The sequence below is a fragment of the Hemitrygon akajei genome, chromosome 6 (genome assembly GCF_048418815.1).
Source record: "Hemitrygon akajei chromosome 6, sHemAka1.3, whole genome shotgun sequence".
Classification (NCBI taxonomy): Eukaryota; Metazoa; Chordata; class Chondrichthyes; order Myliobatiformes; family Dasyatidae; genus Hemitrygon; species Hemitrygon akajei.
In genome coordinates this window covers 115,290,398-115,433,478 of record NC_133129.1, presented here as the reverse complement: position 1 = coordinate 115,433,478, position 143,081 = coordinate 115,290,398, and the positions used below count along the sequence as shown (strand labels likewise).

The window sequence follows — 143,081 nt, the reverse complement described above, 5'->3', positions numbered from 1 at the left end:
ACAGGATGTAAGGGAGGAGGGAAATGGGCAGGATGTGAGGGAGGAGGGGAATGGGCAGGATGTGAGGGAGGAGGGGAATTGGCAGGATGTAAGGGAGGAGGGGAATGGGCAGGATGTAAGGGAGTAGGGGAATGGGCAGGATTAAGGAGGAGGGGAATGGGCAGGATGTAAGGGAGGAGGGGAATGGACAGGATGTGAGGGAGGAGGGGAGTGGGCAGATGTGAGGGAGGAGGGGAATGGGCAGGATATAAGGGAGGAGGGGAATGGGCAGGATGTGAGGGAGGAGGGGAATGGACAGGATGTAAGGGAGGAGGGGAATGGACAGGATGTGAGGGAGGAGGGGAATGGACAGGATGTGAGGGAGGAGGGGAATGGGCAGGATGTAAGGGAGGAGGGGAATGGACAGGATGTGAGGGAGGAAGGGAATGGACAGGATGTAAGGGAGGAGCGGAATGGACAGGATGTAAGTGAGGAGGGTAATGGGCAGGATGTGAGGGAGGAGGGGAATGGACAGGATGTGAGGGAGGAGGGGAATGGGCAGGATGTAAGGGAGGAGGGGAATGGGCAGGATGTGAGGGAGGAGGGGAATGGGCAGGATGTAAGGGAGGAGGGGAATGGACAGGATGTGAGGGAGGAGGGGAATGGACAGGATGTAAGGGAGGAGGGGAATGGACAGGACGTAAGTGAGGAGGGTAATGGGCAGGATGTGAGGGAGGAGGGGAATGGACAGGATGTGAGGGAGGAGGGGAATGGGCAGGATGTGAGTGAGGAGGGGAATGGGCAGGATGTAAGGGAGGAGGGTAATGGGCAGGATGTGAGGGAGGAGGGGAATGGGCAGGATGTAAGGGAGGAGGGGAATGGGTAGGATGTGAGGGAGGAGGGGAATGGACAGGATGTAAGTGAGGAGGAGAATGGGCAGGTTGTAAGGGAGGAGGGGAATGGGCAGGATTTGAGGGCGGAGGGGAATGGGCAAGATGTAAGGGAGGAGGGGAATGGACAGGATGTGAGTGAGGAGGGGAATGGGCAGGATGTAAGGGAGGAGGGGAGTGGGCAGGATGTGAGGGAGGAGGGGAATGGGCAGGATGTAAGGGAGGAGGGGAATGGGCAGGATGTGAGGGAGGAGGGGAATGGGCAGGATGTAAGGGAGGAGGGGAATGGACAGGATGTGAGGGAGGAGGGGAATGGACAGGATGTAAGGGAGGAGGGGAATGGACAGGATGTGAGGGAGGAGGGGAATGGGCAGGATGTGAGGGAGGAGGGGAATGGACAGGATGTAAGGGAGGAGGGGAATGGACAGGATGTAAGGGAGGAGGGGAATGGACAGGATGTGAGGGAGGAGGGGAATGGACAGGATGTAAGGGAGGAGGGGAATGAGGATGTGAGGGAGGAGGGGAATGGACAGGATGTAAGGGAGGAGGGGAATGGACAGGATGTGAGGGAGGAGGGGAATGGACAGGATGTAAGGGAGGAGGGGAATGGACAGGATGTGAGGGAGGAGGGGAATGGGCAGGATGTGAGGGAGGAGGGGAATGGACAGGATGTGAGGGAGGAGGGGAATGGACAGGATTTAAGTGAGGAGGGGAATGGGCAGGATGTAAGGGAGGAGGGGAATGGGCAGGATGTAAGGGAGGAGGGGAATGGACAGGATGTAAGGGAGGAGGGGAATGGACAGGATGTAAGGGAGGAGAGGAGTGGGCAGGATGTGAGGGAGGAGCGGAATGGGCAGGATGTAAGGGAGGAGGGGAATGCACAGGATGTAAGGGAGGAGGGGAGTGGGCAGATGTAAGGGAGGAGGGGAATGGGCCGGATGTGAGGGAGGAGGGGAATGGACAAAATGTAAGGGAGGAGGGGAATGGACAGGATGTGAGGGAGGAGGGGAATGGACAGGATGTGAGGGAGGAGGGGAATGGGCAGAATGTAAGTGAGGAGGGGAATGGGACAGGATGTAAGGAAGGAGGGGAATGGACAGGATGTAAGTGAGGAGGGGAGTGGGCAGATGTGAGGGAGGAGGGGAATGGGCAGGATATAAGGGAGGAGGGGAATGGGCAGGATGTGAGGGAGGAGGGGAATGGACAGGATGTAAGGGAGGAGGGGAATGGACAGGATGTGAGGGAGGAGGGGAATGGACAGGATGTGAGGGAGGAGGGGAATGGGCAGGATGTAAGGGAGGAGGGGAATGGACAGGATGTGAGGGAGGAAGGGAATGGACAGGATGTAAGGGAGGAGCGGAATGGACAGGATGTAAGTGAGGAGGGTAATGGGCAGGATGTGAGGGAGGAGGGGAATGGACAGGATGTGAGGGAGGAGGGGAATGGGCAGGATGTAAGGGAGGAGGGGAATGGGCAGGATGTGAGGGAGGAGGGGAATGGGCAGGATGTAAGGGAGGAGGGGAATGGACAGGATGTGAGGGAGGAGGGGAATGGACAGGATGTAAGGGAGGAGGGGAATGGACAGGACGTAAGTGAGGAGGGTAATGGGCAGGATGTGAGGGAGGAGGGGAATGGACAGGATGTGAGGGAGGAGGGGAATGGGCAGGATGTGAGTGAGGAGGGGAATGGGCAGGATGTAAGGGAGGAGGGTAATGGGCAGGATGTGAGGGAGGAGGGGAATGGGCAGGATGTAAGGGAGGAGGGGAATGGGTAGGATGTGAGGGAGGAGGGGAATGGACAGGATGTAAGTGAGGAGGAGAATGGGCAGGATGTAAGGGAGTAGGGGAATGGGCAGGATTTGAGGGCGGAGGGGAATGGGCAAGATGTAAGGGAGGAGGGGAATGGACAGGATGTGAGTGAGGAGGGGAATGGGCAGGATGTAAGGGAGGAGGGGAGTGGGCAGGATGTGAGGGAGGAGGGGAATGGGCAGGATGTAAGGGAGGAGGGGAATGGGCAGGATGTGAGGGAGGAGGGGAATGGGCAGGATGTAAGGGAGGAGGGGAATGGACAGGATGTGAGGGAGGAGGGGAATGGACAGGATGTAAGGGAGGAGGGGAATGGACAGGATGTGAGGGAGGAGGGGAATGGGCAGGATGTGAGGGAGGAGGGGAATGGGCAGGATGTAAGGGAGTAGGGGAATGGGCTGGATTAAGGAGGAGGGGAATGGACAGTATGGAAGTGAGGAGGGGAATGGGCAGGATGTAAGGGAGGAGGGGAATGGACAGGATGTGAGGGAGGAGGGAAATGGGCAGGATGTAAGGGAGGAGGGGAATGGACAGGATGTGAGGGAGGAGAGGAATGGACAGGATTAAGGAGGAGGGGAATGGACAGGATGTGAGGGAGGATGGGAATGGACAGGATGTAAGTGAGGAGGGGAATGGGCAGGATGTAAGGTAGGAGGGGAATGGACAGGATGTGAGGGAGGAGGGGAATGGGCAGGATGTGAGGGAGGAGGGGAATGGGCAGGATGTAAGGGAGGAGGGGAATGGGCAGGATGTAAGGGAGTAGGGGAATGGGCAGGATTAAGGAGGAGGGGAATGGACAGGATGTGAGGGAGGATGGGAATGGACAGGATGTAAGTGAGGAGGGGAATGGGCAGGATGTAAGGTAGGAGGGGAATGGACAGGATGTGAGGGAGGAGGGGAATGGACAGGATGTAAGGGAGGAGGGAAATGGGCAGGATGTGAGGGAGGAGGGGAATGGGCAGGATGTGAGGGAGGAGGGGAATTGGCAGGATGTAAGGGAGGAGGGGAATGGGCAGGATGTAAGGGAGTAGGGGAATGGGCAGGATTAAGGAGGAGGGGAATGGGCAGGATGTAAGGGAGGAGGGGAATGGACAGGATGTGAGGGAGGAGGGGAGTGGGCAGATGTGAGGGAGGAGGGGAATGGGCAGGATATAAGGGAGGAGGGGAATGGGCAGGATGTGAGGGAGGAGGGGAATGGACAGGATGTAAGGGAGGAGGGGAATGGACAGGATGTGAGGGAGGAGGGGAATGGACAGGATGTGAGGGAGGAGGGGAATGGGCAGGATGTAAGGGAGGAGGGGAATGGACAGGATGTGAGGGAGGAAGGGAATGGACAGGATGTAAGGGAGGAGCGGAATGGACAGGATGTAAGTGAGGAGGGTAATGGGCAGGATGTGAGGGAGGAGGGGAATGGACAGGATGTGAGGGAGGAGGGGAATGGGCAGGATGTAAGGGAGGAGGGGAATGGGCAGGATGTGAGGGAGGAGGGGAATGGGCAGGATGTAAGGGAGGAGGGGAATGGACAGGATGTGAGGGAGGAGGGGAATGGACAGGATGTAAGGGAGGAGGGGAATGGACAGGACGTAAGTGAGGAGGGTAATGGGCAGGATGTGAGGGAGGAGGGGAATGGACAGGATGTGAGGGAGGAGGGGAATGGGCAGGATGTGAGTGAGGAGGGGAATGGGCAGGATGTAAGGGAGGAGGGTAATGGGCAGGATGTGAGGGAGGAGGGGAATGGGCAGGATGTAAGGGAGGAGGGGAATGGGTAGGATGTGAGGGAGGAGGGGAATGGACAGGATGTAAGTGAGGAGGAGAATGGGCAGGTTGTAAGGGAGGAGGGGAATGGGCAGGATTTGAGGGCGGAGGGGAATGGGCAAGATGTAAGGGAGGAGGGGAATGGACAGGATGTGAGTGAGGAGGGGAATGGGCAGGATGTAAGGGAGGAGGGGAGTGGGCAGGATGTGAGGGAGGAGGGGAATGGGCAGGATGTAAGGGAGGAGGGGAATGGGCAGGATGTGAGGGAGGAGGGGAATGGGCAGGATGTAAGGGAGGAGGGGAATGGACAGGATGTGAGGGAGGAGGGGAATGGACAGGATGTAAGGGAGGAGGGGAATGGACAGGATGTGAGGGAGGAGGGGAATGGGCAGGATGTGAGGGAGGAGGGGAATGGACAGGATGTAAGGGAGGAGGGGAATGGACAGGATGTAAGGGAGGAGGGGAATGGACAGGATGTGAGGGAGGAGGGGAATGGACAGGATGTAAGGGAGGAGGGGAATGAGGATGTGAGGGAGGAGGGGAATGGACAGGATGTAAGGGAGGAGGGGAATGGACAGGATGTGAGGGAGGAGGGGAATGGACAGGATGTAAGGGAGGAGGGGAATGGACAGGATGTGAGGGAGGAGGGGAATGGGCAGGATGTGAGGGAGGAGGGGAATGGACAGGATGTAAGGGACGAGGGGAATGGACAGGATGTGAGGGAGGAGGGGAATGGGCAGGATGTGAGGGAGCAGGGGAATGGGCAGGATGTAAGGGAGGAGGGGAATGGTCAGGATGTGAGGGAGGAGGGGAATGGGCAGGATGTGAGGGAGGAGGGGAATGGGTAGGATGTGAGGGAGGAGGGGAATGGACAGGATGTAAGTGAGGAGGAGAATGGGCAGGATGTAAGGGAGGAGGGGAATGGACAGGATGTGAGGGAGGAGGGGAATAGGCAGGATGTAAGGGAGGAGGGGAATGGGCAGGATGTGAGGGAGGAGAGGAATGGACAGGATGTAAGGGAGGAGGGGAATGGGCAGGATGTGAGGGAGGAGGGGAATGGACTGGATGTGAGGGAGGAGGGGAATGGACAGGATGTGAGGGAGGAGAGGAATGGACAGGATGTAAGGGAGGAGGGGAATGGGCAGGATGTGAGGGAGGAGGGGAATGGACAGGATGTAAGGGACGAGGGGAATGGACAGGATGTGAGGGAGGAGGGGAATGGGCAGGATGTGAGGGAGGAGGGGAATGGGCAGGATGTAAGGGAGGAGGGGAATGGGCAGGATGTGAGGGAGGAGGGGAATGGGCAGGATGTAAGGGAGGAGGGGAATGGGTAGGATGTGAGGGAGGAGGGGAATGGACAGAATGTAAGTGAGGAGGAGAATGGGCAGGATGTAAGGGAGGAGGGGAATGGGCAGGATTTGAGGGAGGAGGGGAATGGACAGGATGTAAGGGAGGAGGGGAATGGGCAGGATGTAAGGGAGGAGGGGAATGGGCAGGATGTGAGGGAGGAGGGGAATGGGCAGGATGTAAGGGAGGAGGGGAATGGACAGGATGTGAGTGAGGAGGGGAATGGGCAGGATGTAAGGGAGGAGGGGAATGGGCAGGATGTGAGGGAGGAGGGGAATGGGCAGGATGTAAGGGAGGAGGGGAATGGGCAGGATGTGAGGGAGGAGGGGAATGGGCAGGATGTAAGGGAGGAGGGGAATGGACAGGATGTGAGGGAGGAGGGGAATGGACAGGATGTAAGGGAGGAGGGGAATGGACAGGATGTGAGGTAGGAGGGGAATGGGCAGGATGTGAGGGAGGAGGGGAATGGACAGGATGTATGGGAGGAGGGGAATGGGCAGTATGTAAGGGAGGAGGGGAATGGGCAGGATGTGAGGGAGGAGAGGAATGGACAGGATGTAAGGGAGGAGGGGAATGGGCAGGATGTGAGGGAGGAGGGGAATGGACTGGATGTGAGGGAGGAGGGGAATGGACAGGATGTGAGGGAGGAGAGGAATGGACAGGATGTAAGGGAGGAGGGGAATGGGCAGGATGTGAGGGAGGAGGGGAATGGACAGGATGTGAGGGACGAGGGGAATGGACAGAATGTGAGGGAGGAGGGGAATGGGCAGGATGTGAGGGAGGAGGGGAATGGGCAGGATGTATGGGAGTAGGGGAATGGGCAGGAAGTGAGGGAGGAGGGGAATGGACAGGATGTGAGGGAGGAGAGGAATGGACAGGATGTGAGGGAGGAGAGGAATGGACAGGATGTAAGGTAGGAGGGGAATGGGCAGGATGTAAGGGAGGAGGGGAATGGGCAGGATGTAAGGGAAGAGGGGAATGGGCAGGATGTGAGGGAGGAGGGGAATGGGCAGGATGTGAGGGAGGAGGGGAATGGGCAGGATGTGAGGGAGGAGGGGAATGGGCAGGATGTGAGGGAGGAGGGGAATGGACAGGATGTGAGGGAGGAGGGGAATGGGCAGGATGTGAGGGAGGAGGGGAATGGGCAGGATGTGAGGGAGGAGGGGAATGGGCAGGATGTAAGGGAGGAGGGGAATGGACAGGATGTGCGGGAGGAGGGGAATGGACAGGATGTAAGGGAGGAGGGGAATGGACAGGACGTAAGTGAGGAGGGTAATGGGCAGGATGTGAGGGAGGAGGGGAATGGACAGGATGTGAGGGAGGAGGGGAATGGGCAGGATGTGAGTGAGGAGGGGAATGGGCAGGATGTAAGGGAGGAGGGGAATGGGCAGGATGTGAGGGAGGAGGGGAATGGGCAGGATGTAAGGGAGGAGGGGAATGGGTAGGATGTGAGGGAGGAGGGGAATGGACAGGATGTAAGTGAGGAGGAGAATGGGCAGGTTGTAAGGGAGGAGGGGAGTGGGCAGGATGTGAGGGAGGAGGGGAATGGGCAGGATGTAAGGGAGGAGGGGAATGGGCAGGATGTGAGGGAGGAGGGGAATGGGCAGGATGTAAGGGAGGAGGGGAATGGACAGGATGTGAGGGAGGAGGGGAATGGACAGGATGTAAGGGAGGAGGGGAATGGACAGGATGTGAGGGAGGAGGGGAGTGGGCAGGATGTGAGGGAGGAGGGGAATGGGCAGGATGTAAGGGAGGAGGGGAATGGGCAGGATGTGACGGAGGAGGGGAATGGGCAGGATGTAAGGGAGGAGGGGAATGGACAGGATGTGAGGGAGGAGGGGAATGGACAGGATGTAAGGGAGGAGGGGAATGGACAGGATGTGAGGGAGGAGGGGAATGGGCAGGATGTGAGGGAGGAGGGGAATGGACAGGATGTAAGGGAGGAGGGGAATGGACAGGATGTAAGGGAGGAGGGGAATGGACAGGATGTGAGGGAGGAGGGGAATGGACAGGATGTAAGGGAGGAGGGGAATGAGGATGTGAGGGAGGAGGGGAATGGACAGGATGTAAGGGAGGAGGGGAATGGACAGGATGTGAGGGAGGAGGGGAATGGACAGGATGTAAGGGAGGAGGGGAATGGACAGGATGTGAGGGAGGAGGGGAATGGGCAGGATGTGAGGGAGGAGGGGAATGGACAGGATGTAAGGGACGAGGGGAATGGACAGGATGTGAGGGAGGAGGGGAATGGGCAGGATGTGAGGGAGCAGGGGAATGGGCAGGATGTAAGGGAGGAGGGGAATGGGCAGGATGTGAGGGAGGAGGGGAATGGGCAGGATGTGAGGGAGGAGGGGAATGGGTAGGATGTGAGGGAGGAGGGGAATGGACAGGATGTAAGTGAGGAGGAGAATGGGCAGGATGTAAGGGAGGAGGGGAATGGACAGGATGTGAGGGAGGAGGGGAATAGGCAGGATGTAAGGGAGGAGGGGAATGGGCAGGATGTGAGGGAGGAGAGGAATGGACAGGATGTAAGGGAGGAGGGGAATGGGCAGGATGTGAGGGAGGAGGGGAATGGACAGGATGTAAGGGACGAGGGGAATGGACAGGATGTGAGGGAGGAGGGGAATGGGCAGGATGTGAGGGAGGAGGGGAATGGGCAGGATGTAAGGGAGGAGGGGAATGGGCAGGATGTGAGGGAGGAGGGGAATGGGCAGGATGTAAGGGAGGAGGGGAATGGGTAGGATGTGAGGGAGGAGGGGAATGGACAGAATGTAAGTGAGGAGGAGAATGGGCAGGATGTAAGGGAGGAGGGGAATGGGCAGGATTTGAGGGAGGAGGGGAATGGACAGGATGTAAGGGAGGAGGGGAATGGGCAGGATGTAAGGGAGGAGGGGAATGGGCAGGATGTGAGGGAGGAGGGGAATGGGCAGGATGTAAGGGAGGAGGGGAATGGACAGGATGTGAGTGAGGAGGGGAATGGGCAGGATGTAAGGGAGGAGGGGAATGGGCAGGATGTGAGGGAGGAGGGGAATGGGCAGGATGTAAGGGAGGAGGGGAATGGGCAGGATGTGAGGGAGGAGGGGAATGGGCAGGATGTAAGGGAGGAGGGGAATGGACAGGATGTGAGGGAGGAGGGGAATGGACAGGATGTAAGGGAGGAGGGGAATGGACAGGATGTGAGGTAGGAGGGGAATGGGCAGGATGTGAGGGAGGAGGGGAATGGACAGGATGTATGGGAGGAGGGGAATGGGCAGTATGTAAGGGAGGAGGGGAATGGGCAGGATGTGAGGGAGGAGAGGAATGGACAGGATGTAAGGGAGGAGGGGAATGGGCAGGATGTGAGGGAGGAGGGGAATGGACTGGATGTGAGGGAGGAGGGGAATGGACAGGATGTGAGGGAGGAGAGGAATGGACAGGATGTAAGGGAGGAGGGGAATGGGCAGGATGTGAGGGAGGAGGGGAATGGACAGGATGTGAGGGACGAGGGGAATGGACAGAATGTGAGGGAGGAGGGGAATGGGCAGGATGTGAGGGAGGAGGGGAATGGGCAGGATGTATGGGAGTAGGGGAATGGGCAGGAAGTGAGGGAGGAGGGGAATGGACAGGATGTGAGGGAGGAGAGGAATGGACAGGATGTGAGGGAGGAGAGGAATGGACAGGATGTAAGGTAGGAGGGGAATGGGCAGGATGTAAGGGAGGAGGGGAATGGGCAGGATGTAAGGGAAGAGGGGAATGGGCAGGATGTGAGGGAGGAGGGGAATGGGCAGGATGTGAGGGAGGAGGGGAATGGGCAGGATGTGAGGGAGGAGGGGAATGGGCAGGATGTGAGGGAGGAGGGGAATGGACAGGATGTGAGGGAGGAGGGGAATGGGCAGGATGTGAGGGAGGAGGGGAATGGGCAGGATGTGAGGGAGGAGGGGAATGGGCAGGATGTAAGGGAGGAGGGGAATGGACAGGATGTGCGGGAGGAGGGGAATGGACAGGATGTAAGGGAGGAGGGGAATGGACAGGACGTAAGTGAGGAGGGTAATGGGCAGGATGTGAGGGAGGAGGGGAATGGACAGGATGTGAGGGAGGAGGGGAATGGGCAGGATGTGAGTGAGGAGGGGAATGGGCAGGATGTAAGGGAGGAGGGGAATGGGCAGGATGTGAGGGAGGAGTGGAATGGGCAGGATGTAAGGGAGGAGGGGAATGGGTAGGATGTGAGGGAGGAGGGGAATGGACAGGATGTAAGTGAGGAGGAGAATGGGCAGGTTGTAAGGGAGGAGGGGAGTGGGCAGGATGTGAGGGAGGAGGGGAATGGGCAGGATGTAAGGGAGGAGGGGAATGGGCAGGATGTGAGGGAGGAGGGGAATGGGCAGGATGTAAGGGAGGAGGGGAATGGACAGGATGTGAGGGAGGAGGGGAATGGACAGGATGTAAGGGAGGAGGGGAATGGACAGGATGTGAGGGAGGAGGGGAGTGGGCAGGATGTGAGGGAGGAGGGGAATGGGCAGGATGTAAGGGAGGAGGGGAATGGGCAGGATGTGAGGGAGGAGGGGAATGGGCAGGATGTAAGGGAGGAGGGGAATGGACAGGATGTGAGGGAGGAGGGGAATGGACAGGATGTAAGGGAGGAGGGGAATGGACAGGATGTGAGGGAGGAGGGGAATGGGCAGGATGTGAGGGAGGAGGGGAATGGACAGGATGTAAGGGAGGAGGGGAATGGACAGGATGTAAGGGAGGAGGGGAATGGACAGGATGTGAGGGAGGAGGGGAATGGACAGGATGTAAGGGAGGAGGGGAATGAGGATGTGAGGGAGGAGGGGAATGGACAGGATGTAAGGGAGGAGGGGAATGGACAGGATGTGAGGGAGGAGGGGAATGGACAGGATGTAAGGGAGGAGGGGAATGGACAGGATGTGAGGGAGGAGGGGAATGGGCAGGATGTGAGGGAGGAGGGGAATGGACAGGATGTAAGGGACGAGGGGAATGGACAGGATGTGAGGGAGGAGGGGAATGGGCAGGATGTGAGGGAGCAGGGGAATGGGCAGGATGTAAGGGAGGAGGGGAATGGGCAGGATGTGAGGGAGGAGGGGAATGGGCAGGATGTGAGGGAGGAGGGGAATGGGTAGGATGTGAGGGAGGAGGGGAATGGACAGGATGTAAGTGAGGAGGAGAATGGGCAGGATGTAAGGGAGGAGGGGAATGGACAGGATGTGAGGGAGGAGGGGAATAGGCAGGATGTAAGGGAGGAGGGGAATGGGCAGGATGTGAGGGAGGAGAGGAATGGACAGGATGTAAGGGAGGAGGGGAATGGGCAGGATGTGAGGGAGGAGGGGAATGGACAGGATGTAAGGGACGAGGGGAATGGACAGGATGTGAGGGAGGAGGGGAATGGGCAGGATGTGAGGGAGGAGGGGAATGGGCAGGATGTAAGGGAGGAGGGGAATGGGCAGGATGTGAGGGAGGAGGGGAATGGGCAGGATGTAAGGGAGGAGGGGAATGGGTAGGATGTGAGGGAGGAGGGGAATGGACAGAATGTAAGTGAGGAGGAGAATGGGCAGGATGTAAGGGAGGAGGGGAATGGGCAGGATTTGAGGGAGGAGGGGAATGGACAGGATGTAAGGGAGGAGGGGAATGGGCAGGATGTAAGGGAGGAGGGGAATGGGCAGGATGTGAGGGAGGAGGGGAATGGGCAGGATGTAAGGGAGGAGGGGAATGGACAGGATGTGAGTGAGGAGGGGAATGGGCAGGATGTAAGGGAGGAGGGGAATGGGCAGGATGTGAGGGAGGAGGGGAATGGGCAGGATGTAAGGGAGGAGGGGAATGGGCAGGATGTGAGGGAGGAGGGGAATGGGCAGGATGTAAGGGAGGAGGGGAATGGACAGGATGTGAGGGAGGAGGGGAATGGACAGGATGTAAGGGAGGAGGGGAATGGACAGGATGTGAGGTAGGAGGGGAATGGGCAGGATGTGAGGGAGGAGGGGAATGGACAGGATGTATGGGAGGAGGGGAATGGGCAGTATGTAAGGGAGGAGGGGAATGGGCAGGATGTGAGGGAGGAGAGGAATGGACAGGATGTAAGGGAGGAGGGGAATGGGCAGGATGTGAGGGAGGAGGGGAATGGACTGGATGTGAGGGAGGAGGGGAATGGACAGGATGTGAGGGAGGAGAGGAATGGACAGGATGTAAGGGAGGAGGGGAATGGGCAGGATGTGAGGGAGGAGGGGAATGGACAGGATGTGAGGGACGAGGGGAATGGACAGAATGTGAGGGAGGAGGGGAATGGGCAGGATGTGAGGGAGGAGGGGAATGGGCAGGATGTATGGGAGTAGGGGAATGGGCAGGAAGTGAGGGAGGAGGGGAATGGACAGGATGTGAGGGAGGAGGGGAATGGACAGGATGTGAGGGAGGAGGGGAATGGACAGGATGTAAGGGAGGAGGGGAATGGACAGGATGTGAGGGAGGAGGGGAATGGACAGGATATAAGGGAGGAGGGGAATGGACAGGATGTGAGGGAGGAGGGGAATGGACAGGATGTGAGGGAGGAGGGGAATGGGCAGGATGTGAGGGAGGAGGGGAATGGACAGGATGTAAGGGACGAGGGGAATGGACAGGATGTGAGGGAGGAGGGGAATGGGCAGGATGTGAGGGAGCAGGGGAATGGGCAGGATGTGAGGGAGGAGGGGAATGGGCAGGATGTGAGGGAGGAGGGGAATGGGCAGGATGTGAGGGAGGAGGGGAATGGGTAGGATGTGAGGGAGGAGGGGAATGGACAGGATGTAAGTGAGGAGGAGAATGGGCAGGATGTAAGGGAGGAGGGGAATGGACAGGATGTGAGGGAGGAGGGGAATAGGCAGGATGTAAGGGAGGAGGGGAATGGACAGGATGTGAGGGAGGAGAGGAATGGACAGGATGTAAGGGAGGAGGGGAATGGGCAGGATGTGAGGGAGGAGGGGAATGGACTGGATGTGAGGGAGGAGGGGAATGGACAGGATGTGAGGGAGGAGAGGAATGGACAGGATGTAAGGGAGGAGGGGAATGGGCAGGCTGTGAGGGAGGAGGGGAATGGACAGGATGTAAGGGACGAGGGGAATGGACGGGATGTGAGGGAGGAGGGGAATGGGCAGGATGTGAGGGAGGAGGGGAATGGGCAGGATGTAAGGGAGGAGTGGAATGGGCAGGATGTGAGGGAGGAGGGGAATGGGCAGGATGTAAGGGAGGAGGGGAATGGGTAGGATGTGAGGGAGGAGGGGAATGGACAGGATGTAAGTGAGGAGGAGAATGGGCAGGATGTAAGGGAGGAGGGGAATGGGCAGGATTTGAGGGAGGAGGGGAATGGACAGGATGTAAGGGAGGAGGGGAATGGGCAGGATGTAAGGGAGGAGGGGAATGGGCAGGATGTGAGGGAGGAGGGGAATGGGCAGGATGTAAGGGAGGAGGGGAATGGACAGGATGTGAGTGAGGAGGGGAATGGGCAGGATGTAAGGGAGGAGGGGAATGGGCAGGATGTGAGGGAGGAGGGGAATGGGCAGGATGTAAGGGAGGAGGGGAATGGGCAGGATGTGAGGGAGGAGGGGAATGGGCAGGATGTAAGGGAGGAGGGGAATGGACAGGATGTGAGGGAGGAGGGGAATGGACAGGATGTAAGGGAGGAGGGGAATGGACAGGATGTGAGGGAGGAGGGGAATGGGCAGGATGTGAGGGAGGAGGGGAATGGACAGGATGTATGGGAGGAGGGGAATGGGCAGTATGTAAGGGAGGAGGGGAATGGGCAGGATGTGAGGGAGGAGAGGAATGGACAGGATGTAAGGGAGGAGGGGAATCGGCAGGATGTGAGGGAGGAGGGGAATGGACTGGATGTGAGGGAGGAGGGGAATGGACAGTATGTGAGGGAGGAGAGGAATGGACAGGATGTAAGGGAGGAGGGGAATGGGCAGGATGTGAGGGAGGAGGGGAATGGACAGGATGTGAGGGACGAGGGGAATGGACAGGATGTGAGGGAGAGGGGAATGGGCAGGATGTGAGGAGGAGGGGAATGGGCAGGATGTATGGGAGGAGGGGAATGGGCAGGAAGTGAGGGAGGAGGGGAATGGACAGGATGTGAGGGAGGAGAGGAATGGACAGGATGTGTGAGGGAGGAGAGGAATGGACAGGATGTAAGGTAGGAGGGGAATGGGCAGGATGTGAGGGAGGAGGGGAATGGACAGGATGTAAGGGAGGAGGGGAATGGACAGGATGTGAGGGAGGAGGGGAATGGGCAGGATGTGAGGTAGGAGGGGAATGGACAGGATGTGAGGGAGGAGGGGAATGGGCAGGATGTGAGGGAGGAGGGGAATGGACAGGATTTAAGTGAGGAGGGGAATGGGCAGGATGTAAGGGAGGAGGGGAATGGGCAGGATGTGAGGGAGGAGGGGAATGGGCAGGATGTAAGGGAGGAGGGGAATGGACAGGATGTGAGGGAGGAGGGGAATGGTCAGGATGTAAGGGAGGAGGGGAATGGACAGGATGTAAGTGAGGAGGGTAATGGGCAGGATGTGAGGGAGGAGGGGAATGGACAGGATGTGAGGGAGGAGGGGAATGGGCAGGATGTGAGGGAGGAGGGGAATGGGCAGGATGTAAGGGAGGAGGGGAATGGGCAGGATGTGAGGGAGGAGGGGAATGGGCAGGATGTAAGGGAGGAGGGGAATGGGTAGGATGTGAGGGAGGAGGGGAATGGGCAGGATGTAAGGGAGGAGGGGAATGGGCAGGATGTGAGGGAGGAGGGGAATGGGCAGGATGTAAGGGAGGAGGGGAATGGACAGGATGTGAGGGAGGAGGGGAATGGACAGGATGTAAGGGAGGAGGGGAATGGACAGGATGTGAGGTAGGAGGGGAATGGGCAGGATGTGAGGGAGGAGGGGAATGGACAGGATGTATGGGAGGAGGGGAATGGGCAGTATGTAAGGGAGGAGGGGAATGGGCAGGATGTGAGGGAGGAGGGGAATGGACAGGATGTAAGGGACGAGGGGAATGGACAGGATGTGAGGGAGGAGGGGAATGGGCAGGATGTGAGGGAGGAGGGGAATGGGCAGGATGTAAGGGAGGAGGGGAATGGGCAGGATGTGAGGGAGGAGGGGAATGGGCAGGATGTAAGGGAGGAGGGGAATGGGTAGGATGTGAGGGAGGAGGGGAATGGACAGGATGTAAGTGAGGAGGAGAATGGGCAGGATGTAAGGGAGGAGGGGAATGGGCAGGATTTGAGGGAGGAGGGGAATGGACAGGATGTAAGGAGGAGGGGAATGGGCAGGATGTAAGGGAGGAGGGGAATGGGCAGGATGTGAGGGAGGAGGGGAATGGGCAGGATGTAAGGGAGGAGGGGAATGGACAGGATGTGAGTGAGGAGGGGAATGGGCAGGATGTAAGGGAGGAGGGGAATGGGCAGGATGTGAGGGAGGAGGGGAATGGGCAGGATGTAAGGGAGGAGGGGAATGGGCAGGATGTGAGGGAGGAGGGGAATGGGCAGGATGTAAGGGAGGAGGGGAATGGACAGGATGTGAGGGAGGAGGGGAATGGACAGGATGTAAGGGAGGAGGGGAATGGACAGGATGTGAGGTAGGAGGGGAATGGGCAGGATGTGAGGGAGGAGGGGAATGGACAGGATGTATGGGAGGAGGGGAATGGGCAGTATGTAAGGGAGGAGGGGAATGGGCAGGATGTGAGGGAGGAGAGGAATGGACAGGATGTAAGGGAGGAGGGGAATGGGCAGGATGTGAGGGAGGAGGGGAATGGACTGGATGTGAGGGAGGAGGGGAATGGACAGGATGTGAGGGAGGAGAGGAATGGACAGGATGTAAGGGAGGAGGGGAATGGGCAGGATGTGAGGGAGGAGGGGAATGGACAGGATGTGAGGGACGAGGGGAATTGTCAGAATGTGAGGGAGGAGGGGAATGGGCAGGATGTGAGGGAGGAGGGGAATGGGCAGGATGTATGGGAGTAGGGGAATGGGCAGGAAGTGAGGGAGGAGGGGAATGGACAGGATGTGAGGGAGGAGAGGAATGGACAGGATGTGAGGGAGGAGAGGAATGGACAGGATGTAAGGTAGGAGGGGAATGGGCAGGATGTAAGGGAGGAGGGGAATGGGCAGGTGTAAGGGAAGAGGGGAATGGGCAGGATGTGAGGGAGGAGGGGAATGGGCAGGATGTGAGGGAGGAGGGGAATGGGCAGGATGTGAGGGAGGAGGGGAATGGGCAGGATGTGAGGGAGGAGGGGAATGGACAGGATGTGAGGGAGGAGGGGAATGGGCAGGATGTGAGGTAGGAGGGGAATGGGCAGGATGTGAGGGAGGAGGGGAATGGGCAGGATGTAAGGGAGGAGGGGAATGGACAGGATGTGAGGGAGGAGGGGAATGGACAGGATGTAAGGGAGGAGGGGAATGGACAGGATGTAAGGGAGGAGGGGAATGGACAGGATGTGAGGGAGGAGGGGAATGGACAGGATGTAAGGGAGGAGGGGAATGGACAGGATGTGAGGGAGGAGGGGAATGGACAGGATGTAAGGGAGGAGGGGAATGGACAGGATGTGAGGGAGGAGGGGAATGGACAGGATGTAAGGGAGGAGGGGAATGGACAGGATGTGAGGGAGGAGGGGAATGGGCAGGATGTGAGGGAGGAGGGGAATGGACAGGATGTAAGGGACGAGGGGAATGGACAGGATGTGAGGGAGGAGGGGAATGGGCAGGATGTGAGGGAGCAGGGGAATGGGCAGGATGTAAGGGAGGAGGGGAATGGGCAGGATGTGAGGGAGGAGGGGAATGGGCAGGATGTGAGGGAGGAGGGGAATGGGTAGGATGTGAGGGAGGAGGGGAATGGACAGGATGTAAGTGAGGAGGAGAATGGGCAGGATGTAAGGGAGGAGGGGAATGGACAGGATGTGAGGGAGGAGGGGAATAGGCAGGATGTAAGGGAGGAGGGGAATGGACAGGATGTGAGGGAGGAGAGGAATGGACAGGATGTAAGGGAGGAGGGGAATGGGCAGGATGTGAGGGAGGAGGGGAATGGACTGGATGTGAGGGAGGAGGGGAATGGACAGGATGTGAGGGAGGAGAGGAATGGACAGGATGTAAGGGAGGAGGGGAATGGGCAGGCTGTGAGGGAGGAGGGGAATGGACAGGATGTAAGGGACGAGGGGAATGGACGGGATGTGAGGGAGGAGGGGAATGGGCAGGATGTGAGGGAGGAGGGGAATGGGCAGGATGTAAGGGAGGAGTGGAATGGGCAGGATGTGAGGGAGGAGGGGAATGGGCAGGATGTAAGGGAGGAGGGGAATGGGTAGGATGTGAGGGAGGAGGGGAATGGACAGGATGTAAGTGAGGAGGAGAATGGGCAGGATGTAAGGGAGGAGGGGAATGGGCAGGATTTGAGGGAGGAGGGGAATGGACAGGATGTAAGGGAGGAGGGGAATGGGCAGGATGTAAGGGAGGAGGGGAATGGGCAGGATGTGAGGGAGGAGGGGAATGGGCAGGATGTAAGGGAGGAGGGGAATGGACAGGATGTGAGTGAGGAGGGGAATGGACAGGATGTGAGGGACGAGGGGAATGGACAGAATGTGAGGGAGGAGGGGAATGGGCAGGATGTGAGGGAGGAGGGGAATGGGCAGGATGTATGGGAGTAGGGGAATGGGCAGGAAGTGAGGGAGGAGGGGAATGGACAGGATGTGAGGGAGGAGAGGAATGGACAGGATGTGAGGGAGGAGAGGAATGGACAGGATGTAAGGTAGGAGGGGAATGGGCAGGATGTAAGGGAGGAGGGGAATGGGCAGGATGTAAGGGAAGAGGGAATGGGCAGGATGTGAGCGAGGAGGGGAATGGGCAGGATGTGAGGGAGGAGGGGAATGGGCAGGATGTGAGGGAGGAGGGGAATGGGCAGGATGTGAGGGAGGAGGGGAATGGACAGGATGTGAGGGAGGAGGGGAATGGCAGGATGTGAGGTAGGAGGGGAATGGGCAGGATGTGAGGGAGGAGGGGAATGGGCAGGATGTAAGGGAGGAGGGGAATGGACAGGATGTGAGGGAGGAGGGGAATGGACAGGATGTAAGGGAGGAGGGGAATGGACAGGATGTAAGGGAGGAGGGGAATGGACAGGATGTGAGGGAGGAGGGGAATGGACAGGATGTAAATGGACAGGATGTAAGGGAGGAGGGGAATGGACAGGATGTGAGGGAGGAGGGGAATGGACAGGATGTAAGGGAGGAGGGGAATGGACAGGATGTGAGGGAGGAGGGGAATGGGCAGGATGTGAGGGAGGAGGGGAATGGACAGGATGTAAGGGACGAGGGGAATGGACAGGATGTGAGGGAGGAGGGGAATGGGCAGGATGTGAGGGAGCAGGGGAATGGGCAGGATGTAAGGGAGGAGGGGAATGGGCAGGATGTGAGGGAGGAGGGGAATGGGCAGGATGTGAGGGAGGAGGGGAATGGGTAGGATGTGAGGGAGGAGGGGAATGGACAGGATGTAAGTGAGGAGGAGAATGGGCAGGATGTAAGGGAGGAGGGGAATGGACAGGATGTGAGGGAGGAGGGGAATAGGCAGGATGTAAGGGAGGAGGGGAATGGACAGGATGTGAGGGAGGAGAGGAATGGACAGGATGTAAGGGAGGAGGGGAATGGGCAGGATGTGAGGGAGGAGGGGAATGGACTGGATGTGAGGGAGGAGGGGAATGGACAGGATGTGAGGGAGGAGAGGAATGGACAGGATGTAAGGGAGGAGGGGAATGGGCAGGCTGTGAGGGAGGAGGGGAATGGACAGGATGTAAGGGACGAGGGGAATGGACGGGATGTGAGGGAGGAGGGGAATGGGCAGGATGTGAGGGAGGGGAGGGGGAATGGGCAGGATGTAAGGGAGGAGTGGAATGGGCAGGATGTAAGGTAGGAGGGGAATGGGCAGGATGTAAGGGAGGAGGGGAATGGGCAGGATGTAAGGGAAGAGGGGAATGGGCAGGATGTGAGCGAGGAGGGGAATGGGCAGGATGTGAGGGAGGAGGGGAATGGGCAGGATGTGAGGGAGGAGGGGAATGGGCAGGATGTGAGGGAGGAGGGGAATGGACAGGATGTGAGGGAGGAGGGGAATGGGCAGGATGTGAGGTAGGAGGGGAATGGCGGGAGTGGGGGGAAGCAGGATGTGAGGGAGGAGGGGAATGGGCAGGATGTAAGGGAGGAGGGGAATGGACAGGATGTGAGGGAGGAGGGGAATGGACAGGATGTAAGGGAGGAGGGGGAATGGACAGGATGTAAGGGAGGAGGGGAATGGACAGGATGTGAGGGAGGAGGGGAATGGACAGGATGTAAGGGAGGAGGGGAATGGACAGGATGTGAGGGAGGAGGGGAATGGACAGGATGTAAGGGAGGAGGGGAATGGACAGGATGTGAGGGAGGAGGGGAATGGACAGGATGTAAGGGAGGAGGGGAATGGACAGGATGTGAGGGAGGAGGGGAATGGGCAGGATGTGAGGGAGGAGGGGAATGGACAGGATGTAAGGGACGAGGGGAATGGACAGGATGTGAGGGAGGAGGGGAATGGGCAGGATGTGAGGGAGCAGGGGAATGGGCAGGATGTAAGGGAGGAGGGGAATGGGCAGGATGTGAGGGAGGAGGGGAATGGGCAGGATGTGAGGGAGGAGGGGAATGGGTAGGATGTGAGGGAGGAGGGGAATGGACAGGATGTAAGTGAGGAGGAGAATGGGCAGGATGTAAGGGAGGAGGGGAATGGACAGGATGTGAGGGAGGAGGGGAATAGGCAGGATGTAAGGGAGGAGGGGAATGGACAGGATGTGAGGGAGGAGAGGAATGGACAGGATGTAAGGGAGGAGGGGAATGGGCAGGATGTGAGGGAGGAGGGGAATGGACTGGATGTGAGGGAGGAGGGGAATGGACAGGATGTGAGGGAGGAGAGGAATGGACAGGATGTAAGGGAGGAGGGGAATGGGCAGGCTGTGAGGGAGGAGGGGAATGGACAGGATGTAAGGGACGAGGGGAATGGACGGGATGTGAGGGAGGAGGGGAATGGGCAGGATGTGAGGGAGGAGGGGAATGGGCAGGATGTAAGGGAGGAGTGGAATGGGCAGGATGTGAGGGAGGAGGGGAATGGGCAGGATGTAAGGGAGGAGGGGAATGGGTAGGATGTGAGGGAGGAGGGGAATGGACAGGATGTAAGTGAGGAGGAGAATGGGCAGGATGTAAGGGAGGAGGGGAATGGGCAGGATTTGAGGGAGGAGGGGAATGGACAGGATGTAAGGGAGGAGGGGAATGGGCAGGATGTAAGGGAGGAGGGGAATGGGCAGGATGTGAGGGAGGAGGGGAATGGGCAGGATGTAAGGGAGGAGGGGAATGGACAGGATGTGAGTGAGGAGGGGAATGGACAGGATGTGAGGGACGAGGGGAATGGACAGAATGTGAGGGAGGAGGGGAATGGGCAGGATGTGAGGGAGGAGGGGAATGGGCAGGATGTATGGGAGTAGGGGAATGGGCAGGAAGTGAGGGAGGAGGGGAATGGACAGGATGTGAGGGAGGAGAGGAATGGACAGGATGTGAGGGAGGAGAGGAATGGACAGGATGTAAGGTAGGAGGGGAATGGGCAGGATGTAAGGGAGGAGGGGAATGGGCAGGATGTAAGGGAAGAGGGGAATGGGCAGGATGTGAGCGAGGAGGGGAATGGGCAGGATGTGAGGGAGGAGGGGAATGGGCAGGATGTGAGGGAGGAGGGGGAATGGGCAGGATGTGAGGGAGGAGGGGAATGGACAGGATGTGAGGGAGGAGGGGAATGGGCAGGATGTGAGGGAGGAGAGGAATGGACAGGATGTAAGGGAGGAGGGGGAATGGGCAGGATGTGAGGGAGGAGGGGAATGGACAGGATGTGAGGGACGAGGGGAATGGACAGGATGTGAGGGAGGAGGGGAATGGGCAGGATGTGAGGGAGGAGGGGAATGGGCAGGATGGAGGAGGGATGGGCGGAGTGAGGGAGGAGGGGAATGGGCAGGAAGTGAGGGAGGAGGGGAATGGACAGGATGTGAGGGAGGAGAGGAATGGACAGGATGTGAGGGAGGAGAGGAATGGACAGGATGTAAGGTAGGAGGGGAATGGGCAGGATGTGAGGGAGGAGGGGAATGGACAGGATGTAAGGGAGGAGGGGAATGGACAGGATGTGAGGGAGGAGGGGAATGGGCAGGATGTGAGGTAGGAGGGGAATGGACAGGATGTGAGGGAGGAGGGGAATGGGCAGGATGTGAGGGAGGAGGGGAATGGACAGGATTTAAGTGAGGAGGGGAATGGGCAGGATGTAAGGGAGGAGGGGAATGGGCAGGATGTGAGGGAGGAGGGGAATGGGCAGGATGTAAGGGAGGAGGGGAATGGACAGGATGTGAGGGAGGAGGGGAATGGTCAGGATGTAAGGGAGGAGGGGAATGGACAGGATGTAAGTGAGGAGGGTAATGGGCAGGATGTGAGGGAGGAGGGGAATGGACAGGATGTGAGGGAGGAGGGGAATGGGCAGGATGTGAGGGAGGAGGGGAATGGGCAGGATGTAAGGGAGGAGGGGAATGGGCAGGATGTGAGGGAGGAGGGGAATGGGCAGGATGTAAGGGAGGAGGGGAATGGGTAGGATGTGAGGGAGGAGGGGAATGGACAGGATGTAAGTGAGTAGGAGAATGGGCAGGATGTAAGGGAGGAGGGGAATGGGCAGGATTTGAGGGAGGAGGGGAATGGACAGGATGTAAGGGAGGAGGGGAATGGGCAGGATGTAAGGGAGGAGGGGAATGGGCAGGATGTGGGGGAGGAGGGGAATGGGCAGGATGTAAGGGAGGAGCGGAATGGGCAGGATCTGAGGGAGGAGGGGAATGGGCAGGATGTAAGGGAGGAGGGGAATGGACAGGATGTGAGGGAGGAGGGGAATGGACAGGATGTAAGGGAGGAGGTGAATGGACAGTATGTGAGGGAGGAGGGGAATGGGCAGGATGTGAGGGAGGAGGGGAATGGACAGGATGTATGGGAGGAGGGGAATGGGCTGTATGTAAGGGAGGAGGGGAATGGGCAGGATGTGAGGGAGGAGAGGAATGGACAGGATGTAAGGGAGGAGGGGAATGGGCAGGATGTGAGGGAGGAGGGGAATGGACTGGATGTAAGGGACGAGGGGAATGGACAGGATGTGAGGGAGGAGGGGAATGGGCAGGATGTGAGGGAGGAGGGGAATGGGCAGGATGTATGGGAGGAGGGGAATGGGCAGGAAGTGAGGGAGGAGGGGAATGGACAGGATGTGAGGGAGGAGAGGAATGGACAGGATGTGAGGGAGGAGAGGAATGGACAGGATGTAAGGTAGGAGGGGAATGGGCAGGATGTAAGGGAGGAGGGGAATGGGCAGGATGTAAGGGAAGAGGGGAATGGGCAGGATGTGAGGGAGGAGGGGAATGGGCAGGATGTGAGGGAGGAGGGGAATGGGCAGGATGTGAGGGAGGAGGGGAATGGACAGGATGTAAGTGAGGAGGGGAATGGGCAGGATGTAAGGGAGGAGTGGAATGGGCAGGATGTGAGGGAGGAGGGGAATGGACAGGATGTAAGGGAGGAGGGGAATGGACAGGATGTGAGGGAAGAGGGGAATGGGCAGGATGTGAGGTAGGAGGGGAATGGACAGGATTTGAGGGAGGAGGGGAATGGGCAGGATGTGAGGGAGGAGGGGAATGGACAGGATTTAAGTGAGGAGGGGAATGGGCAGGATGTAAGGGAGGAGGGGAATGGGCAGGATGTGAGGGAGGAGGGGAATGGGCAGGATGTAAGGGAGGAGGGGAATGGACAGGATGTGAGGGAGGAGGGGAATGGTCAGGATGTAAGGGAGGAGGGGAATGGACAGGATGTAAGTGAGGAGGGTAATGTGCAGGATGTGAGGGAGGAGGGGAATGGACAGGATGCGAGGGAGGAGGGGAATGGGCAGGATGTGAGGGAGGAGGGGAATGGGCAGGATGTAAGGGAGGAGGGGAATGGGCAGGATGTGAGGGAGCAGGGGAATGGGCAGGATGTAAGGGAGGAGGGGAATGGGTAGGATGTGAGGGAGGAGGGGAATGGACAGGATGTAAGTGAGGAGGAGAATGGGCAGGATGTAAGGGAGGAGGGGAATGGGCAGGATTTGAGGGAGGAGGGGAATGGACAGGATGTAAGGGAGGAGGGGAATGGGCAGGATGTAAGGGAGGAGGGGAATGGGCAGGATGTGGGGGAGGAGGGGAATGGGCAGGATGTAAGGGAGGAGGGGAATGGACAGGATGTGAGTGAGGAGGGGAATGGGCAGGTTGTATGGGAGGAGGGGAATGGGCAGGACGTGAGGGAGGAGGGGAATGGGCAGGATGTAAGGGAGGAGGGGAATGGGCAGGATGTGAGGGAGGAGGGGAATGGGCAGGATGTAAGGGAGGAGGGAAATGGACAGGATGTGAGGGAGGAGGGGAATGGACAGGATGTAAGGGAGGAGGGGAATGGACAAGATGTGAGGGAGGAGGGGAATGGGCAGGATGTGAGGGAGGAGGGGAATGGACAGGATGTATGGGAGGAGGGGAATGGGCAGGATGTAAGGGAGGAGGGGAATGGGCAGGATGTGAGGGAGGAGAGGAATGGACAGGATGTAAGGGAGGAGGGGAATGGGCAGGATGTGAGGGAGGAGGGGAATGGACTGGATGTGAGGGAGGAGGGGAATGGACAGGATGTGAGGGAGGAGAGGAATGGACAGGATGTAAGGGAGGAGGGGAATGGGCAGGATGTGAGGGAGGAGGGGAATGGACAGGATGTAAGGGACGAAGGGAATGGACAGGATGTGAGGGAGGAGGGGAATGGGCAGGATGTGAGGGAGGAGGGGAATGGGCAGGATGTAAGGGAGGAGTGGAATGGGCAGGATGTGAGGGAGGAGGGGAATAGGCAGGATGTAAGGGAGGAGGGGAATGGGTAGGATGTGAAGGAGGAGGGGAATGGACAGGATGTAAGTGAGGAGGAGAATGGGCAGGATGTAAGGGAGGAGGGGAATGGGCAGGATTTGAGGGAGGAGGGGAATGGACAGGATGTAAGGGAGGAGGGGAATGGGCAAGATGTAAGGGAGGAGCGGAATGGGCAGGATGTGAGGGAGGAGGGGAATGGGCAGGATGTGAGGGAGGAGGGGAATGGGCAGGATGTGAGGGAGGAGGGGAATGGGCAGGATGTAAGGGAGGAGGGGAATGGACAGGATGTGAGGGAGGAGGCGAATGGACAGGATGTAAGGGAGGAGGGGAATGGACAGGATGTGAGGGAGGAGGGGAATGGGCAGGATGTGAGGGAGGAGGGGAATGGACAGGATGTATGGGAGGAGGGGAATGGGCAGGATGTGAGGGAGGAGGGGAATGGACTGGATGTGAGGGAGGAGGGGAATGGACAGGATGTGAGGGAGGAGAGGAATGGGCAGGATGTAAGGGAGGAGGGGAATGGGCAGGATGTGAGGGAGGAGGGGAATGGACAGGATGTAAGGGACGAGGGGAATGGACAGGATGTGAGGGAGGAGGGGAATGGGCAGGATGTGAGGGAGGAGGGGAATGGGCAGGATGTATGGGAGGAGGTGAATGGGCAGGAAGTGAGGGAGGAGGGGAATGGACAGGATGTGAGGGAGGAGAGGAATGGACAGGATGTGATGGAGGAGAGAAATGGACAGGATGTAAGGTAGGAGGGGAATGGGCAGGATGTAAGGGAGGAGGGGAATGGGCAGGATGTAAGGGAAGAGGGGAATGGGCAGGATGTGAGGGAGGAGGGGAATGGGCAGGATGTAAGGGAGGAGCGGAATGGGCAGGATGTAAGGGAGGAGGGGAATGGACAGGATGTAAGGGAGGAGGGGAATGGGCAGGATGTAAGGGAGGAGGGGAATGGACAGGATGTAATGGTGGAGAGGAGTGGGCAGGATGTGAGGGAGGAGCGGAATGGGCAGGATGTAAGGGAGGAGGTGAATGGACAGGATGTAAGGGAGGAGGGGGAGTGGGCAGATGTAAGGGAGGAGGGGAATGGGCAGGATGTAAGGGAGGAGAGGAATGGGCAGGATGTGAGGGAGGAGGGGAATGGACAAAATGTAAGGGAGGAGGGGAATGGACAGGATATGAGGGAGGAGGGGAATGGACAGGATGTGAGGGAGGAGGGGAATGGACAGGATGTAAGTGAGGAGGGGAATGGACAGGATGTAAGGAAGGAGGGGAATGGACAGGATGTAAGGGAGGAGGGGAATGGGCAGGATGTGAGGGAGGAGGGGAATGGACAGGATGTAAGTGAGGAGGGGAATGGGCAGGATGTAAGGGAGGAGGGGAATGGGCAGGATGTGAGGGAGGAGGGGAATGGACAGGATGTAAGTGAGGAGGGGAATGGGCAGGATGTAAGGGAGGAGGGGAATGGGCAGGATGTGAGGGAGGAGGGGAATGGGCAGGATGTGAGGGAGGAGGGGAATGGGCAGGATGTGAGGGAGGAGGGGAATGGACAGGATGTATGGGAGGAGGGGAATGGGCAGGATGTAAGGGAGGAGGGGAATGGGCAGGATGTGAGGGAGGAGGGGAATGGGCAGGATGTAAGGGAGGAGGGGAATGGACAGGATGTAAGGGAGGAGGGGAATGGACAGGATGTGAGGGAGGAGGGGAATGGGCAGGATGTGAGGGAGGAGGCGAATGGACAGGATGTATGGGAGGAGGGGAATGGGCAGGATGTAAGGGAGGAGGGGAATGGGCAGGATGTGAGGGAGGAGAGGAATGGACAGGATGTAAGGAAGGAGGGGAATGGACAGGATGTGAGGGAGGAGGGGAATGGGCAGGATGTGAGGGAGGAGGGGAATGGACAGGATGTATGGGAGGAGGGGAATGGGCAGGATGTAAGGGAGGAGGGGAATGGGCAGGATGTGAGGGAGGAGAGGAATGGACAGGATGTAAGGAAGGAGGGGAATGGGCAGGATGTGAGGGACGAGGGGAATGGACAGGATGTGAGGGAGGAGGGGAATGGACAGGATGTGAGGGAGGAGAGGAATGGACAGGATGTAAGGGAGGAGGGGAATGGTCAGGATGTGAGGGAGGAGGGGAATGGGCAGGATGTGAGGGAGGAGGGGAATGGGCAGGATGTATGGGAGGAGCGGAATGGGCAGGATGTGAGGGAGGAGGGGAATGGGCAGGATGTAAGGGAGGAGGGGAATGGACAGGATGTAAGGGAGGAGGGGAATGGACAGGATGTGAGGGAGGAGGGGAATGGACAGGATGTGAGGGAGGAGGGGAATGGGCAGGATGTGAGGGAGGAGGGGAATGGACAGGATGTGAGGGAGGAGGGGAATGGGCAGGATGTAAGTGAGGAGGGGAATGGACAGGATGTAAGGAAGGAGGGGAATGGACAGGATGTAAGTGAGGAGGGGAATGGGCAGGATGTAAGGGAGGAGGGGAATGGGCAGGATGTGAGGGAGGAGGGGAATGGGCAGGATGTGAGGGAGGAGGGGAATGGGCAGGATGTGAGGGAGGAGGGGAATGGACAGGATGTGAGGGAGGAGGGGAATGGGCAGGATGTAAGGGAGGAGGGGAATGGACAGTATGTAAGTGAGGAGGGGTATGGGCAGGATGTAAGGGAGGAGGGAAATGGGCAGGATGTAAGGGAGGAGGGGAATGGACAGGATGTGAGGGAGGAGAGGAATGGACAGGATTAAGGAGGAGGGGAATGCACAGGATGTGAGGGAGGAGGGGAATGGACAGGATGTAAGTGAGGAGGGGAATGGGCAGGATGTAAGGGAGGAGGGGAATGGACAGGATGTGAGGGAGGAGGGGAATGGACAGGATGTAACGGAGGAGGGGAATGGGCAGGATGTGAGGGAGGAGGGGAATGGGCAGGATGTAAGGGAGTAGGGGAATGGGCAGGATTAAGGAGGAGGGGAATGGACAGGATGTGAGGGAGGAGGGGAATGGGCAGGATGTAAGGGAGGAGGGGAATGGACAGGATGTGAGGGAGGAGGGGAGTGGGCAGATCTGAGGGAGGAGGGGAATGGGCAGGATGTAAGGGAGGAGGGGAATTGGCAGGATGTAAGGGAGGAGGGGAGTGGGCAGATGTAAGGGAGGAGGGGGATGGGCAGGATGTGAGGGAGGAGGGGAATGGACAGGATGTGAGGGAGGAGGGGAATGGGCAGGATGTGAGGGAGGTGGGGAATGGACAGGATGTGAGGGAGGAGGGGAATGGACAGGATGTGAGGGAGGAGGGGGATGGGCAGGATGTGAGGGAGGAGGGGAATTGACAGGATGTGAGGGAGGAGGGGAATGGGCAGGATGTGAAGGAGGAGGGGAATGGACAGGATGTGAGGGAGGAGGGGGATGGGCAGGATGTGAGGGAGGAGGGGAATGGACAGGATGTGAGGGAGGCGGGGAATGGGCAGGATGTGAAGGAGGAGGGGAATGGACAGGATGTAAGGGAAGAGGGGAGTGGGCAGGATGTGAGGGAGGAGGGGAATGGACAGGATTTAAGGGAGGAGGGGAATGGACAGGATGTGAGGGAGGAGGGGAATGGACAGGATGTGAGTGAGGAGGGCAATGGGCAGGATGTAAGGGAGGAGGGGAATGGACAGGATGTGAGGGAGGAGGGGAGTGGGCAGATGTGAGGGAGGAGGGGAATGGGCAGGATGTAACGGAGGAGGGGAATGGGCAGGATGTGAGGGAGGAGGGGAATGGACAGGATGTAAGGGAGGAGGGGAATGGACAGGATGTGAGGGAGGAGGGGAATGGACAGGATGTGAGGGAGGAGGGGATTGGGCAGGATGTAAGGGAGGAGGGGAATGGACAGGATGTGAGGGAGGAGGGGAATGGACAGGATGTAAGGGAGGAGGGGAATGGACAGGATGTAAGTGAGGAGGGTAATGGGCAGGATGTGAGGGAGGAGGGGAATGGACAGGATGTGAGGGAGGAGGGGAATGGGCAGGATGTGAGGGAGGAGGGGAATGGGCAGGATGTAAGGGAGGAGGGGAATGGACAGGATTTGAGGGAGGAGGGGAATGGGCAGGATGTGAGGGAGGAGGGGAATGGACAGGATTTAAGTGAGGAGGGGAATGGGCAGGATGTAAGGGAGGAGGGGAATGGGCAGGATGTGAGGGAGGAGGGGAATGGGCAGGATGTAAGGGAGGAGGGGAATGGACAGGATGTGAGGGAGGAGGGGAATGGTCAGGATGTAAGGGAGGAGGGGAATGGACAGGATGTAAGTGAGGAGGGTAATGGGCAGGATGTGAGGGAGGAGGGGAATGGACAGGATGTGAGGGAGGAGGGGAATGGGCAGGATGTGAGGGAGGAGGGGAATGGGCAGGATGTAAGGGAGGAGGGGAATGGGCAGGATGTGAGGGAGCAGGGGAATGGGCAGGATGTAAGGGAGGAGGGGAATGGGTAGGATGTGAGGGAGGAGGGGAATGGACAGGATGTAAGTGAGGAGGAGAATGGGCAGGATGTAAGGGAGGAGGGGAATGGGCAGGATTTGAGGGAGGAGGGGAATGGACAGGATGTAAGGGAGGAGGGGAATGGGCAGGATGTAAGGGAGGAGGGGAATGGGCAGGATGTGGGGGAGGAGGGGAATGGGCAGGATGTAAGGGAGGAGGGGAATGGACAGGATGTGAGTGAGGAGGGGAATGGGCAGGTTGTATGGGAGGAGGGGAATGGGCAGGACGTGAGGGAGGAGGGGAATGGGCAGGATGTAAGGGAGGAGGGGAATGGGCAGGATGTGAGGGAGGAGGGGAATGGGCAGGATGTAAGGGAGGAGGGAAATGGACAGGATGTGAGGGAGGAGGGGAATGGACAGGATGTAAGGGAGGAGGGGAATGGACAAGATGTGAGGGAGGAGGGGAATGGGCAGGATGTGAGGGAGGAGGGGAATGGACAGGATGTATGGGAGGAGGGGAATGGGCAGGATGTAAGGGAGGAGGGGAATGGGCAGGATGTGAGGGAGGAGAGGAATGGACAGGATGTAAGGGAGGAGGGGAATGGGCAGGATGTGAGGGAGGAGGGGAATGGACTGGATGTGAGGGAGGAGGGGAATGGACAGGATGTGAGGGAGGAGAGGAATGGACAGGATGTAAGGGAGGAGGGGAATGGGCAGGATGTGAGGGAGGAGGGGAATGGACAGGATGTAAGGGACGAAGGGAATGGACAGGATGTGAGGGAGGAGGGCAATGGGCAGGATGTGAGGGAGGAGGGGAATGGGCAGGATGTAAGGGAGGAGTGGAATGGGCAGGATGTGAGGGAGGAGGGGAATAGGCAGGATGTAAGGGAGGAGGGGAATGGGTAGGATGTGAAGGAGGAGGGGAATGGACAGGATGTAAGTGAGGAGGAGAATGGGCAGGATGTAAGGGAGGAGGGGAATGGGCAGGATTTGAGGGAGGAGGGGAATGGACAGGATGTAAGGGAGGAGGGGAATGGGCAAGATGTAAGGGAGGAGGGGAATGGGCAGGATGTGAGGGAGGAGGGGAATGGGCAGGATGTGAGGGAGGAGGGGAATGGGCAGGATGTGAGGGAGGAGGGGAATGGGCAGGATGTAAGGGAGGAGGGGAATGGACAGGATGTGAGGGAGGAGGCGAATGGACAGGATGTAAGGGAGGAGGGGAATGGACAGGATGTGAGGGAGGAGGGGAATGGGCAGGATGTGAGGGAGGAGGGGAATGGACAGGATGTATGGGAGGAGGGGAATGGGCAGGATGTGAGGGAGGAGGGGAATGGACTGGATGTGAGGGAGGAGGGGAATGGACAGGATGTGAGGGAGGAGAGGAATGGGCAGGATGTAAGGGAGGAGGGGAATGGGCAGGATGTGAGGGAGGAGGGGAATGGACAGGATGTAAGGGACGAGGGGAATGGACAGGATGTGAGGGAGGAGGGGAATGGGCAGGATGTGAGGGAGGAGGGGAATGGGCAGGATGTATGGGAGGAGGTGAATGGGCAGGAAGTGAGGGAGGAGGGGAATGGACAGGATGTGAGGGAGGAGAGGAATGGACAGGATGTGATGGAGGAGAGAAATGGACAGGATGTAAGGTAGGAGGGGAATGGGCAGGATGTAAGGGAGGAGGGGAATGGGCAGGATGTAAGGGAAGAGGGGAATGGGCAGGATGTGAGGGAGGAGGGGAATGGGCAGGATGTAAGGGAGGAGCGGAATGGGCAGGATGTAAGGGAGGAGGGGAATGGACAGGATGTAAGGGAGGAGGGGAATGGGCAGGATGTAAGGGAGGAGGGGAATGGACAGGATGTAATGGTGGAGAGGAGTGGGCAGGATGTGAGGGAGGAGCGGAATGGGCAGGATGTAAGGGAGGAGGTGAATGGACAGGATGTAAGGGAGGAGGGGAGTGGGCAGATGTAAGGGAGGAGGGGAATGGGCAGGATGTAAGGGAGGAGAGGAATGGGCAGGATGTGAGGGAGGAGGGGAATGGACAAAATGTAAGGGAGGAGGGGAATGGACAGGATATGAGGGAGGAGGGGAATGGACAGGATGTGAGGGAGGAGGGGAATGGACAGGATGTAAGTGAGGAGGGGAATGGACAGGATGTAAGGAAGGAGGGGAATGGACAGGATGTAAGGGAGGAGGGGAATGGGCAGGATGTGAGGGAGGAGGGGAATGGACAGGATGTAAGTGAGGAGGGGAATGGGCAGGATGTAAGGGAGGAGGGGAATGGGCAGGATGTGAGGGAGGAGGGGAATGGACAGGATGTAAGTGAGGAGGGGAATGGGCAGGATGTAAGGGAGGAGGGGAATGGGCAGGATGTGAGGGAGGAGGGGAATGGGCAGGATGTGAGGGAGGAGGGGAATGGGCAGGATGTGAGGGAGGAGGGGAATGGACAGGATGTATGGGAGGAGGGGAATGGGCAGGATGTAAGGGAGGAGGGGAATGGGCAGGATGTGAGGGAGGAGGGGAATGGGCAGGATGTAAGGGAGGAGGGGAATGGACAGGATGTAAGGGAGGAGGGGAATGGACAGGATGTGAGGGAGGAGGGGAATGGGCAGGATGTGAGGGAGGAGGCGAATGGACAGGATGTATGGGAGGAGGGGAATGGGCAGGATGTAAGGGAGGAGGGGAATGGGCAGGATGTGAGGGAGGAGAGGAATGGACAGGATGTAAGGAAGGAGGGGAATGGACAGGATGTGAGGGAGGAGGGGAATGGGCAGGATGTGAGGGAGGAGGGGAATGGACAGGATGTATGGGAGGAGGGGAATGGGCAGGATGTAAGGGAGGAGGGGAATGGGCAGGATGTGAGGGAGGAGAGGAATGGACAGGATGTAAGGAAGGAGGGGAATGGGCAGGATGTGAGGGACGAGGGGAATGGACAGGATGTGAGGGAGGAGGGGAATGGACAGGATGTGAGGGAGGAGAGGAATGGACAGGATGTAAGGGAGGAGGGGAATGGTCAGGATGTGAGGGAGGAGGGGAATGGGCAGGATGTGAGGGAGGAGGGGAATGGGCAGGATGTATGGGAGGAGCGGAATGGGCAGGATGTAAGGGAGGAGCGGAATGGGCAGGATGTATGGGAGGAGCGGAATGGGCAGGATGTATGGGAGGAGCGGAATGGGCAGGATGTATGGGAGGAGCGGAATGGGCAGGATGTGAGGGACGAGGGGAATGGACAGGATGTGAGGGAGGAGGGGAATGGACAGGATGTGAGGGAGGAGAGGAATGGACAGGATGTAAGGGAGGAGGGGAATGGTCAGGATGTGAGGGAGGAGGGGAATGGGCAGGATGTGAGGGAGGAGGGGAATGGGCAGGATGTAAGTGAGGAGGGGAATGGGCAGGATTAAGGATGAGGGGAATGGACAGGATGTGAGGGAGGAGGGGAATGGACAGGATGTGAGGGAGGAGGGGAATGGGCAGGATGTGAGGGAGGAGGGGAATGGACAGGATGTGAGGGAGGAGGGGAATGGGCAGGATGTGAGGGAGGAGGGGAATGGACAGGATGTGAGGGAGGAGGGGAATGGGCAGGATGTAAGTGAGGAGGGGAATGGACAGGATGTAAGGAAGGAGGGGAATGGACAGGATGTAAGTGAGGAGGGGAATGGGCAGGATGTAAGGGAGGAGGGGAATGGGCAGGATGTGAGGGAGGAGGGGAATGGGCAGGATGTGAGGGAGGAGGGGAATGGGCAGGATGTGAGGGAGGAGGGGAATGGACAGGATGTGAGGGAGGAGGGGAATGGGCAGGATGTAAGGGAGGAGGGGAATGGACAGTATGTAAGTGAGGAGGGGTATGGGCAGGATGTAAGGGAGGAGGGAAATGGGCAGGATGTAAGGGAGGAGGGGAATGGACAGGATGTGAGGGAGGAGAGGAATGGACAGGATTAAGGAGGAGGGGAATGCACAGGATGTGAGGGAGGAGGGGAATGGACAGGATGTAAGTGAGGAGGGGAATGGGCAGGATGTAAGGGAGGAGGGGAATGGACAGGATGTGAGGGAGGAGGGGAATGGACAGGATGTAACGGAGGAGGGGAATGGGCAGGATGTGAGGGAGGAGGGGAATGGGCAGGATGTAAGGGAGTAGGGGAATGGGCAGGATTAAGGAGGAGGGGAATGGACAGGATGTGAGGGAGGAGGGGAATGGGCAGGATGTAAGGGAGGAGGGGAATGGACAGGATGTGAGGGAGGAGGGGAGTGGGCAGATCTGAGGGAGGAGGGGAATGGGCAGGATGTAAGGGAGGAGGGGAATTGGCAGGATGTAAGGGAGGAGGGGAGTGGGCAGATGTAAGGGAGGAGGGGGATGGGCAGGATGTGAGGGAGGAGGGGAATGGACAGGATGTGAGGGAGGAGGGGAATGGGCAGGATGTGAGGGAGGAGGGGAATGGACAGGATGTGAGGGAGGAGGGGAATGGACAGGATGTGAGGGAGGAGGGGGATGGGCAGGATGTGAGGGAGGAGGGGAATGGACAGGATGTGAGGGAGGAGGGGAATGGGCAGGATGTGAAGGAGGAGGGGAATGGACAGGATGTGAGGGAGGAGGGGGATGGGCAGGATGTGAGGGAGGAGGGGAATGGACAGGATGTGAGGGAGGAGGGGAATGGGCAGGATGTGAAGGAGGAGGGGAATGGACAGGATGTAAGGGAAGAGGGGAGTGGGCAGGATGTGAGGGAGGAGGGGAATGGACAGGATTTAAGGGAGGAGGGGAATGGACAGGATGTGAGGGAGGAGGGGAATGGACAGGATGTGAGTGAGGAGGGCAATGGGCAGGATGTAAGGGAGGAGGGGAATGGACAGGATGTGAGGGAGGAGGGGAGTGGGCAGATGTGAGGGAGGAGGGGAATGGGCAGGATGTAACGGAGGAGGGGAATGGGCAGGATGTGAGGGAGGAGGGGAATGGACAGGATGTAAGGGAGGAGGGGAATGGACAGGATGTGAGGGAGGAGGGGAATGGACAGGATGTGAGGGAGGAGGGGATTGGGCAGGATGTAAGGGAGGAGGGGAATGGACAGGATGTGAGGGAGGAGGGGAATGGACAGGATGTAAGGGAGGAGGGGAATGGACAGGATGTAAGTGAGGAGGGTAATGGGCAGGATGTGAGGGAGGAGGGGAATGGACAGGATGTGAGGGAGGAGGGGAATGGGCAGGATGTGAGGGAGGAGGGGAATGGGCAGGATGTAAGGGAGGAGGGGAATGGGCAGGATGTGTGGGAGGAGGGGAATGGGCAGGATGTAAGGGAGGAGGGGAATGGACAGGATGTGAGGGAGGAGGGGAATGGACAGGATGTAAGGGAGGAGGGGAATGGACAGGATGTGAGGGAGGAGGGGAATGGGCAGGATATAAGGGAGGAGGGGAATGGACAGGATGTGAGGGAGGAGGGGAATGGACAGGATGTGAGGGAGGAGGGGAATGGGCAGGATGTGAGGGAGGAGAGGAATGGGCAGGATGTGATGGAGGAGGGGAATGGGCAGGATGTAAGGGAGGAGGGGAATGGGCAGGATGTGAGGGAGGAGGGGAATGGACAGGATGTAAGTGAGGAGGGGAATGGGCAGGATGTAAGGGAGCAGGGGAATGGACAGGATGTGAGGGAGGAGGGGAATGGGCAGGATGTAAGGGAGGAGGGGAATGGGCAGGATGTGAGGGAGGAGGGGAATGGGCAGGATGTGAGGGAGGAGGGGAATGGACAGGATGTGAGGGAGGAGGGGAATGGGCAGGATGTAAGGGAGGAGGGGAATGGACAGTATGTAAGTGAGGAGGGGAATGGGCAGGATGTAAGGGAGGAGGGGAATGGACAGGATGTGAGGGAGGAGGGAAATGGGCAGGATGTAAGGGAGGAGGGGAATGGACAGGATGTGAGGGAGGAGAGGAATGGACAGGATTAAGGAGGAGGGGAATGGACAGGATGTGAGGGAGGAGGGGAATGGACAGGATGTAAGTGAGGAGGGGAATGGGCAGGATGTAAGGGAGGAGGGGAATGGACAGGATGTAAGGGAGGAGGGGAATGGGCAGGATGTAAGGGAGGAGGGGAATGGGCAGGATGTAAGGGAGGAGGGGAATGGACAGGATGTAAGGGAGGAGGGGAATGGGCAGGATGTAAGGGAGGAGGGGAATGGACAGGATGTGAGGGAGGAGGGGAATGGACAGGATGTAAGTGAGGAGGGGAATGGGCAGGATGTAAGGGAGGAGGGGAATGGACAGGATGTAAGGGAGGAGGGGAATGGGCAGGATGTAAGGGAGGAGGGGAATGGGCAGGATGTGAGGGAGGAGGGGATTGGACAGGATGTGAGGGAGGAGGGGAATGGACAGGATGTAAGGGAGGAGGGGAATGGGCAGGATGTGAGGGAGAAGGGGAATGGGCAGGATGTAAGGGAGTAGGGGAATGGGCTGGATTAAGGAGGAGGGGAATGGACAGGATGTAAGTGAGGAGGGGAATGGGCAGGATGTAAGGGAGGAGGGGAATGGGCAGGATGTAAGGGAGTAGGGGAATGGGCTGGATTAAGGAGGAGGGGAATGGACAGGATGTAAGTGAGGAGGGGAATGGGCAGGATGTGAGGGAGGAGGGGAATGGGCAGGATGTAAGGGAGTAGGGGAATGGGCTGGATTAAGGAGGAGGGGAATGGACAGGATGTAAGTGAGGAGGGGAATGGGCAGGATGTAAGGGAGGAGGGGAATGGGCAGGATGTGAGGGAGGAGGGGAATGGGCAGGATGTGAGGGACGAGGGGAATGGACAGGATGTGAGGGAGGAGGGGAATGGGCAGGATGTAAGGGAGGAGGGGAATGGACAGTATGTAAGTGAGGAGGGGAATGGGCAGGATGTAAGGGAGGAGGGGAATGGACAGGATGTGAGGGAGGAGGGAAATGGGCAGGATGTAAGGGAGGAGGGGAATGGACAGGATGTGAGGGAGGAGAGGAATGGACAGGATTAAGGAGGAGGGGAATGGACAGGATGTGAGGGAGGAGGGGAATGGACAGGATGTAAGTGAGGAGGGGAATGGGCAGGATGTAAGGGAGGAGAGGAATGGACAGGATGTGAGGGAGGAGGGGAATGGACAGGATGTAAGGGAGGAGGGGAATGGGCAGGATGTGAGGGAGGAGGGGAATGGGCAGGATGTAAGGGAGTAGGGGAATGGGCAGGATTAAGGAGGAGGGGAATGGACAGGATGTGAGTGAGGAGGGGAATGGGCAGGATGTAAGGGAGGAGGGGAATGGACAGGATGTGAGGGAGGAGGGGAGTGGGCAGATGTGAGGGAGGAGGGGAATGGGCAGGATGTAAGGGAGGAGGGGAATGGGCAGGATGTGAGGGAGGAGGGGAATGGACAGGATGTAAGGGAGGAGGGGAATGGACAGGATGTGAGGGAGGAGGGGAATGGGCAGGATGTAAGGGAGGAGGGGAATGGACAGGATGTGAGGGAGGAGGGGAATGGACAGGATGTAAGGGAGGAGGGGAATGGACAGGATGTAAGTGAGGAGGGTAATGGGCAGGATGTGAGGGAGGAGGGGAATGGACAGGATGTGAGGGAGGAGGGGAATGGGCAGGATGTAAGGGAGGAGGGGAATGGACAGGATGTGAGGGAGGAGGGGAATGGACAGGATGTAAGGGAGGAGGGGAATGGACAGGATGTAAGTGAGGAGGGTAATGGGCAGGATGTGAGGGAGGAGGGGAATGGACAGGATGTGAGGGAGGAGGGGAATGGGCAGGATGTGAGGGAGGAGGGGAATGGGCAGGATGTAAGGGAGGAGGGGAATGTGCAGGATGTGAGGGAGGAGGGGAATGGGCAGTATGTAAGGGAGGAGGGGAATGGACAGGATGTGAGGGAGGAGGGGAATGGACAGGATGTAAGGGAGGAGGGGAATGGACAGGATGTAAGTGAGGAGGGTAATGGGCAGGATGTGAGGGAGGAGGGGAATGGACAGGATGTGAGGGTGGAGGGGAATGGGCAGGATGTGAGTGAGGAGGGGAATGGGCAGGATGTAAGGGAGGAGGGGAATGGGCAGGATGTGAGGGAGGAGGGGAATGGGCAGGATGTAAGGGAGGAGGGGAATGGGTAGGATGTGAGGGAGGAGGGGAATGGACAGGATATAAGGGAGGAGGGGAATGGGCAGGATTTGAGGGAGGAGGGGAATGGGCAGGATGTGAGGGAGGAGGGGAATGGGTAGGATGTGAGGGAGGAGGGGAATGGGCAGGATGTGAGGGAGGAGGGGAATGGGTAGGATGTGAGGGAGGAGGGGAATGGACAGGATGTAAGGGTGGAGGGGAATGGACAGGATGTAAGGGAGAAGGGGAATGGACAGGATGTAAGTGAGGATGGGAATGGACAGGATGTAAGGGAGGAGGGGAATGGGTAGGATGTGAGGGAGGAGGGGAATGGACAGGATGTAAGGGAGGAGGGGAATGGGCAGGATGTGAGGGAGGAGGGGAATGGGCAGGATTTGAGGGAGGAGGGGAATGGACAGGATGTAAGGGAGGAGGGGAATGGGCAGGATGTAAGGGAGGAGGGGAATGGGCAGGATTTGAGGGAGGAGGGGAATGGGCAGGATGTAAGGGAGGAGGGGAATGGACAGGATGTGAGTGAGGAGGGGAATGGGCAGGATGTAAGGGAGGAGGGGAGTGGGCAGGATGTGAGGGAGGAGGGGAATGGGCAGGATGTAAGGGAGGAGGGGAATGGGCAGGATGTGAGGGAGGAGTGGTATGGGCAGGATGTGAGGGAGGAGGGGAATGGACAGGATGTGAGGGAGGAGGGGAATGGACAGGATGTAAGGGAGGAGGGGAATGGACAGGATGTGAGGGAGGAGGGGAATGGGCAGGATGTGAGGGAGGAGGGGAATGGACAGGATGTATAGGAGGAGGGGAATGGGCAGGATGTAAGGGAGGAGAGGAATGGACAGGATGTAAGGGAGGAGGGGAATGGGCAGGATGTGAGGGAGGAGGGGAATGGACTGGATGTGAGGGAGGAGGGGAATGGACAGGATGTGAGGGAGGAGAGGAATGGACAGGATGTAAGGGAGGAGGGGAATGGGCAGGATGTGAGGGAGGAGGGGAATGGACAGGATGTAAGGGACGAGGGGAATGGACAGGATGTGAGGGAGGAGGGGAATGGGCAGGATGTGAGGGAGGAGGGGAATGGGCAGGATGTAAGGGAGGAGGGGAATGGGCAGGATGTGAGGGAGGAGGGGAATGGGCAGGATGTAAGGGAGGAGGGGAATGGGTAGGATGTGAGGGAGGAGGGGAATGGACAGGATGTAAGTGAGGAGGAGAATGGGCAGGATGTAAGGGAGGAGGGGAATGGGCAGGATTTGAGGGAGGAGGGGAATGGACAGGATGTAAGGGAGGAGGGGAATGGGCAGGATGTAAGGGAGGAGGGGAATGGGCAGGATGTGAGGGAGGAGGGGAATGGGCAGGATGTAAGGGAGGAGGGGAATGGACAGGATGTGAGTGAGGAGGGGAATGGGCAGGATGTATGGGAGGAGGGGAATGGGCAGGATGTGAGGGAGGAGGGGAATGGGCAGGATGTAAGGGAGGAGGGGAATGGGCAGGATGTGAGGGAGGAGGGGAATGGGCAGGATGTAAGGGAGGAGGGGAATGGACAGGATGTGAGGGAGGAGGGGAATGGACAGGATGTAAGCGAGGAGGGGAATGGACAGGATGTGAGGGAGGAGGGGAATGGGCAGGATGTGAGGGAGGAGGGGAATGGACAGGATGTATGGGAGGAGGGGAATGGGCAGTATGTAAGGGAGGAGGGGAATGGGCAGGCTGTGAGGGAGGAGAGGAATGGACTGGATGTGAGGGAGGAGGGGAATGGACAGGATGTGAGGGAGGAGGGGAATGGACTGGATGTGAGGGAGGAGGGGAATGGACAGGATGTGAGGGAGGAGAGAAATGGACAGGATGTAAGGGAGGAGGGGAATGGGCAGGATGTGAGGGAGGAGGGGAATGGACAGGATGTAAGGGACGAGGGGAATGGGCAGGATGTGAGGGAGGAGGGGAATGGGCAGGATGTGAGGGAGGAGGGGAATGGGCAGGATGTATGGGAGGAGGGGAATGGGCAGGAAGTGAGGGAGGAGGGGAATGGACAGGATGTGAGGGAGGAGAGGAATGGACAGGATGTGAGGGAGGAGAGGAATGGGCAGGATGTAAGGGAAGAGGGGAATGGACAGGATGTAAGGGAGGAGGGGAATGGGCAGGATGTAAGGGAAGAGGGGAATGGGCAGGATGTGAGGGAGGAGGGGAATGGGCAGGATGTGAGGGAGGAGGGGAATGGGCAGGATGTGAGGGAGGAGGGGAATGGACAGGATGTAAGTGAGGAGGGGAATGGGCAGGATGTAAGGGAGGAGTGGAATGGGCAGGATGTGAGGGAGGAGGGGAATGGACAGGATGTAAGGGAGGAGGGGAATGGACAGGATGTGAGGGAGGAGGGGAATGGGCAGGATGTGAGGTAGGAGGGGAATGGACAGGATGTGAGGGAGGAGGGGAATGGGCAGGATGTGAGGGAGGAGGGGAATGGACAGGATTTAAGTGAGGAGGGGAATGGGCAGGATGTAAGGGAGGAGGGGAATGGGCAGGATGTGAGGGAGGAGGGGAATGGGCAGGATGTAAGGGATGAGGGGAATGGACAGGATGTGAGGGAGGAGGGGAATGGTCAGGATGTAAGGGAGGAGGGGAATGGGCAGGATGTAAGGGAGGAGGGGAATGGACAGGATGTGAGGGAGGAGGGGAATGGACAGGATGTAAGGGAGGAGGGGAATGGACAGGATGTGAGGGAGGAGGGGAATGGGCAGGATGTGAGGGAGGAGGGGAATGGACAGTATGTATAGGAGGAGGGGAATGGGCAGGATGTAAGGGAGGAGGGGAATGGGCAGGATGTGAGGGAGTAGGGGAATGGGCTGGATTAAGGAGGAGGGGAATGGACAGGATGTAAGTGAGGAGGGGAATGGGCAGGATGTAAGGGAGGAGGGGAATGGGCAGGATGTGACGGAGGAGGGGAATGGGCAGGATGTAAGGGAGTAGGGGAATGGGCTGGATTAAGGAGGAGGGGAATGGACAGGATGTAAGTGAGGAGGGGAATGGGCAGGATGTAAGGGAGGAGGGGAATGGGCAGGATGTAAGGGAGTAGGGGAATGGGCTGGATTAAGGAGGAGGGGAATGGACAGGATGTAAGTGAGGAGGGGAATGGGCAGGATGTGAGGGAGGAGGGGAATGGGCAGGATGTAAGGGAGTAGGGGAATGGGCTGGATTAAGGAGGAGGGGAATGGACAGGATGTAAGTGAGGAGGGGAATGGGCAGGATGTAAGGGAGGAGGGGAATGGGCAGGATGTGAGGGAGGAGGGGAATGGGCAGGATGTGAGGGACGAGGGGAATGGACAGGATGTGAGGGAGGAGGGGAATGGGCAGGATGTAAGGGAGGAGGGGAATGGACAGTATGTAAGTGAGGAGGGGAATGGGCAGGATGTAAGGGAGGAGGGGAATGGACAGGATGTGAGGGAGGAGGGAAATGGGCAGGATGTAAGGGAGGAGGGGAATGGACAGGATGTGAGGGAGGAGAGGAATGGACAGGATTAAGGAGGAGGGGAATGGACAGGATGTGAGGGAGGAGGGGAATGGACAGGATGTAAGTGAGGAGGGGAATGGGCAGGATGTAAGGGAGGAGGGGAATGGACAGGATGTGAGGGAGGAGGGGAATGGACAGGATGTAAGGGAGGAGGGGAATGGGCAGGATGTGAGGGAGGAGGGGAATGGACAGGATGTGAGGGAGGAGGGGAATGGACAGGATGTAAGGGAGGAGGGGAATGGACAGGATGTGAGGGAGGAGGGGAATGGGCAGGATGTGAGGGAGGAGGGGAATGGACAGTATGTATAGGAGGAGGGGAATGGGCAGGATGTAAGGGAGGAGGGGAATGGGCAGGATGTGAGGGAGTAGGGGAATGGGCTGGATTAAGGAGGAGGGGAATGGACAGGATGTAAGTGAGGAGGGGAATGGACAGGATGTGAGGGAGGAGGGGAATGGGCAGGATGTGAGGGAGGAGGGGAATGGACAGGATTTAAGTGAGGAGGGGAATGGGCAGGATGTAAGGGAGGAGGGGAATGGGCAGGATGTGAGGGAGGAGGGGAATGGGCAGGATGTAAGGGATGAGGGGAATGGACAGGATGTGAGGGAGGAGGGGAATGGTCAGGATGTAAGGGAGGAGGGGAATGGGCAGGATGTAAGGGAGGAGGGGAATGGACAGGATGTGAGGGAGGAGGGGAATGGACAGGATGTAAGGGAGGAGGGGAATGGACAGGATGTGAGGGAGGAGGGGAATGGGCAGGATGTGAGGGAGGAGGGGAATGGACAGTATGTATAGGAGGAGGGGAATGGGCAGGATGTAAGGGAGGAGGGGAATGGGCAGGATGTGAGGGAGTAGGGGAATGGGCTGGATTAAGGAGGAGGGGAATGGACAGGATGTAAGTGAGGAGGGGAATGGGCAGGATGTAAGGGAGGAGGGGAATGGGCAGGATGTGACGGAGGAGGGGAATGGGCAGGATGTAAGGGAGTAGGGGAATGGGCTGGATTAAGGAGGAGGGGAATGGACAGGATGTAAGTGAGGAGGGGAATGGGCAGGATGTAAGGGAGGAGGGGAATGGGCAGGATGTAAGGGAGTAGGGGAATGGGCTGGATTAAGGAGGAGGGGAATGGACAGGATGTAAGTGAGGAGGGGAATGGGCAGGATGTGAGGGAGGAGGGGAATGGGCAGGATGTAAGGGAGTAGGGGAATGGGCTGGATTAAGGAGGAGGGGAATGGACAGGATGTAAGTGAGGAGGGGAATGGGCAGGATGTAAGGGAGGAGGGGAATGGGCAGGATGTGAGGGAGGAGGGGAATGGGCAGGATGTGAGGGACGAGGGGAATGGACAGGATGTGAGGGAGGAGGGGAATGGGCAGGATGTAAGGGAGGAGGGGAATGGACAGTATGTAAGTGAGGAGGGGAATGGGCAGGATGTAAGGGAGGAGGGGAATGGACAGGATGTGAGGGAGGAGGGAAATGGGCAGGATGTAAGGGAGGAGGGGAATGGACAGGATGTGAGGGAGGAGAGGAATGGACAGGATTAAGGAGGAGGGGAATGGACAGGATGTGAGGGAGGAGGGGAATGGACAGGATGTAAGTGAGGAGGGGAATGGGCAGGATGTAAGGGAGGAGGGGAATGGACAGGATGTGAGGGAGGAGGGGAATGGACAGGATGTAAGGGAGGAGGGGAATGGGCAGGATGTGAGGGAGGAGGGGAATGGGCAGGATGTAAGGGAGTAGGGGAATGGGCAGGATTAAGGAGGAGGGGAATGGACAGGATGTGAGTGAGGAGGGGAATGGGCAGGATGTAAGGGAGGAGGGGAATGGACAGGATGTGAGGGAGGAGGGGAGTGGGCAGATGTGAGGGAGGAGGGGAATGGGCAGGATGTAAGGGAGGAGGGGAATGGGCAGGATGTGAGGGAGGAGGGGAATGGACAGGATGTAAGGGAGGAGGGGAATGGACAGGATGTGAGGGAGGAGGGGAATGGACAGGATGTGAGGGAGGAGGGGAATGGGCAGGATGTAAGGGAGTAGGGGAATGGACAGGATGTGAGGGAGGAGGGGAATGGACAGGATGTAAGGGAGGAGGGGAATGGACAGGATGTAAGTGAGGAGGGTAATGGGCAGGATGTGAGGGAGGAGGGGAATGGACAGGATGTGAGGGAGGAGGGGAATGGGCAGGATGTGAGGGAGGAGGGGAATGGGCAGGATGTAAGGGAGGAGGGGAATGTGCAGGATGTGAGGGAGGAGGGGAATGGGCAGGATGTAAGGGAGGAGGGGAATGGACAGGATGTGAGGGAGGAGGGGAATGGACAGGATGTAAGGGAGGAGGGGAATGGACAGGATGTAAGTGAGGAGGGTAATGGGCAGGATGTGAGGGAGGAGGGGAATGGACAGGATGTGAGGGAGGAGGGGAATGGGCAGGATGTGAGTGAGGAGGGGAATGGGCAGGATGTAAGGGAGGAGGGGAATGGGCAGGATGTGAGGGAGGAGGGGAATGGGCAGGATGTAAGGGAGGAGGGGAATGGGTAGGATGTGAGGGAGGAGGGGAATGGACAGGATGTAAGGGAGGAGGGGAATGGGCAGGATTTGAGGGAGGAGGGGAATGGGCAGGATGTGAGGGAGGAGGGGAATGGGTAGGATGTGAGGGAGGAGGGGAATGGGCAGGATGTAAGGGTGGAGGGGAATGGACAGGATGTAAGGGAGAAGGGGAATGGACAGGATGTAAGTGAGGATGGGAATGGACAGGATGTAAGGGAGGAGGGGAATGGGTAGGATGTGAGGGAGGAGGGGAATGGACAGGATGTAAGGGTGGAGGGGAATGGACAGGATGTAAGGGAGAAGGGGAATGGACAGGATGTAAGTGAGGATGGGAATGGACAGGATGTAAGGGAGGAGGGGAATGGGTAGGATGTGAGGGAGGAGGGGAATGGACAGGATGTAAGGGAGGAGGGGAATGGGCAGGATGTGAGGGAGGAGGGGAATGGGCAGGATTTGAGGGAGGAGGGGAATGGACAGGATGTAAGGGAGGAGGGGAATGGGCAGGATGTAAGGGAGGAGGGGAATGGGTAGGATGTAAGGGAGGAGGGGAATGGACAGGATGTAAGGGTGGAGGGGAATGGACAGGATGTAAGGGAGAAGGGGAATGGACAGGATGTAAGGGAGGAGGGGAATGGGTAGGATGTGAGGGAGGAGGGGAATGGACAGGATGTAAGGGAGGAGGGGAATGGGCAGGATGTGAGGGAGGAGGGGAATGGGCAGGATTTGAGGGAGGAGGGGAATGGACAGGATGTAAGGGAGGAGGGGAATGGGCAGGATGTAAGGGAGGAGGGGAATGGGCAGGATGTAAGGGAGGAGGGGAATGGGCAGGATGTGAGGGAGGAGGGGAATGGACAGGATGTGAGGGAGGAGGGGAATGGGCAGGATGTGAGGGAGGAGGGGAATGGACAGGATTTGAGGGAGGAGGGGAATGGGCAGGATGTAAGGGGAGGAGGGGAATGGACAGGATGTGAGTGAGGAGGGGAATGGGCAGGATGTAAGGGAGGAGGGGAGTGGGGGCAGGATGTGAGGGAGGAGGGAATGGGCAGGATGTAAGGGAGGAGGGGAATGGGCAGGATGTGAGGGAGGAGTGGTATGGGCAGGATGTGAGGGAGGAGGGGAATGGACAGGATGTGAGGGAGGAGGGGAATGGACAGATGTAAGGGAGGAGGGGAATGGACAGGATGTGAGGGAGGAGGGGAATGGGCAGGATGTGAGGGAGGAGGGGAATGGACAGGATGTATAGGAGGAGGGGAATGGGCAGGATGTAAGGGAGGAGAGGAATGGACAGGATGTAAGGGGAGGAGGGGAATGGGCAGGATGTGAGGGAGGAGGGGAAGGACTGGATGTGAGGGAGGAGGGGAATGGACAGGATGTGAGGGAGGAGAGGAATGGACAGGATGTAAGGGAGGAGGGGAATGGGCAGGATGTGAGGGAGGAGGGGAATGGACAGGATGTAAGGGACGAGGGGAATGGACAGGATGTGAGGGAGGAGGGGAATGGGCAGGATGTGAGGGAGGAGGGGAATGGGCAGGATGTAAGGGAGGAGGGGAATGGGCAGGATGTGAGGGAGGAGGGGAATGGGCAGGATGTAAGGGAGGAGGGGAATGGGTAGGATGTGAGGGAGGAGGGGAATGGACAGGATGTAAGTGAGGAGGAGAATGGGCAGGATGTAAGGGAGGAGGGGAATGGGCAGGATTTGAGGGAGGAGGGGAATGGACAGGATGTAAGGGAGGAGGGGAATGGGCAGGATGTAAGGGAGGAGGGGAATGGGCAGATGTGAGGGAGGAGGGGAATGGGCAGGATGTAAGGGAGGAGGGGAATGGACAGATGTGAGTGAGGAGGGGAATGGGCAGGATGTATGGGAGGAGGGGAATGGGCAGGATGTGAGGAGGGAGGGGAATGGGCAGGATGTAAGGGAGGAGGGGAATGGGCAGGATGTGAGGGAGGAGGGGAATGGGCAGGATGTAAGGGAGAGGGGAATGGACAGGATGTGAGGGAGGAGGGGAATGGACAGGATGTAAGGGAGGAGGGGAATGGACAGGATGTGAGGGAGGAGGGGAATGGGCAGGATGTGAGGGAGGAGGGGAATGGACAGGATGTATGGGAGGAGGGGAATGGGCAGTATGTAAGGGAGGAGGGGAATGGGCAGGCTGTGAGGGAGGAGAGGAATGGACTGGATGTGAGGGAGGAGGGGAATGGCAGATGTGAGGGAGGAGGGGAATGGACAGGATGTATGGGAGGAGGGGAATGGGCAGTATGTAAGGGAGGAGGGGAATGGGCAGGCTGTGAGGGAGGAGAGGAATGGACTGGATGTGAGGGAGGAGGGGAATGGACAGGATGTGAGGGAGGAGGGGAATGGACAGGATGTATGGGAGGAGGGGAATGGGCAGTATGTAAGGAGGAGAGGAATGGACTGGATGTGAGGGAGGAGGGGAATGGACAGGATGTAAGGGAGGAGGGGAATGTACAGGATGTATGGGAGGGAGGGGAATGGGCAAGTATGTAAGGGAGGAGGGGAATGGGCAGGCTGTGAGGGAGGAGAGGAATGGGACTGGATGTGAGGGAGGAGGGGGAATGGACAGGATGTGAGGGAGGAGGGGAATGGACAGGATGTGAGGGGAGGAGGGGAATGGACTGGATGTGAGGTAGGAGGGGAATGGACCAGGATGTGAGGGAGGAGAGGAATGGACAGGATGTAAGGGAGGAGGGGAATGGGCAGGATGTGAGGGAGGAGGGGAATGGACAGGATGTAAGGGACGAAGGGAATGGGCAGGATGTGAGGGAGGAGGGGAATGGGCAGGATGTGAGGGAGGAGGGGAATGGGCAGGATGTATGGAGGAGGGGAATGGGCAGGAAGTGAGGGAGGAGGGGAATGGACAGGATGTGAGGGGAGGAGAGAATGGACAGGATGTGAGGGAGGAGAGGAATGGGCAGGATATAAGGAAGAGGGGAATGGACAGGATGTAAGGGAGGAGGGGAATGGGCAGGATGTAAGGGAAGAGGGGAATGGGCAGGATGGTGTGAGGGAGGAGGGGAATGGGCAGGATGTGAGGGAGGAGGGGGAATGGGCAGGATGTGAGGGAGGAGGGGAATGGACAGGATGTAAGTGAGGAGGGGAATGGGCAGGATGTAAGGGAGGAGTGGAATGGGGCAGGATGTGAGGGAGGAGGGGAATGGACAGGATGTAAGGGAGAGGGGAATGGACAGGATGTGAGGGAGGAGGGGAATGGGCAGGATGTGAGGGTAAGGAGGGGAATGGACAGGATGTGAGGGAGGAGGGGAATGGGCAGGATGTGAGGGAGGAGGGGAATGGACAGGATTTAAGTGAGGAGGGGAATGGGCAGGATGTAAGGGAGGAGGGGAATGGGCAGGATGTGAGGGAGGAGGGGAATGGGCAGGATGTAAGGGATGAGGGGAATGGACAGGATGTGAGGGAGGAGGGGAATGGTCAGGATGTAAGGGAGGAGGGGAATGGGCAGGATGTAAGGGAGGAGGGGAATGGACAGGATGTGAGGAGGAGGGGAATGGACAGGATGTAAGGGAGGGAGGAGAATGGACAGGATGTAGGGGAGGAGGGGAATGGGCAGGATGTGAGGGAGGAGGGGAATGGACAGGATGTATAGGAGGAGGGGAATGGGCAGGATGTAAGGGAGGGAGGGGAATGGGCAGGATGTGAGGGAGGAGAGGAATGGACAGGATGTAAGGGAGGAGGGGAATGGGCAGGATGTGAGGGAGGAGGGGAATGGACTGGATGTGAGGGAGGAGGGGAATGGACAGGATGTGAGGGAGGAGAGGAATGGACAGGATGTGAGGGAGGAGAGGAATGGACAGGATGTAAGGTAGGAGGGGAATGGGCAGGATGTAAGGGAGGAGGGGAATGGGCAGATGTAAGGGGAAGAGGGGAATGGGCAGGATGTGAGGGAGGAGGGGAATGGGGCAGGATGTGAGGGAGGAGGGGAATGGACAGGATGTAAGGGAGGAGGGGGAATGGGCAGGATGTAAGGGAGGAGTGGAATGGGCAGGATGTGAGGGAGGAGGGGAATGGACAGGATGTAAGGGAGGAGGGGTATGAACAGGATGTGAAGGAGGAGGGGGAATGGGCAGGATGTGAGGTAGGAGGGGAATGGACAGGATGTGAGGGAGGAGGGGAATGGACAGGATGTAAGGGAGGAGGGGGAATGGGCAGGATGTAAGGGAGGAGTGGAATGGGGCAGGATGTGAGGGAGGAGGGGAATGGACAGGATGTAAGGGAGGAGGGGAATGGACAGGATGTGAGGGAGGAGGGGAATGGGCAGGATGTGAGGGAGGAGGGAATGGACAGGATGTAAGGGAGGAGGGGAATGGACAGGATGTGAGGTAGGAGGGGAATGGACAGGATGTGAGGGAGGAGGGGAATGGGCAGGGATGTGAGGGAGGAGGGGAATGGACAGGATTTAAGTGAGGAGGGGAAATCGGCAGGATGTAAGGGAGGAGGGGAATGGGCAGGATGTGAGGGAGGAGGGGAATGGGCAGGATGTAAGGGAGGAGGGGAATGGACAGGATGTAAGTGAGGAGGGTAATGGGCAGGATGTGAGGGAGGAGGGGAATGGACAGGATGGGAGGGAGGAGGGGAATGGGCAGGATGTGAGGGAGGAGGGGAATGGGCAGGATGTAAGGGAGGAGGGGAATGGGCAGGATGTGAGGGAGGAGGGGAATGGGCAGGATGTAAGGGAGGAGGAGAATGGGCAGGATGTAAGGGAGGAGGGGAATGGGCAGGATTTGAGGGAGGAGGGGAATGGACAGGATGTAAGGGAGGAGGGGAATGGGCAGGATGTGAGGGAGGAGGGGAATGGGCAGGATGTGAGGGAGGAGGGGAATGGGCAGGATGTGAGGGAGGAGGGGAATGGACAGGATGTAAGGGAGGAGGGGAATGGACAGGATGTAAGTGAGGAGGGGAATGGACAGGATGTAAGGGAGGAGGGGAATGGGCAGGATGTGAGGGAGGAGGGGAATGGGCAGGATGTGAGGGAGGAGGGGAATGGACAGGATGTGAGGGAGGAGGGGAATGGGCAGGATGTGAGGGAGGAGGGGAATGGACAGGATGTAAGGGAGGAGGGGAATGGGCAGGATGTGAGGGAGGAGGGGAATGGGCAGGATGTAAGGGAGGAGGGGAATGGGCAGGATGTGGGGGAGGAGGGGAATGGGCAGGATGTAAGGGAGGAGGGGAATGGACAGGATGTGAGGGAGGAGGGGAATGGGCAGGATGTGAGGGAGGAGGGGAATGGACAGGATGTAAGGGAGGAGGGGAATGGACAGGATGTGAGGTAGGAGGGGAATGGACAGGATGTGAGGGAGGAGGGGAATGGGCAGGATGTAAGTGAGGAGGAGAATGGGCAGGATGTAAGGGAGGAGGGGAATGGGCAGGATTTGAGGGAGGAGGGGAATGGGCAGGATGTAAGTGAGGAGGAGAATGGGCAGGATGTAAGGGAGGAGGGGAATGGGCAGGATTTGAGGGAGGAGGGGAATGGACAGGATGTAAGGGAGGAGGGGAATGGGCAGGATGTAAGGGAGGAGGGGAATGGGCAGGATGTGGGGGAGGAGGGGAATGGGCAGGATGTAAGGGAGGAGCGGAATGGGCAGGATGTGAGGGAGGAGGGGAATGGGCAGGATGTAAGGGAGGAGGGGAATGGACAGGATGTGAGGGAGGAGGGGAATGGACAGGATGTAAGGGAGGAGGGGAATGGACAGGATGTGAGGGAGGAGGGGAATGGGCAGGATGTGAGGGAGGAGGGGAATGGGCTGTATGTAAGGGAGGAGGGGAATGGGCAGGATGTGAGGGAGGAGAGGAATGGACAGGATGTAAGGGAGGAGGGGAATGGGCAGGATGTGAGGGAGGAGGGGAATGGACTGGATGTGAGGGAGGAGGGGAATGGACAGGATGTGAGGGAGGAGAGGAATGGACAGGATGTAAGGGAGGAGGGGAATGGGCAGGATGTGAGGAGGAGGGGAATGGACAGGATGTAAGGGACGAGGGGAATGGACAGGATGTGAGGGAGGAGGGGAATGGACAGGATGTGAGGGAGGAGGGGAATGGGCAGGATGTGAGGGAGGAGGGGAATGGGCAGGATGTATGGGAGGAGGGGAATGGGCAGGAAGTGAGGGAGGAGGGGAATGGACAGGATGTGAGGGAGGAGAGGAATGGACAGGATGTGAGGGAGGAGAGGAATGGACAGGATGTGAGGTAGGAGGGGAATGGGCAGGATGTAAGGGAGGAGGGGAATGGGCAGGATGTAAGGGAAGAGGGGAATGGGCAGGATGTGAAGGGAGGAGGGGAATGGGCAGGATGTGAGGGAGGAGGGGAATGGGCAGGATGTAAGGGAGGAGGGGAATGGACAGGATGTGAGGGAGGAGGGGAATGGGCAGGATGTGAGGGAGGAGGGGAATGGACAGGATGTGAGGGAGGAGGGGAATGGGCAGGATGTGAGGGAGGAGGGGAATGGACAGGATTTAAGTGAGGAGGGGAATGGGCAGGATGTAAGTGAGGAGGGGAATGGGCAGGATGTAAGTGAGGAGGGGAATGGGCAGGATGTAAGGGAGGAGTGGAATGGGCAGGATGTGAGGGAGGAGGGGAATGGACAGGATGTAAGGGAGGAGGGGAATGGACAGGATGTGAGGGAGGAGGGGAATGGGCAGGATGTGAGGGAGGAGGGGAATGGACAGGATGTGAGGGAGGAGGGGAATGGGCAGGATGTGAGGGAGGAGGGGAATGGACAGGATGTAAGTGAGGAGGAGAATGGGCAGGATGTAAGGGAGGAGGGGAATGGTCAGGATGTAAGGGAGGAGGGGAATGGACAGGATGTAAGTGAGGAGGGTAATGGGCAGGATGTGAGGGAGGAGGGGAATGGACAGGATGTGAGGGAGGAGGGGAATGGGCAGGATGTGAGGGAGGAGGGGAATGGGCAGGATGTAAGGGAGGAGGGGAATGGGCAGGATGTGAGGGAGGAGGGGAATGGGCAGGATGTAAGGGAGGAGGGGAATGGGTAGGATGTGAAGGAGGAGGGGAATGGACAGGATGTAAGTGAGGAGGAGAATGGGCAGGATGTAAGGGAGGAGGGGAATGGGCAGGATTTGAGGGAGGAGGGGAATGGACAGGATGTAAGGGAGGAGGGGAATGGGCAAGATGTAAGGGAGGAGGGGAATGGGCAGGATGTGAGGGAGGAGGGGAATGGGCAGGATGTGAGGGAGGAGGAGAATGGGCAGGATGTGAGGGAGGAGGGGAATGGGCAGGATGTGAGGGAGGAGGGGAATGGACAGGATGTATGGGAGGAGGGGAATGGGCAGGATGTAAGGGAGGAGGGGAATGGGCAGGATGTGAGGGAGGAGGGGAATGGACAGGATGTAAAGGAGGAGTGGAATGGACAGGATGTAAGGGAGGAGGGGAATGGGCAGGATGTGAGGGAAGAGGGGAATGGACAGGATGTATGGGAGGAGGGGAATGGGCAGGATGTGAGGGAGGAGGGGAATGGACTGGATGTGAGGGAGGAGGGGAATGGACAGGATGTGAGGGAGGAGAGGAATGGACAGGATGTAAGGGAGGAGGGGAATGGGCAGGATGTGAGGGAGGAGGGGAATGGACAGGATGTAAGGGACGAGGGGAATGGACAGGATGTGAGGGAGGAGGGGAATGGGCAGGATGTGAGGGAGGAGGGGAATGGGCAGGATGTATGGGAGGAGGTGAATGGGCAGGAAGTGAGGGAGGAGGGGAATGGACAGGATGTGAGGGAGGAGAGGAATGGACAGGATGTGATGGAGGAGAGGAATGGACAGGATGTAAGGTAGGAGGGGAATGGGCAGGATGTAAGGGAGGAGGGGAATGGGCAGGATGTAAGGGAAGAGGGGAATGGGCAGGATGTGAGGGAGGAGGGGAATGGGCAGGATGTAAGGGAGGAGCGGAATGGGCAGGATGTAAGGGAGGAGGGGAATGGACAGGATGTAAGGGAGGAGGGGAATGGGCAGGATGTAAGGGAGGAGGGGAATGGACAGGATGTAATGGTGGAGAGGAGTGGGCAGGATGTGAGGGAGGAGCGGAATGGGCAGCATGTAAGGGAGGAGGGGAATGGACAGGATGTAAGGGAGGAGGGGACTGGGCAGATGTAAGGGAGGAGGGGAATGGGCAGGATGTAAGGGAGGAGAGGAATGGGCAGGATGTGAGGGAGGAGGGGAATGGACAAAATGTAAGGGAGGAGGGGAATGGACAGGATATGAGGGAGGAGGGGAATGGACAGGATGTGAGGGAGGAGGGGAATGGACAGGATGTAAGTGAGGAGGGGAATGGACAGGATGTAAGGAAGGAGGGGAATGGACAGGATGTAAGGGAGGAGGGGAATGGGCAGGATGTGAGGGAGGAGGGGAATGGACAGGATGTAAGTGAGGAGGGGAATGGGCAGGATGTAAGGGAGGAGGGGAATGGGCAGGATGTGAGGGAGGAGGGGAATGGACAGGATGTAAGTGAGGAGGGGAATGGGCAGGATGTAAGGGAGGAGGGGAATGGGCAGGATGTGAGGGAGGAGGGGAATGGGCAGGATGTGAGGGAGGAGGGGAATGGACAGGATGTGAGGGAGGAGGGGAATGGACAGGATGTAAGTGAGGAGGGGAATGGACAGGATGTAAGTGAGGAGGGGAATGGACAGGATGTGAGGGAGGAGGGGAATGGGCAGGATGTAAGGGAGGAGGGGAATGGACAGGATATAAGGGAGGAGGGGAATGGACAGGATGTGAGGGAGGAGGGGAATGGGCAGGATGTAAGGGAGGAGGGGAATGGACAGGATGTAAGGGAGGAGGGGAATGGACAGGATGTGAGGGAGGAGGGGAATGGGCAGGATGTGAGGGAGGAGGGGAATGGACAGGATGTGAGGGAGGAGGGGAATGGGCAGTATGTGAGGGAGGAGGGGAATGGACAGGATGTGAGGGAGGAGGGGAATGGACAGGATGTGAGGGAGGAGGGGAATGGGCAGGATGTGAGGGAGGAGGGGAATGGACAGGATGTGAGGGAGGAGGGGAATGGGCAGGATGTAAGGGAGGAGGGGAATGGGCAGGATGTAAGGGAGGAGGGGAATGGGCAGGATGTGAGGGAGGAGGGGAATGGGCAGGATGTGAGGGAGGAGGGGAATGGACAGGATGTAAGTGAGGAGGGGAATGGGCAGGATGTAAGGGAGGAGTGGAATGGGCAGGATGTGAGGGAGGAGGGGAATGGACAGGATGTAAGGGAGGAGGGGAATGGGCAGGATGTGAGGGAGGAGGGGAATGGGCAGGATGTGAGGGAGGAGGGGAATGGACAGGATGTGAGGGAGGAGGGGAATGGGCAGGATGTGAGGGAGGAGGGGAATGGACAGGATGTGAGGGAGGAGGGGAATGGGCAGTATGTGAGGGAGGAGGGGAATGGACAGGATGTGAGGGAGGAGGGGAATGGACAGGATGTGAGGGAGGAGGGGAATGGGCAGGATGTGATGGAGGAGGGGAATGGACAGGATGTGAGGGAGGAGGGGAATGGGGCAGGATGTGAGGGAGGAGGGGAATGGACAGGATTTAAGTGAGGAGGGGAATGGGCAGGATGTAAGGGAGGAGGGGAATGGGCAGGATGTAAGGGAGGAGGGGAATGGACAGGATGTAAGGGAGGAGGGGAATGGACAGGATGTAAGGGAGGAGCGGAATGGGCAGGATGTGAGGGAGGAGAGGAATGGACAGGATGTAAGGGAGGAGGGGAATGTACAGGATGTGAGGGAGGAGAGGAATGGACAGGATGTGAGGGAGGAGAGGAATGGACAGGATGTAAGGGAGGAGGGGAATGGACAGGATGTGAGGGAGGAGGGGAATGGGCAGGATGTAAGGGAGGAGGGGAATGGGCAGGATGTAAGGGAGGAGGGGAATGGGCAGGATGTGAGGGAGGAGGGGAATGGGCAGGATGTGAGGGAGGAGGGGAATGGACAGGATGTAAGTGAGGAGGGGAATGGGCAGGATGTAAGGGAGGAGTGGAATGGGCAGGATGTGAGGGAGGAGGGGAATGGACAGGATGTAAGGGAGGAGGGGAATGGGCAGGATGTGAGGGAGGAGGGGAATGGGCAGGATGTGAGGGAGGAGGGGAATGGACAGGATGTGAGGGAGGAGGGGAATGGGCAGGATGTGAGGGAGGAGGGGAATGGGCAGGATGTAAGGGAGGAGGGGAATGGGCAGGATGTGAGGGAGGAGGGGAATGGGCAGGATGTGAGGGAGGAGGGGAATGGACAGGATGTAAGTGAGGAGGGGAATGGGCAGGATGTAAGGGAGGAGTGGAATGGGCAGGATGTGAGGGAGGAGGGGAATGGACAGGATGTAAGGGAGGAGGGGAATGGGCAGGATGTGAGGGAGGAGGGGAATGGGCAGGATGTGAGGGAGGAGGGGAATGGACAGGATGTGAGGGAGGAGGGGAATGGGCAGGATGTGAGGGAGGAGTGGAATGGACAGGATGTGAGGGAGGAGGGGAATGGGCAGGATGTGAGGGAGGAGGGGAATGGACAGGATGTGAGGGAGGAGGGGAATGGACAGGATGTGAGGGAGGAGGGGAATGGGCAGGATGTGAGGGAGGAGGGGAATGGACAGGATTTAAGTGAGGAGGGGAATGGGCAGGATGTAAGTGAGGAGGGGAATGGGCAGGATGTAAGTGAGGAGGGGAATGGGCAGGATGTAAGGGAGGAGTGGAATGGGCAGGATGTGAGGGAGGAGGGGAATGGACAGGATGTAAGGGAGGAGGGGAATGGACAGGATGTGAGGGAGGAGGGGAATGGGCAGGATGTGAGGGAGGAGGGGAATGGACAGGATGTGAGGGAGGAGGGGAATGGGCAGAATGTGAGGGAGGAGGGGAATGGACAGGATGTAAGTGAGGAGGAGAATGGGCAGGATGTAAGGGAGGAGGGGAATGGGCAGGATGTGAGGGAGGAGGGGAATGGGCAGGATGTAAGGGAGGAGGGGAATGGACAGGATGTGAGGGAGGAGGGGAATGGTCAGGATGTAAGGGAGGAGGGGAATGGACAGGATGTAAGTGAGGAGGGTAATGGGCAGGATGTGAGGGAGGAGGGGAATGGACAGGATGTGAGGGAGGAGGGGAATGGGCAGGATGTGAGGGAGGAGGGGAATGGGCAGGATGTAAGGGAGGAGGGGAATGGGCAGGATGTGAGGGAGGAGGGGAATGGGCAGGATGTAAGGGAGGAGGGGAATGGGTAGGATGTGAAGGAGGAGGGGAATGGACAGGATGTAAGTGAGGAGGAGAATGGGCAGGATGTAAGGGAGGAGGGGAATGGGCAGGATTTGAGGGAGGAGGGGAATGGACAGGATGTAAGGGAGGAGGGGAATGGGCAAGATGTAAGGGAGGAGGGGAATGGGCAGGATGTGAGGGAGGAGGGGAATGGGCAGGATGTAAGGTAGGAGGAGAATGGGCAGGATGTGAGGGAGGAGGGGAATGGGCAGGATGTGAGGGAGGAGGGGAATGGACAGGATGTATGGGAGGAGGGGAATGGGCAGGATGTAAGGGAGGAGGGGAATGGGCAGGATGTGAGGGAGGAGGGGAATGGACAGGATGTAAAGGAGGAGGGGAATGGACAGGATGTAAGGGAGGAGGGGAATGGGCAGGATGTGAGGGAGGAGGGGAATGGACAGGATGTATGGGAGGAGGGGAATGGGCAGGATGTGAGGGAGGAGGGGAATGGACTGGATGTGAGGGAGGAGGGGAATGGACAGGATGTGAGGGAGGAGAGGAATGGACAGGATGTAAGGGAGGAGGGGAATGGGCAGGATGTGAGGGAGGAGGGGGAATGGACAGGATGTAAGGGACGAGGGGAATGGACAGGATGTGAGGGAGGAGGGGAATGGGCAGGATGTGAGGGAGGAGGGGAATGGGCAGGATGTATGGGAGGAGGTGAATGGGCAGGAAGTGAGGGAGGAGGGGAATGGACAGGATGTGAGGGAGGAGAGGAATGGACAGGATGTGATGGAGGAGAGGAATGGACAGGATGTAAGGTAGGAGGGGAATGGGCAGGATGTAAGGGAGGAGGGGAATGGGCAGGATGTAAGGGAAGAGGGGAATGGGCAGGATGTGAGGGAGGAGGGGAATGGGCAGGATGTAAGGGAGGAGCGGAATGGGCAGGATGTAAGGGAGGAGGGGAATGGACAGGATGTAAGGGAGGAGGGGAATGGGCAGGATGTAAGGGAGGAGGGGAATGGACAGGATGTAATGGTGGAGAGGAGTGGGCAGGATGTGAGGGAGGAGCGGAATGGGCAGCATGTAAGGGAGGAGGGGAATGGACAGGATGTAAGGGAGGAGGGGACTGGGCAGATGTAAGGGAGGAGGGGAATGGGCAGGATGTAAGGGAGGAGAGGAATGGGCAGGATGTGAGGGAGGAGGGGAATGGACAAAATGTAAGGGAGGAGGGGAATGGACAGGATATGAGGGAGGAGGGGAATGGACAGGATGTGAGGGAGGAGGGGAATGGACAGGATGTAAGTGAGGAGGGGAATGGACAGGATGTAAGGAAGGAGGGGAATGGACAGGATGTAAGGGAGGAGGGGAATGGGCAGGATGTGAGGGAGGAGGGGAATGGACAGGATGTAAGTGAGGAGGGGAATGGGCAGGATGTAAGGGAGGAGGGGAATGGGCAGGATGTGAGGGAGGAGGGGAATGGACAGGATGTAAGTGAGGAGGGGAATGGGCAGGATGTAAGGGAGGAGGGGAATGGGCAGGATGTGAGGGAGGAGGGGAATGGGCAGGATGTGAGGGAGGAGGGGAATGGACAGGATGTGAGGGAGGAGGGGAATGGACAGGATGTAAGTGAGGAGGGGAATGGACAGGATGTAAGTGAGGAGGGGAATGGACAGGATGTGAGGGAGGAGGGGAATGGGCAGGATGTAAGGGAGGAGGGGAATGGACAGGATGTAAGGGAGGAGGGGAATGGACAGGATGTGAGGGAGGAGGGGAATGGGCAGGATGTAAGGGAGGAGGGGAATGGACAGGATGTAAGGGAGGAGGGGAGTGGACAGGATGTGAGGGAGGAGGGGAATGGGCAGGATGTGAGGGAGGAGGGGAATGGACAGGATGTGAGGGAGGAGGGGAATGGGCAGTATGTGAGGGAGGAGGGGAATGGACAGGATGTGAGGGAGGAGGGGAATGGACAGGATGTGAGGGAGGAGGGGAATGGGCAGGATGTGAGGGAGGAGGGGAATGGACAGGATGTGAGGGAGGAGGGGAATGGGCAGGATGTAAGGGAGGAGGGGAATGGGCAGGATGTAAGGGAGGAGGGGAATGGGCAGGATGTGAGGGAGGAGGGGAATGGGCAGGATGTGAGGGAGGAGGGGAATGGACAGGATGTAAGTGAGGAGGGGAATGGGCAGGATGTAAGGGAGGAGTGGAATGGGCAGGATGTGAGGGAGGAGGGGAATGGACAGGATGTAAGGGAGGAGGGGAATGGGCAGGATGTGAGGGAGGAGGGGAATGGGCAGGATGTGAGGGAGGAGGGGAATGGACAGGATGTGAGGGAGGAGGGGAATGGGCAGGATGTGAGGGAGGAGGGGAATGGACAGGATGTGAGGGAGGAGGGGAATGGGCAGTATGTGAGGGAGGAGGGGAATGGACAGGATGTGAGGGAGGAGGGGAATGGACAGGATGTGAGGGAGGAGGGGAATGGGCAGGATGTGATGGAGGAGGGGAATGGACAGGATGTGAGGGAGGAGGGGAATGGGCAGGATGTGAGGGAGGAGGGGAATGGACAGGATTTAAGTGAGGAGGGGAATGGGCAGGATGTAAGGGAGGAGGGGAATGGGCAGGATGTAAGGGAGGAGGGGAATGGACAGGATGTAAGGGAGGAGGGGAATGGACAGGATGTGAGGGAGGAGCGGAATGGGCAGGATGTGAGGGAGGAGAGGAATGGACAGGATGTAAGGGAGGAGGGGAATGGACAGGATGTGAGGGAGGAGAGGAATGGACAGGATGTGAGGGAGGAGAGGAATGGACAGGATGTAAGGGAGGAGGGGAATGGACAGGATGTGAGGGAGGAGGGGAATGGGCAGGATGTAAGGGAGGAGGGGAATGGGCAGGATGTGAGGGAGGAGGGGAATGGGCAGGATGTGAGGGAGGAGGGGAATGGACAGGATGTAAGTGAGGAGGGGAATGGGCAGGATGTAAGGGAGGAGTGGAATGGGCAGGATGTGAGGGAGGAGGGGAATGGACAGGATGTAAGGGAGGAGGGGAATGGGCAGGATGTGAGGGAGGAGGGGAATGGGCAGGATGTGAGGGAGGAGGGGAATGGACAGGATGTGAGGGAGGAGGGGAATGGGCAGGATGTGAGGGAGGAGGGGAATGGGCAGGATGTAAGGGAGGAGGGGAATGGGCAGGATGTGAGGGAGGAGGGGAATGGGCAGGATGTGAGGGAGGAGGGGAATGGGCAGGATGTGAGGGAGGAGGGGAATGGGCAGGATTAAGGAGGAGGGGAATGGGCAGGATGTGAGGGAGGAGGGGAATGGACAGGATGTAAGGGAGGAGGGGAATGGGCAGGATGTGAGGGAGGAGGGGAATGGGCAGGATGTGAGGGAGGAGGGGAATGGACAGGATGTGAGGGAGGAGGGGAATGGGCAGGATGTGAGGGAGGAGTGGAATGGACAGGATGTGAGGGAGGAGGGGAATGGGCAGGATGTGAGGGAGGAGGGGAATGGACAGGATGTGAGGGAGGAGGGGAATGGACAGGATGTGAGGGAGGAGGGGAATGGGCAGGATGTGAGGGAGGAGGGGAATGGACAGGATGTGAGGGAGGAGGGGAATGGGCAGGATGTGAGGGAGGAGGGGAATGGACAGGATTTAAGTGAGGAGGGGAATGGGCAGGATGTAAGGGAGGAGGGGAATGGGCAGGATGTAAGGGAGGAGGGGAATGGACAGGATGTAAGGGAGGAGGGGAATGGACAGGATGTAAGGGAGGAGAGGAGTGGGCAGGATGTGAGGGAGGAGAGGAATGGGCAGGATGTGAGGGAGGAGGGGAATGGACAGGATGTGAGGGAGGAGGGGAATGGGCAGGATGTAAGGGAGGAGGGGAATGGACAGTATGTAAGTGAGGAGGGGAATGGGCAGGATGTGAGGGAGGAGGGGAATGGGCAGGATGTAAGGGAGGAGGGGAATGGACAGGATGTAAGGGAGGAGGGGAATGGACAGGATGTAAGGGAGGAGAGGAGTGGGCAGGATGTGAGTGAGGAGCGGAATGGGCAGGATGTGAGGAAGGAGGGGAATGGACAGGATGTGAGGGAGGAGAGGAATGGACAGGATTAAGGAGGAGGGGAATGGACAGGATGTGAGGGAGGAGGGGAATGGACAGGATGTAAGGGAGGAGGGGAATGGACAGGATGTAAGTGAGGAGGGGAATGGGCAGGATGTAAGGGAGGAGGGAAATTGGCAGGATGTGAGGGAGGAGGGGAATGGGCAGGATGTAAGGGAGGAGGGGCATGGACAGGATGTGAGGGAGGAGGGGAATGGACAGGATGTGAGGGAGGAGGGGAATGGACAGGATGTAAGGGAGGAGGGGAATGGACAGGATGTAAGTGAGGAGGGGAATGGGCAGGATGTAAGGGAGGAGGGGAATTGGCAGGATGTGAGGGAGGAGAGGAATGGACAGGATGTGAGGTAGGAGGGGAATGGACAGGATGTGAGGGAGGAGAGGAATGGACAGGATGTAAGGGAGGTGGGGAATGGACAGGATGTAAGGGAGGAGGGGAATGGACAGGATGTAAGGGAGGAGGGGAATGGACAGGATGTAAGTGAGGAGGGGAATGGGCAGGATGTATGGGAGGAGGGGAATGGGCAGGATGTGAGGGAGGAGAGGAATGGACAGGATGTGAGGTAGTAGGGGAATGGACAGGATGTGAGGGAGGAGAGGAATGGGCAGGATGTGAGGGAGGAGGGGAATGGACAGGATGTGAGGGAGGAGGGGAATGGACAGGATGTAAGGGAGGTGGGGAATGGACAGGATGTAAGGGAGGAGGGGAATGGGCAGGATGTGAGGGAGGAGGGGAATGGGCAGGATGTAAGGGAGGAGGGCAATGGGCAGGATGTAAGGGAGGAGGGGAATGGACAGGATGTGAGGGAGGAGGGGAATGGGCAGGATGTGAGGGAGGAGGGGAATGGGCAGGATCTAAGGGAGGAGGGGAATGGGCAGGATGTGAGGGAGGAGGGGAATGGAGAGGATGTAAGTGAGGAGGGGAATGGACAGGATGTAAGTTAGGATGGGAATGGGCAGGATGTAAGGGAGGAGGGGAATGGACAGGATGTGAGGGAGGAGGGGAATGGACAGGATGTAAGGGAGGAGGGGAATGGACAGGATGTGAGAGAGGAGGGGAATGGACAGGATGTAACGGAGGAGGGGAATGGGCAGGATGTGAGGGAGGAGGGGAATGGGCAGGATGTAAGGGAGGAGGGGAATGGACAGGATGTAAGGGTGGAGGGGAATGGGCAGGATGTGAGGGAGGAGGGGAATGGACAGGATGTAAGGGAGGAGGGGAATGGACAGGATGTGAGGGAGGAGGGGAATGGGCAGGATGTAAGGGAGGAGGGGAATGGACAGGATGTAAGGGAGGAGGGGAATGGACAGGATGTGAGGGAGGAGGGGAATGGTCAGGATGTGAGGGAGGAGGGGAATGGGCAGGATGTGAGGGAGGAGGGGAATGGGCAGGATGTAAGGGAGGAGGGGAGTGGGCAGATGTAAGGGAGGAGGGGAATGGACAGGATGTAAGGGAGGAGGGGAATGGGCAGGATGTGAGGGAGGAGGGGAATGGACAGGATGTAAGGGAGGAGGGGAATTGGCAGGATGTAAGGGAGGAGGGGAATGGGCAGGATGTGAGGGAGGAGAGGAATGGACAGGATGTAAAGGAGGAGGGGAATGGACAGGATGTAAGGTAGGAGGGGAATGGGCAGGATGTGAGGGAGGAGGGGAATGGACAGGATGTAAGGGAGGAGGGGAATGGACAGGATGTAAGGGAGGAGGGGAATGGGCAGGATGTGAGGGAGGAGAGGAATGGACAGGATGTAAAGGAGGAGGGGAATGGGCAGGATGTAAGGTAGGAGGGGAATGGACAGGATGTGAGGGAGGAGAGGAATGGACAGGATGTAAGGGAGGAGGGGAATGGGCAGGATGTGAGGGAGGAGGGGAATGGACAGGATGTAACGGAGGAGGGGAATGGGCAGGATGTGAGGGAGGAGGGGAATGGACAGGATGTAAGGGAGGAGGGGAATGGGCAGGATGTGAGGGAGGAGAGGAATGGACAGGATGTAAAGGAGGAGTGGAATGGTCAGGATGTGAGGGAGGAGGGGAATGGGCAGGATGTAAGGGAGGAGGGGAGTGGGCAGATGTAAGGGAGGAGGGGAATGGACAGGATGTAAGGGAGGAGGGGAATGGACAGGATGTAAGGGAGGAGGGGAATGGGCAGGATGTAAGGGAGGAGGGGAATGGGCAGGATGTGAGGGAGGAGAGGAATGGACAGGATGTAAAGGAGGAGGGGAATGGGCAGGATGTAAGGGAGGAGGGGAATGGACAGTATGTAAGGGTGGAGGGGAATGGGCAGGATGTGAGGGAGGAGGGGAATGGACAGGATGTAAGGGAGGAGGGGAATGGACAGGATGTGAGGGAGGAGGGGAATGGGCAGGATGTAAGGGAGGAGGGGAATGGACAGGATGTAAGGGAGGAGGGGAATGGACAGGATGTATGGGAGGAGGGGAATGGGCAGGATGTAAGGGAGGAGGGGAATGGGCAGGATGTGAGGGAGGAGAGGAATGGACAGGATGTAAAGGAGGAGGGGAATGGGCAGGATGTAAGTTAGGAGGGGAATGGACAGGATGTGAGGGAGGAGGGAAATGGGCAGGATGTGAGGGAGGAGGGGAATGGGCAGGATGTAAGGGAGGAAGGGAATGGGCAGGATGTAAGGGAGGAGGGGAATGGGCAGGATGTGAGGGAGGAGGGGAATGGGCAGGATGTAAGGGAGGAGGGGAATGGGCAGGATGTAAGGGAGGAGGGGAATGGACAGGATGTAAGGGAGGAGGGGAATGGGCAGGATGTAAGGGAGGAGGGGAGTGGGCAGATGTAGCATTTCTGTCACTTGTGGGGTTATGTGCCGTATGGGAGATTAGTAGAGAGTGATGAATGGACAAGAGAATCATAGAGGGTGCAATTCCTGTAGAAACCAGAGAGTGAGGGAAGTAAAGGTGTTTGGTGGTTGGATCCCATTGAAGATGACAGAAGTTGTAGAGAATGATGTGGTAAATGTGGAGGCCCTTGGGATAGTGGGTGAGGATTAGAGGAACTCTATCCCTGTTAAGGTGGTGGGAAGATATGGAGAGTGCGGATATCCAGGAAATGGAGGAGATGTGGGTGAGGACAGTATCAATGGTGGAGGAAGGAAACCCTGTTCTTTGTAGAAGTAGGACCTGGAAAGGAAAGACTCATTCTGGGAACAAGTGGACTGAGAACAGGGAATTGCATTTTTATAGGAAACTGCGTGGGAAGAGTTTCAGTCAAGATAGTCTTGGGAATTGGTAGGTTTATGAAATGTATTAGTAGACAGCTTGTCTCCAGAGATGGAGACAGAGAGATTGAGAAAGGGGAAGGATGTGTCAGAAATGGACCAAGTAATTTTAAGGGCTAGGAGGAATTTGGAGGCAAAGTAGATGAAATTGACGAACTTAGCATGGGTGCATGAAGCTGCATCAATGCAGACAACAATGTTTTGCAGGAAGAGTTGGGGAGCATTATCAGGGAAGGCTTGGATCATGGACTGTTCTACATAGCCAATGAAAAGGTAGGCATAGCTGGTGTCCAAGTGAGTGCCATGGCTACAGCTTGAGTTTCAATAGGTACATTTAATGTCAGAGAAATGTATACAATATACATCCTGAAATTCTTTTTCTTTGCAAACATCCATGAAAACAGAGGAGTGCCCCAAAGAATGAATGACAGTCAAACATTAGATCTCCAAAGCCTTCCCCGGTTCCCCCCTCCCACGCACAAGCAGCAGCAAGGAAACAACCCTCTCCTCTCCCCACCAAAAAAAAAGCATCAGCGCCCCCCCCCACTCAAGCGTGCAGCAATGCTTCAATAAAGACACAGACTTGCAGCACCCCAAAGACTACTCGTTCACCCAGTACTTGACATACCACAGGCTCTCTCTCTCTCCCTGTCTCACAGCGAGAGGGGAGACATAACAAGCAGCTTACTGATTTACGATGTTAAAAGTCTGTTGCGTCGCTTTTTTCGAGCTCTGCGCCCAGAGAGTCGGCCCCAGAAAGGCTCAGGTCTCTGGACACACAGCCCACGGCAGCTAACCCGCTGTTCCTGATGTTCCGTGTTCTCCTGCAAAGCCTCAGTCAGGGGCACCGGCCTAGAATCAGCATGTCTCCAGAGCTACGAAATTCCGACACCCTGAAGGTGCGCTAGTCTTCCAGTCTGTGTCCCTGGGATATCGAAAAGCGGCCGGTCATGAGCTCCTGAGAGCAGGTCCCATTCCTGCAGAGAACCAAAGTCAGAGTGTAACTCCAGGTCAGGGTCTTCAAAAGACCCTTGAAAAGGAGAAAAAGAGATATCAAAGATAGAAATAGAGCTGTTTCCGAAGATGCAAGCAAAGGAGTCGCTGTTTAACGCCATCTTAACTTCGCTCCACCCTTCGAACTTGGAGAAATTGGAAGGAGCTGTATGTTGAGGGTGGTGGTTGAGTCTTTGGGTGGAGAGTTTTAAGGCCTTTTAGATGTGGGATAGAAGTGTTTAGTGACTGGGCATTCACAGTACGCAGTGTCAAGCTTTGTTGGAACTTTCTCCTTGAACATCGTTATAATATCCACACAAATGCTACAAAGGGTACACACCACCTGACAACACTGCAGTCAGGCTGAACGTCTCTTCAAGGATGCTTTAATTAGCTGCTTTTGCCAAGTTCCTCATTCACCGGAGGTCATTTGGTTGGGAGTTAATGATGCTAGTCAGGTTCCTGTTTAGCACATCAGACTGGAGTAATGAAATCCTCTGGGAGAACATCCAGCAGATTCAGAGGCAGATGGAACTCCGAGAACAGGATCTAATGGTAGCAAATGCTTTAGGTTCCAAAGAAAAGTTTCTGAGAAGTTCAAAACAAAATTTGCTGGAAGCACCTGTCAGGTCATGCAGTGTCTATGAGAAGAGAATGAAGGGTAAGGTTCTTTGATCAAATATCCTTCATAAGAACTGACAAATAGTATTTAATCTGAAGCATTAACAATTTTTCTTTCTACAGATACTGCCCAACGCACTGAGTGTTTCCAGATTTTTATCTTTTTTCCTCAGATTTCCAGAATCTGTAGTTTTATTTCCAGTGAGATATCCATTTGGGATCAATGTGTATCTTGAACTGGGAACAGGGTTCAACTGGGCACTGGAGTAATGCAGGTGAGCACTCAGTGGGTACTGTGGCAACCCAGACCAGCTTAAACCGGCCACTGAGGTAACCCAGTCCAGCTTGGACAGGCACTAGGGTAACCCAGGTCAGCTGAGACTGGGCACTGGGGTAACAAAGACCAGCGTGAACTGCTCCAACCAGTTCAAGTGATCACTGGTAAACACCTGGAACTAGTCGCTATGATTGAAACCAATGTCTAATACTTTTTCTCAGGGTTATAAATCTGTGGGTCCAGCTGAAACAGAATTTTTACAGCTCAGAATCCTCTGAGTGCAACGTCCACAGAGTGTAGATGATCATGAGTGATGGTATGGTCTCATTTCCTTTTTAAACTTCTTGGCTTAATTTAGCGTGACAGGTAGCTTCAAGCAAGGAACTTTTATCTCCCAGGTAATTGGGTAACCAGCTGGAAATGGTGATCAAAATCAGGGGCTTGTGCTGTTAGCTGGGGATATAAAGCTGTTTCAAAAGCACATCAGCAAGCTGCTGGAGGAGGCACAGGAAATTCAACAATGTATGCAAGGTAGATAGTATGGAGTTTTACGCAGAAGGTTCAAAAGATCCAGTGATGGGCTGTTCAGGGGCTTCTGTTTATGTTCCAAGGTTTCAGGTGATTATTAAAAAAAGGTTAGCTGACGAGGTATCAGTATTCACCTCTGAGATGGTTGCTGTCATTTTAGCTTTGGAACAGGTGGAAGAAGTAGGCCCTGATTGTATACTTCAATGTTCTGATTTGTTCCTGGTCTGGACATCTATTAAAATGGGTATTTCCAACTATAAGCCAAACATCCATTGAGTCTGCAGGGTCCAGGCCTGTGAATACATTTCGTATGGGTTCCTGCCCACGTTGGGGTTGAAGGAAATGTGGTGGCAGACATTCCTACCAAGCCATCACTTAATATCAAGGATGTGAATGTAGTGGTGCCTTTGCATAAGGGGGAGGTGAAAGCCATAATTAAAAAGTGTATCTGATCACTGTGACAACAGAGTTGGAACAAGGAAAAGAGGGATGGCATTTATATAAAATTCAGAGGATGGTGGGAGTATGAAAGAAGGGAAGAGATTATACTTACAGTATTAGAGCTGCTCGGTGTTCCTCGTTCAGAATTAATATGCATGATACGGACATTTGTAGGGTGTGCACTTGTCAAGAAATGGTGCAGCATGTACTGTTTGAAAGCAGTTCCTATGAGGTGCAAAGGGAACATCTCATTGCTAAATTGAGATCTTTGGGACAGACACAGTTCAACATGGGAAGTTTGTTAGGATATAAGTGCTATTGTAATGTGTGTATTTGACATTCTGAAAAGCATCAGCTGTCTTGATTTGTGTGTGTGTGTGTGTGTGTGTGTGTGTGTGTGTGTGTGTGTGTGTGTGTGTGTGTGTGTGTGTGTGTGTGTGTGTGTGTGTGTGTGTGTGTGTGTGTGTGTGTGTGTGTGTGTGTGTGTGTGTGTGTGTGTGTGTGTGTGAATTTAGTGGGTAAATCCTGTTTCTTTGCTCCACACTTTCAACTCAGTAGGTGCTGGTAATGCATCATATGCTGGTCTGTCTGCCAGCTGCCATTAAACTTTACAAGATAAATGGCTGGAGGAAATAGATAGTTGACATTTTGCTCTTTCAACCCAGATGAACGGCCTCAACCTCTCAATCTGACTATTCACCTCCCTCTGTAGATGCAGCCTGACACTAAGTTCCTCTTTTTTTTGTTCTGCCTCATTTCTCAGTGTCTGCTGTCACGTCTCCATATAAATTTGTGACCCCTGTTGAAACATAGTGTATCATGGGGGTAGTGCAAATTTTGTTTAGTGAAAACTGTAGTGAGGTTAAAATGACAGTGACAAAATTAAATAAATCGATTGGCTGGCCTTTGGTGTAGTGGACTTTGAGGTGAGTGGTCCTGGGTTTGAATCCGGCTGGTCCCTTGCATGCTTTCCATCCATGCTGGGTTGAGCGTTGTGCTAGCAACTTGACCTTGTAAAAAAAAAGGATTAATGCTAAGGAAAGAGCAAAAATGTTGTCAAATGTGCCACAAAGCGTGAAAAGGAACAACAACAAGTAAACATTTTAATGCAGATGTAGCATAGCAGAACAGGTGATGTACAGAGTATGTGGGACTTTGTGGAAATTATTGGGTTCCATGCTGACTAATTAATGCTGGGCTTTTGGCTCTGAATTGATGAGCTGGAGTTGGAGATTCAGACACTGAAGTATGAGGGAAAGATGTTACGTGGACGCTTTGTTGCAAGAGTCAGTTGTGACCCTTGGACTAAGAATTGTGGAAATGGTCAGTCAATAGGTGCAGGTGTAGGCCATTCAACCCTTCGAGCCAGCACTGCCATCCAATGTGATCATGGCTGATCATCCACAATCAGTACCCTGTTCCTGCCTTCTCCCCATATCCCTTGACTCTGCTATCTTTAAGAGATCTATCTAACTCTTTCTTGAAAACATCCAGAGAATTGGCCTCCACTGCCTTCTGAGGCAGAGCATTCCATAGATCCACAACTCTCTGGGTGAAAAAGTTGTTCCTCAACTCCGTTCTAAATGGCCTACCCCTCATTCTTAAACTGTGGCCTCTGGTTCTGGACTCACCCAACATCGGGAACATGTTTCCTGCCTCTAGCGTGTCCAATTCCTTAATAATCTTATATGTTTCAATCAGATCCCCTCTCATCCTTCTAAATTCCGGTGTATACAAGCCCAGTCGTTACAATCTTTCAACATATGAAAGTCCCACCATCCCGGGAATTAACCTTGTGAACCTACGCTGCACTCCCTCAATAGCAAGAATGTCCTTCCTCAAATTTGGAGACCAAAACTGAACACAATACTCCAGGTGGGGTCTCACCAGGGCCCTGTACAACTGCAGAAGGACCTCTTTGCTCCTATACTCAACTCCCCTTGTTCTGAAGGTCAACATGCCATTAGCTTTCTTCACTGCTTGCTGTACCTGCATGCTTACTTTCAGTGACTGATGTACAAGAACACCTGGATCTCATTGTACTTCTCCTTTTCCTAACTTGACACCATTCAGATAGTAATCTGCCTTCCTGTTCTTGCCACCAAAGTGGATAACCTCACATTTATCCACATTAAACTGCATCTTCCCACTCACCCAACCTGTCCAAGTCACCCTGCATTTTCCTAACATCCTCCTCATATTTCACACTGCCACCCAGCTTTGTGTCATCTGCAAATTTGCTAATGTTACTTTTAATCCCTTCATCTAAATCATTAATGTATATTGTAAATAGCTGCGGTCCCAGCACCGAGCCTTGCAGTACCCCACTAGTCACTGCCTGCCATTCTGAAAAGGACCCGTTAATCCCTACTCTTTGTTTCCTGTCTGCCAACCAATTTTCTATCCGTGTTAGTACCCTACCCCCAATACCATGTGCTCTAATTTTGCCCACTAATCTCCTATGTGGGACCTTATCAAAGGCTTTCTGAAAGTCCAGGTACACTACATCCACAGGCTCTCCCTTGTCCATTTTCATAGTTACATCATCAAAAAATTCCAGAAGATTAGTCAAGCATGATTTCCCCTTCGTAAATCCATGCTGACTCGGACCGATCCTGTTACTGCTATCCAAATGTGCCGCTATTTCATCTTTTATAATTGACTCCAACATCTTCCCCACCACTGATGTCAGGCTAACTGGTCTATAATTCCCTGTTTTCTCTCTCCTTCCTTTCATAAAAAGTGGGATAACATTAGCTACCCTCCAACCCTCAGGAACTGATCCTGAATCAGTCGAGAAGTGTGAGTGCAGGTATGGCAGGTCTGGGATTTCTGAAGGTTCTGCTACAAGTGCCAGGATTAAGGCTGTGATGAAGAAAATCGAAGTGAGAAGAGAGAAGGTTTTGTTGTTAGGATCCATATGAGAACTTGTAGGTTGGACAAAGAATGGGGCTCTGCTAAAATAATAGGAACAGATATATTTCCATTTAGAAAGGAAAATCACAAAGCTTCTTTGTTGTCTGGATTACAGCCTGAACCATGTGCAGGTTGCATTGGGTGAAGAAGATCAGAGACTTGGATGTGTGGCTCAAAGATTAGTGTGAGAAGCATGGTGCCAATTCATAAGATACTGCCACCACTACAGGGGAAGAGAGGCTTGTTCAGTTGAATTGGGTTGCAACCAGTGATCCAGCAAATCAAATTATTCAGGCTGTAGAGAAGGCTATAAAATAATTGGGGGGGGGGGGGGGTTGGGTGTTTGTGGGACATTTCTCCTGAGGAAACTTAAAAAGGAAAAAGACATAGTGACAGGCAATGAACGCCTGAATGTACAAAAAAAATCCCAAAATAACAGTCATAGCAGAGCAAAGTGCTGCTCTGCATTACAGCCTGGTATTGAGGCTCCAATGCACAAGATCACAAAATGACGCTGCCTGGTAGAGGAATAGGGTTCTCAAGTTGGTAAAGGGGATTCAGCGTCAGTGGGCAAAAATGGACATGGTGGGCCTGTTACAGTGTTGTACGACTCCATGAGTGATTGATATTAAAGAAATGAGGGACATGGATGAGTGCAAGGTGGTGCTGAGGTAAAAGATAGACCACGTTTATTGAATGACCGAGAGGGAATGAAGGGCTGAATGGACCGATCCCATTTCTTCCTAGCTCAGCACAGCCGGCAACGCGCAGCAGATTCTCCACGGCAGGCGTGGTGGAGGTGTCCACAGGCTGTGCCGGGGATTGGAACCCGGCTCCCGCAAAGACTGCCAGGAGAGACCGAGGCTCCGACCCGAATTCCAGGACCCAGGCCCCAGGCCCCACCGCCAATCATCAACATTCCCGAAAGATCCGCCCCATTCTGCTTCCGATTGGTCGCTGCCCCGGCATTTCATAAATATTGGATAAGGTGGGCGCTGCTTGTGGTGAGAGGAGACACAGACCCGGTAAGGGGGAAGAGAGCGGTCAGACTTGGCGGTACCGGGGGGGGGGTTTACACCGAGCGGTCAGACCTGGCGGTACCGGGGGTGGGTTTACACCGAGCGGTCAGACCTGGCGGTACCGGGGGGGTTTACACCGAGCGGTCAGACCTGGCGGTACCGGGGGGGTTTACACCGAGCGGTCAGACCTGGCGGTACCGGGGGGGTTTACACCGAGCGGTCAGACCTGGCGGTACCGGGGGGGTTTACACCGAGCGGTCAGACCTGGCGGTACCGGGGGGGTTTACACCGAGCGGTCAGACCTGGCGGTACCGGGGGGGTTTACACCGAGCGGTCAGACCTGGCGGTACCGGGGGGGTTTACACCGAGCGGTCAGACCTGGCGGTACCGGGGGGGTTTACACCGAGCGGTCAGACCTGGCGGTACCGGGGGGGTTTACACCGAGCGGTCAGACCTGGCGGTACCGGGGGGGTTTACACCGAGCGGTCAGACCTGGCGGTACCGGGGGGGTTTACACCGAGCGGTCAGACCTGGCGGTACCGGGGGTGGGTTTACACCGAGCGGTCAGACCTGGCGGTACCGGGGGTGGGTTTACACCGAGCGGTCAGACCTGGCGGTACCGGGGGGGTTTACACCGAGCGGTCAGACCTGGCGGTACCGGGGGGGTTTACACCGAGCGGTCAGACCTGGCGGTACCGGGGGTGGGTTTACACCGAGCGGTCAGACCTGGCGGTACCGGGGGGGTTTACACCGAGCGGTCAGACCTGGCGGTACCGGGTGGGTTTACACCGAGCGGTCAGACCTGGCGGTACCGGGTGGGTTTACACCGAGCGGTCAGACCTGGCGGTACCGGGTGGGTTTACACCGAGCGGTCAGACCTGGCGGTACCGGGTGGGTTTACACCGAGCGGTCAGACCTGGCGGTACCGGGTGGGTTTACACCGAGCGGTCAGACCTGGCGGTACCGGGGGGGTTTACACCGAGCGGTCAGACCTGGCGGTACCGGGGGGGTTTACACCGAGCGGTCAGACCTGGCGGTACCGGGGGTGGGTTTACACCGAGCGGTCAGACCTGGCGGGTACCGGGGGGGTTTACACCGAGCGGTCAGACCTGGCGGTACCGGGGGGGGGGGGGGGTTTACACCGAGCGGTCAGACCTGGCGGTACCGGGTGGGTTTACACCGAGCGGTCAGACCTGGCGGTACCGGGTGGGTTTACACCGAGCGGTCAGACCTGGCGGTACCGGGGGGGTTTACACCGAGTGGTCAGACCTGGCGGTACCGGGGGGGTTTACACCGAGTGGTCAGACCTGGCGGTACCGGGGGTGGGTTTACACCGAGCGGTCAGACCTGGCGGTACCGGGGGGGGGGGGGGTTTACACCGAGCGGTCAGACCTGGCGGTACCGGGGGGGTTTACACCGAGTGGTCAGACCTGGCGGTACCGGGGGGGTTTACACCGAGCGGTCAGACCTGGCGGTACCGGGGGGGGGGGTTTACACCGAGCGGTCAGACCTGGCGGTACCGGGGGGGTTTACACCGAGCGGTCAGACCTGGCGGTACCGGGGGGTTTACACCGAGCGGTCAGACCTGGTGGTACCGGGGGATCACATTGAGCGGTCAGACCTGGCGGTAGCAGGAGAATTACAAAGCCGGACAATTAAACCCGACAGCATCACGAGATTAAAGTGGGCGATCAGAGCGGTCGGGTTAAACCGGGGCGACATTGAGAAGGGGCGTTCAACCTGGAGAGAATTAAACCTGCGGCTGTGAGGGGTAGAGTGAAACCCAGTAGGACTGGCGAGGATTTATACGCAGTGGAACCGTGGGTGGGAAGGAGTTAAACCGGACAAATACCAGAGATGGGGTGGAGGATATTAGCACTGTCGTTTTAGGGAGAAGTGCATGGTAAAAATGGGCAAAGACTATCCCAGAGTGTTCATAGGCAGAGGAATGTTAGCGGGAAATAACCTTTTTTGCTTGGATCAAAGTGAGCCAATATGAATTTGTGAAAGGTGGGTGATGCCCAATGAACCTGCTTCAGTGGTTTTGAAGAGGTAAATAAAGCATTCCCAGAGGAATGTCCATGGACCTCCCTTTCATTGGGCTGTGCTGCTTAAAGCTGTAAGGTAGAATGGAAGGGCTGCCAAGTAGCCTGAGGAAGTGTGACAATGGGTGGTGTTCATGTTTACTCAAGTTGCCATGTCACAAAGATGGGTAGATTTGAAAGGAATTTACATTCTGAAGAATTGTGAATAGATTACATTTCAAAACTTTAATATGCAATCAGTCATTTTGGATAGAACAGCAGAGATTAAAATGCTAAATATGATGGTTACAGAGTCCAAACAGGCTTGGGCATCATGTAAAAACAACACTAAACACTAAGTCATTATGTGGAGAGTACTGGAGTAGTAGGACTGGGCTGCTGTCATGAACCGATGGCCTGTGAGCTATCAGCTATCCCTGCCATGGGTTTGCCAACAGGTCCTAGAATTCTTCTGGAGAATCCCAACTCCTTTAAAAAAAAAAGTGGCCCATGATTCCAGGGGAAGCGCACACAGAAACCAAGGACCAAAGAGGCTAGAGTTTAGGTCCCAATCTTTCCCTTCGCCTCCATGTGCTATGTCTTTGTTGCCAGACTCACGATGCTTGAGGTTTCTCCAGGCTGGGATTGCTTCTGTCCAATTCAGTTGTGGTGGGTGAAGGCAAGTCTTTCTCAGGCTAGCAATGAGAAGGGGGCATCTCCTGGCTGTTGAGGGTCATTGATGATGGATGCCGCCTTTTGAAATTGACCTCGATGGCTGGGAGGCTAGTGCCCCTGATGGAGTAAGCTGAGTTTACAGCCCTACCCGTACTAGTACTCATGCACGATTCACAGTCTACTAGTATGCAGAAATTAGGAAAGCTAAAGTTTATTGTTGTGTGAACTGGATGGGGGTTGTATTGGAACTTCTAGTTACCGGTAAATCACAACGGTTGGCTCAGTACACAATATGATTGTGAGAAATGTTAGGAATAGTTAGGCTTGTTCCACTGAAGTTTATATTTTTACAAAAGGGATTTAATTGAACCAGATAATGTATTGACAGTGAGCACAGAGAGGATGTGGGAGAATGCAGAAGCAAGAGTGAAGAAATGAAGGATCTTCCCTTTAAGCCAGAAATGAGGGGAAATTCTTACTCATCCTACTGAGCCTTTGTTACTCTCTTCCTCAAAGGCGGGTAAAAGCCAAGTATTTTGATAGTTTTAAAGAGAGTTAGATTCTTGATGAGAAGGAGACAGGAATGCAGATTGGAAATCACAGACAGATCAGCTACAATTTTATAGAATGGTGGAATAGGATTGAGAGGCGAGTTGTCTTCTCCTGCCTCAGCTTGTCATGTAATTAAATGCTCTGGTGATTACAATGATTTTACTCAAAGTGTAACTAAATATTTTTACTGTGAAAATACTCACAATGCAACTGGGGCATTGACTTGAAACACGATCTATCTTTTTCTTTCTATAGCCTGGCCTGCTGAGTAACCCCTGCATTTTGTGTTTTTTATTTCAGATCACAGCATTTGCATTTTTTTTTGCTTCTCAAAACACCTCTGTTTATCAGGCATGTTATTTTACAGGCTGGCTAGGCTGTTCTTTAGTTGAATGGTGATGTTCTGTACAATGGGACAAGGTTGCTATTGTTTTTAATGCAAGTGTTCCTCGTGGGCCCGGGATCACCCTGCTTTTTATGTGAGATGGCCTGACTTCTGTGCCATAATTAAATGGTGAAATGTCGTATTGTATTTGTTCTGAACTGGGTTGCTGCCAATTTTCACAATAGCTGGCAGGGTAACTCGGTTAGTTTTCTGGCGAGGTTAACTGCGGGTGTAATTGATTTGCTGTGGGATTACCGGCAAGGTGATTGGTGATGGAGCTAGTACTTTCTGGTCAATGGGCCATTCAGTGGGTGAGCAAAAGCCTTGGAGACTCCCCATCTCCTTTGAAACTGACATTTGCCAAGAAGCTCCCTACTGCCATTTTTGGTCAGGGGTCTTTCTCCTGTGCTTCACTTTTGTGTCAGAAATTGCCCATCTCCGCAGCTTGAAGGTCCCCTTTTCTTCTCCAGCCTGGTAGTTCTCACCCTTTCAGATTCCATCAACTGTCTCCCCTCGATCCCTCTGCTTCTGTCATCTGCCCATCACTTGGATCCACCTTTCACCTGTCAGGCTCCCCTCCAATGTTTTATACTGTCTATCTCCTCTCTATCTTGAAGGATCTTGGCCATTTCCTCCCACCAGTGCTGCCTGACCTGCTGAGTTCCTGCAGTCTCCTGTGTTCCCCAGTCCCAGGCTCACCTCAGCTGAAACAGCTGCTTCCTCTCTTCCCACCTCTGCCTCTTTCCCCACCTGGAGCTTTCTCCTCTTTCCTCCAGTCCCATCACCGGTTGTTGTTGGCCCTGCTCACTGATTCCCCTCCTGCATGAGTTGCACTTTACCCTGCTGTGACACGGAGGATGGTTTGGTCTGTGAGCAGGCATCGTGTGTTCACGGTGGACAATATCCTTTCAGTGGAACTGAAAAGGGGGTGGGGTGGGAATGCTGGAATGGGGTAGGACATTCTCCTGCATCAGGGAATTCAGGAGGCCAGTTGATGGTCCAGTGGGGCTGCTGAGGCAGAGGGCAGTGTCTGATGCTGACTTTGTGTCACAGCAGCTGTGATGTGAAGTCGGCTACATGCAGTTCAAATGGAGCAGGGTCAGTGTTGTGAAGCACTGAGACGTTGACTGTGCAGGGGCTTGGGCTGTGTGTTACAGTCTCTCCCTCACAGCACCCTCCCCATTGTATTTCTGTCAGCTTGTCTGTTTGTCTTCTCCTCACTCCTCCCCCTTGCCTCCCCATCCCACCCCCTGGCTCCCTTCCGTCCAGCCATCATCCCTCCCCTCGCCTCCCCCTCACTGTCCCCCACCATTTTCTTTTTCTTTTTTCTTCACCACTCTTCTGCTCTTCCCTTTCTCCAATAGTTTTCTCTTCCTTTCCCCTTCTCTCCACCCTTCCTGACTCTTTCACTCTCTGCAGCTCTCCCTCTCACCCATCCCCCACCCATTCTCCCTCTTTCCCTCCTCCGTCCCTCCCTCCTCCGTCCCTCCCTCCTCCGTCCCTCCCTCCTCCGTCCCTCCCTCCTCCGTCCCTCCCTCCTCCGTCCCTCCCTCCTCCGTCCCTCCCTCCTCCGTCCCTCCCTCCTCCGTCCCTCCCTCCTCCGTCCCTCCCTCCTCCGTCCCTCCCTCCTCCGTCCCTCCCTCCTCCGTCCCTCTCTTTCCCCTCCTCCTGGCACTCTGACATCCATTGGATCTCTGTGTGTTGTGTTGATGTCTGTATTCCTGTCTGCCAGGCACCTGATAATTTTCCAGCATATCCCGGTCCTGTCTGATGTGGATTGGTTTTCATTGATTTCACTCTTATTTCGAGGCTGTGAGGGTTTGGTGCCGAGATCAAGCTAACTGATGGTGGTTACCATAATTTTTTCCTTCCCTTGGTGAGCCACTTCTGTTTAAAAGAGGAAACACGTTTTAAGCTTCCTGTTGTAGTTGCTGAGAGTATCATATCGGTGAGCCTTCACCTCGTCTGCAAAGAGCAATCTTGCTTTCAGCCCAGTGATGGAAATTCGGCTTTGGTATGTCTGATTTGTTCTGTGAATGGCAGACCTAAAAGGCATTTTCTGTGCTTTTGAATTGCAGGCAGCAACAGTGACTAATTCCGGAGAGAGAGAAGGAGGCGAGAGAGAGAGAGAGAACAAAGTGTTTGTTAACTCTGTCACTGTGCCCTAATTTTCCATTGATGCAAAGAAAAACTTCGTGCAGAGCCTGAGTCGAAAGCCTTCGGTAAGTGTCTGTGCTTTTGTTTTCGCTTTGCTGAGCCCGAGGCTGTGCCCGGCTGCCTGACTTTTCACCTACTTTCTGAAGTGAGTAATGATGACATTGGCTGGGTGGAGGGGTGAGGGCTTTTCTGGCCTGAGCTGAGCTATGCAGCAATAAACAAGATTACGGCAAATCCAGTCACCTTTAAATCTGCCACTTTCTGTGTAAAATCACAAGCTGCATCAGAGCTGGAACCTGTTCCTCCAGTCCCGACCTTGTCAATGAAAGAAACAGAAGATTAATAGGCCATTTGGCTCCTTGCTGCTACCCCATTATTCAGACTGTTGGGGTTGATTCCCAAAATTAGAACAAAGTTAATAATAATCTGTTTTGTTTGAATGCCAATGACACAGCAGTCATTTCAGAGAGGACAGATCTGTTGGCTGATGGGATGGCGGGAGGATCCTGAGTTGCAAGAGAGTAATTGTGAAATGATTGCATTTGGTTGTCATAAAGACAGGGTAGGGGCAGCCAGGGAGCATGTCATTGGTAGCTGGTAGGAAAACTAGGCAGCTAGAATTAGCAATCAGACACACTATATTCCACTAGTATCCCTTCGATTCCTTTAACAAGCCAAAATTTTCAATCTTCAATTGTCAATGAATTGTTACAGCCTCCTAGAGTTGAAGAATTCTGGGTTAGGAACTTGCATCTCATCTTTCTCCTAAATGGCTGACACTTCATTTTGAGGATCTAGCCATTCCAACCAGGAGAAGCATGCACTCTGCCAACGCCTGTAAGAGTGCTGTATGTTTCATCTGAAACTAGGGGAAAGATGATCGAATACTGGAGAAACTCAAAAGGACGGGCAGCATCTCTGGAGGTGTCGTGGTTTCTCGTGCCCCACAAATGACCAAGAGACGCAGAAGATTCTTCAAGAAGGGTTAAACTTTAATTTGCAAATCAAAGCTGAGACAGTCATTGAGCTAGTCGCTGATTGCCCACCGATCCTTGTACATAGCATTTTTTATAGCAATCTCCTGGTCCAGTTGCATTAGCATATGCAATCGGTCTATAGTTGCGTATCACCCGTACCACACGTACATCTTGCCACTATTGTTTTTATTCATTGACTTAATCATGTTCTAATCTACATCTCTTAGCTACCTCTCATTAACACACCATTGTCTTCTACATTCTTAAGATTTCATTCTCCTACTAAATTGAGTACATGCATATCAAATAGCAAGTTTCAAAACTGACTTCATAGTTTTGATTACACAGCAAAATTTATACTTTTATACTCCAATATATCCCCCCTTTGAGACCCAGAGGGGCTCACACAGAGAAAGAAGACTAAGAGTCTGCGCACAAAAGCCCCAATAAACTCAAGCACTTATTCCCAAATCTCGGGTTAAACTATAATTTTCTGCGCCAAGACCTCAAAGTACTCTCTCCCTGTTACCCTGGGCCGCTGAGCCAAAAACCTGTCCCTTTGTACCTGAGACAGGGAAAAAGACTCAGAAGCCCTTACAATCTACTCCCACACTGTCGTTTTGTTATAGTTCGTCCTGCAGGTGTTGTAGGCTGTAACGATACAGGGTGGACAAAGGTGAGGCAGTGGATGTCATTTACTTGGACTTTCAGCAGGTGTTTGATAAGGTTGCCACACATGAGGCTGCTTAACAAGATAAAATCCTATGGTGTCATAGGAAAGATACTGGCATGGATAGCAGAATGGCTGACGGCAGGAGACAGTGAGTGGGAATGAAGGGGGCCTTTTCTGATTGGCTGCCAGTGACTAGTGCTGTTCCTCGGGTCAGTATTGGGACTGCTGCTTTTCACATTGCTTTGTCAGTGATGTGGATAATGGAATTGATGGCTTTGTGGCAAAGTTTGCAAATGATATGAAGACAGGTGGAGGGGTAGGTCGTACTGAGGAAGCAATGTGATTGGAGCAGGACTTAGACACATTGGAAGAATGAGCAAAAACGTGGCAGATGGAATACAGTGTTGGGAAATGTACGATGATGCATTTTGATAAAAGAAACAATAGTGCAGACAACAACACACACAAAATGCTGGTGGAACACAGCAGGCCAGGCAGCATCTATAGGGGAGAAGCGCTGTCAACGTTTCGGGCCGAGACCCTTCGTCAGGACTAACTGAAAGGAAAGATAGTAAGAGATTTGAAAGTAGTGGGGGGAGGGGGAAATGCGAAATGATAGGAGAAGAACCGAGGGGGTGGGATGAAGCTAAGAGCTGGAAAGGTGATTGACGAAAGTGATACAGAACTGGAGAAGGGAAAGGATCATGGGACGGGAGTCCTTGGGACAAAGAAAGGGGGGGGGGGGACACCAGAGGGAGATGGAGAACAGGCAAACAACTAAATATGTCAGGGATGGGGTAAGAAGGGGAGGAGGGGCATTAACGGAAGTTAGAGAAGTCAATGTTCATGCCATCAGGTTGGAGGCTACCCAGCCAGTATATAAGGTGTTGTTCCTCCAACCTGAGTTTGGATTCATTTTGACAATAGAGGAGGCAAAGAATAGACATATGGGAATGGGACGTGGAATTAAAATGTGTGGCCACTGGGAGATCCTGCTTTCTCTCGTGGACCGAGCGTAGTGCAGACTATTATCTAAATGGGGAGAAGGTTCAAACATCAGAGTTGCAGAGGGACTTGGGATTCCTGACGCCAGATTCCCAGAAGGTTAATTCACAGGTTAGATCTGTGATAAAGAAGGCAAATGCAATGTTGGCATTTATTTCAAGAGGAATAGAATATAAAAGCAAGAAAATAATGTTGAGCTTTTATAAGACACTAGTCAGGCTGCACTTGGAGAATTGTCAACATTTTTGGGCCCCATATCTCAGAAAGGATGTGTTGTCATTGGAGAGGGTCCAGAGGAGGTTCACAAAGGATGATTCCAGGAATGAAGGGGTTAACATATGAGTAGTGTTTGGCAGCTTTGGGCCTGTACTCACTGGAATTTAGAAGAATATGGGGATGATCTCATTGAAACCTGCTGAATGTTGAAAGGTTGAGAGAGGGTGGATGTGCAGAGGATGTTTCCTATGGTGGGGTTATCTAGATCTAGAGGGCACAGCCTCAAAAATGAGGGGCGACCCTTTAGAACAGAGGTAAGGAGCGATTGTTTTAGCCAGAGAGTAGTGAATCTGTGGAATGCTCCGCCACAGACTGCAGTGGAGGCCAAGTCTGTGCGTATATTTAAGATGGAAGTTGAAAGTTTCCTGATCAGTCATGGCATCAAAGGATATGGTGAGAAGACAGGTGTATGGGGTTGAGTGGGATCTGGGATTAGCCATGATGGAATATCAGAGCAGACTCGAGGGGATGAATGGCCTAATTCTGCTCCTATGTCATAAGATCTAACATGGATAAATTGGGCTGAAAAGCCTCCTTTTATATGTGGTGAAGTTTTAATGGTCATGTCGAAGGCCCATCTCCTCACCACATGGGAACAGCAACTCAGTGCTGAAATGGTGGGCTTTGAAATTCCATTGCAGCACCTGCAGGATTTCACTATAACTTGGATTCACTGACAGGATCTGCTTTTGGTGTGGCAGCTTATGACGGGCTCGTGGCTAGCAGCGAGTGGTATATAGTTCTCCAGGCAGAGAGGAAGGGACTTCAGCCTAATTACTCTCATTGTCTTAAGTTACCCTCCCCACCTGCTTTCTATAACTGCCATTGAATCAGCCCCCTGCTCTTCCACCCATCTGTGGACAGAACTGCACCACGGCAGCCCCCTGGATCTGCACTTCCACAACTTACAGTCCTGACTTCACGGGTGTTAAATGAGATCATTCCACATTTACTTCTGTGACAACTCTCTCAGCTCAGGTCCCCCTTCCCATCCATCAGCAAAGGTTCTCTCCAAGTTAGCTGCCTGTTGGTCTTGGGTTTCCACTTACAACCGGTTCTTATCACTTCTCTATGATTAGAGAGTCAGCCCCAAGGGCCCGGACTGGCTGATTGACCACAGCCTCAGCAAGTAATGCTAAGGGAACCTTTCCTGTTTATCTCAGCTTCCTGATCCCCCAATATCTCTCTGTGAAAGTTGTTTTATTTGTCTCTGCTAGACGAGATGATCTCTGAGGGGAGAGTTCATGGTTACAGGCTGCATGTGAGTTATTGGCTGCAACAAACCAGTTGCACAATTTTCATCTTTTCAGTACCACTGTAGCTAGAGACTTTAATCGCTGGTTGGTGAGTGGTGACATGGTGCAGGGTGAGTGAGTACACAGGCAGATTGCTTCCAAATATCCAACACATCACGGACTTTGGAACTGATAAACATCAGGAGGGAGACTCTAGCAGTAAATTCAGTGCAGTTGCCAAATAGAATGGAGTTCATAGTCTGAAGAACAAAGATGAGTCACACACAGAAAATGATTCCAGATAAATGGAAGTTAGGCTTGCATCTTTGAGGCAGGATGTGACAATAACTGATTCTATATTGGCATGTTCTCATCTTGAAAGGGTAGTTAGTTACGGAGGGGGCTCACCTGACCAAGCTGTGCAGCAGGATATAATCTTTGCACAAAGGTGTTTGATCCAGCTGGGCTGATGGCTTCTAAATATTGGATATGTGAAGAATGGTTCATGCTCCATTTAGGGTTGTAGATCAATAGATTCTCCGGTATCGTTATAGTTAGGATTTACCCACTTGCCCGCACCTGCTTTTGGAACAGCTGCCATTTCCAGTGGCTGCAGCCTGCTTCTCTCTTCAGCCTCGGTGACTGATAGAAAGCCTTCTGTAAATGTATTGGTACATGATGGTGGAGTTGATGGCAAGTCTACATGGGTTGTGAAAGAGGTTAATTGGGTTTCCCATTTTGGATAAAGAACCAAGATGGTCAGGTGTTGGAACACCGGTGTGGAAAGGACAAGCAGAGAACTTTTGTTATCCTTTTTAATGTTGTTATCAGGACCTAATGGGTTTTAAAGAAGAATGCTACAGAGATAGTCGTACTGTTGGTTGCTATTGGAGTATGCAATACAATTCCGGGATCGGTTCTTGGCCTCCATTATTGACTGCTTACATCAATGATCTGAATGTATGTAAGGTTTCCAAATTTGCCAATGATAGATGGAAGGGCATGTTGTGATGAGCCCATTGTGACTTTATAAATAGGGTATCTATAGATCAGGTGAGTTTGTAAAAACCTTACAAATAGCAGACATCCCACCTCTCTTGGAAGTTCCGGCAGTCTCCGGCGTATTGATAGTGGCTCCCTGACCCCCGCAACTTATATACAACACAGTATCCCGGAAAATTTTTAGAGCAAGCTTGGTGGGTGGGGAGGGAGAGGGGGAGAGAGGAGGAGAAATCTTGATTGGTCTCTCTTTGTGCTAAGTAGACCTGTCAGTTTTCTCTTTGGGCGGGATTTGCAGTCGACCTCTCTCCTCTCTTTCATTGTCCATCAGTTTAGTTTAGTGTCCTGCAGCCCCATGGCAGAGTGTTCCAAAAAAAGAAAATATAAAACGTACTTCACCCCAGACTACATTAAAGTGTACCCCTGCTTAATAGGGGTCAAAATAATGACAGTATTGCTTGCTGCACTGTTTGCAACAGTGACTTAACGTTTCAACGTGAAGGACTGGTGCCAAACTACAAAAGTTTGCCAGGTGATGAGTTCTGGGGGAAGCTGTCCAAAGTAAAATCTGTGAGCACAGGGCAGTGGAGATTCAAAGAGCTCTGCCAGTTGATGGAGCTGCTTTTGGTGCTGCCAAATTTGAATTGGGATGTAGAAAGGGCATTCAGCATGGTGCCCTTTTAGAATTTAAGGAAGTGAGAGATAAGGGGAATCAAAAGGTGGGTTATTACTTGTTTCTTTTCAGGTTTATTATCAGTGACATGTTGTGAAATTTGCGGTTTAGCTGAAGTGATAGAGTGCAGTACAAAAATTTACTGTGTTACAGTAAGGATATAAATAGTGCAGAAAGGGAGCAAAATAGTGAGTGTTCATGAACCATTCCGAAATCTGATTCAGATTCAGTTCATTTAGAAACCACAAATGCAATGCAGTTAAAAAATGAGACAACGTTCCTCCAGAATGGTATCACAAAAGCACATGACAAAACAGACTACACCAGAAAATCCACATAACGTTTGGCAATCCCCAATCCAGAGTCCGGAGACACATAGTTACAACATACAGTTACAACAGTGCAAACAATAACATAATTGATAAAAAAACAGACCATGGGCACAGTAAAAAATAGTCCAGAGATGTTAATAGACTATAAGTTCGAAAGAAACCACCACACAGTTTCCACAAGTCCTCAGGGTCCCATCCCAAGTCAATAGACAATAGGCAATAGGTGCAGAAGTAGACCATTCGACCCTTTGAGCCTGCACCGCCATTTTGAGATCATGGCTGATCAATTCCTATCAATACCCGGTTCCTGCCTTGTCCCCATATCCCTTGATTTCCCTATCCATAAGATACCTATCTAGCTCCTTCTTGAAAGCATCCAGAGAATTGGCCTCCACTACCTTCCGAGGCAGTGCATTCCAGACCCCCACAACTCTCTGGGAGAAGAAGTTTTTCCTTAACTTTGTCCTAAATGACCTACCCCTTATTCTCAAACCATGCCCTCTGGTACTGGACTCTCCCAGCATCTGGAACATATTTCCTGCCTCTATCTTGTCCAATCCCTTAATAATCTTATATGTTTCAATCAGATCCCCTCTCAATCTCCTTAATTCCAGCATGTACAAGCCCAGTCTCTCTAACCTCTATGCTGCACTTCCTCTACAGCCAGGATGTCCTTCCTTAACCCTGGAGACCAAAACTGTACACAATGCTCCAGGTGTGGTCTCATCAGGGCTCTGTACAAATGCAAGAGGATTTCCTTGCTCTTGTACTCAATTCCCTTTGTAATAAAGGCCAACATTTCATTAGCCTTCTTCACTGCCTGCTGCACTTGCTCATTCACCTTCAGTGACTGATGAACAAGGACTCCGAGATCTCTTTGTATTACTCCCTTACCCAACTCTATACCGTTCAGATAATAATCTGCCTTCCTGTTCTTACTCCCAAAGTGGATAACCTCACACTTATTCACATTAAACGCCATCTGCCAAGTATCTGCCCACTCTCCCAGCCTATCCAAGTCACCCTGAATTCTCCTAACATCCTCATCACATGTCACACTGCCACCCAGCTTAGTATCATCAGCAAATTTGCTGATGTTATTTTCTATGCCTTCATCCAAATCGTTAACGTAAATGGTAAACAGCTGTGGTCCCAATACCGAGCCCTGTGGCACCCCACTAGTCACCACCTGCCATTCCGAGAAACACCCATTCACCGCTACCCTTTGCTTTCTATCTGCCAACCAGTTTTCTATCCATGTCAATGCCTTCCCCCCGATGCCCTGAGCTTTGATTTTACCCACCAATCTTCTATGTGGGACCTTATCAAATGCCTTCTGAAAATCGAGGTACACTACATCCACTGGATCTCCCCCGTCTAACTTCCTGGTTACATCTTCGAAAAACTCCCAACAGATTAGTCAAGCATGATTTACCTTTGGTAAATCCATGCTGGCTCGGCCCAATCCTATCACTGCTATCTAGATATGCCACTATTTCATCCTTAATAACGGACTCTAGCATCTTTCCCACCACCGATGTCATGCTGACAGGTCGATAGTTCTCTGTTTTCTCTCTCCCTCCTTTCTTAAAAAGTGGGATAACATTAGCCATTCTCCAATCCTCAGGAACTGATCCTGAATCTAAGGAACATTGGAAAATGATTACCAATGCATCCGCAATTTCCAGGGCCACCTCCTTTAGTACCCTAGGGTGCAGACCATCTGGACCTGGGGATTTGTCAGCCTTCAGTCCCATCAGTCTTCTCATCACCGTTTCCTTCCGAATGTCAATCTGTTTCATTTCCTCTGTTACCCTATGTCCTTGGCCCATCCATACATCTGGGAGATTGCTTGTGTCTTCCTTAGTGAAAACAGATCTAAAGTACTCATTAAATTCTTCTGCCATTTCTCTGTTTCCCTTAGCAATTTCACCCAATTCATTCTTCAAGGGCCCAACATTGTTCTTAACTATCATCCCATCCTTACAAAGGAATATAACTAGGATGTATGTGGGGATTGGACAGGTTCACTAGATGGTGTGGAAGGTGCTGCAATCTGGATTTGCTCTGGAGGCAGCTGGATGCTTAATGTTTCAGGTTGAGACCTTGTATCAGGACTGAGAATGTAGAGCTGAGATAGGAAGTATAAAGAGGTGGGGCAGGGGCTGGGGTCAGTGGGTGGAACCAAGTCTTGAGGGGGATAATGGAGAAGACAGCAGAATGAGGGGGTGGAGAGGTGAAGTTGGTTGCTGGGTAATGGGTAGACACAGATAAGAGAACAGGGAAACAGAGCCAGTGGTGGGATGGGGGGAGGTGGAGACTGGAAGGTGGTAGGTAGAGACGCAAGAGGCTGCGGGCAAAAGGTGATGGGTTGAACTAGATACGAAGGGATGGATGGTAGATAGATGGAAGCTGCCTCCTCCTCCACCTCACCTTTGCCTCTCATCTCTTCAATGCTGGAGGAATTTGCCTGACATGTGAAGGTCGACCCACTTCTTTGATTTTCATCAGGGTATTTCCTGGATTGGAGAGCTTTAGTTATGAGAAGACACTGGATAGGCCAGTTTGCTTTCCCTGGAACAAAGTAGGCCAAGGGGTGTGACCTGTTGGAGGTATATAAGATTTTTGAAAGTCAAAAAGTAAAGTAGATAGTCAAACTCTTTTCTGCCCTTGGTTGCAATATCAAAAAAAGGACATAGGCTTAAGCTGAGAGGAAAGGCTTTTAAAGGGGGCCTGAAGGGACATTTTGTTCAGAGAGAGGTCGATATCAGGAGTTTTCTTCAAGAGGAGGTGGTGGAATCAGAAAAAATCACTAAGTTCAAGAGATGCCATACAGGCTCTTGAATAGGCAAAGAACTGGTGCTAATGCTGGCAAATAGGATGGGAAAATGATCGACAGGACCTGGTGGCCGAGAGGCCTATTCTGAGTCTGACTCTGAAGTTAAAGCTTTAATGAAGCTGATCAGATAGTGAAGGCCACAGGAGGGAGCTATCGTCCTGAAATCCTTGTGTGTTTCAACTGACCTGCATCATCCTAACCCTACTTCATCAACACAACACTACTACTGTGGACTTGTCTCTCATTGTGGTTTTTCTTGTGCTAATGTCTTGTTTAGCATAGTTTTTTCCATTTACTCTGGTACAATTTGTGAATATTTTATATTCTGTGTGTTACCTGTGCCTGCATTGCTGCTGCAAGCAAGTTTTTCATTGTAGTTGTTCCTCACCGTACCTGTGCATATGACAGTAAACTTGACTTGAGAACAATTGCAAGTGAGAACATTTTTGAGCGGTGCCATCCCACCCCACGCCGCGCTGCCCTGGTCCAGCCTGTCAAACAACTCGTCTCACTCGGCCCGGCTAATCTGCCTCTGGTCCAGCCTGTCAAACAACTCGTCTCACTCGGCCCGGCTAATCTGCCTCTGGTCCAGCCTGTCAAACAACTCGTCTCACTCGGCCCGGCTAATCTGCCTCTGGTCCAGCCTGTCAAACAACTCGTCTCACTCGGCCCGGCTAATCTGCCTCTGGTCCAGCCTGTCAAACAACTCGTCTCACTCGGCCCGGCTAATCTGCCTCTGGTCCAGCCTGTCAAACAACTCGTCTCACTCGGTCCGGCTAATCTGCCTCTGGTCCAGCCTGTCAAACAACTCGTCTCACTCGGCCCGGCTAATCTGCCTCTGGTCCAGCCTGTCAAACAACTCGTCTCACTCGGTCCGGCTAATCTGCCTCTGGTCCAGCCTGTCAAACAACTCGTCTCACTCGGCCCGGCTAATCTGCCTCTGGTCCAGCCTGTCAAACAACTCGTCTCACTCGGCCCGGCTAATCTGCCTCTGGTCCAGCCTGTCAAACAACTCGTCTCACTCGGCCCGGCTAATCTGCCTCTGGTCCAGCCTGTCAAACAACTTGTCTCACTCGGCCCGGCTAATCTGCCTCTGGTCCAGCCTGTCAAACAACTCGTCTCACTCGGCCCGGCTAATCTGCCTCTGGTCCAGCCTGTCAAACAACTCGTCTCACTCGGCCCGGCTAATCTGCCTCTGGTCCAGCCTGTCAAACAACTCGGCTCACTCGGCCCGACTAATCTGCCTCTGGTCCAGCCTGTCAAACAACTCGGCTCACTCGGCCCGGCTAATCTGCCTCTGGTCCAGCCTGTCAAACAACTCGTCTCACTCGGCCCGGCTAATCTGCCCTGGTCCAGCCTGTCAAACAACTCGGCTTACTCGGCCCGGCTCATCTGCCTCTGGTCCAGCCTGTCAAACAACTCGTCTCACTCGGCCCGGCTAATCTGCCCTGGTCCAGCCTGTCAAACAACTCGGCTCACTCGGCCCGGCTAATCTGCCTCTGGTCCAGCCTGTCAAACAACTCGTCTCACTCGGCCCGGCTAATCTGCCCTGGTCCAGCCTGTCAAACAACTCGGCTCACTCGGCCCGGCTCATCTGCCTCTGACCCAGTACAGCTTTTACTATGGGTCCACTGCAGAAGACTATTCCCCCCCCCCCCCCCCAAGAATTAACTATACAGCCCTGTACAACGTGAGCAGTGATTCAACAGTGAGAAACTGTTCAGGACTGCTCTTTCTGTAAGGGAAAAATAGCAAAACAAATCTCATGTAGCCATTTATTGAAACCCAGAAATCTGTAGGTGTACAAATCTGGAATAAAAAAAAATGTTGGAGATACCAGCAGGTCAGGCAGTGTCTACAAAGAGGAATAGAGCCAACATATCATCATAGTTTGGAAAAGCTCCAATCAGTGTGTCTTAAGTTTCAGGGAAGGTGGAGACAATGCGGATGAAATCTGTAACAGAGTGGCAGACAGGAGAGTTTGTGATGCAAACATTTGTTGCTGCTACGCACAAGCACCCCATATCTAGAAAAGGATGGACTGGCATTGGAGAGGGTCCAGAGGATAATCCCTGGAATGAAAGGGTTAGAGCATAACGAACATTTGATGGCTCTGGGCATGTACTGTCTGGAGTTTGGAAGAATGAGGGTATCTCACTGAAACCTGAATACTGAAAGACCAAAATAGTGGATGTGGAGAGGATATTTCCAATACTGGGAGAGGCTAAGACCACAGGGAAAAGTTCAAAGTAAATTTATTATCGAAGTACATATATGGCCAAATACAACCAGCGGGCATACTCAATAAATCTATAAATAGAATAATAACTAAAACAGAATCAGTGAACAAACTTGGGTGTTTAACTGGTGGCCAAAGCACAATAAACCATGTAAATACACAAAAAAGTAATAATAGTAAATAAATATAGAGAACATGAGATGAAAAGTCCTTGAAAGTGAATCCGTAGGTTGTGGGAACATTTCAATGATGGAGCAAGTGATGTTGAGTGAAGTTAACCTCTTTGGTTCAAGAGCCTCATGGTTGAAGGGCAATAACTATTCTTGAACCTGGTGGTGTGAGCCCTGAGGCTTCTGTACCACCTTCCTGATGGCAGTAGAGAGATGACAGCATGTCCTGGGCGGTGGGGGTCCCTGATGATGGATGCTGCTTTCCTGCGACAGTGGTGATGTACTCAGTGGTGGGGAAGGCTTTACCGTGATGGACTGGGCCATATCCACTATTTTTTTTGTTGGATTTGCTGTTCAAGGGCATTGGTGTTTCCATACCAGACTGTAATACAGCCAGTCATTATACTCTCCACAACACATCTATTTGTTAAAGTTTTGGATGTCATGACTCCTGAGGAAGTAGAGGTACTGCAGTGATTTCTTCATAATTGAATGTGAGCTAGCACAACCTCGGAATGGAAGACTGTCCCTTAGAACAGAGATGAGAAGGAATTTCTTTAACCAGAGGGTGCTAATCTATGGGATTCTTTGCCACTGATAGCTGTGAAAATCAAATTACTGGGTCTATTTAGAGTGGAGTTTGATAGGCTTCATGATTAGTCAGGACATCAAATTTTATGGGAGAAAACAGGAGAATGGGGTTGAGAGGGAAAATGATTAAACAGCAGAGCAGACTCAACAAGGCTGGCCATGGCTAGAATTAACTCCTGTCTAAACCAGGACCTGCAATTTACATGTTGTCACAATGGGTCTACAGCAGATGCAATCTCACTGACTCCACTCTGTTTTGGATCACCTGGACAATCGTAATATTCACGTCAGGCTGCTGTTTATTGATTACAGCTCAGGATTCAACACAGTCATACCCTCAATTCTAATCAAAAAGCTCCAAAACCTGGACTTCTGTACCTCCCTCTGTCACTGGATGCTTGCCTTCATCACCGGAAGACCACAGTCTGTGCTGATCGGATATAACATCTTCTCACTGACAATCAACACTGGTGCACCTCAAGGATGCATAATTAGTTCACTGCTCTACTCTCTCTACACCCACAATTGTCTGGCAAGGGATAGCTCAAACACCGTCCATAAATCTGTTGACAGCACAACTATTATTGGCAGAATTTCAGATGGTGACGAGGTGGGGTACAGGAGTGAGGTAGATCATCTGGTTGAGTGGTGTTGCAGCCCTTGCTCTCAACGTCAATAAGACCGAGGAATGAATAGTGGACTTCAGGAAGGGTAAGTCGAGAAAACACACACCAGTCCTCAACAAGGGATCAGAAGTGGAAAGAGTGAGCAGTTTCAACACAAAATGCTGGGGGAGCTCAGCAGATGGGGCAACATCTATGGAAAAGCGTTAACAATCGACGTTTCGGGCTGAGGCCCTTCATAGTAAATGGAAAAAGAGATTAGAAGCCAGAGTAAGAAGGTGGGGGAGGGGAGGAAGTAGTAGGTGATGGGTGAAACCGGGAGGGGGGAGGAGTGAAGTAAAGAGCTGGGAAGTTGATTGGTGAAAGAGAGAAAGGGCTGGAGAAGGGGGAATGGTAGGAGAGGACAGAAGGCCATGGAAGAAGGGGAAGGAGGAGGTGCACCAGAGGGAGGTGATGTGCAGGTAAGGAGATAAGGTGAGAGAGGGAAATGGGAATGGGGAATAGTGAAGGAGAAGGGGGAGAGGCAATTATCAGAATTTTGAGAAATTGATGTTCATGCCATCAGGTCAAAGACTACCCAGAAAGGCTATAAGATGTTGCTCCTCCAACCTGAGTGTGGCCTCATCGTGGCAGTGAAGGAGGCCATGGACTGTCATGTCCGAATGGGAAGTAGAATTGACCACCAGGAGATTCCGCTATTCCTGGTGGACGGAGTGTAGCGGTCTACGTCAGATCTCACTGATATATAGGAGGCCACACTGGGAGCACCGGATACAGTAGATGAGCCCAACAGACTCACAGGTGAAGTGTTGCTTCACCTGGAAGGACTGTTTGGGGCCCTGAATGGTGGTGAGGGGCAGGCGTAGCACTTACTCCACTTGCAAGGATAAGTGCCGGGGAGGGGGAGACGAATGGACATGGGAGTCGCATAGGGAGTGATCCCTGTGGAAAGCAGAAAATGCGGGGGAGAGAAAGATGTGCTTGTTGGTGGGATCCCGTTGCAGATGGTAGACGTCATAGAGAATTATGTGCTGGATGCAGAGGCTGATGGGGTGGCAGAGGAAACCTTTCCCTGGTGTGGTGGCTGGTGGATGGGATGAGGGCAGGTGGGTGTGAGACAGAAGAGATGCAAGTGAGGGTAGCATTGATGGTGGATGAAGGAAAAGCCCTTTCTTTGAAGAAGGAGGACATTTCTGGAATGAAAAGCCTCACCCGGAGAGCAGATGTGGCAGAGACAGAGGAACTGAGAGAAGGGGATGGTATTTTTACAAGTATCAGGGTGGGAAGAGGTATAGTCCATGTAGCTGTGAGAGTCAGTGGGTTTATGATGGACATCACTGTATAAACTGTCTCCAGAGATAGAGCCAGATCGAGAAGGGGAGGAAGGTGTCGAAAATACACGGGGAAATTTGAGGGCAGGATGCAAGTTGAAGGCAAAGTTGATGAAGTCGATGAGCTCAGCATGGGTGCAGGAAGCAGCACCAATGCAGTCGCTGATGTAGCGGAGGAAAACTTTGCGAGTGATACCAGTGTGGGCTTGGAACATCGACTGTTGCACGTAGCTGATATAAAGGCAGGCATAGCTGGGACCCATGCGAATGCCCATGGCTATGCCTTTTGCTTGGAGGAACCAAAGGAGAAATTGAGAGTGAGGACTAATTTTGCCAGACAAAGGAGAGTGGTGGTAGAGGGGAACTGGTTGGGTTTGGTATCCAGAAAGAAGTGAGAGCAGTTTCAAGTTCCTGGTTGTCAACATCTGAGGATCTATCCTAGGCCCAGCATATTGATGCAGTTGCAAAGAAGGCACGATACTGCCTAATTTCATTGGGAATTTGAGAATTGGTATATCACCTAAGCTGCTTGCAAATTTCTACAGATATACCATGGAATGCATCACTATCACCATCTGGTACGGAGGGGCCACTGCACAGGATTAAAAAAGCTGCAAGAAGTTGTAAACTTGGCCAGCTTCATAATAGGTACTGTACCAGCCTCCCTCGCGTCCAGGACACCTTTAAAAGGTGACGCCTGAGAAAGGCAGCATCCATCATTAAGGACCCCCATCACCCAGAACATGCCCTCTTTTCGTTGTTAACCATCAAGGAAGTGGTACAGGAGCCTGAAGACACACTCAACATTTCCAGAACAGCTTCTTTTCCTCTGTCATCAGATTTCTGACTGGACAGTGAACCCATGAAACCCTTAGATTTGTTTACCTCGCTTTTTTCCACTACTTAATTTATGTATATAATCTGTGTGTGTGTGTTTATATATAATTTTTAATGTAGTTTATAGTTTTTTTTATTATGTATTGCAATATGCTGCTGCCACAAAACAATAAATTTCACGACATATGTTGGTGATATTAGAACTTAATTCTAAATGGCCTGATTCTGCTCCTATGTCATATGGTCATGTGAACTTAAGAGTATGGTGGAAAGGCGTACAACTTGCAAATGATCAGCTTTGGAGGAGCTATAAATGGGAAAGGGAGAGGAGGGAAAAACCGGTGCTGCAACTGTGTGATTTAGAACCCAGCAAATGCTGGAAATCTGAACTAAAGGAGAATGCTGGAAATACCCAGCAGGACAGGCAGCATCGGTAGAGAGAGAAACTCTGCTGACCTCACATTGGAATCAGCCACTTCTGATTATGAGATCCAATTGAATTCTGTATTTAGTCCTGAGAAGGCTGGGACTCATGGGACCAAACTAAAGAGAGTTCATCAGGCTGGGACTTCATTTGCTAGAGCCTAGGACAGTGAGCGGTGGTCACACAGAGCTGTGTAAAATCTCAAAGGGCATAGTTAGAGTGAATACACACAGTACTTTTCCCAGGGCTGAGGAATCAAGATCTAGAGGGAAGGGTTTGGGGTAAGAAGGAGAAATTTAATTGGAACCTGAGGGGCAACGTTTTCATCCAGAGGGTGGTCCATATATGAAGTGAACTGCCAGAGGAAGTCATTGGGGGAGGTACATGTACATGGACAGGAGAGGTTTCGAGGGATATGGTCAAACATGGGTAAATGAGACTAGCTGGTATCTTGGTGAGTATGGACTGTTTGGTTCTTGCTTTTGTGCTGTGTAACTCTATGATTCTTATTGAAACTGCACAGAGGGAAGGTGAGGTGCTGTTCTCAACTTTGACATTGTTGGAAGGGTTTGATAGGCCGAAGGCAGAAGTGAGATGGAGAATTAAAGTGTTAAGTGACTGGAAGCTCAGAGTCACCTTATTCGATGAACAGAGGGGTTCCACAAAGCAGGCACTCAATTTATATTTAGTTGGGGGATAGGGAAATGGGATTGCTCTGAAAGGTGGCATAGACAATGAGCCAAATGGCCTGTGTTATCAGGAAATCAAAGGGGAAGAAAGATGAGAAAACTGAGGAAAAGATAAGTTAGGGATCTGAATGGTGGGAAGGGTAGGGCAACTATTGCCTTTTGTGTGCTTGCCTGGGGAAGGGTCTATGATAAAGCGATTGTGAGCTGATTCAGGGAGTACGAAGGGAAAGATCCCTCCAGAAAACCGAGAGGATAGGAAGACGTGCCTGTCAGTGGCATCTTGTTAAAGGCAGGTGGATCTGTTGGCTGGTAGGGTAGAAAGTGAGGACAAAGGAGGCCATCATCACTCTGGGTGGGAGGAGAGAGAAGGAGAAGAAATGGAGGAAATTGAATGGACTGTTTTTATGGCCACTTGACACTCCACCTGTCAATGCTTAACTGTCTCCACACACAGTGGCAGGAAAGATTGCCAGTGTTATCAGGCAATGTATTCCAATATCCTGCCAACAACACTTGAATCCAGGCCCTGGTAGGTGAGCTGTGAGTGATTGTCCTTGGCTTCAGAACAACATCTGACCGTCACTGCCGGGGGAGCAATGGGCAGCAAGAGATTCTGCAGGACAACAGGTTCCTGCAGATGCTGGAAATCTTCAGCAACACCCACCAAATGCTGACTGGAGGAACTCAGCAGGTCAGGTAACATCTGTCCAGGGAAATAAACAGTCAACATCTCAGGCTGAGACCCTTCATCAGGGCTGGAAAGGAAGAGAGGAAAAGCCAGAATAAGGAGGGGAGGGGGAGGAGTACATCTGTCAATTGATAGGTGAGAGGGAAGGAGGTGGGAGGGAGGGCAATTTGAGTTATGAGGTTACTCCAAGTTAATGCAGTGAAGGGATTTGAAATAGATGGGAGACCTGATAAAGGTTTATAAGATGATGAGAAGCATGAATAGAGTTGATGCCCAGTATGTTTTTCCCAGGATCGAGATGTCTAATACCAGAGGGGAGAGGGGAAAAGAGGTGTGAAGGGAGCTTTTAGCACAGAGTGCTGGGTGGCTGGAACGCTCTGCCAGGGATGGAGGCAGATATCAAGATGCTCTTAGGCACATGAATGAGCAGAGAATGGAGGGATGTGAGCAGAAGGAATTAGTTCTGTTAGGCATTTAATGGCTGGTTTAATTCATTCAGTACAGCATTGTGGACTGAATGACCTGTTCCTGGACTTACTCTTCTATGTTCTGTCAGCAAGAGGGACATAAAATATTTTGTGAGGTTGAGAAAGGAAGGGGAGGCAGTAAATTTAATGGGAGAGGTAGAGGAGAGCTGGCTGAGAGGTGAGGGGAAGTGCAGGGCACAAAGTGGTCAGTCTGACTTGTGCAAGTTGGTAGCTGACGTGGGTGGTGAGTGTGACTGTTGCCCTGTTCTAGAGTTCTGATAAGCATTGCAAAACAGTGTAGAGGCTGAGTACAGTGGAACGTTCTGCCCAGCTCACTGTGCTCTGTCACTGTCAGGTTCTCTGCTGCCCTTGTTTGCACAATATAATGAATGGCATCTGGATATCTGATCCTGTTGATATAAGAAATAGAAGCAGGAGTAGGCCATCTGGCCCTTCGAACCTGTTCCGTCATTCAATAAGATCATGGCGGATCTGACCATGGACTCATTTCCACTTACCTGCATTTTCCCCGTAACCCTTAATTCCCCTACTATTCAAAAATCTATCCAACCTTGTCTTAAATATATTTACTGACGTAGCCTCCACTGATTCATTGGGCAGAGAATTCCACAGGTTCACCACTCTCTGGGAAAAGCAGTTCCTCCTCACCTCCATCCTAAATCTACTCCCCCGAATCTTGAGGCTATGTCCCCTACTTCTAGTCTCACCAACCAGTGGAAACAAATTTCCTGCCTTTATCTTATTTATCCCTTTCATAATTTTATATGTTTCTGTAAGATCTCCTCTCATCCTTCTGAATTCCAGCATGTACAGTCCCAGGCAACTCAATCTCTCCTCATAGTCTAACCCCCTCATCTCTGAAATCAACCTGGTGAACCTTCTCTGCACTGCCTCCAAAGCCAGTATATCCTTCCCCAGGTAAGGAGACCAGAACCGCAGACAGTACTCTAGATGCGGCCTCACCAGTACCCTGTACAGTTGCAGCGTAATGTCCCTGTACTTGAATTCAATCCCTCTAGTAATGAAGGCCAACATTCCATTTGTCTTCTCGATAGCCTGCTGACCTGCAAACCAACCTTTTGAGATTTTGAGATCAAGCACAAGCACTCTCAAGCCCTTCTGCAAGCAGCATGCTGCAATCTTTTACCATTTAAATAATAATCTGCTCTTCCATTTTTCCTTCCAAAGTGGATGACCTTGCATTTACCAACATGGTACTCTATCTGCCAAACCCTTCCCCACTCACTTAACCTATCTATATCTCTCTGCAGACTCTCCGTATCCTCTGCATAATTTGCTTTTCCACTCCATTTAGTGTCATCAGCAAACTTAGATACACTACCCTCGGTCCCCTCTTCCAGATCATTAATGTATATCATGAACGGTTGCGGGCCTAGCACCGATCCCTGCGGCACCACCGCTCACCACTGATTGCCAACCAGAGAAACACCCATGTATCCCAACTTTCTGCTTTCTATTGGTTAATCAATCCTCTATCCATGCTGTCATCACCCCCAATTCCATGCATTCTTATTTATGGATAAGTCGTTTATGTGGCATGTTATTGAATGCCTTCTGGAAATCCAAGTAAATAATCTATCCACTGCTCTCATTATATTCTCAAAGAACTCCAGTAAGTTTGTCAAGCAGGACCTGCCGTTGCTGAATCCACGCTGCATCTGCCTGATGGATCCATTTCTTTCCAGATGCCTTGCTATTTCTTCTTTAATGATAGCTTCAAGCATTTTCCCAACCACAGATGTTAAACTAACTGGCCTATAGTTACCTGCCTTTTGCCTGCATCCTTTTTTGAACAGTAGCGTGACATTTGCCTTCTTCCAATCTGCTGGGACCTGCCTAGAGTCCAGAGAATTTTGGTAAATTATCACCAAAACCTCTTCTATAATATCTGCTATTTCTTGAGTGTCAGAAACGAGCCACGCTCCCGAATAATGGCTTCAAGACAAATTCAAGGAAACAGAGTTTATTAACAGTTCTGCAGAGCTGGGCCCCCTCAGAGAAGGGAACCCTGAACCTTACAGGGCAGCAGGTTTTATCCTTCTTCCTTACCCCTCCCCTCCCTGACTCGGGAGGTACACAGTGTTTTCCCATTCCATATTTGGAGTTGTTTTTTTACACATTTCTGTAAAACAATAGTCCATATCTCAGGACTTCAATGATTCCACAAACAGTTAATCTTGTCAGGGCTTCTGCATTCATAATTAAATCACATTTGTTTACTGACTTTAACCCTGACATAATTAAATCACATTTGTTTTCTGCACTGACCCCCAACCTCTTTCAGAAACGCACATCTTAATTTACTTCAACTCTCACAATTCCACCCTTTTTCTTTTTAAGATGTGCGTAGCAGCTAGCATTTCTCCTTTTTCCAGGGGGCCCACTGTCCTTCCTCCGCCCCCCGTGGAGGGTCAACTTTCTTCTTTAATAGCATAAGTTTTAGCTCATTTGTCCCATGTTGGGGTATTGCTACTGCCTGAAGTTGTGACACACTTCGTCTTATTAGTGCTTGTACACAGGGAATGAGGCAGGGTAAAAGCATCAAACTCATTAATCCACCTCCCACCATCCAGAGTACTGTTCGCCACCAACCGCCTTTATTATAGACCTGATAGTACGGCTTACCATTTTCCCAACACCCTTCTGCTTTTATCATAACAACGGTCATTTACATGCGAGTGGGATACGAAGGATCCAGGGATCACCCTCTGCCCCACTCGTACCACGGTTCTGCACTTGTCACATTTCCCTTCAATTTCCCTGACATATAGAATCAAATATATTACAGTCAATAATGTTACAGTCCACATAGAGTTCATTTTTGCTGCCTTTTTAGCTTCACCACCAACGGTTCTTCACCGAAAACACAGGTCCACTCAGTGCGGCTTTCGGGCTTCACAGGTCCTTTTACCCTGGATGCGTGTGTCCACCCTTTTTCTTTTGTCCGTATAGCCGCCTCTGTTGTTAGCAGGACCTGGAAAGGGCCTTCCCACTGTGGCTGTAACTTCTCCGGCTTCCAGGTCCTTACCAGAACCCAATCTCCAGGCACGATCTGATGTAAAGCAAAGTCGAGCGGCGGAGTCTGGGCCAAGAGACCCTTTTTCCGCAGTTCTGCAAAGGAACGGGACAAGGCCAGTAAATTGTTCTTTACAAATAAATCACCCCCCTGTAGTGTGGGATACCCCTCTATTTTATTTCAATATGGCAGTCCAAAGAGCATCTCATAAGGAGATACTCCTATGTCCTTCCGGGGCGCTGTACGTATTCTCAGGAGAGCGATCGGCAAACACTTGGTCCATGGTAGCTTGGTTTCCAACATCAACTTGGTTAGCTGTGCCTTCAGGGTGCTGTTCATTCGTTCTACTCTTCCCGAACTCTGGGGATGCCACGGGGTATGGTACTTCCATTTGAACGTAAACATGTCACGACTGCTCTCTTCTAGCGGGCAACTCCAGAAGGCGGCTTTTAGATCTATTACACTGAACCATTCATGGTCAGGGGAGATCTTACTCATCAGCGTGTAAGGGTTGGGCACTACCGGGTATCGGGTTTGAACTGCTGCATTTAGGCCCCGCAGGTCTTGTACCATCCGATAAGTCCCATCTGGCTTTCGCACCGGAAGTATTGGGGTATTATATGGTGACATACATTCCTCCAGTAGTCCGTCAGCGATCAATCCCTCAATCACCGGCTGCAGCCCTTTTCTTCCTTCCATCGCAATGGGGTACTGCTTCCTTCTCACTGGGCGACTGTCTGGTAACAAGGTAATCTGTAAAGGGCTGATGTTCAATCCTCCCCTGATTCCCTCTCTATACCATACCTCGGGCTCTATTTTCCGATCGTCTTCCTCTTTTAATGCGAATAATTTTACTATTATTTCTCCATTGCTTGGCACTGTTCCAATACCCAATTGAACTTGCAGATCTCTTCCTAATAGATTAAATCCTGCCGAGGGCAGCAGGAGGAGGTCCCGTCTAGTTGCTCTATCTTCATATCCGACTTCCACATTGTCCACAATTGGCACTTGTATTGTCTTTCCTCCGATACCGGATACCCCATTACCTTTGTTCCAGTTTGGGCGCTGGGAGGTATTTGGATTACGCTAGATCTTTCGGCACCCGAATCTACCATAAAGGTTGTATCTGACCCTTGGGGACCTACTTTTAAATTTACCAGGGGTTCCTGCTGATAATTCATCCCCAAGGGGTGGAACCCCCGACCTCCCTAGTCTTCATCTTCCATCATGGCATACGACTGGACTTCCTGTCGGTATCTGGGGCACTCGCGCCTGAAGTGTCCCTCTTCATTGCAGTGAAAACATCTAGGGGCCCTCCTGGGTCCCCTACTTCGATCTTGGCTGCCACTTCGTCCCGGCCATGGGTCTCTTCTTTCTCTTTTGTCTGCGGTCACCTGTTGGACCGTCTGGACCATTATCTTGGCTGCTTTCTTTTGTTTCTCTTTGTCCCTCCTGACAAAGACCTTCTGAGCCTCACGGAGTAATTCACTCAAGGGCTTGCTGTTCCAATCTTCCATTTTCTCCAGCTTTTTCCTAATGTCCGGCCAGGCTTTGGACACAAGCTCTACTCGAATTAGTTGTTGTCCCACCTCTGTCTCTGGGTCTACTCCTGCGTATTGTTGCATATTTTTCCGAATCCTATCCAGGAAATCTGACGGGGTTTCATCGGGGTTCTGGTGACTTCCAAAGGCCTTAGTGAAGTTGTATCCCTTTGGCACAGCCTGTCTTATTCCCTTTATTAGGAATTCTCGCATATCTCTCATTTCTTCGGCCCCCCTCCGTTTGCTTATCCCAGCCTGGGTCCACAAGAGGGAATTTCTGTTGCGGCTCTGCTTCGTTTGGCCTTTCCTTTTCCCACATTACTATGGCCGCCTGTCTTATCATTTGTCTTTCTTGGGTGGAAAACAAGGTTCCCATAATTGAGTACATTTCATCCCAGGTATAAATGTTGGGTCCTAGGAATTGATCCAACTGTTCGGCCAGGCCCATGGGGTCTTCTAATAGGCCTTTAATTTCCTTTTTAAAATTCTGTACCTCAGCGCTAGTCAGAGGAACATTAACATACCCCGTCCCTCCATTTGCTCCTCCCATAGGTACTTCTCTCAGAGGATATAGTCTGGCGGTCTGTTCGACTTCCTCTTTGTGATTTTTAGCTGTTTGTGACCTGGTTTCCATCCTCCTAGCTCCTGCATTCCACGGTTTTGCACGCTCCGTTTCCTCTTCACCCTGGTCTGCATTTTCTCCAGCTGCAGTTGCCGATTCATTTTCACTTTCCCTTGCCTCAAGGTCATCGATTTGCGGAGCGGTAGGGGGCACATGAGGGGGGCGGCAGGTGCTCGAGCACCTCCCATGTATTCTGTTTCTGTCCCCCTTCATTTATCGTTTTTCAATTTATAACTATTTGTCGTTGGTAACCAGCATAGGGCATAATCACTTTCTTCGGGTTTAACGTTAGGTTTTGAATTCACGTACAGATTAAGGGCTTGTTGTACCCAATCCTCGCTAGACCCGAACTTAGGCCATCACACAGCCGACCCTTGGATTGGCTGGCGGGACCAGAATTCACAGTACTGTATCATTTTTTTCTTTGACTTTCCTTTTCGCCTCCCGTAATCCCAATTTTCTAATATCCGTCCCAACGGACTATCAGGGGGTACCCCGGGGTATTTTTCATCATTGGCGCCTGGAATTCCTTTACCCTTTTCTCTCTTAGACCCCTTATTCCCCATCTTGAGGACTTGCCCGGTTCCAATCCACCCGCAGGCTACCCCGTGGTTCCGCACTTCTTGCGCACCACGTCACTGCAGGAATTTAATTTGAATGTGACCCACCTAGCTCGATCACTCCTGTCCAATTCCAGAACCTGTATTCCCGCGATCGCCCAGGAATCCACTCGCAGGCTACCCCGTAGTTCCACAATTCTCGTTTACCACGTCACTGCAGGATCTCTTACCTGGGTCCTGTGCACAGAAATTACTCGATCGCTCACTGTCTCGACTGCCTCGACAACCCCTCTTTGTTTCCTTGAGTCCGCCGGATATCACTCGCTCAAGCCGCGCGGGGCGACGAGCAAGGAATCAGGGACTGCCGAACTCGGCAGGGTGCACCTTCTCCGATGTCCTTCCTTACCCCCCTCACGGCCGGAGTGTGGATCCCGGACGAGCACCCCAAGTTGTCAGAAACGAGCCACGCTCCCGAATAATGGCTTCAAGACAAATTCAAGGAAACAAAGTTTATTAACAGTTCTGCAGAGCTGGGTGCCTTCAGAGAAGGGAACCCTGAACCTTACAGGGCAGCAGGTTTTATCCTTCTTCCTTACCCCTCCCCTCCCTGACTCGGGAGGTACACAGTGTTTTCCCATTCCATATTTGGAGTTGTTTTTTTACACATTTCTGTAAAACAATAGTCCATATCTCAGGACTTCAATGATTCCACAAACAGTTAATCTTGTCAGGGCTTCTGCATTCATAATTAAATCACATTTGTTTACTGACTTTAACCCCGACATAATTAAATCACATTTGTTTTCTGCACCGACCCCCAACCTCTTTCAGAAACGCACATCTTAATTTACTTCAACTCTCACATTGAGCACTGTGAAAAATCTCTTGAAAGTCTTCCACTGTTCCTTAACCATCCCACTATATAGCCTGTGTTCCCAGTCCTTCCTTATTCCACTGTAGTCTCCCATGTTTAAGCATAATTACACTGGTTTTAGATTGAACTATTCCACCCTCCATTTGTATGAGAAATTCAATCATACTGTGATCACTCTTCCCAAGAGGATCCCTAACTACAAGATTGCTAATTTTACCTGTCTCATTGCACAGGACCAGATCCAAGATAGCACGTTCCCTTGTAGGCTCAGTAACATGCTCTTCAAGAAAGCTGTGACGTTTGCATTCTATGAAGACCTGCTCAAGACTGCCTCAATGAACTTGATTCACCCAAACTCTGTGCAAATTAAAACTCCCCACGAAAAATGCTGCTCCATTCTTTCATGCCTCAGATATTTCTTGGATTATTGCCTGTGCCATTGTAATGTTGTTATTTGGTGGCCTGTAGTCGACTCCCACCTGTGTCTTTTTTGCCCCTTTTCTATTCTTAATCTCTACCCAGATGGATTCAACTTTCCGCTCCTTAGAACTTATATCGTCTCTCAATGTCGCCCTGATCTCATCTTTAATTAAGAGCGCTACTCCCCTTACCTTCCTGCATATCCTTCCATATTTCCTGATATCTTTGGATGGATATTTAATTCCCAATCCTCTCCATCCTACAAGTACGTTTCTGTAATGGTCACTAAATTACACCCCTTTATACTGATTTATGTCACAAGTTCATTAACCGTGTTATAAATACTGTTGGCATTCAGATAAAGTGCCCTTACACTCATTGTGCTTTTAAAATCTAGTAATCTTTGTCACTTATGTATTTGATTTTTCTGTACTCACCCTTGCTTTTCTCTTTTTTAACTTTTCCCTTTATTTTATCTTTATGCACACTTTTCTCTTTTACTTTATCCATACTTCTCCAATCTGTTGAACCCCCTCCCCTGCTATTTAGTTTAAAGCCCTATCCACAGCTCTAGTTATGCGATTCACTAGGATCCAGATCCCATCACGGTTCAGGCGGAGCCTGTCCCATTGGAGCAGCTCCCTCCTTCCCCAATACTGGTGCCAGTTTCCCAGGAATTCAAACCCTCTTCTCCCACACCAGTCCTTGAGCCACACAATTAACTTCTTGACCCTGTGCCAATTTGCACGTGGCTCAGATAGTAATCTGGAGATTACCACATTTTTGGTTCTGCTTTTAATAGCTGCTCAAATTCCCTCAGCAGAACCTCTTTCCTTATTCTACCTATGTCGTTGATACCCACGTGGACCGTGACAACTGGATCTTTCCCCTCCCACTGCAAACTCCTCCTCAGGACAGGTAAGATGTCCTGGACCCGAGCACCAGGCAGGTAACACAGCCTTTAGGGCGATCTATCCCCACGACAGAGAGCTTTGTCTGTTCCCCTGACGATACTGTGTCAATTACCACTACAGCAGTACCTTGTGTCCCACTGCTGAGCTCCTGGCCGCTTGTACATTCCCTGTGTGTGCAAGCATTGGAGAAGAGGCTGTTTACTCTTGCATCTTCAACACCCTCTATCTACCCTGCCTTCTCCAGATCAGAATCATGCTTATTATCATCGATATGTCTCGTGAAATGTGTTGTAGTGTGGCAACAGAGCAGTGTGCGATATAGTGGTATTGGATTATTATTGCAATGGAAAGCCTGTCTTGTGTTCTGGTCATACAGCTCAGATCATTGCACAGCACATTGAGGTAAAAACAATAACAGTGAGGTGTAACAGCTACAGAGAAAGTGAAGCTGTGTAGGTATTGATTACAGTGTAGGTTATCAATAAGGTGCAAGATCGTAAGGTAGATTGTAGGGTTAAGTGTCTATCTTACTGTACTAAAGACCCATTTAATAGTCTTATTACAGTGATTTAGAAACTGTCCTTGAGCCTGTGGGAATGTGCTTTTAGGCTTTTGAATCTTCTGCCCTGATGGAAGGTGGAGAAGAAAGAATGGGTAGGGTTGGCAGTTTTAGTGAGGTGGGGTGGGGTGGAGCTGGGTTTGGGGACAAGTGGTTCCTATGACGTGCTGAGCAGTTTTGTGTGTTCCTGGACAGAGCAGTTGCCACATCAAGCCATTATGCATCAAGATAGGATGCTTTCTAAGGTCATTAAAAACTACGTTGTTACTAATGTAAATAAATACTGCAACATAGATGAATAAGATTTAAAAAAGAGAGAGTGTGAGTTCATGAACCTGTACGGGGGGTGATTCTAAGAAGTGGCTGGCTGCTGCCTCTTACTGGTTGCCCAAGGGATGGGAGAGCCTGTTCACCAGATGTCTGTGTCTCCATCAGGGCTGACAACTCCAGATGGCAGAAGCTCACCAGGCTGTGGCATTTCAGTTCACCGTCACCCCGGATGGCATCGACTTGCAGCTGAGCCATGAGGCGCTGAAACAAGTCTACTTGTCTGGTCTGCGGTCGTGGAAGAAACGTCTCCGACGGTACAAAGTAAGATCTCCTTCGATCGTGTATTCAGGGAAGGCAAAGCTGGTGTGTGTCTGTCTGTGTTTGGGGTAGAGGGTGGTTACTTGTACTGCTCTGGGGGCACCTCTCAATGGCACAAGTTACCTATACCACACTGGGGCTCTGGTTATTTACACCCCTGACTGCTCCCCCAGTGATGCAGGAACTGTGCAGGGCATAGAGTGTGTGAGTTGGGAGATTAGCGCAAGTCTTTATGACACTTTAGATCACTGTATGCCGTTCTGGCCGCTAAACTCCAGGAAGGGTGTAAATGCACTGGAGAGGGTCCAAGGAGATTTGATGCCAGGACCTCAGCCCTCAGTGGCATCGATGGCTTGTGATGCTCTGACCAGGATCACACATGCTGTCTTCATGATGCTGCTGCGGTACCAGGAACACTCAGATAATCAAATTGTCTGTAAACTGAGCTGAGAGGTCCTGGGGCCACATGAGGATCTGTGGCGAGGGGCCTTGGTTAGTGTGCGGTCCAACCTTTGCTGAATTATCTGTTGATTCTTCTCCATAGAATGGGATCCTGACGGGGGTTTATCCTGCCAGCCCCTCCAGCTGGCTCTTCGTGGTGGTGGCTGTGATCGCAACGATGTACGCCCGCGTCGACCCTTCTCTGGGAATGATCGAGAAGATCCGGGGTCACCTGCCTACCAAGTAGGTGCTAGAGCTGCTGACCTCGCCGCTGGAGGTTTCTGGGTATCATCTGTTGCTACATTAACCTTTCTTCTTTGGCAGTGGTTACCTGTCCAACCAGAGTGAGAACATCCTGAGTGGTCTGCTCTTCGGGACGGGACTCTGGATTGCCTTGGTCTTCACCATGCGCCAGACACTGAAGCTGCTTCTTTCCTATCACGGCTGGATGTACGTCGCACACGGCAAAACCCCAGGCCACATCAAGCTCTGGATGGTAAGTCAATGCCACCCAAACCCTATGCCTGATGTCATTCCAGAGCTGTGGGAAAGGAAGGTTTGTTAGTTTCCCTGTGTCTACACAACAGTTCAAAATCAGCACCACAGCCCCCTCACACCTCTGGGATCTGGAGAGGTTACTGGGAGATGGGGAAAGAAATGCCTCCAGAGGTTCTTGATCCTCAGGGACATGGGTGGGAAAAATATTCTTGTTGGGTATGTACCATTTTCAGCTATTTGGCAGAAACACAATCCTTTAATTAAAGGCTGTGTAAGGGAACCCAGAAGCATAAGATGTTACCTTCCTGTGGGATGGGATAGAATAGATTGGGGCCGAGTTCAGAATGGAATGGATTGATCTTGTGTCTGGGTCTGGCATAAGATAGATTATGCGTGGGTCTGTGGTGGAATAAATTTGGCTTGGATTTGGGTATAGAATGGGATGGTTTTGGTTTGGGTCCAGGTGGGATTAATTGGGCCTGAGTCTGGAGCGAGATTGGGGCCTAGTTCAGAATGGAATGGATTGATCTTTTGTCTGGGTCTGGCATAAGATAGATTATGCGTGGGTCTGTGGTGGAATAAATTTGGCTTGGATTTGGGTATAGAAAGGGATGGTTTTGGTTTGGGTCCAGGTGGGATTAATTGGGCCTGAGTCTGGAGCGAGATGGATTGTCTCGGGGTCTGGGTTTGGGACGGGAAGGATTGGGCTGGGAATGGGGATGGATTGGGAGTGGGTCTGGGCAGGGTGGATAGGGTTCAGAATGGTGATGGATTGGGTGTGGGTCTGGGGAGGGAAGGATTGGGATAGGAATGGGGATGGATTGGGTGTGGGTCTGGGGAGGGAAGGATTGGGTTGGGAATGGGGATGGATTGGGTGTGGGTCTGGGGAGGGAAGGATTGGGTTGGGAATGGGGATGGATTGGGTGTGGGTCTGGGACAGGATGGATAGGGTTGGGAATGGGGATGGATTGGGTATGGGTCTGGGGAGGGAAGGATTGGGTTGGGACGGGATGGATTGGGTTGGGAATGGGGATGGATTGGGTGTGTGGCTGGGGATGGAAGGATTGGGTTGGGAATGGGGATGGATTGGGTGTGGGTCTGGGGAGGGATGGATTGGGTTGGGAATGGGGATGGATTGGGTGTGGGTCTGGGACAGGATGGATAGGGTTGGGAATGGGGATGGATTGGGTGTGGGTCTGGGGAGGGAAGGTTTGGATTGGGAATGGGGATGGATTGGGTGTGGGTCTGGGGCAGGGTGGAAAGGGTTGGGAATGGGGATGGATTGGGTGTGGGTCTGGGGAGGGAAGGATTGGTTTGGGAATGGGGATGGATTGGGTGTGGGTCTGGGGAGGGAAGGATTGGGTTGGGAATGGGGATGGATTGAGTGTGTGTCTGGGGATGGAAGGATTGGGTTGGGAATGGGGATGGATTGGGTGTGGGTCTGGGGAGGGATGGATTGGGTTGGGAATCGGGATGGATTGGGTTGGGAATGGGGATGGATTGGGTGTGGGTCTGGGACAGGATGGATAGGGTTGGGAATGGGGATGGATTGGGTGTGGGTCTGGGGAGGGATGGATTGGGTTGGGACTCGGGATGGATTGGGTTGGGAATGGGGATGGATTGGGTGTGGGTCTGGGACAGGATGGATAGGGTTGGGAATGGGGATGGATTGGGTGTGGGTCTGGGGAGGGAAGGATTGGGTTAGGAATGGGGATGGATTGGGTGTGGGTCTGGGGAGGGATAGATTATGTCTGAGGTGGGATGGATTGGGTCTGGCGTTTGGATCAGGATAGATTGGTCTGGGTCTGGGATGGAATGGTCTATGTCTAGGGCAGAATATATTAGGTTGGGAATGGGGGTGGGTATTTGAGTCACTCAATTGTTGCCCCTTTCCCTGTTGAGTTGTGTCTGGTGCAGTTCTCCTTAATATGATCGAGTGAATTTATTTCTGGATCTTCATTGTCATGTCTCCTCACAGCTGATGGTGAAGATCTTCTCTGGCCGTAAGCCCCTGACATACAGTTTCCAGACTTCTCTGCCCCGACTTCCCGTACCAGCTGTCAAGGACACCATGGGAAAGGTGAGTGGATCGCAGTTATTAATCCATTTAGGCTGAATAATGGTCTAAGTGTCCCAGGAGTTACTTCAGCTTGTCACAGTCTGGACAATCGAACAAGTGAGGTCCTGATATAACTGCTCCCAGCCACCGTAAACACTGTGGGCTCAGTATTTTTCGACTTTTGTTTCAAGCTTGTTATCAACACTGAATTTCCTAAAGCAGTATTCAGCTGAGACAACCTTGAAGGAGCTTTGTTGTTATGTAACCTGTGCTGTAGGCAGTGTGGGATAGATAACAGAGTTCTATGTTGTATGTGTTCAATGGGACTGGAGTAAGCTTTACCTGCCTAGGGCACTCTCTGCGTAAAGTTTTGATAGTTGATACTCTTACTGTGCATTATTGCCTCTGAGCTATGTTCAGAATTGAAATTAACCAGCTAAGTCTCTTGTCTATCTCCGCTTTGACGCATTCTCAACTTTATCAATTGAACTATTAACCTGGTGGGAGAGGAGAGCATGTGGGAAGTGAAAGGGAGATCTCCAGGGTTTTGGGCCTTCATGGATGTCCAAAACCAGAGTGGGATAAAACCAAGAAGGGGAAGCCTGTGACAAGGATGAAGAGCGTGGACATTAGGAAAGGCCATGGGGCGTGTAAGGTGTAGAGTTGGGAAGGGATTGAAAAGTAACATTGACATGAAATACAAAGGAAAACGCCAAACTATTTTATGAGTTTGTAAAAGGGAAGGGTACACAGCTCTAAATGAATAGTTTGCAACTGTCTTCAGAAAGGAGAGAATTGCAGGCATTGATGTTAAAGAGGAAGAAAGTGACTTTTACAAAGACAAAGAAATTGAGGGGTCAATCAACTTTAAAAATAGATAATTCTCCACCTTGGATAAAACATATCACAGGCTTTTCAGAAGAGCGAGGTTGGAGCTGACATAAGGTGAGATTTTAAGCCCGTTTGGACACAAGCATAGAACTCATCTGACTGCTAATGTGATTTAAGATGGGAGACGAATAAACCAAATAAGCAAAACTTTGACATTGGTCATGGGCAAATCACTGGATGGCACTGATAGAAAGGTTGTATGGAGTGGAGTTCTGCAGGCTTCAGCACTCTGTCCCTTGCTTTTTACAAATAATTTGGAGAAACGTAGGGGTGCTAGATTAAGAAGTGTGCAGACGGCCCTGATACTGAAGTTAGGAGTAATATTGAAAATGAGGAAGGTAGTGGCAGCTGAGGGAGGAATAAACAGGTTAATTTGTTGGCTGGTCACTTTGATAGCAGAATGCTTGCAGCAATGGCAGCAGGAATATAACATCAGGCAGAATCTAGCGGTATGAAACACCTGGCCCTATCACAGTGGTGAAACCACAACTGGTTCTGACCACATGAAGTATATCACGTGCGTACAAGGATGTAGAGGAGATTTACAAAAATGTTGTCGAGCCCAGGGAATTATTGTTATTGAGTTGGATGGACCAGGACTGAGGAAACACAAGAATTGGCAAATGATGGAATCTGGAGCAACATGCAATCTGCTGGAGGATCTCAGTGCGTCGACCCGAAACATCAACGATTCCTTCCCTCTGCGGATACTGCTTGATCTGCCGCATTCCTCCAGCAGGTTGCATGCTGGACCAGTCCAGAGTTGTTTCCTATTCTACAGATAAGACAGTTGGGTTAATAAATTGAAGGGGCATATAAAATTGCTGAATGACCCAGATAGGGTGAACAGGAAAGGTCAGGTTTTTATTCACCCAGTGCGTGACAGCAATCAGGAACACACTGCCTGAGGGAGCGGTGGCAGCAAAGAGTCTTGCAACCTTTATGAAGCATCCAGACGAGTATCTGAATCACCGAGACAGAGAAGGCTACAGGCTAAGTGCTGGGAAATGGTATTATTGTGGATAGTTTCTATGCTGTGGAACTCTGGCTAGTAACATCACCTGTCTCAGTGTTGTGTGTGTGAACTTGGCGAAGGGAGGGAGAATAAAATACTGGACGCTAGAGAGGAATAAAAGGAGAAGAGGAGTGGAGTGATGGAGCTTTGTGCCAGGATCTATCATGGGGACGATAAGCCTGTGGCCCCCTGTCTCGTGCCAAGTAATTTAGAATTATATAGGTTTATTATAACAGACTTAGTTGTGAAACTTGTTTTCTGTGGCAGCAGTACAGTGCAATGCATAAGGAGTACCAAGTTCCAATAAAAAAAATAAAATGTGCAAAAGAGGAATAGTGAAGTAGTGTTCATGAGTTTATGGGATGTTAGATGGAGATGAATTTGAATTATTGCTTAGCTCAAACTCTCCTGTGTTATCAAACCCTTTCAGTAATATGGGACAAGAATTTGATACATTGATTTTGACTGTAATTATAACAAACTTCTGCAGTAAAGATCACTGGTAACCCCAGTGACTCCCCATCTCTTGACGCTATGTGTGTCTCTGCTCTCTTGATGCTCTGTGTGTCCGTGCTACCTATTGTCTGTGATGGAGTGAAGTGCTCTTGTTGTGTCCAGTACCTGGAGTCTGTCCGTCCAGTCCTGACTGACGAGAATTTCAAGCGGATGCAGGCGCTGGCTCGGGACTTTGAGCTGAAGGAGGGACCGAGGCTTCAATGGTATCTGAAGCTCAAATCCTGGTGGGCCACCAACTATGTAAGTAATGGCTCTGCTGGTGAGATTTTAACTGGAACCTGCTTTTTGCACAGCCAGGGACTACGTTTACTGGGACTGCCCAAACACTGGATGATATAATGTCCAGTCACTGGCAATTAATTACGGTAGATGTCCCGAGGATATGGGTGAGTTTTAGATTGTGGGGGGAGTTGATGGGAATTTGGGGAGGATAAAATGAGGTCAGTGGTACCTGATGACTAGAGTGGATGGTAGACCAAAGAGCCTGCCTCTGTGCTGGATGAATGACTGCGATCGGTGGCCCTCCCTGGAGCTGAAGAAGCTTACACTCTTCGTGCTCGTTTTCTCTTCCCCTTTTCCTGCTTGCTCACGGTTTTCACGTTCACTCGTGGATTCACAGAGCACTTCAGTCAAGCTGGCCTGTACTGACTAAACCCATATTCCTCTAAGCCTTTCCTATCCACGTACCTTTCTAAATGTTTTTGAAATGCTGTAATGCTACCTGTCTCGACCACTCCCTTTGGCAGCTCATACTCGCGACCCTCTGTGTGGAAAAAGTTGCTCCTCGGGTCCATTTTGCATCTGCCCCTCTCACCTTACACACATGCCCTCGAGTTTTAGACTCCCTTACCCTGGGAAAATGACTGTGACCATTCACCTTATCTACATAGAAAACCTACAGCACAATACAGGCCCTTCGGCCCACAAAGTTGTACTGAACATGTCCCAACCTGAGAAATTACTAGGCTTACACACAACACTCTATTTTACTAAGCTCCATGTACCTATCTAAAAGTTCCTTAAAAGCCCCTGTCGTATCCGCCTCCACCACCGTTGCCAGCAGCCCATTCCACGCACTTACCACTCTCTGAGTAAAAAAACTTACCCCTGATATCTCCTTTGTACCTATTCCCCAGCACCTTAATTCTGTGTCCTCTTGTGGCAACCATTTCAGCCCTGGGAAAAAGCCTCTGACTATCCACATGATCAATGCCTCTCATCATCTTATACACCTCTCATCCTCCGTTGCTCCAAGGAGAAAAGGCTGAGTTCACTCAACCTATTCTCATAAGGCATGCTCCCTAATCCAGGCAACATCCTTGTAAATCATGAGGCAACATCCCTCGTGATTTTACCAATCTCTATAAAACCATCCAATCCACCCCCCCCCCCCCCCCCAACCCCAACCGCAACTTCCTTTGCTCCAGGAAAAACAGTCCCAGCCTATCCAACTTCTTGTAGCTCAAGCCCTTCAGTCGTGGCAACATCCTTGTGAATCTTTTCTGTACCTGCTCAAGGTTAATTGCAGACCTGCAATAAATACTCCAAGTTCAGACTAATGTATGGTATAATTGTAATGTGATGTCCCCACTCAGTTACTAAAGGCAAGCATTCTTCACACCATGTCTAAACGTGTTGCCACTCACAGAGGCTATGCACCTAGGTCTCCCCAGCACCCCGCCATTTACTTGGTAAGTCCTGTCCTGGATTAACTTCCCACAGTGCATCCCTGTGCACTTATCTGAATTAAATTCGATTTGCCATTCCTTTGATCACTTTCCCAGTTGATCTAAATCCTGTTGTAACCTAGGTTAATCTTCTTCAGTCTCCAATTCTGTGAAATCCATTGCCACAGATGGCTGTGGAGGCCAAGTCATGGGTATACTGAAAGCGGAGGTTGATTAGTAAGGGTGTCAGAGGTTACGGTGAGAAGTCAAGAAAGTGGGATTGAGAGGGATAATAAATTAGCCATGATGAAATGATGGGCCAAATAGCCTAATTCTTCTCCTCTGTCATATGGGCTCAAAAGCATACAAATTATGCCACCTGCAAACCCATTGAAATCATTAATATATATAATAAGGGATCTTAATCTTTCTCTTTCCTTTATTACTCCCACCTAGCACCATGAATCCAATGCTTCATCACATTAATTGAGGTTTACTAAGAATATCCAGTTTTTTTGCCCCAGGGCTGGGGAGTAGTATTCAGACTCCTCACTGGCAATATGCTGACAGATGGCATCTGCAGAAGGGTTCTAAGATGGTCACAATGGATAGCTGTCAAAATTCCTTTTTGGTCAGGTGAGAACAGCTGACATTTGGCCATGTGTGGAACTGTCCACAGTCCCCACTGTGTGCTTGCTCCTTGTAGACAATGACCTCTGTGGCCAGCAGTGATGTACTGTTAGGCTTTGGGCAACTGCTCTGTCCTGTAGAGGCTGGCAATGGGCAAAGCTGTTGTATGTCGATGTGTGTGTCTGGAATGCCCTGGTTTGACTGTAATCTCATAAACAGGTCAGTGACTGGTGGGAGGAGTACATCTATCTGCGAGGACGCGGGCCCATCATGGTGAACAGCAATTACTATGCAATGGTGAGTGGGTGTGTATTTTTGATGAGAGGTGGGCACGGGTGAGAGCGGGGAAGATGGTTGGATGAACTGTGGCTACATGGGGATCTGGGAGAGGGAGCAGGTGAGGATTGTGTGCAGTTTTGGGTCAGGGAAGGAGTAGATGAGTTGAACCTTGTTTGGATCTTTTGTACTTTGTGTAAATTATCTGTCAAGTTTTTCACTGTGCCTCAGTACATGGGACAAAAACAAACCAATTCCAATTCCATCTGAAGAAGGTTAGCTGGAAGGGCATTTGAAGGAGAAGGCGGAGGGATTTGAGGGTGGATTATTTTTCATTCTTTTGAGGATGAGTCAGCATCTTGTTGCCTCTCTCTAGTTGCCCTTGAGAAGGTGGTGGTGAGCTATCATTCTTGAACTGCTGCAGCCCCAGAGGTGTGGGTGTATTCACACTGCTGTAGTTCCAGGATCGTGACCCAGGATGTTGTGTGGATTTTAGGGCAACTTCCAGGTGGTGGGTTTAGAAGGTGCTGTCTGCGCAGTCTTGGTGGTTACTGCACTGTATCCTGTAGATCAGGGGTGTCAAACTCATTTTAGGTCACGGGCCGGATTGAGCAAAATGCAGCTTCATGCGGGCCGGATCAGTCGGACGGTGCGAACGCAGCTTTCGTTGCCTCCGTTTTTTCAGCCTGCTCTCATGTGTCTCAGTCTCTGCTATAACTACAAAGTGTTCCACTTTACAAATTCCGTTTCTTATGAAGAAGACTGCCGAATAAACACTAAAAACCCTGAAAACCTGGTACCTGAATAAACTCAGCATTAGCCATATCATACGCCATAGGCGCTTCGATTACTGGGGCCAGCTTTAATAGTAATTAGATATTATCTCGCGGGCCAAAGATAATTCCACCGCGGGCCGGATTTGGCCCGCGGGCCTTGAGTTTGACATATATGCTGTCGATAATACAAATACTGCTGCGTGTCGGTGGTGAACTGAGCAAGTGGTTTTGGATTAGATGCCCCTCAGATGGGCCACTGTGTCCCGTGTGGTGCCCAGCTTCTTGAATGCATCTGAGCAGGCAGCTTATGCCTGAGCTCTCCGTGTGCTCTGAATTTAGGACAATACAGGGTCAAGACTGAGTCGAGATTCACTGTGAATAACACACGTGACTTGTGGTGAGGATTGCATACCATCGCAGACTTCAAAGCCAAACGAAGTGGCGCTGCCAACATCGCGGCCTCTCTCCCAGATGAGCTCAGTCACTTTTACGCTCAGTTCAATGTCGCTAACTCTGAGCCTCTGAGGAAAGCCACCGCTACAAACTGCAAACTGGTCATCTCTGAGGCTGAGGTACGCAGATGTTTCCAACGAGTGGACAGTCACAGGGCTGCGGGACCGGACGGCATCCCAGGGCGAGTACTCAGGATGTGTGCAGCACAACTGGCAGGTGTGTTAACAAACATTTTTAATCTCTCCCTATCCCAATGTAGAGTGCCCTCCTGCTTCAAATTAACCACCATTGTCCCTGTACCGAAAAAGACCAAGGTAACGTGTGAATGACTGGCGTCCTGTCGCACTCACCTCAATAATAAGCAAATGCTTTGAGAGGCTGGTCAAGGACTGCACCTGTATCATGCTACTATCCAAACTGGACCCCCTACAATTCACCTACCGACACAACCGATCGACAGATGACGCAATAGCTGCAGCTCCCCACACCGTCCTTATGCATTTGGAGAAGAAGGATGCTTATGTGAGAATGCTGTTCTTGGACTACAGTTCATCATTCAACACCATCACTCCTTCCAGGCTTGATAAGAAGCTCAGAGACCTCGGCTTTAACCCTGCCTTGTGTAGCTGGATCCTGGACTTCCTGTCAGATTGCCGGCAGGTGGTAGGTGTGGGCTCCATCACCTCCAACCCTCTGACTCTCAGTACAGGAGTCCCTCAGGGCTGTGTATAATGCCCCCCTCCTTTACTCTCTGTATACCCATGACTGTGTCACCACCCACAGCTCTAACCTGCTAATTAAATTTGCTGATGGCACAACATTGATTGGCCTAATCTCAAACAATAATGAGGTGACCTACAGAGAGAAAGTCATCACCCTGACACAGTGGTGTCAGGAAAACAACCTCTCCCTCAATGTTGCAAAAACAAAGAAGCTGGTTGTGGACTACAGGAGGAAGGGAGACAGGCTAACCCCTATTGACATCGATGGATCTGTGGTTGAGAGGGTGAACTGCTTTAAGTTCCTCGGCATCCACATCACCGATGGAGAGGATGATGTGATCAACCTGATCAAAACATTCAGGCAGCTGGAGAAGAGCTAGCAATGATAAAATCAGAATTCGGGTTAACATCACTGGCATATGTTGTGAAATTTGTTGTTTTGTGGTATCAATAACTAAATAGGAATATTTGATGATCCCTATTGAACCTGCACACAGAGTTGCCACATATCTAATTCTTTTAGTGGCATGGTTAGAACATCGGCTGATTGGTAGGAGGCAGCAAGTGGGAATAAAAGGATCCTTTTCTGGTTGGCTGCCAGTGACTACTGATGTTCTGTAGAGGTTGGTGTTGGGACCACTTCTTTTTATGCTGTATATCAATGATTTAGATGATGAAATAGATGGCTTTGTTGCCAAGTTTGCAGATGATACAAAGTTTGGTGGAGGGGCAGGTAGTGTTGAGGAAACAGGTAGGATGCAGAAGGACTTACAGATTAGGAGAATGGGCAAGAGAGTGGCAAATGAAATACGATGTTGGACAATGCATGATCATGCACTTTGGTAGTAGAAATGAATGTGCAGACTATTTTCTAAATGGGGAGAAAATCCGAAAATCTGAGATGTAAAGGGACTTAGGAGTCCTAGTACAGAACACTCTAAAGTAGTGGTCACCAACCTTTTTAAGCCCAAGATCCCCCTACCCCTGCCTTAGTGAAAGGCAAGATCGACCTACTAAATTGTTATTGTACTTCCAACTTGAGGCCCTTTATTTGGGCTAATTGAATTTTTATTACATAAAATGCTTTTGTCAAACTTTCAAATTAATTTAACCAAGTAAACGCTGTAACTAGCAAATCCATCAGGCCATAGCGGCATCGAGCTCATCTGATAACACCTTTAATAAGCGGTGCTGAAGCGCTTCGGCTCGAATCAAGTTTATCAGTTTGTCCACCAGTGTCATTACATGAGAAAAGTCCACGACCTTCCCAGCCAAGGCCTGCTGATGAATCACACAGTGATAATCCAGGAAGTCGGGAAAATTGGGGTCATTACGGCACAGTGCTTTAAAACCAATGCGCATTGCTGGGGCCCCATCAGTAGTAATTGCCACCAGTTTATGAATGGGGATTTCATTTTCACGGATTTTTTTAAAAACTCATTGTAAATATCCTCACCTCTTGTTCTCTCCTTTAAGTGCAAAAGAGTGAGGAAGTCCTCCTTTGCTGTAAAATCCTGGAAAGCCATTCTGACAAATACAACAAGCTGAGCTGTTTGCATTACATCCAGGGATTCATCAAACTGTCCTGAAAAAATATTTACAGAGTGACAAATCCTTTAACACTGTCGATCCACGTCCTCTGAGCAGCATGTTTGCTTTGCCTTCAACCCCGATTTCAGCTCCTCAACTTTCCTGGTATTGGTAAACTTACTGAGACACTAGGATAAGTTTCAGGGGTACGCAAGCTAATGACACCACTGTTTTTGTTTCCCATTTTTTGTACATTTGGGGAATGTTGGAATTTAAAGGGGGAGAAGCGTTGTAATGTGAGCATTATAAAGATAAGTTAATACCAATTAGGATCATGGTGATATAGCAATACTCCCGCTATGGAAAGCTGTTTGTAAAGAGAGATTGTTTCCGGGGTTGCGGGGTTTTCCTTCCAGTCTTTTCTGCCTAATGCGCATTAGTGATAACCTCTGTATTCAAATATCATTTTACTGTTCTAGATAAAGTTGTTCCTTTTGGGCATGAAGTTGTCAAGTGGTCCTTTTTCTAAGTAGAAGTTACTACATATTTGCATCAAAAGGTTTATCAGGCATAATGTATTTGTGTATTTATTTTTCTTTTTTTTTGGGATCTACTGGGAAAGTCTCAAAGATCAACCGGTCGATCACGAACGACTGGTTGGTGACCACTACTCTAAAGGTTAACTTGCAGGTACAGTTGGTGGTGAGAAAGGCAATTGCAATATTGGCATTCATTTCAAGAGGTCTAGAATACAAGAGCAGGGATGTGATGCTGAGGCTTTATAAGGCACTGGTGAGGTCTCACCTTGAGTATTGTCAACAGTTTGGGCTCCTCATCTCGGAAGAGATGTGCTGGCATTGGAGAGGGTCCAGAGGAGGTTCACAAGGATGATTCTGGAATGAAAAGGTTATCATACAAGGAACGTTTGATAGCTTTGGGTCTGTACTCGCTGGAATTTAGAATGATGGGGGGGGGGTGATTTCATTGAAATCTTTTGAATGTTGAAAGCCCTAGACAGAGTAGATGTGGAAAGAAGCTTTCCCATGGTGGGGGGAGTCTAGGACAAGAGGGCACAGCCTCAGGATAGAGGGGCATCCATTCAAAACAGGGATTTGGAGAAATATCTTTGTGGTGAATTTGTGGAATTTATTACCACAGGGAACTGTGGTGGTCAGGTCGTTAGGTGTATTTAAGGTGGAGCTTGATAGGTTTTTGATTGGACACGACATCAAAGATTATGGGGAGAAGGCTGGAGAGTGGGGCTGAGGAAGGGGAAAAAAGGAGCAGCCATGATTGAATGGTGGAGCAGACGATGGGCCAAATGACCTAATTCTTCTCCTCTGTCTTGAAAAAATATTGGTGTTACCTTAGAAAATGGTTGCCAGTACTCTTGATGTCATTTCCATTCCCTTGTCAAGGAGCCAAAGTTTGATTGGCCGAGATGATCAGGAAGGATTTGTTATTGGTTTATTATTGTCACATGTACAGTGAAAAACTTTTCAGAAAAATCAAATTGTTACCCAGTGCACTGAGGTAGAACAAGGTAAAAACAATAACAATACAGAATAAAGTGTCACAGCTACAGAGAGCACGCAGAGTAAAGTGCAGGGTTATAACAAAGTAGATTGTGAGATCAAGAGCTCCATTCAAGAGGCTGATAATAGCAGGGTCGAAGGGTCCTTGATTTTGGTGGTACATGCTTTAAGGCTTTTGCATCTTCTGCCCGATTGGAGAGGGAAGAAGAGAGAACGCCCAGTGTGGGTGGGTATTTGATTATGCTGAGGCAGTGAGAATTGTAGATACTAGGTGTCCAACGCCATTTGAACTGGAGTTTCGAGTTAATTTGGTCTGTGTCCCTGGGGCACACAGACAGCATTGCCCTGCTTTGCTTCCATTCAACTGGTGACCAAATGTCTGCCTCTTTTTCAGGATTACCTGTACATTATTCCAACACATTTGCAGGCGGCTCGAGCAGGGAACACCATCCATGCCATGTTGCTTTATCGCCGTAAACTTGACCGTGAGGAAATCCGCCCCGTACGTATGCTTGAAGACTCTCTAGTACCACAGTCCTTCCCACCCTGAACCTGACCCTCACCCTTGTTGGTGCTTCATCCCTCCCTTTGTGTGCCTCACTACTTTCAGCCTTTTCTCCCTAAGCCCTTCTTCCCCTCACACCATTTCCTTCGCCAGGCTGGCTCCTGTCCTGCTTCCCTTTCTCTCCCTTGTGCTTTCCCCGTCTCTCACCTTGTCTGTTCCTCCTCCTTCAACCTCTCTGCCCTCGTGCCCACAGTCACCCTTGTTTAGTGTGGAGACTGGAGAAGAGCCAGGGTCAGCAACAAGAAGCTTAAATATACACAGAAAATGGGGCTAAACATTTCTCATCTCCACTGGTGTTAAGCCAGGAAGAGAAATGGACAGCTGGCATTTCAGGTCAAAACCCTTCATCTGGTTTGAAGAAACAGAGAGGAGATGTGTAAAAAGCCAAAGGGAGTGTATGGAGCAAGAGCTGGCAGGTAGATGAGTAGGTGCCTCCCTGCCTCCCTCCCTTTATTCCACGCTCCACCTTCCTCTCCTGTCACATCATCTTCAGCCATTTGTAGTCTTCGCCCAACACTACCCAGCTTCTAACATCAATCCCACCGTCCACCCTCCCTCTCCTGCCTATAATCCTCTTCCGCACACAGGCCACCCATCCCCTGCCAGAGCTTCACCATCCTTTCCCGTCACCTTTATAAGGACCATCTCCCTCCTGTCTTTTTAATTCAGGTGAAGGGTCTTGACTCAGTTCTTCGACTGTCCATTCTCCACCTCCCAGAGATGCTGCCTGACCTGCAGAGTTACTCCACTGGTCTGTGTTTTGCTCTAGGTCCTGCAGTTTCTCTTTTGTCTCCCTAACACTATCACTCACTCTACCCTTATTGTCTGTGACTGCTTCTCTCTCTCTCCCCCCCCTTTCTCTCTCCCTCCCCCCCTCCCCCCCTCTCTCCCTCCCCCCCTCTCTCCCTCCCCCCCTCTCTCCCTCCCCCCCCTCTCTCCCTCCCCCCCTCTCTCCCTCCCCCCCTCTCTCCCTCCCCCCCTCTCTCCCCTCCCCCCCCTCTCTCCCTCCCCCCCTCTCTCCCTCCCCCCCTCTCTCTCCCTCCCCCCCTCTCTCCCTCCCCCCCCTCTCTCCCTCCCCCCCTCTCTCCCTCCCCCCCCCTCCCTCCCCCCCCCCTCCCTCCCCCCCCTCTCTCCCTCCCCCCCTCTCTCCCTCCCCCCCCTCTATGATGAAGGTATAGTGGAACCCCTCCTCACTGTCCCAGGTCAGTGAATTATATATGAAAGTATATAGCTTTCCACGGATGCGTAATGTTTCAATCCTGCCTGATTCTGCTGTCTCTTTGTTCTGTGTTTCTTCCTCTTGCTCCTCTTCTCCACCCCTTCCTGTCTTAAATTGGTGTTTCCCTCTCCCTCCCCCACTGACCTGACCCAACCCCAATGCCCACTGCCCTCCCTTGTGTGTCTGTGGGGCACTCTTGGCATGACACAGATTTGCCTGCAGGACACTGCGGTTCCTCTCTGCTCCGCGCAATTTGAGTGGATGTTTAATACGACACGCATCCCCGGCCAGCATGCAGGTAAGATGAGCTAACATTCAGCTAACACCAGGTGACCAGAGTGGGACAAGGTGCCTTGGTCTCCTCGGAGATCCCTGCCCCCCACCCCCCCCCCCATGCTGAGGGCATTTCCGGCTAATGGGTGCCGTTGGAGCAGAGCTCAGCTTTAAGGGGTGTTTTTTTTTTTTCTTTTCTCTCATTTGAGGATTGTCCATCACTGAGGAGCTGGGCACACCATCACTGTGCATCACCGTCACAAGTTTTGCTTCTGCGAGGACGCGTGTACGGTGTTTATGGGCAGCTTGTTTGGTTTTACTGTCTGTGTATCTGTTTATGTGGCTGTGTACAATCTCCCCTCTTTGTTGCTTTCCTCCATCTCTTCCCTACACGACCTCTCTAAAAAGTGAATTCCCAGGGCATATCTGCTCCATTTCATTCCTCTCTGTCCTGCCTAAATTATATATATTTTAATTTACTCTGTGTTTTTTGACTTTTACTTTTCAGCTTATGGGTCAAAGTTCAATCCCCATGTGCTCCTCCCAGTACGAGCGTATGTACAATACCTGCCGTATTCCAGGGTTAGAGACAGGTACAGTTACAACCTCACTAATCTCTCCAGCTCTTTCATGCCCTTTAATGCTTGCTGCCTTTTGCTTCATGCTAGAACTCTGAAGATTAGGTCAACTGGAGTGGTAACCGTGGAATGGCAGGCAAATAAGCTGGTGGATTGGGGGTTAACATCTCAGGAGCTATGACTGATGGAACGTGACATCCCCATTATTCATTGCCACTTGCCTGTGGTTTGAGTGACAGTATTCATCCGCTGGACTGACCCTGCACCCCACTGGAGTTCCCATGCGGCCATGCATTGTACCTCGAACTGTCTTTGATTAGTGGCTGAAGATCCATGCCTGAATGAACTTCAGATATTCCCCTCTGCTCCAGGAGATGAGGAGGACTTCCAGCTGTGGCCCCTGCGGTTGTTCTGGAAGCTTCCTCCTGCGTCTGGTGGTGGCTGGCCCCCATTTCATAATGACTCCCTTGGTTGGAGAGGACCCAAGGAAAGGTTGTTCAGTGCACAATCCCTGCTTCTGCTTGGTGACGAGGTCCCTGGCTGTGAAGCCTTTGATGGGATTGTGCACTGAGTAAGCTATACTTAAGGCAGATGAATTTCTTGCAAAGGTTTTTGAAAGAAGTCTCCACAAGCGATTGTCTGGGGAACTCTGAGAGGACAAGCTCCCCGCAGAGGTTATTGCACCCACCAATCCCTGCTTGCCACCTTAGCCCTGCTGATCCCCCCCACCCATGTGTCACTGCTACCCCTCACCCTCCCCTCTCCATTTGTATGACTCCCACCCCTCACATACCCAACCAGTCTGGTTCCTTCTCGTGTACCATTCCTCTGTCTCTCTGGCTGCCCCCAGTCTCACTCACCTTAACCCCCACCGTTCGCCCAGCTGCAACCCTTCACCCACCGTCTGCCTGTCTGTTTGTCTGCCGCTCCTCCTTCCTCCCCCCCCCCCAAATCAGGCCACTCGCTTGGTGTTTTGGAAACCCATTCTCCCGCGAGTGGGCGGGGGGCTACAAACGAGGCAACTGCTGTCTGCGTCTGAGTGTTCGAAACAGAAAGAGGGTGGGTGTGCTGAGATCGTGGGCGACCTCCCTGGATGTCTTCCCTGACCATCCCTCTCTCCCTACTCCCTCTCCTCCCTCTCTCCCTACCCCCTCACTCCTCCTGGCCCCACCGCTCCGCCCACCCACCCACCCCTGTCACTCCAGCACCACCCCCCTCGGCCCCGTTGCTTCAGCCTCCCCAGCCCCATTGCTAATGCCCCCCCCACCCCCGTCGCTCCAACCCCCCCACCCCCATCGCGCCGGCCCCCCCCACCCTTGGCCCCGTCGCTCCAGACGACACCCCCCCCCCCCCCCATTGCTCCAGCCTCCCCCAGCCCCATTGCTAATGCCCCCCCCCCCCCCCGGCCCAGCTGCTCCAGCCCCCCCACCCCCGTCACTCCAGCACCACCCCCCCACCGGCCCCGTTGCTCCAGACCCCCCCCCCCCCCCCACTGGCTCTGTCGCACCCCGCCCCCCCCCCGTCGACCGCCCCCCACTCTGACGGATCTTTCCTCTCCCTCAGACACCCTGCACCACCTGAAGGATAGCAAGCACATTGTGGTCTACCACAGGGGTCGATACTTCAAGGTCTGGCTCTACCACAGTGGCAGGCTGCTGAAGCCTTGTGAGATCCAGGTGCAGATGCAGAAGATCCTGGACGACGTGTCAGAGCCTCAGCCTGGGGAGGAGAAGCTGGCGGCTCTCACCGCTGGTGACAGGTGAGTGCACTTGGGTGACCGGTCCTTGGGGTTGACTTGATAACATTTGCTCTTCATAACCCAGAGATAGGATGGGAGAGATTCCGGAGGATTGGAGGGTTGCAGATGTTGTTCCTTTATTCAAGAAAGGGAGTAGAGATAGCCCAGGAAATTATAGACCATTGAGTCTTACCTCAGTGGTTGGTAAGTTGATGGAGAAGATCCTGAGAGGCAGGATTTATGAACATTTGGAGAGGTGTAATATGATTAGGAATAGTCAGCATGGCTTTGTCAAGGGCAGGTCATGTCTTACGAGCCTGATTGAAACTTTTTGAGGATGTGACTAAACACATTGATGAAGGAAGAGCAGGAGATCTAGTGTATATAGATGTCAGCAAGGCATTTGATACTTACTGAGAAAGTAAGGAGGCATGAGATCCAAGGGACATTGCTTTGTGGATCCAGAACTGGCTTGCCCACAGAAGGCAAAGAGTGGCTGTAGACAGATCATATTCTGCATGGAGGTCGGTCACTAGTGGTGTGCCTCAGGGATCTGTTCTGGGACCCCTTCTCTTCGTGATTTATGTAAGTGACCTGGATGAGGAAGTGGAGGGATGGGTTAGTTAATTTGCTGATGACACAAAGGTTGGGGGTGTTGTAGATAGAGTGGAGGGCTGTCAGAGTTTACAGCGGGACCTTGATAGGTTGCAAAACTGGGCTGAGAAGTGGCAGACGGAGTTCAACCCAGATAAGTGTGAGGTGATTCATTTTGGTAGGTCAAATATGATGGCAGAATATAGTATTAATGGTAAGATTCTTGGCAGTGTGGAGGATCAGAGGGACCTTGGGGTCTGAGTCCATAGGACGCTCAAAGCAGCTGCGCAGGTTGACTTTGTGGTTAAGAAGGCACTTCATGAACCATGGGATCGAGTTTAGGAGCCAAGAGGTAATGTTGAAGCTATATAGGACCCTGGTCAGACCCCACTTGGAGTATTGTGCTCAGTTCTGGTTGCCTCACTATGGGAAGGATGTGGAAACTATAGAAAGGGTGCAGAGGAGATTTACAAGGATGTTGCCTGGATTAGGGAGCATGCCTAATAAGAATAGGTTGAGTGAACTCAGCCTTTTCTCCTTGGAGTGACGGAGGACGAGAGGTGACCTGATACAGGTGTATAAGATGATGAGAGGCATTGATTGTGTGGATAGTCAGAGGCTTTTTCCCAGGGCTTAAATGGCTGCCACAAGAGGGCACAGGTTTAAGGTGCTAGGGAGTAGGTACAGAGGGGATGTCAGGGGTAAATTCTTTACGCAGAGAGTGGTGAGTGCGTAGAATGGGCTGCTGGCAATGGTGGTGGAGGCAGATACAACAGGGTCTTTTAAGAGGCTCCTAGATAGGTACATGGAGCTCAGAAAAATAGATGGCTATGGGTAACTCTAGGTAATTTCTAAAGTACATGTTTGGCACAGCATTGTGAGCCGAAGGACCTGTATTGTGCTGTAGGTTTTCTATGTTAACCCGGACTGCTATGTAATCTGAATTCCCAAGGGCTAGGGATCTTGGGGCAGTCAGTCGAATTGGCCAGGGTTGATAAATTTACTCAAAGTTGGTGCATTAAAAACAGAAAATGCTTGCAACATTCAAAGTTCATACTATCAGTGAAAGGTCAACCGGAGTGCAGGATGCACTCGATAGGTACACCATTACTCCACAGTATTGTAATGAATGGCATCAGAAGCAGATAAAATTGATAAGAAAGAACAATTACTAAAAGTGGAGTGAGAGAGCGCAGAAACCAGTTCTGCTGCTGGCAGGAACAAACATATATAAATAAATCAGACTTGTAAGTTTGTTTATATGTACAGGTGTCAGGCTTTTGTAGCCTAGAGACAGCCCAGGCGGAATGTTGTGAGCATTATGGTTATTCTTCGGACCTGGCTGCTGTTCATTTGTACCTCAGCTGTTCCTGGCAGCTGCCTGCTCAAATAATTCTCAAATCAATTCGCTTTTTGGCTCTGTGTGTTTGTTTGAATTGATGTCATTCTGCCTGAGTTTTTGCCACCTGCCTGAATCCACAGATGCCTCTTGGTAAGCTTTCTTTTCAGTCTGTGCTGCATACTGTTCCACCAGACTTTGTTGTATCAGAACTTCAGCAAGGCATTTGACAAGGTTCCACTTGTGACGTTGGTCAAGAGGAGTTGGTGGCTTGGCATTCACAGCGAGGCGGTAAATTGGATTTGACATTGGCTTTGAGGGAGAAGCCTCTCTGACTGGAGGCCTGTGACTAGTGGAGTGTTGTTTTGTCATTTATATCAATGATCCTGATGATAATGTGGTTAACTGGATCAGCGAATTTGAAGGTGACGCCGAGATTGTAGTGGACAGTGAAGAAGACTACGATGGCTTGCAGCAGAATCTGGACCGGCTGAAGCAATGGGCTGGAAAATGGCAGCTGGAAGTTAATGCAGACAAGTGCCAGGTTTTGCACTTCAGTAGGACCAGTCAGGGTAGGTCTCACACAGTGAACAGTATTGTGTGCCGTTTTGGTCACTAACCTACAGGAAAGAAATGAACAAGGAGAAAGAGTGCAGAGCAAATGACATGGATGTGGTCGGGTCTGAGTTATCAGGAAAGATTGAATAGGTTAGGACTGTGTTCTTCAGAACTTACAAGATTGAGAGGAGATTTAATAGAGGTATACAAAATTATGAGGGTTTTGACTTTTTCTATTAAGGTTGGATAGGACTACAACTAGAGGTCATTGGTTAAAGATGAATGGTGAAAAGTTTAATGGGAACATCTGGGGAAACTTCTTCACTCAGAGGATGGTGAGAGTGTGGAACGAGCTGCCAGTGCAAGTGGCGCATGTGAGCTTGATTTCAATGTTTAAGAGAAGTGTGTTAGGTACAAGGATGGTAAGGTTATGGAGGGCTAAGATCCCAGTGCAGGTCTATGGGAGTGAGCAGTTTAAATGGTTTGGCATGGACTAGATGGGCTGAAGGGCCTGTTTCTATGCTGTACTTCTCTGAGTCTATGATGTTTTGTCTGCCAATCAGAAGAATTACCCAACATTTCATCACTTATATTGGAATTAGTTTATTATTGCCACATGTACCAAGATACAGTGAAAATCCGGTCTTGCATATTGTTCAAACAGATCAAATCAGCACAGTGTGTTGAAGCAGAACAAAGTAAAACAGTAACAATGCAGAATAAAGTGTAACAGCTACAGAGAAAATGCAGCACGGGTAAACAAAGTGTAGATCATCACAAGGTAGATTGTGAGGTCAAGAGCCCGATTTAGAGAAGATGTTTGGGAAGCTGAAAACCATGAAGGTAGATAAGTCACCTGGAACAGATGGGCTACACCCAGGGTTCTAAAAGAGGTAGCTGAAGGGTTTGTAGAGGCATTAGCGATCTTTCAAGAATAACAGAATTCTGCAATGGTTTTTGAGGACTGGAGAATTACAAATCTCACTCCACTCTTTAGGAAGGGCAGGAGCAAACAAAAGGAAATTATCACCTAGTTAGCCTGACTTCAGTGGTTAGGAAGATGTTGGAGTTCATTGTTGAAGATGAGGTTTTGGGGTACTTGGAGGCACATGATAGAATAGGCCAAAGTCAGTATGGTTTTCTAATGGGGAAATCTTGCCTGACAAATCTGTTGGAATTCTTTGAGGAAGTAATGGGCAAGACAGACGAAGGACAGCCAGTGGATGTTATGTACTTGGATTTTCAGAAGGCCTTTGACAAGATGCCACACATAAGGCTACTTAACAAGATAAGAGCCCTTGGTATTACAGGGAAGACACTAGTATGGATAGATGATTGGCTGATCGGCAGCAGGCAAAAGTGGAATAAAGAGGGCCTTTTCTGGTTGACCACCAGTGACTAGTGATGCTCCTCAGGGGTCAGTAATGTATTCGCTGCTTTTTAAGTTATATGTCAATGATTTGGATGAAGGAATTGATGGCTTTGTGGCCAGGTTTGCAAAAGATACAAAGGTAAGTGATGGGGCAGGGAGTGTTGAAGAAACAAGGTGTTTGCAGAAGGACTTAGATTGGTAAAATGGGGAAAGAGGCAGATGGAATATAATGTAGGGAAGTGCATGGTCATGCACGTTAGCAAAAAGAATGAAGGTGTAGAGTATTTTCTAAATGGAATGAAAATTCAAAAATCAAACGTGCAGTGGGACTTGGGAGCCTTGTACACGATTCCCTAAAGGTTAACTTGCAGGTTGAGTCAGTGGCAAGGAGGGCAAATGCACTTCATTTCCAAAAGACTGCAATAAATGGAAAAAACAAGGATGTAATGCTGAGACTTTAAGCCATTGGTCAGACTGCATTTGGAGTGTTGTGAGCAGCTTTTGGCCCCTTAACTAAGAAAAGATGTGCTGGCATTGGAGAAGATCCAGAGGAGGTTCACGAGAATGATCCCATGAGTGAAAAAGGTTAACATGAGGAGTGTTGGATGGCTCTGGGCCTGTACTTGCTGGAGTTTAGAAGAATGAGAGGAATCTCATTGTATCCTATCGAATATTGAAAGGTCTGGAGAAAGAGCATGTTGCCTGTAGTAGGAGAGTCTAGGACCAGAGGGCACAGCCTCAGAAATTCCATTTAATACAGAGATGAGGAAATATTTCTTCAGCTTAGTGGTTGTGAATCTGTGGAATTCGATGCTTCACACGGAGATGCAGGCTAACTCATTGGGTAGATTCAAGGTGAGGGTTGATAGGTTCTAGATTAATCATGGCCTTGAAGGTTACGGAGAGACAGCAGGAGAATGGGGTTAAGACGGATAATAAATCAGCCATGATGGAATGACGGAGCAGGCAGTGGGCCAAATGGTCTAATTCTGCTCCTATGTCTTATGGTTATGGTCATATGATCATTCTTATAACAGCAGGGTAGAAGCTGTCCTTGAGCCTGGTGGTACATGCTTTCAGGCTGTTGTATCTTCTGCCAAAGGGGGAGGGGAGAGGAGAGAAGGTCTAGGGTGGGTGGGCTCTTCAATTATACTGGCGGTTTTACTAGGCAGTAGACAGACTGAAATACAGACAGGGACACAGACAGACTGACACAGTCGGGCAGAGATGGACAGACTCACAGGCAGAGACAGACAGACTGAGAGACACAGATGCATAGACAGACAGGAACAGGTAGGTGCATGGACAGGGACAGACGCAAATGGACAGATGCATAGACTGAGGTAGACAGACACACACAGACACACGTGTATACACACACAGACACGTACGTGTCAGCCCATTTGCCAACCCTTACTGCTCACTAAATGCTCACAGTCGGGTTTATCTCCTGGCACTCTAGGGTGCCCTGGGCCAAAGCCCGCCTTTCCTTCTTCAGTCGGGGGAAGAATAAGATGTCATTGGAGGCCATCGAGAAGGCAGCTTTCTTTGTGACGCTGGATGACACTGAACAGGGGTTCAGGAAGGAGGACCCAGTAGCATCGCTGGATAACTACGCAAAATCCCTGCTGCATGGCAAGTGTTATGACAGGTAGGTGGTCAGACTGTGGGTAATGGGGTCAGACTGTGGGTAATGGGGTCAGAATGTGGGGTGGGGGGGTCTGACTGTGGGTAATGGGGTCAGACTGTGGGGTGGGGGGGTCTGACTGTGGGTAATGGGGTCAGAATGTGGGGTGGGGGTGGTCAGACTGGGTAATGGGGTCAGACTGTGGGTAATGGGGTCAGAATGTGGGTAATGGGGTCAGAATGTGGGGTGGGGGGGTCTGACTGTGGGTAATGGGGTCAGAATGTGGGTAATGGGGGGTCTGACTGTGGGTAATGAGGTCAGAATGTGGGGTGGGGGGGTCTGACTGTGGGTAATGGGGTCAGAATGTGGGGTGGGGGGTCTGACTGTGGGTAATGGGGTCAGAATGTGGGGTGGGGGGGGGGTCTGTCTGTGGGTAATGAGGTCTGACTGCGGTGGGGGGTCAGACTGCGGTGGGGGGTCAGACTGTGGGTAATGGGGTCAGACTGTGGGTAATGGGGTCAGACTGTGGGTAATGGGGTCAGAATGTGGGGTGGGGGGGTCAGACTGTGGGTAATGGGGTCAGACTGTGGGTAATGGGGTCAGACTGTGGGTAATGGGGTCAGAATGTGGGGTGGGGGGGGTCTGTCTGTGGGTAATGAGGTCTGACTGCGGTGGGGGGTCAGACTGTGGGTAATGGGGTCAGACTGTGGGTAATGGGGTCAGACTGTGGGTAATGGGGTCAGACTGTGGGGTGGGGGGGTCAGACTGTGGGTAATGGGGTCAGACTGTGGGTAATGGGGTCAGACTGTGGGTAATGGGGTCAGAATGTGGGGTGGGGGGGTCTGACTGTGGGTAATGGGGTCAGACTGTGGGGTGGGGGGGTCTGACTGTGGGTAATGGGGTCAGAATGTGGGGTGGGGGTGGTCAGACTGTGGGTAATGGGGTCAGACTGTGGGTAATGGGGTCAGAATGTGGGGTGGGGGGGTCTGACTGTGGGTAATGGGGTCAGAATGTGGGGTGGGGGGGTCTGACTGTGGGTAATGGGGTCAGAATGTGGGGTGGGGGGGTCTGACTGTGGGTAATGAGGTCAGAATGTGGGGTGGGGGGGTCTGACTGTGGGTAATGGGGTCAGAATGTGGGGTGGGGGGGTCTGACTGTGGGTAATGGGGTCAGAATGTGGGGTGGGGGGGTCTGTCTGTGGGTAATGAGGTCTGACTGCGGTGGGGGGTCAGACTGTGGGTAAGGGGGTCTGACTGGGGTAGGGGTTCAGACTGTGGGTAAGGGGGTCTGACTGTGGGTAATGGGGTCAGAATGTGGGGTGGGGGGGTGTGACTGTGGGTAATGAGGTCTGACTGTGGGGTGGGGGGTCAGTCTGTGGGTAAAGGGGCCACACTGTGGGGGTTGGTGGTCAGTCTGTGGGTAAGGGGGTCAGACTGTGGATGAAGGGGTCAGACTGTGGGTAAAGGGGCCACACTGTGGGGTTGGTGGTCAGACTGTATGTAAGGGGGTCAGACTGTGGGGTTGGACTGCGGAGTGTGGGTGAGGATGATGTAGTCAGATTGGCATGGGGCAGCCATACTGTTACGTGGAAAGGCTGCCCGCAGGAAAGGTGTCGTCATAGTATTCCGTGTCTAAGGAGCCGAGCTGGAGTGGATTTGTGGAGGCCCTCTGTGAGGGAGAATAGTGTTGTTCTCAGGACACCTCAACCTCACAGGGCAAACTCCAGTGCTATGCTGAGAGTCCAACCCCAGGCTACTGTCAATCCCTTCTCCTGCAGCCAGCAAGAGAATGGCCTCACACAGAATTGTCGGACCCTGCCCTGCTGCTCTGCTGCATTTCACTGGGGTATCAGCCCCCACCCCCCCCACCCCGCATCCCAAGGGCTGGCTCTTGGCAAGTCCAACATGGATGAAGTCCATAGCTTCCTTCCCATGGCCAGGAGATGCTTGCTGACTGAGTGAGGAGATAAAAAACCAAGACATGAAACCTGGCACTAGCTTACCCTCGCTGAACCTGTAGGGTGGTGTGGTGTCACATCTGGTATTACCACAACCCAGGTTTGATCCTGAGCTCTAGTGCTGTCTGTGTGGAGTTTGTGTGTTCTTCTGTTATTCCTGTACATTCTTCGTTGTGGAGTTTGTGTATGTTCTTCCATGACCATGGGGGCTCCCCCACATTCAGGGCACTCTCCTTTCTTCTCGCATCCCAGAGATGTGTGAGATAGTGTAACTGGCCACTGTAAATAGTCCCAAGTGTTTGGGTGGTAGGAGAGTCAGGAGGGAATGAATGGGAATGGGTGTCAGTTAAGTAAGCAGAGGAATGGTATAAATGGAAATATGCTGGGGGCTGGCATGGATTGAATGGGCTGAATGGCAGTGTTGTACTACCCACTGTGAACAGGAACGGTGTACATGAGGACGCTCTTCTCTGTGTTTCTGAGAACACACTTCTTTGCTTGCAGGTGGTTTGACAAGTCCTTGAGTTTTATCATCTTCAAGAACGGTAAAGTGGGCCTGAATGCCGAACACTCCTGGGCGGATGCTCCCATCATCGGCCACTTGTGGGAGGTGGGTTCAGCACTTGGCTTCCTCTGGGAGGTTAAAGCAGCATTAAGTGTCCCTTCTTTAGAAGTGGCTTCCTCTGGGAGGTTAAAGCAGCATTAAGTGTCCCTTCTTTAGAAGTGGCTTCCTCTGGGAGGTTAAAGCAGCATTAAGTGTCTAGAAGTTGTGTTAAAAGGGGTCTTGATGAGCCCAGAGAGGAATCAGACTTTCTAATTTCTCATGAAGGGAATGAGGAGTTGTTTTGGGGAGGCTGTCTTCACACAGTGACTTGTCCTTGAGGACTGAGTGAAGTGGGGACCATTGGATCTTTCTAGGAAAAAGTTCAGCCAGAGGGGAGGCACTCAAGCCAAGGCGGATAAGTGGAAATGATGTCCACCTGGGCAGTGCCTTTAACTGTGGTGTCTGCAGTACTCACAGACTGCTGGCAGATGGCAGCCTCTTGCAGGATTGGGATGTGTACACTATTTAAAGAAATAACACGATAACATGATTAGCTATCGTGTTGCCATGGCCCAGGCTCAAGTGCATTTGCCATGGGTCCCAGAGTTGAAGGTGTTATCATGGACTCCTGTGGTGGAGTGGGTTGCCATGGAGATGAAGAGTGTGTTGAGATGAGCCACGGGGGTCACTGCATTGCTGCGACCTGGCATTACCGAGAGACAGTGCATCGCTGTTGGGAGCCAGGGAAAATGTTGGGTTAAACCAATCATGTTTGCTTGGTCTGTACTGGGCGAATGATGGCCCATCAGTGGAGAGGCTAGCCTTCTCTGGCTGACCTGATGTCTTTGTTTCCAGTGCAAAGCTGATTGATTGTGGGATTTTGAGTTTTTATTTTTGGTTCTTTTTTGTGCCCCTGTGTCTGCCTGAGCTCCGAGTCTGTAAGGCAGATGGCACAGCTACAGTTGCACTGAGCTGTTGAAACCAGTAATTCTAATCGGGCCTTCTTCACATTCCCTGCTTCTCTTCTCGTCGAGTCTAATAATAGCTGGGACTGTGCGATCAGCTGATGGGTGTTCTTGCTCGTGTTTCTGCTGCGTGGGAAGGTTCCGTCTCAGCTATGGCTGGCGCTCAGGCAGTGAGCAACATGCATTCCTAACGTCTTCATATGTCTCCTGCAGTACTTGTTGGCCACCGACCAGTTTCAGCTTGGATACACAGAGGAGGGGAACTGCAAGGGAGTGCCTAATCCCAGGATCTCTGCTCCCCAGCGGCTGCAGTGGGAGATTGAAGAACCGGTGAGTTGTGTCAGCACTTGTTAAAACCATACCCCCAGCTTATTGACACCCTAGAGTCATGCAATTGTTAAATCCTGCAAGTGGGACATTCAGCCCATTGAGTCTGTACTAGCACTTTGTTGAGCAAAATGGTCTCATCCCTATTGCTCCATAACTGCCATTGTTCTGCCTGCCTCCTCTTAAAAACTAAGCCAGGCTCCAAGCAAATTCAAAACTTGCAGGTGACACAAAATATGGGAAATTTATCCTGTTCTTCCTTGTCAAAGTTATTGATATTTATTAGGAAAGCAGTTCTCCAGAAAACAATGCTATCTCCCAGAGAAACGTCTGTCTAGCATTACCTTGCTGTTTACTTCTAATCCATCCCCTCAGTGTTCCCACCTGCTTTTGCATATGACTTTTATCAAGGGCTGTCTTAAAGTCAATGTATACATAGACACACAGAATTACAGCATAACAATTGACCTTTTAGCATACCATGTCCCTGATGACTCTTTTGTCCATCTATCCTAAACATTTGCTGAAAAATAAGAAGAAAGCATAGATGTTGGAAATACATAATAAAAGCAGAAACTGTTTATGATACTCAACAGGTCGGGCAGTCCCTGTGGAGGAACTAACAGTCAATGTTTGTCCATTTGCTATCTTCCGGTACTTTGGTCACTTTTGTACCCTTTTCAGTTTCTACCCCCTCTTCCCTCGCCACTGTGTTTTAAGTCTGGGTAGTCATTTTAATACCAGCTTACAAGCTTTATCTTTTCAACCAAGTATTTTACTGAGGCCTTGGCAGTATCTGCTTCCTTGTAATGACTATTTCAAGGTGTTCATCAGTATTCCAGTAATGCCTCTGTCTCTTTGTAGATCACCTTCTTTCTCCCGAATAAGTCCACCACATCTCCCCCACAATCTCCATCAGCACAGGTGCACCACCAGGCTGTGTGCTTAGCCCCCTGCTCTACTCACTTTACACTTATGTCTGTGTAGCTGAACACAGCTCCAAAGCCATATTTAAGTTTGCAGATAACACCACTTTTGTTGTCCGAATCAAAGATGGTGACAAATCAGCATATAGGAGGGAGATTGAGAATCCGGCTGAGTGGTGCCAAAACAACAACCTCTTACTCAATGTTGGTAAGACCAAGGAGCTGATTATTGACTTCAGGTGGCGGTAGTATTGAGCACGTCTACACAGCATCTATCACCACCTCCCAGGCCATGCTCTCTTCTCAGGACCCACACCACCAGGTTCAGGAACAGTTATTACCCCTCAACCATAAGGGGCTTCACACAACTTCACTTGCACCATCACTTGCATAATCTTGCAACTATGGACTTGCTTTCAAGGAGTTTTCATCTCATGTTCTCAATATTTATTGTTTATTTTTTATTTATTATTGTTTTTATTTTTTTGTATTTGCAGTTTGTTGTCTTTTGCACACAGGTTGAATGCCCAAGTTGGTGCAGTCTTTCATTTATTCTATAATGGTTATTATTCTATTATGGATTTATTGAGTATGCTGGCAAGAAAATGAATCTCGGTTATATATGGTGACTTGTATGTACTTTGATAATAAATTTACTTTGAATAGGTCCCACCCTTCGTTAGCATCCCTTCAATATTTGCGTGCTTATCAAAGACCTTTGCATTTCCTTTGGGTTACTCAGGTCTCTTTTCATGTTCTCTACTTCGTGCTTCTTACTCCCTTATGGAACGCCCTCATGGTCAATATTCCATCTTGTCCTACCTTGTATTGTTAGCCTTGTGTGTCTGATGCACTATTTTCTTTTTCTTTCATCATTCAGAGAAGTTCTGCCTTTATTACCCAGTTCTTCTCTATTCCATAATGTGCATGGGTTGCATCCCAGTCAACTGCCCATTAACAGCCACCTTCTCTACCATGGTACAATCACCCTCATTCTGCTGACTTTCCCTCTTCAGTAAGAAGTTCTGCCCCAGCTAGCTCCTTGCCCTTTTCCATTACTAATCCAAACCTACTGATGCTGTATGAAGACACTAGCTTTAATTTCCCTCCCCCCTCACCCCTCCCCCCCACCCCCAACAGATGCTGCCTGACCCACTGAGTTCCTGCAGCAGTTTGTTTTTGGCTTTTGATGCTATACCACTCTTCCCAAAATGTTCTCCCATTGGGCCAAGTGTCCGACTGAGTCAGTGTTAGCCTTCCCTCCATTCCTCTTCAGCTGGCCGTCGGAATCGACTCAGCCCAACTACCTTGAGCCTTTCCTTTGGTGTAGACTGAGGAGTTTCTCCACTATACTTTTCTTCTCACTGTTACACAGTTGGGCTTTGGACCACAGTGCTGGAAAGCAGCCGACAATTTGTGTTGATCCCTACTGCAATTCAGAACTCTGATTTTTTTCCTCCATTTTCCACTTTTCACAAGGATTGCTCCCTACGTGACTCCCTTGTCCATTCGTCCCTCCACACTGATTTCGCTCCTGGTACTTAACCTTGCAAGTGGAGCAAGTGCCACACCTGCTCCTACACCTCCTCCCTCACTACCATTCAGGGCCCCAAACTGTCCTTCTAAGTGAGGCAACACTTCACCTGTGAGTCTGCTGGGGTCATCTACTGTATCTGGTGCTCCTGGTGTGGCCTCCTGTATATTGGTGAGCCCCGACATAGATTGGGAGACTGCTTTACCGAGCACCTACACTCCATCCACCAGGGAAAAATGAACTGTCCCGGTCACCACTCATTTCAATTCTACTTCCCATTCCCATTTGGACATGGAAGTCCTTGGCCTCCTCCATGAGGTCACTCTCAGGCTGGGGGAGCAGCACCTTATATTCTGTTTGGGTAGCCTCCAACCTGATGGCATGAACATCGACTTCTTGAACTTCCAGTAATTTCCCCCCCCTCACCATTCCTGTTTACCTCTCTCACCTTATCTCCTTCCCTGTTCATCAGCTCCCTCTGGTGCTCCTCCTCCTTCCCTTTCTTCCTTGGTCTTCTGTTCTGGCCTATCAGACTTCCCCTTCTCCAACCCTTTATCTCTTTCACCAATCAACTTTCCAGCTTCTTATTCAACCTTCCCCCCCCTCCTGGTTTCACCTACCACCTAGTATTTCTTCCTCCCCTTCCCCCACCTTCTTACTCTGACTTCTCACATTTTTTCCTCCAGTTCTGATGAAGGGTCTTGGCCCAAAACAGTGACTGTTTACTCATTTCCAGAGATGCTGCCTGACCTGCTGAGTTCCTCCAGCATTCCGTGTGTTGCTTTGGATTTCCAGCATCTGCAGATTTTCTCATGTTTCTGATCCCTCTGAACTAGTTCAGGGTGATGAAGAACGTACGCTGACCTTCATCAGTCACGGCACTGAGTGTAGAAGCTGGATGTTATGTTACAGTTTTATGAAATATTGGCAAGGCTGCATTTGGAATATTGTGTTCACTTTGGTCACCCTGCAGTAGGAAAGATGCTGATAATCTGGACAGGGCTCAGAGTGGATGTAGAGAAAGGTTGCCAAAATTTGAGGGAATGAGTTAGAGTTGAACTGGCTAGGATATATTCTTTGGAGCAGAAGAGAATGTGGGGTGATTTTACCGTGGTGTATAGAATCATAAGAACCAGGAATGCATACAGCTTTATTTCAGCATTAGGGAATCTAGAACTAGAGGTTTTATATAAGAGGGGAGAGATTTAATAGGGGAAACTTTTGGTTGTGGGTATATGGAATGTGCTGTCAGAGGAGGTACACTAACAACATAGAACTTCACAGCGAAGTAACAGGCCCTGTGGCCCACAATGTTGTGCCAAACCAATTAAATTAGTAATGGAACGAAACCCTTCTGCTTACACAATCCCTCCATTCTCTGTACTTTCATGTGCCTACCTAAGAGCCTAACCCATCTGCCTCCCTCAGCACCCCAGACATTCCAGGCATTCGCCATTTTCAATGTAAAGAAATTTGCCCTACCCATCTTTAAACTTGCCCCTTTTCACCTTAAATGCATGCTCTCTGCTACGGGACATTGCAACCCTGGGAAAAGATCCTGGCTGTCTACTTGGTCTGTGTGTCTCATGGAAAGGGATATTAACCAACTGCGGGCAAATTAGATCAGCTGCAATTGGAGTTCTGGTGGCATGGATGAGTTGAGCCTATTTTCATTCATTCCACTGTTGCTTTTGGAATAATTGAGTGAGCTGGAATGTGTGCGAGATGAATCGTCTGACTGCGTGTAGGTGCTTGATGTGAATCCAGCACTGTGTTCGAGTTAAACCAGATTCTTGCTGACTTGTCTCACTTGTTTTCCTTCTCCCTGCAGTGCCAGGAAGTCATCAATCAGTCCCTGAGTGTTGCCCAGCAGCTTGCCAATGACGTGGACTTCCACTCTTTCCCCTTTGACAAGTTTGGGAAGGGGCTAATCAAGCGGTGCCGGATCAGTCCTGACGCCTTTGTCCAAATGGCACTACAACTGGCCCACTACCAGGTAGCGTCTCAATTTATCGAGGGACCTCACCATGATGAGAAGTAGACTTTGGAGTCAGAGTAAAGAGCATTTAGCCTAGGGTACTGCTATTTCTGTGGTGAATAAAGCCAAAGAGAATGCCAGTGAACTTCTGTTGTTGATTGTTCATTTGGGTAATCATTTTGCCACAGCTGGGGTTTTGAGTGTGGTTCGAGGCATGGCACAGGAAAGGTCACAACCTGGAACAATGTCAAAGATTATGGATCAAAGAGCAGCTTGTGGGAAGTAATTAACTCTTGTACCTCTGTGGCAACTAGGAAGCAGGAAGAATTCTAAGAAAGCTGAATTTTTTTTGCTGATTGGTAAATTGATTTATTATTGTCATGTGTACTGAGGTGCAGTGAAAAACTGTTTTGCATTACAGCTGTACAAATTGTTTTATCCCTAGTGCACTGATTTGGTGGTGGGGAAAATAATGCAGAATAAAGTGTTAGTTACAGAGAAAGTGCAGTGCAAAGGTATAACCAGTTAAATTATAAAGTCTAAAGTCTATCTTACTGCATTATGGGACCATTCAGTGGGATAGATGCTATTGTGCAAAAGTCTTAGGCACCCTAGATTCTTTATATAAATTTTGCTTTAAATGTTTATTTTTGTTTTCTGCATTTCTGTCCAGTTGAAAAGAGAAAATTTTAGATTTCCAAGTATTCATTTCCAAAAACTTAAAAGTTACAGAATTTTTTTTATTCTGTTAAAGAAAGTAACATTAAGTAATAGACCACCTTTCAAATAAAACCTTGATTACTTTGTAGGTATAGAATATAGCCCAGTGCATGATTAAACAAAGATAACAAACAGGTGCTAATGATCAATGACACTGAGTTAAATGAACTAAACTGATTAACTGAAACAGAAACAGGTGTAGAAAGAATCAAACTGGGTGAAGTACAACCAAACTAAAAGGCAAGGATGTGGCAGATGTGCCAGTTTAATCTTCAAATCATCAATTCTTACACCATGGCAAGAGTGAGCATAGCAACAAGACCTTGTGCTGATCATCATACATCAGCAAGGTCTCTCCCAAGCAGAAATTTTGTGGCAGACAGTGGTTTTACTTATTGCTGTTCTGAAGAAGTACAAAAAATGGGCAAGGTTGAGGACCAGAATCACGGTGGTCAGCCATGGAAACTGACTGCAGCAGACACGAGATACATCAAACTTGCATTCCTACTAAATCAGATGTCCGGCACGGCTATCAGCTCTGAACTCACAGACACCACTGGAACCCAAGTACACCCCTCTACAGCCCGGAGAAGTCTTGTTAGAAGTGTTTTCATGAAAGAATTACTGCCAAAAAGCCATTCCTCCGAAGTGGAAACAAAGCCATGAGACTCATCTATGCCCAAAAACACAAGGACGGGGCTGCTGAACAATGACAGAAAGTGCTCTGGGCTGAAGAGTTAAGATTTGAAATTTTTGGCTCAAACGGGAGGCAGTTTGTCCACAGAAAAGCTGGAGGGCACTGCATAGATGAGTGTCTGCAGCCAACAGTGAAGCGTGGCAGTGGCTCCCTGTAGTATTGGGGCTGCATTTCTGCGAATTGGAGTTTGTGTTCTGGTCAGAATTAATGGAATTCTCAATGCTGAGAAGTACAAACAGATTCTCATCCATCACGCAATACCATCAGGGAGGCATCTAATCGGTCCCAACTTCATTCTACAGCAGGACACTGACTCGAAGCACACAGCCAAGGTCATAAAGAACTACCTTCAGGGGAAAGAACAAGAGTTCAACAGATGGTATGGCCTTCACAGTGCCCCAATCTTAACATCGGGGCTGCTTGGAATACCTAGAGAAACAGAAGTGAGATAGGCAAAGTCTGCAGAAACTGTTCTCCAAGACGCTTGGAACAACCTATTCTTATAAAGCTGCATGACAGTGTCTCTAAGGGAATTGATGCAGTTTTAAAGTCAAAGTGTGGTCACACCAAATATTGATTCCTGCACTTTATAGAAACTTTTTTGATAGAAACCTTTCATTTCATTATTAATGAAAACATCAGAATTGTTTTTTTACATGTGCCTAAGACTTTCGCACAGTAATGTATCTTATCGTACTATGGGGCCATTCAGTAGTCTTACGATAGTGGGATCAAAACTCGCTTTGAGCCTGGTGGTACGTGCTTTCAGGATTTTGTATCTTTGCTTGGTGGGAGGGAGGAGAAGAGGGAGTGTGTGGGATGGGTGGAGTTTTTGATTATGTTGGCCGTTTTAGTAATCACAGAGTGGCCTTGAGAAGCACTTGGTGTGTGAACTCTGGGGCCCCTCAGTAATGACAGAAACATGTTGATTCTCTAAACCTTTGTGCTTTGATTCTAGGACAAAGGTAAATTCTGTCTGACATACGAGGCATCGATGACCCGCCTGTTCAGAGAGGGTCGCACGGAGACCGTCCGTTCTTGCACCAGTCAGTCGACAAAGTTTGTGCTGGCCATGATAGACCCCACTCAGACGGTAGAGACGTCATGCAGTCTGTGCTGATCTCTCAGCATTGTGCTCTCCCTGGGATGCGGTCTGGGAGGTGGATATGTGGGATGATGAAGAGGAGGGTTTGGGACCGGTCAGTCAATGCTGGGGGATGTTGGGGGCATGGTGTAAAGTAGGAGGTAGCTAGAATACGGAAGTCTCAGTGTCCTTGGATTTGCTGAGTGATGATGTGGTGCAAGCATAAGAGATGTCATGGGATAATTCACATTGTTTTTCTTCTGTCTCACCAAATACCAGAGTGAAGAGAAGTTGAAGTTGTTCAAACTGGCAGCAGAGAAGCACCAGAACATGTACCGTCTAGCTATGACCGGCGGTGGCATCGACCGCCACCTCTTCTGCCTTTACGTGGTGTCCAAGTACCTGGGGCTGGACTCCCCATTCCTGAAAGAGGCAGGTGTTGTGAGTCTGTGAGGGCTCATGCATTCCTACAAGCCACCAGTGTGGAAAGGTCTCTCAGACTCGGGTCATTCATCCCACTGACTCTGCTCTGCAATTTAATAATGGCTTTTTATTTTAAAACCTTTCTCCCACTTTCTCCGCATAACCCTTAACCCCCCCCCCCTTCCATCAAAGAACCTATCAATCTCTCTGCCTCAAATGCTGTCATTGACTTGGCCTACACTGCCTGACTTGGTTACAAATTCCACAGATACACCACTCTCTGGCTGAAGAAATTCCTGCTCACTGGAAACTGAAAATCTCAGTTCTAAAGAGATGTACCTTTCTTCTTCTGAGGCTATTCTGGTGAAATTGGGCCCAGAATTGTTCTATCATTGTTAATATAGCTTTAGCAATCTTGCCAGTGCTGCCTCAAAGATCTCTGAGAACATTACCAAATCCATTAACCCCTGCTGAATAGTGTGAACAAATGCTGTTTAGAGTCGGGCTGACGACTCTGTGCTTGTCCCAGTGATGGGAGCAATGGTGGAAGAGGTTCTCAAATTGGTTTCTGGAGGGCAATTTGCATAAGAGGGCATCGCCTTTGCAAGGCATTCCTGGGAGAAAGTAAGTACATTTCTGACTCTGAAGGCCTCACTTTGGGAAACCCTACAATGCAGCCAAACACCCCTGATGGCTCTGGATGTAAGTCACTTTAAGCACAAGTTGAAGGTTCCACACTTTGATATAGGCATAACAGACTGCAGGTGCTGAAATCTGCAGCAACCAGCTATCTGCTGGAAGAACTCAAGATTTCAGTTAGCATTTTTGGAGGCAAAAGTAATTTTGCCCTCAAAATACTGCATTGGTACTGAGAGTGGAGATTGGAGTTGGCCAGTTTAAGGAGGGGAGAGGGAGGAATGAACAGGGGTCAGTGAGTAATCATGTATTGAGGAGTGATCTGTGACTGTAGTAGTGAGTCTTGACCAAACCTCGCTGCTACAGCCATGTAATCTTTCACAGTACTTGATTACACAAAAGCCCCTGTCTCATCACTCTCTCAGCATAAAGGAGGGAGAATGAAAGTCTGGCTGAGTGGTGCCACATCAACAACCTCTCACTCAGTGTCAGTAAGACCAAGGAGCTGATTATTGACCTCAGGAGGAGAAAGCAGGTCAATGAACCATCCTCATCGGAAGGATCAGAGGTGAAGAGGGTCATTTAAATTCCTCTGTGTTATCATTTCAGAAGATCTGTCCAGGTGCAGCATGCAAGTGCCATTATGAAGAAAGCATGGCAGCACTTCTACTTCCTTAGAAGTTTATAAAGATTTGGTATGTAATTTAAACAGGCAGACTTCTATTTAAGTGTGGTAGAGAGTATTTTGACTGGTTGAATTGCAGTCTGATACGGAAGCACCAATGCATTGAATGGAAAAGCCTACAGAAAATAGTAGATGGAGACCAGTCCATCAGAGGTAAAGCCCTCTCCACCATTGAGAACATCGACACGGAAGACTGTTGCAGGAAAGCTACATGCATCATCAAGGACCTCTGTCATCCAGGCCATGCTCTCTTCTCACTGCTGCTATCAGGAAGAAGGTATAGGAGCCTCAGGACCTCAGTCATCAGACTCTTAAATCAGAGGAGATAACTTCACTCACCCCAACATTTAACATCTTATGGACTCACTTTCAAGAACCCTTCATCTCATGTTCTTGATATTTATTAATAATGTATTTATTTTTATTATTTTTTTTGTATTTGCTGTCTGTTGTCTTTTGTACGTTGTTTGTACTGCTGTGTGCAGTCTTTCATTGATTCTATTGTGCTGCTTGTATTTACTGTGAATGCCCACAAGGAAATGAATTTTAGGGTTGTATGTGGTGACATACATATGTACTTTGATAATAAATTTACTTTGAACTTGAACTCTCTCTTTAAACTGGCTATCCTTCCTCTCCACTCATTATACTGATGCAAGGTCTCAGCCCAAAACATTGGCATTTTCTGTCCCCCACTGATGCACTCAACCTGTGGAGTTCCTCCAGCAGATTACAATGTTTACTTGCCTTGACGGTTGATTTTTTTTTGCTTTGACCTGTAACTCAGCTATGAGTAATGAGGTGTTGGGTGTGGCATTTGTTAACGAGGGCAGCTGGGGATGAGGCTGAGTTGTTTGAGAGTGAGTGGGGAGGGAGGGCTTGACTTAGACTCTGAGAGCCAAGCAGGAATATGTTTGATCTTGGAGGTTTTTCAGAGTCTTTGTGCCCAAAGAAGATAATTGTGCAGAGATGTTACAGCTACAGGAAGGATGGATAAGAGGGCAGTTCACTGTGACACTTGAGTGGAGAAATTGTAGGAGCCACCTCCACAGGTGGGGACACTTCTCCTGCAGCATTCCTCTGGCAGTTCTGGCTCAGGAGTTTTGGTGATCTGGTGTTAGGTGACTTGGATGTTGGCTGGGGTGGTCACGGAGATTTGGTTAAGAGCCATTTTCAGGGCCCTGCCTGTGACGATGGAAACTGCTGTGGTGCCTTCAGTGTTGGTAGAAGCTGATTCTCTTGTGTGTACATGGTGCCAGTTGCAACTTGGAATAATGAGGTTGAAGATTCTTCAGGTAGTAAAGCAGTTTTGAGGTCACTTGGGTGAGCTGGATTCCAGAATAAGTTCCAGGGTGCACAGAAGTTCCCAAAGACAAGATCAAGTGCAGTCCCCTCCCATGTAGGACTTTCCACATACTGCTCAGAAAACATCCATGAAATCATTTTACAAATTCCACCCTGTCTAAGCATCTTGTACTAAAGCAATCACATTCAATAATGGGGAAGGGAAAACTATTAAAACCTTTTGTTTTTACATCATTTGGTGATCTGTGTACACACCTGTTTTACTTTCATCTAACCATTGGAAGGCCTATAGTATAACCCCGAAAAGTGATCTCTCTCTTCATGTTTTCATGTCCCTTTAGTTGGCCAGTCCAGGCTGCTGGCTGAATTTGAGGGCATGAGCTCTGAGGAAGAGTTGGGACAAACTTGGGTTATTCTCTCCAGAGTGTTAAAGGCTGAATGGAGACCGTTATAACAATGAGAGGCAAAGATGGGGTAGACAGTCAGAATCTGTACCTCAGGGTGGAAATATCAAACACCAGACTACAAGCTTTGTTAGTTGGGGCATGGAAGTTACAGGTGATGTGAGGGGCAAGTGTTTTGCACAGAGTGGTAGGTGCCTGGAATGGGTTAACGGGTAGTATAGAAACAGGTTGTACATCTTGATGCAGTTTGAGGTGTCTCCTGTCGCCCCGGACGCCATTGTGTGTGTCTCCTGTCGCCCCAGACACTGAGTTGTCCGGCTTGACCCCTCCTTAAGCCATACCTCTATGACTACAACATTATCATAATCCCACGTGTTGACCTGCACTCATCTTTCTGACATCTGAGGGCCCTTGCACCAAACCCCTGTCTGTCTGCTCTGTCCACTGGACTTGCCTCTCTTCTTGCTGTTTTCTCATTCTGTGTCCTAACCTCTGCCTCCCAGGCAGCACCAGTAAACCAACCGCCTTGATACTGCTCCACCCCACCCCCAAATCAAGATGCACCTCTGCCCCAGACGAGGCCCCAATAATCTAAAGCCCTCCCTCTTGCACCAGCACTTCAGCCATCTTCATTTACTCTGTCTTCCTATGTTATATTCACTACACCTGTCTGACCACCCTCCTTCTGACAGCTGCTGTGATTCCTCACGTGCCTTCCCAGTCGAAATGCTGGAGGAACTCAGCAGGTCAGGCACGGAGGAGGAGAATAAACAGTCCAGATTCCGAGCCGAGACCCTTAATCAGGACTGGAAAGGAAGGGAGCAGAAGGTGGGGAGGGGAAGAATTCCAAGTTAACAGGTGATGGGTGAAACAAGTTAATGGAGAAGGTGCGAGGTAGGATGATGTGAGAAGATGGGTGATAGGTGGAAGAGGTAAAATGTTGAAGGAAGAATTGTAATAGGAGAGGACAATGGGCCAAGATTTGTGCTTATTATTATCATTCAATGTTCTGTCCCCCATCTCTCCACTTCGCTGCAGTCCAGTTTCTGTTCTCCCTTTGGTCCAGTACCTAGGCTCTATGTTCCCCTCTCCAGCCTTAGCCTCTTCCTTTCCTCCCCATTCCAACTTCACCCAATACCCACAAACTAGTAGCTCCATTTCACCCCCTCTCTAATTTATTCTGTGACCTTCCTGTCCTGCAGGTCTTATCCGAGCCATGGAAACTCTCCACTAGCCAGACTCCACACCAGCAAGTTGAACTCTTTGACCTGAACCGGTACCCTGAGTATGTGTCGAGTGGCGGAGGCTTTGGGCCGGTGAGTCTTGGTGTGAAGTTAGTCTGGCTCCCTGCCCCGCACTGCGCTGCTATGGCAGAGGTTTATAGGGCCCAGACACAGTGCTAGTAGTCTCAGGGTGTCAGGTAGCAGGGATGGATATTTGAACTAGCTCTGTTATCACTGTCCTGAGGAACCAGGAGGGGCTGCTGATCAGTGAGATGTGTGGGGCTACTAAGACGAATGAATGGTGCTAACCATGGCTGTACCTGGCAATGGGGAAAGGCTGCTCTGGGTGAAGAGCTGACCAAGCAGGGTTACAGCAGATGGAACAGGATGGAGTTGGGTGAGCTGGAGGGTATAGGGAGATTGGAACTGTGTGAGAGGCGTGGATAGTGTAAAAATAAACAGGACAGGAGAGACGAGACTAGGGCAACAAAGGTGATGGTGGAGCTATTAGAGGATACCGAGAGATCAATGACAGGGACAGAGGTAAAGGGGATGGTTGGGGGGTTTTGCTGATAGTCGGGAGAGGCTGTGACAGGAAGAGAAGAATTTGTGGGATTTGTTAAAGTGAGGTTGGGAGGGGAGAAATGACAACACTGGCGAGCATGAGGTGTTTCTGGGTTGGCGGGAGTGGAGCCTGTGGTGACTGAGGTAAAGTCACCCCGTTGTCTCTCTGTCTCTTCTCAGGTTGCTGACGATGGCTATGGTGTTTCTTACATCATGGTTGGAGAAAATCTCATCAACATGCACATTTCAAGTAAATTCTCCAGCCCCGAGACAGTAAGTGTCCCCTCGTTGGGAAGGTGAATGCTTGAGATGGTGGTGGGGATGGTGTGTCAAGGGGTAGGTCATGGTGAAGTTAATTAATGTTAATATTGACGTGTGAGTGCCCATCAGATTGGGGCATGGACTTGATTGTGGGCTGTGTCTGTGAAGACAAACCCAGCATTGTGTAGATGGAGGTATCAGTGGGATGGAGATGCTGAGTGAAGTATTGAAACAAGTGTGGGAGCCTTACTCATCCAGGCAAATTTACAATATTCCTCCTGCTCTTGTGTCTTTAGAGGCTTTGGGGTGTCAGGTGAGATACCCACCCAGAACAGAGTCTCTGACCTAACCTTGTATTTGGCTGGTCTCGCTGTGTTGCTTGTAAACTTGGGACTTTAATACTGAATGCAGTGGGAGGTGGGCATTACCACAATTCTCATTAGCTGGTCATGGACTGCTTCAATAGCTGAAGAGTTGTGAACTAGGTCCAGTCTTCAGCAAGTACCTGCTTTACAATGGAGAGCAACCCTCTGTTCAGGTAGCTGTGAGATTCTGTGTTACTGCCTTGTTCTTGTCCCACCCACCAGCAGTTGTTGCCTTTCACTGTGCAGGGCCGACTCTGCTGTTGAAGTGTATGTGAGACACGAGACTGTGAATGGTATAACCTGGAGCACAAAAACAAACCTAGGAACTCGGGTCTTCAACCAATCCTCTGCCTCCCCGGACGCTCACCCAACCCCTGAATTCCTCCAGTAGCTTGTTTATTTCCAAGGCTGCTCGATGTCACACTTTATAAAACACTGACTTGATGTCAAGGGCAGGCAGTCTCCCCTCCCTTCAGGAATCCAGATCTTTTTGGCCACAACTGGACCAAGGATTTGATGTGGATCACTCTGGGATCAAGAGACATGGTAAAGCCCAAACTGCATCAACAAGCTGTTTGATAGCAAACTGAAAATATGAAACACTCAGGTCAGGTAGCGTCTGGGGAGAGGGAAACAGAGTCAACCCTTAAGATAAATGACCTTTCATCAGAACTGGTAAAGCGAACAGTCAAACATGTTTTAAGTTGTAGGGGATGAAGAATAAAAAGGGAATATCTGTGATAGGATGGAGATCAACGGACTGAGGTAGTGGAGCTAGCTGAAAGAGGAGAGTGATGGATCGTTAATCTGCAGGTCCAAAGCAACACACACAAAGTGCTGGAGGAGCTCAACATATCGGGCAGCTTCTGTGGAAAAGAGTAAACAGTTGACATTTAGGGTTGAGACCCTTTTTCAGGATCTAAAGAAGTGTTTTGGCCTGAAATGATGACTGCTTACTCTTTTCCATAGATGCTGCCTGGTCTGCTGAGTTCCTCCAGCACTTCGTGTGAGTTGATGGATTGTTAATCCCAGTTGATTTGTCCAGATGAAGTATTAGCAGAAGGAGATGAATGAGGGCAGGGCAGATGAGAAATCTGAAATGAAAATACTGCGAATACTTTGCAGATCAGGTAGCATCAGTGGAGAAATAAAGACGTTTTTGTCAATGACTTTCATCAGAGCTGGCTGAGTCTGGTTATCTGAAATTATTGAATTGAGTGAGCTGCTGTTACTAATGGTACAATGTCTGAGCCCTCAGGCAGGTTAGAGTGGATGAATTAAGTTGACAGGTGACTAATAGCTAAGGGTCACCTTTATTGACTGAATGCAGGTGCTCCACAAAATGGTCATGCAATCAGTAACATGGAGAAGTCGACACTGAGCACTGAATACTAGTCTGTGAAATACCGTGGCTTCCTTGGCTGCGTAAGTGTAGGAAGACACTCTCGAGTCCTGACAAACTCATGAGATTGAGTCAGCTATACCACCCAAACCCTGGTTTGTGTGGATATTGTGTCATTTGCTACCCTGTTACAAATTAGGGTCATGGAATAACAGACAGTACACTGCATATGATTAAAGGGATTATATTTATAAATCTTAACTAAAGGGTTAGTAAAGAATAACAAAAAGAAAAGGGACCCATTCTAATTAAACAGTCAAATGTGCGCAAGTTGGAGCTCATCTTAAACTTCTGTCACTCATGCTGGGCCCACAGTCAGTGTGAAAGCACACAGCACCTTCCAAATGTCACTCACAATCCATTTCGAATAACTGGGTCTCCCACCAGATCGTTTGCGACAACCGGTTTTCCCCAGCATCTTCTCTCTTTATCTCCCACTGAACAAAAGCCCAAGACCAATCTTATTGTCCCTACCAAGAAAATCTCCTGCTAATTGGGTGGCACACATTCCACATCATCCCTCATCTTCAATAATAACCCAAACAGGCTGAAAACAGAACAAACAGCTCTGACAGAGCTTCTAAATGAAATACCTACAGCAGAGGCAGTGTTGCTTGTGCTCTTGTTGCTTGCTGTGAGGAGAGTGGTTATTGGAAATGGAGGAGTAAAACAAAGTCATGAAAGGAATGGTTCCTTGGGATTGCTGAAAGAGGGAGAAGAATTTGATGTGTCTGGTAGTTGGACCATTTTGAAGATGGCAGAAGTTACACTTACTGTGTTACTGGTGGGATGGAAGGAGATGACCAGGGAAGCTCCACCCTTGTGCTTTGTGAGGAAGGGGTTGATAGCTCTCAAATGCATCTAACCCACTTTTGGACCCAAGGTGGGTTAGATGCAGTTGAGAGCTCTGCCTAACATGCCAAAGAATGAAGAAGCACTTATTGGAAAGTCTCATCATCTGATCAAAGGCAATGGAGAAACTGGGAGGATGGAATGGAGACCCTATCCCCACCTGCAGATTCCCTTTCCTTCTCCACTGGCTGGAATTCACCCCAGGCAGGTCACTGGTTCAATCCTCCAATGCTGTATGCTTTCCCTGTGATCATGTGGGTCTTCTCCCACACCCTCTATAAGATGAGCTAGTTGGCATGTTAATTGGTGCCTGCAAATTGTAGGTGAAATCCAGATCATAGGGGAAGTTGATGGGAATGTACAGTGGAGTGGCTTGTGAACTGTGATGTTGTCTTTCTCACACAGGATTCTCACCGGTTTGGAAAACATTTCCAACAAGCTATGCTTGATATCCTTGCCCTGTTCAACTTGGACAAGAGGACCAGCAAGTAGCGGCAGACATGGTGTCAGAGCTCGGAGGACCAGACCCCGACCCTGGGGCAGATTGTTTTTGGTTGATGCTGGGACATGGTGTGGAACCATAGAATCATTTTGAACACTGACACATTCATTGGCTCCTGGAGCCCTGTGTTGTTATGTGGGTGCGTCAACACGTTCCCTGAGACAGCTCAGGCCAGGCAGGAGCCTCCAGACGGATGTCACTGAACAGGTCCTTTAAGGAGCTTGTTATACCACTATAAACTGCATTCCAAATTTTTGGTCTTAGGGTTACTGCACGAGATCAGGTAGATAACTTCCTTTCTCTGCTCCATCATGATCATTACATGGAGCTTTTATTTTGATTGTCTGTCTCTGAACAGTGCTTGATCATAATTCTCAGGATTGTTCACGTATCAATGCAGATCCCAGCCTGCGTGGGGAGGCATTATATTATAGCTTCAATGTTTCTATCAGAAAGTTGTCTGACTCGGGGACAAGGGAATCAAATCCCTCCCTAAGACCCTACGTGAAAGTTTGTTGATTTGGTGTGGATATTGTGTACAGAACCAATGAATGTATTGCAGGTGATTTTGGCTGTTAAGTAAATAAAGAGCTGGGGACCATTGCTGACTGCCCACTGTGTGTTGAGTTTCCTGGAGCACTGTGCATTAACACATCTCAGCTTGAATGCCCTTTAGAAACTGAAGGCTAATTAAAGCTCATGATCACACCTCCAGAAATCTGTTTTTACCGGAGTGGCTGATTGGAGAGGAAGGCTTCTCACAAAAACTTCAGAAATAGGAGCAGCAGTGCATGGTTGAGAACTAGTGCAGGGGACTGGGCTTCAGATTGATGATTTATTAGGATCTCTTCTGGGCAAGGTATGACATAAACAACAAGTTTAGGTTACACTTGAACCTGAGGGGAACCAATATCCTTGTGGGCAGGTTTGCCTGAGCTGCTGGGGAGGGTTTAAGCTAATTTGGTAGGAGGATGACAGACTGAGGATGGGGCAGTTGGTTTACAAACAGAGGTGGTGCATAGTGAGATTGTCAGGAAGGACAGGCAGATGATGGGGCACAATTGCAGTCAGTGGAATGAGTTGCAGTGTAACATGGGGGCAAAATCAAAAAGGGCGATTAATACAGGACTGAAGGTGTTATTTGTATGCACGCAGTATATGGAATAAGCACAGAGATCTCTTGTAGCACAGACATTGGTAGATATGGGGTTGTGAGTATCAGTGAGTTGTGGCTGAAAGA

The 143,081-nt window shown here is 51.9% G+C and overlaps 1 protein-coding gene across 4 annotated transcripts; it reads left to right on the top strand.

Annotated features, from left to right (window-relative positions):
- The first annotated feature begins 67,500 nt into the window (after positions 1-67,500).
- Positions 67,501-142,444, top strand: cpt1ab (carnitine palmitoyltransferase 1Ab (liver)). 4 transcript variants are annotated; one of them, XM_073049075.1, is made up of 20 exons: positions 67,501-67,624; positions 73,333-73,476; positions 99,463-99,618; positions 100,160-100,299; positions 100,381-100,552; positions 102,533-102,634; positions 105,138-105,275; positions 107,552-107,629; positions 113,019-113,126; positions 114,619-114,706; positions 116,823-117,018; positions 122,323-122,511; positions 124,949-125,054; positions 126,167-126,283; positions 130,572-130,736; positions 133,094-133,228; positions 133,499-133,651; positions 137,875-137,988; positions 138,640-138,732; positions 141,745-142,444. In XM_073049075.1, the coding sequence occupies exons 3-20, from the start codon at positions 99,478-99,480 to the stop codon at positions 141,829-141,831; spliced, it is 2,322 nt and encodes a 773-aa protein (XP_072905176.1). In that variant the 5' UTR covers positions 67,501-67,624; positions 73,333-73,476; positions 99,463-99,477; the 3' UTR covers positions 141,832-142,444. The 4 variants fall into 4 exon arrangements, with proteins under 4 accessions (XP_072905176.1, XP_072905179.1, XP_072905178.1 ...); XM_073049078.1 differs by lacking the exon at positions 114,619-114,706 and adding an exon at positions 115,190-115,274 and having other exon boundaries at positions 67,502-67,624; XM_073049077.1 differs by lacking the exon at positions 67,501-67,624 and adding an exon at positions 69,649-69,670.
- Positions 142,445-143,081: the final 637 nt, after the last annotated feature.

Coding starts and splice junctions, on each gene's coding strand:
- cpt1ab (XM_073049075.1), top strand. CDS start 99,478: ATGGCAGAAGCTCACCAGGCTGTGGCATTTCAGTTCACCGTCACCCCG. Junction 105,276..107,551: donor CCTGGTGGGCCACCAACTAT/GTAAGTAATGGC, acceptor TCTCATAAACAG/GTCAGTGACTGGTGGGAGGA. Junction 126,284..130,571: donor AGTGGGAGATTGAAGAACCG/GTGAGTTGTGTC, acceptor TTCTCCCTGCAG/TGCCAGGAAGTCATCAATCA.